Below are 144,179 nucleotides of genomic sequence, written 5' to 3' on the forward strand. Positions count from 1 at the left end.
CCATTTTGAGTTTATTTTTGTGTGCGGTGTTAGAAAGTGATCTAGTTTCATTCTTTTACAAGTGGTTGACCAGTTTTCCCAGCACCACTTGTTAAAGAGATTGTCTTTACTCCATTGTATATTCTTGCCTCCTTTGTCAAAGATAAGGTGTCCATATGTGTGTGGATTTATCTCTGGGCTTTCTATTTTGTTCCATTGATCTATATGTCTGTCTTTGTGCCAGTACCATACTGTCTTGATGACTGTGGCTTTGTAGTAGAGCCTGAAGTCAGGCAAGTTGACTCGGGAGCTTTCATCCTGGCCTGATCTTCCCGCTCAAGGCGGGAAACTTCGTGCTGCCGACTGGAGCGGTGAGCGGCCTTGTAAAGCATCAGAACAACTTGATAGAGCCAATCGGCAAGGACAGGCTGCTGCTGCTAAGTCGCTTCAGTCGTGTCCGACTCTGTGCGACCCCACAAAAACAGATCTTACTGTTTAAATCATATTGGTTTCTCTAGAGGATCACAATAGGACTCAGTCTACACAACATGCCTTTTGTAATATCCAGGATACAATAGAAAATTACTCTACATACACAGAACCAAGAATATATGTCTAACTCTCAAAAAAAGAAAAAAAAAAAAAAAGACAAGGAACAGCTGTTGTTGTAGCCATGTGTTCTGGGAAACAAACTCACTCAGAAAGTCAATGCAGATAACGGAGTGTAGTTTATTACACCGGCGGGCCCAAGGCAGAGTCTCCTCTTAGCCAAGGACCCTGACCAGCATTTGTGAAAATCTTTTATACCCCATGTATACGTGCCTGAACCCACCACTCCAAATTCCTTGAGACTTACATAAACCAAGGAAAATACAATCCCAATAACCCCATCATTCACATGCTGTGTTCATGCGCTCAAACAGTCAAACAATTAGCCAATAATCAATAAACCCGAGGTTACACTCCGATAGATACAGAAAAATTTATGGCCTGTCTGGAGGAAGGGGTGATTAGTGTATGTTTTCTCTTAGGAGATGAGTAACCTAGATACACTCTTCAAGGTTCCCCTGTCTGGAGGGGGTCTTCTCATTCTGTTGTTGTTTTCATAGGCACTAAACACAGAGTTCAGAGTCAATTGGAAAGGTGGCCAAGCATGATCGGCATGTACAGGCCTAAGATGGAGTCCAGGCCCTATGAATTCCTTCTTCACTGTCATCACTGAGATACACCTAGGTGTTGGAATCATAGCTATTATATAGCTATACAACATGATGTAGAAAACCTCAACTGAAGAAAAAAATGGAATGAGTAAAAGTCTCATGTGATTAGTAGCGAATATAAAAAAGAAGCACAAGAAAATTTTAGAAGTGATAAATATGATAAATTAAAACAAAACTTTTACTGATAGTTAGGCTCACAAGTGGAATGGAAATAACAGAGGAACAAGTTTATTTTTTCAGTAAACTTGAAGGTAAGTCAATACAAGTTATCCAATTTAAAAATGAAGAGAAAAAAGATTAAAACTATTTTTTTAAACCGTCATCTCTCAGGAACCAATGAGATACCTCAAAAGGTCTAACATACATGAATAGACTCCCAGAGAGTCAGCGCAAGAGATACAGAGGCACAAAAAATAGTTGAAGAAAATAATAGCTGAAAAATTTTAAATTCGGTGAATGACATAGATTTATTTATTCAAGAAGATCAGCAAACCCCAAACCGGATAAACTTGAAAAATAGCATGGAAAACAAGGGAAGTAAGAAAACACTTTGGACTGAATTATAATTCAAAGATAACATATCTAAGTTTATGAGATAAAGCAAAAGCTGTAATGAGAGGGAAACTTGAAATTTTAAATATTGATATTAGAAAGGAACAAATATTTAAATCAATGCCTAACATTTAACAATAAACCGGAACTTCTCTGGTGGTACAGTGGATAAGAATCCTCCTGCCAATGCAGTGGACATAGGTTCAATTCCTGGTCTGGGAAGATCCCAGATGCCATGGAGCAAATAAGCCCATACATCGCAACTACTGAGTCTAGAGCCTTCAAGCCACAACTACTGAGCCTATGTGCTGTAACTATCCAAGTGCGTGTGCCGAGAGCCTTGCTGCAGCACAAGAGAAGCCGTCAACCTGAGACACCCACACACCTCCATTAAAGAGTGGCTCCTGCCAGCTGCAACTAGAGAGTGTCTGCACGCAGCAACAAAGACCCAGAACAGCCAAAAATAAACTTTAAAAATAAATAAATAAATAATAAGCCCAGAGTTGGTAGAAAAAAGGAAAAAATAAGGATAAGAATGGAAACAGACAAGAGAGGAAATTAACAAAGAAAAAGTTGGTTCATTGAAAAGACCTAAAAAAATCAACCAACTCTTAGGTAAAGTGCTCAAGAATAAAAGAAAAAGAAAAAGAGAATCGATTGTTATGATGGGAAATAAAAAATAGATCAGCAAAGAGCCTACAATTATTAAAGGGTAATTAATTTTTAAAAAAATCCTCAAACCAAAACTATCTGAAAATTTATACACTTATAATACCTTTTTGGTAAGGAAGAAATCAAACCAAATTTGCTGAAAATATATTAATAGTACTCTTGGAAAAAATGGTCCAAATGGTTTTATAGATAATTTCAACCCAATTTACAATATTTTAATGAACACCAAGGAAGGAGAAGGCAATGGCACCCCACTCCAGTACTCTTGCCTGGAAAATCCCATGGACAGAGGAGCCTTGTAGGCTGCAGTCCATGGGGTCGCTACTAGTCAGACATGACTGAGTGAATTCACTTTCACTTTTCACTTGCATGCCTTGGAGAAGGAAATGGCAAATCACTCCAGTGTTCTTGCCTGGAGAATCCCAGGGACGGGGGAGCCTGGTGGGCCGCCGTCTATGGGGTCTCACAGAGTTGGACATGACTGAAGCGACTTAGCAGTAGCAGTAAGGAAGGAAGGCTTCCTAGGTGGCACTAGTGGTACAGAACCTGCCTGCCATTGCAGGAGGCATAAGAGACGCAGCCTTAATCCCTGGGCTGGGAAGATCCCCTGGAGGAGAGCATGACAACCCACTACAGTATTCTTGCCTGGAGAAACATGTGGACAGAGGAGCCTTGTGGGCATGGGTCACATGACTGAAGCGACTTAACACACACAAATGAAGGAAAGCTTTCAACTTTTACTTACTAGATCAGGAGAAAAGTAATAACAAAATTTGCCCCTCCTTCATTACAAAGCTTATCTCACTTATGATATTAATACAAATATCTTTTAAAAATGCATAAATAGCATAAAGTGGACAATTAAGGAACACTACTTCCTGGCCTGGTTAGGCACACCCCAAGAATGCAAAATTGTTTACACATCAGGCAATTAATTAATATAATTCCTCACAATACTGGGCTAAAGGAGGAAAAATGATTATCTTATTCCCAATAGGGTATTTGTTGAAGATATTTGACAACAGCATAGAGTCTACTTAATAAACATTCAAATTAGAGTCAGGAGAAAGGTAAGGATTTCTAGTGTTAGCTCTATTACTAATTTTGTTCAGGAAGGAATAGCCAATACATATTAAACAAGAAAAATTAGTAGTATAAATACTGGAAGGAAAAAAAGAAGTGGAAAAACAGAAAAAATTCTTTGCAGGTGAAATGATTAATCTACCTAGAAAATTTAAAAGAATCACCCCAAAACCCTTGTATAATTAACAAATAATTTTTATCAAGATGGCTACTTACAAAATTAATGTACAAAATTTAGAAACTTTCCTAAGAGTACACAATATATTAGATAAACAGATGATCTCATTTACAATGGTTATAAAAAGATAAATAATGAGAAACATAAAATTTCTAAGACTTTTATAAATGCATCTAAAAAATTCTATTGAGAGTGATAGAGGAAATGATACGTTGTCTATGGACAGGTTAAAAAATGATCACTTAATGATAAATTACTAACCTAAGTCAATCAGTCTCATTATAACACCAGAAGATTTTATGGGAAATCAGACAAAATTTTTGTAAATATATGAAATATGGAGAGTTTTAGAAAAGAAAAGCAATAAAATAAGACTAGTCTAGGGACTTCCCCTAGGAGTGCAGGGGTTAAGAATCTGCGTGCCATTGCAGGAGACAAGGGTTTGCCCCATGGTCTGGAAACTACGATCCTATGTGCCATGGGGCAACTAAGCCCATGCACCACAACTATTAAGCTTATGATCTAGAGTGTGGGAGCTGCAACTACTGAAGCCCACATGCCCTAGAGCCCAAGCTCCAGAACAAGAGAAACCACCGCAATGAGAAGCTCATGTGCCACAATTAGGGAAAGCCCAGATGCAGCAACAAAGAGCCCATGCATTGCAACAAAGACCTAGAATAGCCAAAAATAAATAGGTAAATTTTTAAAGAATTAAAAAAAGACTAGTCTACCAGATAATAAAATATGTAATCAAGTTAAAAAAGAAAAAAAAAAAAACCTAAAAGAATTTGGTAGCATAGAAGAAATAGATCTAGGAAAGGTAAAAAAGAGTGCAGTAATAGATACATTCAAGGGAAATCAGTGTGTCATGAGGGTGGCATATCCAAACAGAGGAGAAAGAATAGATTCACAAATAGTATTGAAAAATATGCTAGTATTTTATAAAAAATAAGGTTGATTCCTTAATATCAAAATAATTTCTAGGTACATCAGAGATTTAAAACTAAAATTATAAAATTACTAGAAGAAAAGTTGGATAAACTTATGTATAATCTTACCAAGAGGAGACTGTAAGTAGGACACAAAAACACTAAAGCCATAAATGAAAAAGTTTAAAAATTGTACTGCAAAAAGACTGTAAGAGCGATTTTACAAGAGAAAAAAAGCAAAGAAATACCCCCAAAATGATTAACTTGGAAAAATATTTGTAAGAGATATAATTTACAAATGGTGATTTTCCTAAATTTATAAATGGTTTACATAAATTGCCACATAAAGAAAATATAGAAGAAAAACATATAAAGGTGATAAATGTGTGTGTGTGTGTGTGTGTGTGTGTGTGCTCAGTGATGTCTGACTCTTTGAGACTCCATGGACTATAGCCCATTAGGCTTCTCCGTCCATGGGATTTCCTCGGCAAGAACACTGGAGTGGGTTGCCATTTCCTTCTCTGTATCTCCTGCATTGCATTAACACTGCTGAGCCACCAGAGTAGTCCTTAAAGGCGATAAACACTTAAGGGAAAAAAGAAATATAAATGGGTAAAAAACATGAAAAATATTCACTGTTATTCATAATTAGCAAAAGGAAAAATGGTGCTTTCTTTCATCTTTTAGATTAAAAGTTTTGTTTTAAGTTTATTAACATTCAGTTTAGTAAACTGATGGCTGGGAGAAATATTAATAACCTCAGATATGCAGATGACACCACCCTTATGGCAGAAAGTGAAGAGGAACTGAAAAGCCTCTTGATGAAAGTGAAAGTGGAGAGTGAAAAATTGGCTTAAAGCTCAACATTCAGAAAACGAAGATCATGGCATCTGGTCCAATCACTTCATGGGAAATAGATGGGGAAACAGTGGAAATAGTGTCAGACTTTATTTTGGGGGGCTCCAAAATCACTGCAGATGGTGACTGCAGCTATGAAATTAAAAGACACTTACTCCTTGGAAGAAAAGTTATGACCAACTAGATAGTATATTCAAAAGCAGAGACATTACTTTGTCAACAAGTGTCCATCTAGTCAAGACTATGGTTTTTCCAGTAGTCATGTATGGATGTGAGATTTGGACTGTGAAGAAAGCTGAGTGCCGAAGAATTGATGCTTTTGAATTGTGGTGTTGGAGAAGACTCTTGAATGTCCGTTAGAGGGACTGCAAGGAGATCCAACCAGTCCATTCTGAAGGAGATCAGCTCTGGGTGTTCTTTGGAAGGAATGATGCTGAAGCTGAAACTCCAGTACTTTGGCCACCTCATGCAAAGAGTTGACTCATTGGAAAAGACTCTGATGCTGGGAGGGGTTGGGGACAGGAGGAGAAGGGGACGACAGAGGATGAGATGGCTGGATGGCATCACTGACTCGATGGACGTGAGTCTGAGTGAACTCCGGGAGTTGGTGATGGACAGGGAGGCCTGACGTGCTGCGGTTCGTGGGGTCACAAAGAGTCAGACACAACTGAGCGACTGAACTGAACTGAACTTTCAGTTTTGGAGAGGCTATGAAGAAATTTATGTATTTCTTCATGAATTCATGTATTTGGAGAGGTTATGTACAGAAATTCATGTATTTCTGGTGGGAAAATAAAATATACAATTTTTTGAAAGGTCATTTTAGCAATGATTATTCTAATTGAACAATATGAAGATTCAAACACTCTTTGCCATATAATGCAATTTGTGTAAAACATTAAACACATATGTAACCTTTGTGTGTGTGTGTGTATATGTGTATTTTCCCCCTATTCCCTGAAGGATCTGTAAGAAATTATTCTTACTAGTTACATTTAGGGAGAAAGATTGGGCATGAGATGGGAAGAAAAATCTTTTCATTGCATATGTTTTTGTTTACTGATTTTAAAAATTTTTTATTACAGGTCTATATCACCTAAAATAAAAATTAACCAGACCCCCAAACTTTACACACACACACACGCACACACACACAGCAAAACAAAAAAATAAAAGTGGCTGACAGAAGGAATTCCATTATAAAAATTGTCTTCAACTAGTTTGTATCAATTGTTCTGAACTTTTCTGACAGGAGAATTTGAAAGAGAAGGTGGGAACACTCAATCCTGACTATGAGCTTTATTTCAGCGAAGATGAAAACCAGAATGGTCATTATGACAGGCAACTCCCTTTGACTAATTTCTCTAAACTCCTGAATTGAAATGTTCTTTTGTTAAGATAATCTTTCAGAGCTAAGTAGTATTCCTGTAAAATGAAAAAGTCCAATTTCAAGAAGATTAAAAGAAGCAGCTCAATAAAAGTCTAGAAACATGTAGAGTTGCAACTTTTTCTTCTCCCAGGTTAAGACAGTACAATGCTGCTGACAATTTCCATTTCCCTCTGATTCAAAATAAGCATACCTTTCAGTGGTTTGAATTGACACACGGGCTTTAGGTCTTTGTCATTTATGGTGAGGTATTCGAGAATTTAAATCATTTTTTTCCTGTTTCTTCATCTCTCACTCTCTGTCTTCTGTTAAAACTGAAGACAATTCCTTCTTCTCAGTCACTTTTCCAAGACGCTGCTCTGTGCACTTCTGTTTAAATAGAAGCCCTGGAGTTTGAAGACCATTTTCCAAAGGGCTTTGGGTAAGTAGGCTGAAATGCCTTTAATATGCTGCAAAATGATCTGAACCATCTCAGATATAAAAGTGACAATGGCCTGTTTTGCTTGCTTTATCTTATGGAAAAATCCTTCCTTTCTCAGAAAACTAAATTTATGGATTTTTTAAAGATATAAACAATTTTGTATCATAAGAAATGCAACACAGCTTTCTGCTATCCTTCTATGAAATCCTTTTTTAAAATTTGCTACAATAGGAACAGTCAAGAAAGCAAAGAACTTGTGACCTTTAAATGCTTGTGGCTTTTGTATGATCTTTACTCTGGAATCAAGTTTAAGGTCTTCACTTCCATTATGTTTAATACTGCCTGCCTGGGCATTCTGTGTCACATGGCCTACTTTTATCTTTTTATAATACTTATCATTCCCTAAAATATTTTTGCTGTAATTGTTTATGATCTGTCTTGTTTACAGAATTAGGAGTAAATTTCCCAAGAAGCTAGTGAAGGTTAAGCTTCAGAATTCCCGTCTTGCTTGAAAGTGGAAGTTACTCAGTTATGTCCGACACTTTGTGACCCCATGCACTGTAGTCTGTCAGGCTCTTCTGTTCATGGAATTCTCCAGACAAGAATACTGGAGTGGATAGCCATTCCCTTCTCCAGAGAATCTTCCTGACCCAGGGATTGAACCTGTGTCTCCTGCATTGCAGGCAGATTTTTATCGTCTCAATCACCAGGGTAGCTCCGTCTTGCTTGAAGCCTTATAACTGCTGTGAGTTTCTGGAAGCTGTGCAATGTTCAGGGTGAAGAGGGGAAGGCAAGTTGTGTCAGGAAGCCTTAGCATGTGAGTACATCTAGCGATCTGCTGAAGGATTTCTCAGAAGAAAGGGGTCTGAAACTCCGAGGCCAAGAAAGTGCTCGAAATTTCTTCTCTTATTCTAAATAACTGCTAACTTCTATATCTACTTTTGTACTCACAATTTATAGCTTTTTTTTCTTAGTGAGAGCAGGCCAATTTTATGTTAACTTCAGGATTTATGAATCCTGAGTATGTCACTGACAAGAACGCAAGCCCTGTGAAAAGACCATGGATGTGCTTTCACTATTGTTAACACAGAGCCTAGAACAGTGCTTGGCACATAGCAGGTACTTCATAAATCTTTATTGAATGAATGATGAGATGTGAGATATGAGAGATAAGAGCATTCCAGTCAAAAGTGCAGATATGGGAACAGACATGACTTGTTCCAGAAGTCAAGGAAAATTCCGTGTTGTTGGAGTATGTGCAATGATGAGGAAAGGTTGGATGCTTGGAGGCATATACAGGGCCCAGAAAATTCTAAATGCATTGAAATATTGTATAACACGACTAGCTTTAAATAGACTTTGGTTAGAATGTAGAAAATAAATTGAGGGAGAGGTGATAGGGAAAACAGGTCTGTCGGGCTTTGACGTTGGTGACAAGGACTAGAATGATGATCATAGAGATCATAGATTCAGAGTGAGGGAAGCAGTTCAGAATGAATAAGGAACATCAAAGCAACAGCATTTTCTGATGCACTTATATATATACATAATATACACATATAATATATCTATCAGTTCAATTCAGTTCAGTTGCTCGGTTGTGTCTGACTCTTTGCAACCCCATGGACTGCAGCACACCAGGCCTCTCTGTCCATCACCAACTCCCAGAGCTTCCTCAAACTCATGTCCATCGAATCAGTGATGCCAGCCAACCATCTCATTCTCTGTTGTTCCCTTCTGCTCCTGCCTTCAATCTTTCTCAGCATCAGGGTCTTTTCTAATGAAAAGGGTCTTTTGGTCGGCACTTCTCATCAGGTGGCCAAAGTATTGGAGCTTCAGCTTCAGCATCAGTACTTCCAATGAACATTCAGGGTGGATTTCCTTTAGGACTGACTGGTTGGATCTCCTTGCAGTCCGAGGGACATCTTCTCCAACACCACAGTTCAAAAGCATCAATTCTTCAGCGCTCAGCTTTCTTTATACTCCAAATCTCACATCCATACATGACTACTGGAAAAACCATAGCTTTGACTAGATGGGTGTTTGTTGACAAAGTAATGTCTCTGCTTTTTAATATGCTGTCTAGGTGTTTCATAGCTTTTCTTCCAAGGAGCAAGTGTCTTTTGATTTCATGGCTGCAGTCACCATCTGCAGTGATTTTGGAGCCCAAGAAAATAAAGTCTGTCATTGTTTCCATTGTTTCTCCATCTATTTGCCAAGGAGTGATGGGACTGGATGCCATGATCTTAGTTTTTTGAATATTGTATATGTGTAATCTCATATATCCATTATTCATTTTCTGAAACATTTAAGAGTAAGTTGCAGAAATAATGTCCCTTTCTTCTCAAATATTTCATTGCATATTTTCTAAAACCAAGCAATTCTCTTACAGAGCCATGAGTGAGTGAGTGTTAATTGCTCAGTCATGTCTGACTGTTTGCAATCCCATGGAGCCTGCCAGGCTCCTCTGTCCATGGGATTCTCCAGGCAAGAATAATGGAGTGGGTTTCTATTTCTTCCTCAGGGGATCTTCCAGACCCAGGGATCAAACTTGTGTCTCTCATATCTCCTGCATTGCAGGCAGATTCTTTACACTGAGCTACCAGGGAAGCCCTGCAGGGCCATAGTTAAATGATTAAAATCAGGAAATTATCTTACAATAATTAAAACAGCACAATTTAATTGGCAAATTTTATGGTCATTCTTTTGGTCAATTAAAAAAAATTGGAAGATCTAAGCTTATTGACTTTTCCCAACAATATTATTGGGATGAAAATGGCCATTAAAAAAAATGAGAGCTACTTATTCAGTATCAACTCACTATCATTTTGCATGTATGATCATTACCCTCAAGCATGCATCCAGTGTTACTACCTGGCAATTCTACTACATTTCTCTAATCTATTTAATTCTTACTCTCATAGAGACCCATGTTCAGTTCCTGATTTGGGAAGATCCTCTGGAGGAGGGCATGGCAACCCATTCCAGTATTCTTACTTGGAGGATCTAATGGTCAGAGGAGCCTAGTGGGCCATAGTCCATAGAGTTGCAGAGAGTCAGACATGACTTACGGACTAAACCACCACCACCACATAATTGATATCTTTTCTACTTTCATCAAGTTTCTGCAATTTTCTTGCCTCTCTTCACTTTCAGCTGATGGTCCAACTTCTTCCTTCACTGAGAGCATAGAAGCTCCCAGAAGAACCCTCCCACACATTCCTAGCACAAATCCTGTCAAACCGCTTTGTACCACATCCTCTGCCTTAGTCTCCTACTACGAGGAAGGGGTTATTTCCCCTTCTACCTGCAGCTGACTCTTCTGCTTGGCCCTGGGTCTTACTGCTGTCTTCACTTGTCCCCTCTAGGATTTGCATTCTTCAATTTTCTCTCCTCACTTTTGCATCATTAAAATTTTCTCCTTCATTAGCTCATCCATGTCATCATACAAACCTGACTTCATCTACCACCGCCACTATCACTCCCAGCGACCACCCAGTCCCTCATAACAAACACAGCTAATGAGGTGTGTACACTTTCATTCTCCACTTTCTCTTCCCCCCTTTCCCTTGATCCCACTGTATTAGCTCGAATAACCGCCCCCCACCCATGGTTCCACCACAGCTGTTCTTATCAAGACCATCAACAACCCATGTTGCCAAATCCCATGAGCATTTCCCAGCTCTTACCTCATTTGACCTACCAGCAGCATTTGACATAGCTGATCACTCCCTCCTTGGAATACTTTCTTCCCTTAGTTTCTAGAACACTCCTTTTTATGATTTTCCTCTTTCAAGGATTATTTCTTTTCAGTCTCCTTTGTTGGTTCTTCCTCGTCTTTCTGAGCTCTAAATTCTTTGCTCATTCTTCTGATTTTTTTCCTCTTCCTGTTTCCATTCTGCATGGATTCACTTAGTGAATTAAGGTTTGAATATCATTGGCATAGTGATATTTGCTGGTGGCAAAGCAGAGTGTTGCAGGCAAATGCTCAGGAACTGGATTACCTGGCTTTGAAACTTGTCTTTCACCACTTACTAGCTCTTTATTTAATAGATGAAATAGTTAACTTCTCTGTGCCTCAATTTCCTCATCTGTTAAGTGGGGATAATTATAGTATTTTCTCACCAATTTTTTGAGACTTTGTATTAGTCAATTTTAACCTGGAAACCACTTGAAGTATTTACAACAAATGGAATTTAATGTATTTGTTGGTAAGAAAACTAATTAGAAGCTGAGAAGTCAACAAAGGGCTGGTGAGAGAATCCAGATGTTAGTAACACAATAAGCCATTGCCACTACTTGGAGGGACAAAGCAAGACTTAGTATAAAATTAATATTCAAGACAGTATAATACTGTCATGAGACTACATAAAGATCAGTTCAACAGAATGGAGCATCCAAAAATAGTCTCTCACATTTATGGTCAATTGAATTTTGAAAAAAGGTGTCAACATTACTCAATGGAGGAAGTAAATTATTTTCAAAAATTGGTGCTAGAAAAACTGCATATCCATTTGGAAAAAATAAACTGTACATCATATATGAAAACTAACTTGAAATAAATCACAGAGCTAAACTTGAAAGTTAAAATTATAAAATATTTAGAAGAAAACATAGAAGAAATTTTGTAACTTTGGAGTATGTAAAAATTTTTTTGGTCATAAAATATACAAACCATAGAAGAAATGTGATAAATCAGACTTCAACAAAATTAAAAGTTCTGCTTTTCAACATACACTGTTCTTCAAAAGAAAAGGCAAACCACAAACTGGAGAAAATACTTTCTATGCATGTATCTGAAAAAGGAGTAGTATTCAGAGCTCATGTGTGTGTTACTTGCTCAGTTGTGTCTAACTCTCTGCAGCCCAACGGACTGTAGCCAGCCAGCCTACTCTGTCCACGGAATGCTCCAGGCAAGAATACTGAAGTACATTGCTGTTTCCTTCTCCAGAGGATCTTCCCGATCCAGGGATTGAACCCAGTCTCCTGCATTGCAGGTGGATTCTTTACTGTCTGAGCCACCAAGGAAGCTCAGTAAGAACTCTTACAACTCAGTAATAGAAAGGCAAATGATACCCAGCAATAAGAGGGAAAAAACTACTGATACAACATGAATGGAATCACAAAAATATTGGTCTTGATTGAAAGAAGTCAGTCCAAAGATTATATGCTATAACATAATACATGCTATAGGGACAGGAAACAGAGCAGCTGTTGCCTGGGGCCTATAGTGGCTGGGGAAAGGACTAGGACAAGTTCTGGAGGTAATGGTAAACACTGTATCTTGTTTGCAGTGTTAGTTACACAAGTGTATACTTTTGTAAAAATACATCATACTGAACACTTTAAATTGGTACATCTAATTGTTTATGAATTATACCACAATAAAGTCTATTTTTAAAAAATTAAAAAGAATTTAACATGTTCAAACACGAATTATTAATTTTTTTCCTGAAAACTGTGGCTTTTACGATCTTCCCCATCTCAAAACATGACAAATATATTTCTCCAGTTGCTCAGGCCATAAATACTGGAGTCTTTCATGACATTCTGTGTCACATATCACTTCCAATCCATTAAAAAATTCCACCACTTTTACCTTCAGAATACATTCTTTTGATGGGAATATAAATCAATGTAACCACTGTGGGAAAAAGTATGGGAGTTCCAAACAAAAACATTACTTTGAAAAAGAGATATGTATCATCATGTTCTCTGTAGCATATTTACAGTAGCCTAGATATGGAGAAAACCGAAGTGTTCAACAATGAATGAACGAATAAAAAAGTTACAAAAAACTTTCAGTTTCCTTGAACTGTGCCTTAACAGAACTCAACTTATTTAAGTCATATATACAATGGAATATTATTCAGCCCTAAAATAGAATGAAATCTTGCCATTTGTGACAGCACAGACAGACCTGGACAGAGAAAGACAAATAACCTTATAATCTCCTTTATATGTGGAATTTAAACAAATAGACAAACTCAAACTCATAGATACAGAGAACAGATTGGTGGCTGTAAGAGCTGGGGGGTGGGGAGTAAGAGAAATGGGTGAGCTGAGTTTTTCTTTCTAGTTTAAATAAACACAAATCTTAAAATGTAAATACTATATGGAAATATACATACACACATATATAAATGTAATATATATATATGTATGTGGGTATATATATAGAGAGAGAAAGAGAGAGCTATCTCCTGATATGATCACTTCTCCCCTTCACCACAACTAAACTGGTTCAAGATTATCGCAGGTGCCTCCCGAGTGTTTTTGCTTTTCTTTTCTGAGTGGTCTTTTTTCTTCTATTTTTGCCCCCTTTCCTTCCCTGCGCAGTTTTTCTCAGCAACCACCAGGTCATTCATAGTAACTTTCCGCTCAGAACTCTCTATTGGTAACTTGTCAAACTCGGAATAAGAGACAGCTTTCTCACTAGCTGAGGAGGCTTAGCTCTCCTCATCAGCCCCCGTTCTCTCCTCATCAGCCCCCGTTCTCTCCTCATCTCCTTCACTCTCATCAGCGCTCCTTCCACCCACTGAAATCCTTGCTGCTCCTCAGACACCAAGAACACTCTGGCATCAAGGTCTCTGTGCTTGCTCCTCCCTGAAAGAGACGTGCCCTCCCTGTAACTGTCTGCACAGCTTGGCCACTCACTCCTTTGAGGTCCTCTTTCCAGGCCACCTTCTCAGAAAAGGCTTCACCCACTGTTTATGAAATGGCACTCCTAATAATCTCTGCTCCTTTTCATTACTTTATTTTTATTCTCAGCCTTTATAAGTCCTAGAATTATTTGTTTAATTGCCTTTTTTTTTTGTCTCTTCCTCACATGAAATGTAACAGAATTAGAATGTTATTTTAGTTTTTATTATATTTCTAGCACCTGGAAAATACACTCAGCAAATATTTATTTTTTCATTATTCATATATAATGCATATCATGCCTGCTTTCCATGACAATATGTGAGTATATTAAAATATATTTGTATTATATATAATACATGTTATAGTAATATTATTATTATATTTGCTAATTATTAATAATTTAATTATTATTAAACAAACATACCATAAACTTTTTAAAGAATGAGTAAATGGCTTTACTCTGAAGTCACTATACACATATGTATTTTTATATTTTCCCCCTTATTGGTGGCACAGTGGTAAAGAATCCGACTGTCAATGTAGGAGACACAAGAGAGGTAGATTTGACCTCTGGGCTGAGAAGACCCCCTGGAGTAGCCTTAACTCCTCCAGTAATATTGCCTGAAAAATTCCATGGACAGACAAGCCTGATGGGCTACAGTCCATGGGGCCGCAAGGAGTCAGACACAACTGAGCACCCACACACCATTCTTGGTGTGAAAGTTTTATTCTTCATCCATCATGGTTCCCTGAAACAATCATCTGTCCTCATGTTTCTTGGCGTTGTCTCCATCACAGTCAGTGAGCATATTGAGTGGGCCTTGTCATATTCCCTCCCTGAATGCATGGTAAACATAAGTAACTCATCCTGGTTTCTTTCCCAGGAGCTAGTGTACTTTACCATCCTGCTCTACCCAGAATTCCAGGCAGCCACCTCTAATTGATGAGATCTGGCAGGGCAGGCAATATGAAACCTGTTTGTTATTCTGGATATAAATTTAAACTTTCTTTGGTTGTTATTTTAGGCTTGATTTCCAAACTGACCAAGAGACCTAGACCCATGGGGTAAAATGGAAATCACATGTTCTTCAAAATTCTTCCAGTTTTGTTAGGAAGGACCAAAGAGGCAAATTGTGTGTTAATGACTACTGCATATTTTATTAAGACCCTAGGGGGTTGGCTTCAAAATAAAACTCCTGCTTCTCCTTCATCTGTGCCTTAACAAAAATCTCAACTTAATTAAGTTATATTCCTCTTTAGCCTCCTGAGGTCTAATCAATCACAGATCACTAAGGCATGTACAGAAAACCTTAAAAATTGTTTGCTTTATTCATAAGGAGAGCCCTTTATGAACAAAGCTCTGCCCCTCTTCTGAAGTGAGGCAGATTGTACAAAGCCAGAGAAACATCACTTCCAATCTCTGGCTCCTAAAATCAAATTGATAACTATAGTCCTTATTTCTAATGAGGTTTCTGGATGTACAGTAAGATATGTATTACTACCAGATCACTGGGACAGGAAACACATACCTGGAGGGAAAAATAAATCTCAGCAAACAGCCCATGCACATTCTGCCATGTGTCTAAGACTCAGGAATTTACTAGCGGTAACTTTTTCTTCTGGTTGAGGAACACACATGCCCAAATCCTCTTTATGATTTATGGTTATGACCTTACATAGGCTAAAGTCCTTCTATACTAGTTTATCTCCATAGACAGTAACTCAAAACTTGAATCTCATTGTTGAGATGAAGACGTGTCTTAGATAAGACTCGGAAGGCTATCTTTTCCTTGTACATTCTAAAAATCTGCAGCTTGACTCTTTTAGGCAATTGGCCAAGTTTTCCATATCCATTCATTTAGATACTACTCTAATTTTGAATCTTTTGGTATCTCTGGTTTAAGGAATATCTCCCAGTGTCAGTGAATTAATTTCCATATTACTTTAAGTTTATTCTGGCCCAAGGGAAGATAATTACATGGTATTTTAGTTAACCTTTAATTAGCCTTTTTGTAGTTACTGATCACTAATAGGTTAATTTTTAGAAATAGAACAGATGTATCTGTTCATTGTATTCACTATAAACTGAATACCCTTTTTGAAGTGTCCACAATGTTTCATGGTTGCATTTTGTTATTAGTTTAGTGTGCTATGTCAGCCCTGAAGAATTGGTTGAATGTTTTAGCATCAACAGGAGACAATGCTTAACAACAACAACAACAAATGTTGTGTTTTAACATTGAATTGCCTCTTACTTTATCCCCAAACTTTAAAAACACAATCTCTTCAATAAATAGTGTTGGATAAACTGGATAGCTATACGCAAAAAAATGAAACTGGGTGACTTTCTGCACCATACACAGAAATCAACTCAAAGAGGATTATACACTTAAATGTAAGACCTGAAACCATAAAACTTCTAGGAAAAAACATAGACAGTAGCTCTCTGATGTTGGTGGTATCATTATTTTCTTAGATCTGTCTCTTGAGGCAAGGGAAACAAAAGCAAAAATAAGCAAATGAAACTACATCAAACTAAATAGCCTTTGCATATCAACAAAACAAAAAGGCCATCTACTGAATGGTAGATAATATTTTCAAATGATAAGTAGTTAACATCAAAAAATTTTTTGAATATTCATAAAACTCAGTAACCAAATAAAACAGGAAGAAAGAAACCAATAAAAAATTGTAGAGGACCTAAATAGTTTTTCCAGAAAACATTACAGATGGTCACAGAAAGAAAGAAACTAATCAAAAATTATAGAGGACCTAAATAGAAGTTTTTCCAACAAACATATACAGATGGTCACAGACACATGAAAAGATGGTCGACATAGCTAATCATCAGGGAGATGTAAATCAAAACCACTATAAGTTATGACCTCACACCTGTCAGAATAGCTATCATCAAAGAGTCAAAAATAAAAGTGTTGAATTGGATGCAGAGAAAAGGGAAACTTTGTGCATTATGGGTGGAAATGTAAATTGGTGTAGCCTCTATGGAAAATGGGACAAAATAAAAAATAGAACTACCATACAATTCAGCATTCTACTTCTGGGTATTTATTCAGAGAGACTGAAAACACTCGTGCAAAAAGATAGATGCCACCTGAATTCATTGTAGCACTATTTAAAATAGCCGAGATGTGGGCTTTCCAGGTGGCACAGAGGTTAAGAATCTGCTTGCCAAGGCAGGAGGCACAGGTTCAAGCCCTGAGTTGGGAAGATCCCCTGGAGAAGGAAATGGCAACCTGCTCCACTATTCTTGTCTGGAAAATTCCATGGACAAAGGAGCCTGGCAGGCTACAGTCCATGAAGTTGCAGAGTTGGACATGATTGGGCACACTTCAACCAACCAAGTTATGGCAGCAACCTGTGTTCATGGACAGAAAACATGGTACACGTACACATACTACAGACAGGAATATTAATCAACCAATAAAAAGAATAAAATTTTGCCATTTGTGACAATATGGATGAATCTAGATGGTATTACACTATGTTAAATGAGTCAGACTAAAACAAATACTGTGTGATTTCACTTATTTGTATAATCAAAAAAAATTTAATATAACAAAGCAGAAACAGATTCATATACAAACTGGTGGTTGCCAGGACAGAGAGGGTAAAGGGATGAACAAAATAGGGAAGGGGGTTAAAAGGGACAAACTTTCAGTTATAAAATAAAGCTACTTCCCAGTGACATATAAAAAGTAATATACAGCATAGAAAATATAGTCAATAATATTGCAATAACTTTGCATGAGACAGACGGTAACTAGATTGGGATAATCATTTTGTAATGTATAAAAATACTGAATCACTATGTAATATACCTCAATCAATATAATATTGTAAGTTAATTATACTTCAATAGAAAAAAAACTACTGAAATAATATATATTCTCATCAAACTGAGTTTTCATTTTATTGGTATTTATATCAGTTGACATTTTAAATTGATCTATTAAAATGAAATATGTTGTTCATAGCTCCTACCATGGTTTTAAATGGATGCCAATTGTTTTTGAAATACATAACTTGCAAATAAGGAAAAGCTTAAAATAGTACATTTACACTCGAAGGTAAGTAATATTGTCTTCTAACATTAGCAATATATCAAGAGATTCCAGTGTATTTGCTTCTTTTCACACTCACAGTGGTTTATCAAAAGACTGTAAAGACACAGTGATATCTAGAATCAGTTTACTCAAGTCTGAGTTTGATCCTGAACATTTGAGACAGTCACAATTTGTTTAGAATCATTGTTCCTTCCATTTCCAGAACAGAAAGTTATTTCTCTTCTCTGACTGTCAGCTTCCCCTTCTATAAAATGTGGGTAGTCTTCTTCCAAGGATGCAGTCAGACATAAAAGTAGAAACATGGGAAGCAGGTAGTGGAGTATTTCGAACACTCTATGGTCTTCTTCCCTGATGATGTGCTGGCTACACTTGTGGCCTTTCTTTTCCCAATTCCTGTCTTTAGACTGCTCTGACTGTCCTCTCCATTCCCAGATCTTACGCGACAGGCTCTTTTCCAACATTTAGATCTCACCTCATCAGAGAAGAATCACCCACTCTAACCTCCATCCGTAATCTGTTGCAAAACAACATATCATTTTATGGTCCTTTTAGTCTATATTGCTATTGCTCAGTCACTTCAGTCGTGTCCGACTCTGTGCGACCCCATAGACGGCAGCCCACCAGGCTCCCCTGTCCCTGAGATTCTCCAGGCAAGAACACTGGAGTGGGTTGCCATTGCCTTCTCCAATGCATGAAAGTGAAAGGTGAAAGTGAAGTCGCTCAGTCATGTCCGATTTAGCGACCCCATGGACTGCAGCCTACCAGGCTCCTCTGTCCATGGGATTTTCCAGGCAAGAGTACTGGAGTGGGGTGCCACTGCCCTAGGCACTATTACCTTGTTTTTCTGATTACTTGATTATTTTCTGTCTCTTTAGAGAATTAAAGATCTAATTGGGCATCAACAGAGGGCATTGTCTGTATTTTTTTTTCACGGTATCACCTGAGCCAAGCAGAGGGCTGACACATAATTAGCAATTAAATGAATGAATAAATGGTGGTCATCACCCCTTTCCTGTAGCTGAGTTCATTGGCATTCCAAAAGAAAAGCAGAACCATCTTTCTAGTGTGGCATTTACCCATGCATAAATAAATTGCTAGCAATCAGTAAATAGATTATTTAAAACAAGCAAAATAATCAAACTTTTATTTGATTGTGCTGATGAAAGTGAAAATACACTGGAGGTAAATTTCATTCATTCTTTCAATAGACCTCCTTGAGCAAATATTATGTGCTAAGGATTGAGCCAGTTGCTGAGTTTAGGATACAGAAAGGAAAGAATTCATATATTTAAAAAGCACCTAATCCAACCTAATCTAAGCCATTTATGCATTTAATCTGTTGCCTTTAAGCCATTTATGTCTGTAACACTGTTAAAATGCTATATAAATGCAATCCCAAGGGATTCTGTGGAAGGAACCCCAAGGCAAAGAAACCTCTAGAGCAGTGATATTTGAGCTGGATCTTCTTTCAGGGTAGAGAAAGGATAAAGAGCATTAAGGAAAGAAACCAGCATGAGCAAAGGCCCAGAAGGGTCCTAGCATTCTAAGTGTATATGGGACTGGGGAGATCGTGGGGAAGAATTAACCAATAGCCTTCAAGTCTGAATTGCATAGGAAGAAGTGGCAGGACTAGAAAGGTAAATTGGAGCCCATCACAGTTTATCTCTGGCCATCATGCAGGCATGGTCAGCAGAGCAGACACTCTGTTAACATGTCTCTGTTTTGTCTTCTCCATTGGTGAGCACATGGCCACCGAGGCTAGGCTGCACATCCCGATGCTCTCAGAGTCAGAAGTAGAGATGTGAATGCCATAGACATTCTGCTCCATTTTCTCAGCAAATTGCATCTCTCATCATCTGTCCCTCAGGCCATATCTAACCAGCCCAATCCTTTTTTTTTAATTCCAGAAGCCTCCAACTATTTGGAAACAGGTATTACATTCAGCAGGTCTTGCTTCTCAAGTTAAGAAATCCTTATTTTTCAGCTTCTTCTCTTGTAATATGATTTTCAGTGGCCTCATAGCCTTTACCGTGCATCCAAAGATATTTGCTACAATTCTCCTCTACTTCTGAATAGATAGGATCACTTTTTGTTGTTGCTGTTGTTCAGTCATGAAGTTATGTCCGAACTCCATGGACTGTAGCCCGCCAGGCTCCTCTGTCCATAGAATTCTCCAGGCAAGAGTACTGCAGTGGGTTGCCACTTCCTTCTCCAGGGGATCTTCCCAATCCAGGGATTGAACCTGTATCTCCTGCATTGGCAGGTTGACTTTTTACCACTGAGCAATCAGGGAAGACCCAGGACCACTTTTATTTATTGTTAAGTAAAATTTTCTATTATGGTTTCTATACATATTAATATGAATCTTTATAGGAAATTTATCCTTTCGACAAAAATTCCTGTTTCTGTGTTACACTCAAATACCTAAATTCCTTAACCACAATCGCCAAATCAGGGCAATATCAATGGAAAAGTATCCAAAAAACAGCCACATGTTCATAATAGCAATTCCAACAGAAACAAAAATGAAATAATATCATTATGTGAGACTAAGACTGAATAACATGAAAGTTGCCCTTTTTTACAGCTTTGTTTGTCCTCTCCTTAGACTACCAGCCTTATTTATTATTTTTGTGCAAATAACATAAATCATCACATATGCTAAATTAAGCATGGGCAGAGAATATTTTGGCTTCTCTGGTAACTCAGGTGGTAAAGAATCTCTCTGCAATGCAGGAGACTGGGATGCAGTCCCTGGGTGATCCCCTGGAGAAGGGAAAGGCTACCCACTCCTGTAATTCTTGCCTGGAGAATTCCATGAAAAGAGGAGCCTGGTGAGCTGCAGTCCATGGGGTCGCAAAGAGTCAGACAGACTGAGTGACTAAGACACACAGGGAATATTTAGAAGAGCATAAAGTGAAATGCTGATAGCATAGGATATATCAGTGTAGAACAGATTTTAAGACCCCAAGTAAACTTTGATAGTAATAATTAATAAAAAATAGTAATAATAATAATATTTAGTAATAATAATTTAAAAAATAGAACTTAACTATTCAAAGCCAAGAGCCTGAGTGGTGTAAATTCCTCCAAACTCATACACTATACATCTTTATATACACACTTGGCACAAATCTCTCAATGCAGGCACAAATCCAGCCTCTGCAGGCACAAATTCCTACCGGATAAGGAATCCCACTCCTCAGTTCCCAGCAATGACAGTGAACAACCCTAATTCATACTCAGTGAGGGGGCCACACCATTGTTCCCAACACTAAAAACCCCACTGCTTATTTTTATTCCCACCACATTCCACAGAGTTCCAACTCGTGTTCTGAGTAGTTTCCAAGAATGTCTTTGTGTTCTTATCTCAGTGTCCTCTGAGGCTGCAAATGCTCTGCCCAGCACCCTGACTCTCTCAGAGGAACAGCTGAGCCATCTTCGGAGCCGTTTCCTTCTTGGCCCTCTCCTGCCTTGCTCCACTGGATCACCTCAAGTCCAGGTTTAGTTGTGCATTGCCCAGAAGACCTGGGTGTTCTTTTTCTTTGTCTTACAGCCACTCTCTTTCTGAGCTTCAGAACTTGAAGGCTGGCTGTTAAGAGAGAGAGATTCTCTACAGACCACTCTCTATGATTCTGACCTTTTCTATCAGCAGGCCTCAGTGAACAGCTCTTAGAAAGTGCCCAGTGTACCATACTTTGTGGCAGTAGTTTCATTCTCCTGTTATCACTTTTAATCTGAAGGATTTTTTTTTTTCAAAACAAAATCTTATTGAGAAACTCAAATATTAATGATATAAAACTGAGGAGCAGATTCAGATGTTGGGGACTGAAGTCCTAGTTGTCTTCTCTCCAGACCAATGATCGAAGGGAACTTGGAAACTCTATGAAGAGCAACGTCTTAATCAGCACCGTTTGAGTCAACATAAAGTCTCTTTACTTCTTTCTTCCTTCCTCCCTCCCCTCTTTTTTATTTATTTATTGTTTTGTACATGTGTGTGTTAGTCTTTCAGTTGAGTCCGATTCTTTATGCCCCACGGACTGTAGCCCACTAGGCTCCTCCATTCATGGGATTTTCCAGGAAAGAATATTGGAGTAGGTTGCCGTTTCCTTCTCCAGGGTATCTTCCTGAGCCAGGGCTCAAACCCGAGTCTCCCCCATTGCAAGCAGACTCTTTACCATCCGAGCCACCAGGGAAGCCTGGTGCATAAACTTCACGTTTCCTTTGTAGTCCTAAAACGTCCTTTCCAGTTTATTCTGAAAATATTTTCTTGTCTTTCCCTTCTTTGTTAATAGATCCTTTAATGCTGCTTGCACAAAAACACTGATTTTACTGAATTTAGATAATTTCCCTGTACTGTTTTTATTTTTTCAGTAAGTGTTCACTGAATACTTATTATGTTCCTGGTACTAGAAAAACAAACAAAAATCCCTGTACATATGGTATTCCCATTGCAGCTGGGGTAAAATAGATGATAGGCACAATAAACAAGTCAATTATTTATAGAAATTCATAAAGAGTAGAGAGATAAATAGATTAGGGAGGTGAATATGGAGTCGGGGAGAATTGTTTCCATTTTAAATTGTGCACTGCAAAGAATGAGCAGCAGCAAAATCGAGGGTAGCAGCCTGGGGAGGTGGGGAGGTGTTTCCCCAGGTGGCAACACACTTGGCAAGCTGGAGGGATAGCAAAGAAGGCCGCGTGGATGGAGGGGTGTGAGCAAAGCTGAAAGTACGAGAAGCGTTCAAAGGGACACACAGGCCAATCTTGCAGAGCCTTCAGAACTGTTACGAGGACCTTGGCTTTTGTCCTGAGAAAGAATGGGAGTCACTGAAGAGTTCTGATGATAACATACTCTGGTTTATACTCTTCAAGTATCACTTGGTTGCCAGATGTGAAGAGACTTCAGGAGAGCAAAGGTGGAGGGGGGCGGGGGGGGCCTGTGAAACTGTAAATCAGATTTGGACTTGAAGCCACAACCTTTTAACTGAGATCACACATGTGGTCTCAGGACTGAATGAAACTCAGTTCTTGATATCTTGTCACAGAAAGAATTCAGTGAGAGACAAAATGATAGATAAGAAGCAAATTTGTTTAGGGAAAAAATCCTACACAGACAGAGTGTGGGATATCTCAGAAGGCAAGAAGTACCAGGGTATGGGGTTGTCAGTTTTTACAGAGGTGGGTAATTTCATAGGCTAATGAATGAGAGGAGTATTTCAGCTATTTTGGAGGAAGGGTGGGGATTTCCAGAAAATTGGGATACCACCCACCTCTTGATCTTTTATGGTCAGCCTTGAAACTGTCGTGACACCTGTGGTCGTGTCATTTAGCTTACTAGAGTGTTATACTGAGTGTATACTGAGTCTCAAGGTCTACTGGAAGTCTCAATGGCCATCTTAGACCTAGTTGGTTCTTGTTAGTTTATCTTATGTCCTTGTGACAATGTCATTCTTTTAAAGGTTTTGCCCTGCCTGCTACCCTCCTCTTTCAGCCATTACTTTATAAAAAGTTTTCATTCTCTAATTTATTTCAATTAATATATTGTTGTTGTTTTTTTAATCACTCAGTTATGTCCAACTCTTTGCAACCTGAAGGACTGCAGCTTGCCAGACCCCCCTGGCCACTGGATTTCCCAGGCAAGAACAGCAGAGTGGGCTGCCATTTCCTTCTGCAAGGAATCTTCCCAATCCAGGGATCAACTTCGCATCTTTTGTATTGCAGGCAGGTGCTTTATTAACAGTTCAGCAGTAAAGCATCTGCCTGCAATGCAGGAGGAGACCATGAGCAATGCAGGAGATGTGGGTTTGATCCCTGGGTGAGGAAGATCCCCTGGAGAAAGAAATGGCAACCCACGCCAGTATTCTTGCCTGGGAAATCCCATGGATAGAGGAGTCTGGTGGGCTATAGTCCATGGGGTTGCAAGAGTTAGATATGACTTAGCAACTAAACCACCACCAATACATTGTTAGCCTCTTACTTCCAGGCACTGGGTTAGTGCAAAGGAGAGGATGGTTAACAAAGTCCAGGAATTTTTTTGGATCAGTCTCTTTCCCCAGCAAGTTCTAGTTGAGAGAGCTGTATACATTAAGCAATTTAATTTTTTTATCTTGTGTACCACGTCTAGGGGAGAATGGGCATAAAATTTTCTATTCTGATTTAATTAATAAATCTTTGAATATACTCAGCAGCTCTGGACGAGTCTGCCCAGTTATGCTAAGTGAAAGAAGTCAGATGAGAAAAACAAATACTGTATGATATCACTTATATGTGGAATCTAAAAAAATACAACAAACTAATAAATAAAATAAAAAAGAAGCATGCTCACAGATACAGAGAACAAACCAGTGGTTACCTGTGGGGAGAGGTTAGACAGGAGGGGCAATACAGAGGTAGACAGGGAAAAGGGGTAATTCCAGAATTATACAAAATCATGTGTGTAAAACTTCTGAAAATTGTAAAGCAGCATAGAATTTAAATAATCTTTCATCCAATAAAAAATAAAAACATTAAAAAATTTAAAATTATTAAAAAAAATTCTGCCCACATCCCTTAAATAATCTAATTTCCTGAAATCTGACTCTGGTTTAATGAGACTGCTGAAGATTATCTGCTCCAGTAGTTTGTGCATGTGTACATGTTGCTCAAATTGTGTCCGACTCTTTGTGACCCCATGGACTGTAGTCCACAAGGCTCCTCTGTCCATGGAATTTTCTAGGCAAGAACACTGGAGTGGGTTATTTCCTCCTCCAGAGGATTTTCCCGACCCAGAGATCAAACCCAAGTATCTTGTGTCTTCTGCCCTGGAAGGCAGATTCTTTACTGCTGGTGACACCTGAAAAGCTTAGATAGCATCATTCCAGTGAAAAGACAGCAATTCATTTGCCTAACACATGGTTACACAGTTGATAATCTTATATAATTAGCAAGACTTATCAAGTTCCTACTTTAACACCAGTGAAAGAAGATGGAATCATTCTGGGATAAAAGTCATTAGACTGGAATTTGCAGCTTCATCAATTATTCATATTATGACTTTGAACTTAACAGGCAAAATCCTTAGTCTGTTTGACCCTTAGTTTCATCCTCTATCAAACTGACATGGGAATTGCTTAAGGTTTTTCTGTTGCTAATGACAAGGTTATATAGGTCCCTGGAGAGGTTGGTCAGCCTGTTCTGGCTAAAGTCCCAAGCTTTCTAAAAGGCCAGGAAAAACCTGGAGAGAGACTGTAAAACTGCTAACAGATTCTGCAGAGATCCTAAGAACTGCCTTCACAGATGCAACTTCATATTCACAGCTTTCTCTAATGGTAGCAAGGTGTAGGAGACAGGGCTGTATCAGGAGAGTGAAGTCGTTAACTGTGCATCGACCAACAGGAAGAACATGTACCAGAGAGCATAGTCTTTGCCATCCATTAGCATCGATTTTTAATAATTGATACTGTATGTCATATAGCAAATAGCAGTTTGATTCCTGGATACTTATCTCTGTTTTTATTGGCCTTTAAGTTCCTACAAGTAAAAACCAAAGACCCAAACCTAACTAAATTAATCTAACAAGTGTTTAGTAGGTATTCTTTGGGACATAGGATTATGTAGTATCAGAGGATTTCTGTAATGCTGGTTTATGAGTGATTATCTATTAATAAATTTCCTTGTCAAGTATAAGAATGAAGGAAGAAGAAACTAGGAAATTATTGTACTCTACATTTCATGAAAAAATGAATAGATTTGCTGCAAATACTTATAAAATCATATAAGTACTGATTCATGTAATTAAAATCATAATGCCTACTAAAAGTCCGTTTAGAAGTAGTTGTGTTGCCGAAAAACAGGTCTCTGTTCACCATTGCTGAATATAAGTATGGAGACAGGGTTGGAGGAGAAGAAAGGAGTAGCTTTATTGCTTTCCCTGGCAAAGGGGACCACAGCAAGCTAATGCTTTCAAGACTGTGTCCCCCTTCTTGGGAAGTTGGAAGAGGTCTTACAGTTTTAGGATGGAAAATGGGACTGAAGATAAGGGTCAAGGTTGATGTGGTCCTGCATTCTTCTCCTCCTCCTAGGGGCAATGAGATCATTAGGGCTGGCATCAGGTGATTCCAAGACAGGTTCTGATGGTCCTTGAGATCATCTTTCGGTGACATTCTTTCTGGAATGAAGACTGTTCCTCTGGAAGGGTAAACATCAGGTGTAGCTGGAGGGCAATCATTTTCAGAAAGCAATTAAGGAAGAAAGAGAGAAGAAATGGTAGGTTAAATGGATGAGAGAACAAGGGCTGGATAAGGGCTACCATAATGGGGTGTCTCAGTTAGTTTTTCCCAGAGCAGTTGTGTGTTGATTATTAGATTGAAAATATATTTCCATTAATACTAAACAATGTATCAATACAAGGAAGACTTAGACTATATATCCAATGAGCTTAATTGTGTCCCTCTCTAAATCCGTATAACTGCAATGCTTCTTACTGGAGAGAGAGCCTCTGGAGAGATGACTGTGCTGTACGCTGTGCTCAGCTTTGTCTCTCTTGTTGGGCTATATATAGCCCACCAGACTCCTCTCTCCATGGATTTTCCAGGCAAGAATACTCGGGTGGGTGGCCATTTCCTATTCCAAGGGATCTTTCTGACCAAGGGATCAAACCTGCCTCTCTTGAGTCTCCTGTATTGTCAGGCAGATTCTTGACCGCTGTGCCACCTGTGATGCCTCAGTTGAAATGAGTCTGTTGGGGGGAGCCCTAATCCATCGTGACTGGTATTGAAACCGAATAGGACCAAATGGGGTGCCTGAGCACAAAAGCCTTTCTTTGTTCCCTGAGTTCCAGAGGATAGGTTCAAACATTTGCTAATCAGGAAAGGGAGGGGATGCAGAAAAAAGGAAGAGCAGTCAAGAAACAATAGTACAGTCTTGGGGCAGGGTCCTGGTTCTTCCTCAAGAGGTATTCACAACAATCTTTGAGTTCTTCTGCAGAACTAAAATCTCCACCAAATAGAAGATGTTCCGGAGAGGAAGTCACAGTTCAGTAACCTGGAGAACCAAGAACCACAGATTATGAGACCATGAGATGCCAGGAGATCTCAGATTAAAGGAATACAGAGCTTGCATGCAGCCTGGTCCTTAGAAGCAACCCTGTCCCTTCGCTATAGAACGCCCCACAAACCCCACCAGTTTGGGACAGAGTTTTGGGGGCATGAACCTGCTTTGTCTACCTTTGCCTATCAAAAGGAAAAGTGAAAGTGAAGTTGCTCAGTCGTGTCTGACTGTTTGTGACCCCATGGACTGTAGCCTACCAGGCTCCTCCATCCATGGGATTTTCCAGGCAAGAGTATTGGAATGGGTTGTCATTTCCTTCTCCAGGGGATATTCCTGACCCAGGGATTGAACCCGGGTCCCCCTCATTGCAGGCAGATGCTTTTACCGTCTGAGCCATGGAAGTCTTATCAAAGCAATAAGGCTATTCGTTACTACTTCACCCAAAACTCTGTCTCCAAGATTTTACTCAGTATCAGTGCGCACAAAAGCTAAGTTTTGGCTTCAGTATCCTTATAAAAAAACGAAATCTGGACACACCAAGAGACACCAAAGGCGTGTATGCACAGATCGAGGGCCATGTGAAGAGGCGGCAGGGAGGTGGCCATCTGCAAGCCAAGAAAAGAGACTTCAGGAAAAACTGTTGGCAACTTAATCTTGAACTTCCATCCTCCAGAACTGTGAGAAAATAGATTTCTTTTGTTTAAGACACCGTCGATTGTGGTATTTTGCTACGGCAGGCTTAGTAAACTAATACAATATAGTAAGGAAAAGCAACATTTGGAAGATAGAAAATTAAGAGGACTTTAGGAATACTGCAGGTAACAAATGTAATAAAATTGAAGAAAAAATAATTTCCTAGAAAGAAATAGTCCTTACTCATTATACTTCTGTGTTTCCTTAAAAATCCTCTTTAAATTTCTTATCAATTAAACTATATTTATCATTTTTTAAAACGTCTTAGAGACTATAAGGATGGCTTCAAATTTTTATAGAATGTTAATGTTAAATTCTTTCAAAGTGACTAAAGATGGAAATAATACAATATACAAATGTGAATCTTCAGATTTCAAAATGAAACAAACCATCAAACCATAGAATTAGGAAATTAAGAAAAAATATCAGGAGAATTTTACCAGAATGGCTATAATAAATAAAAGAAAGGAAATACTGTTTTAAAATCTCATTATTTCCAGAATGGCAGTGTAAGGAGATCTAAGGACCCAGTGCCCTTACTAAAGCAACCATAAGTAGTAGCTAGTAATAATTGAACAATATAATCAACATAAGATTGAACTGACACTACTCTACACTCCGCTCAACAGAGCAAATACATACTTGTTCAAGCACCTGTGAAAAACAAACAAAACCACAACTCTCCCAAGCTGCTAGATATATCTATGCTTATTCTGCTCATGAAAAAGTGAAACTGAAGTCGCTCAGTCGTGTCCGACTCTCTGCAACCCCATGGACTGTAGCCTATCATGCTCCTCCATCCATGGGATTTTCCAGGCAAGAATACTAGGGTGGGTTGCCATTTCCTTCTCCAGAGGATCTTCCCAAAACAGGGATCGAACCCGGGTCTCCGGCATTGTAGGCAGACGGTCTGCCGTCTGAGCCACCAGGGAAGCCCCTATTCTGCTCATACATATATTCAAATATGTGTATTATATTTACACACACATTTAGATAGATATCCATATATCTATATCTGTTTGTGTGTGTTCTCAGTTGCTTAGCTGCGTTCGACTCTTGTGACTCCCCAGACTGTGGCCCACCAGGTTCCTTTGTCCATGGAATTCTCCAGGCAAAATACTGGAGCGGGTTGCCATATCCTACTCCAGGGGATCTTCCCGACTCGGACTGAATCCGCGTTTCTTGCGCCTTCTGTATTGGCAGGCAGGGTCTTTACAACTGCGCCACCTAGGGGCTATGTCTATATCTATCCAAAATCACTGCAGATGTGATTGCAGGCATGAAATTAAAAGACGCTTGCTCCTTGGAAGGAAAGTTATGACCAACCTAGAGAGCATATTCAAAAGCAGAGACATTACTTTGCCAACAAAGGTCCGTCTAGTCAAGGCTATGGTTTTTCCAATGGTCATGTATGGATGTGAGTGTTGGACTGTGAAGAAAGCTGAGCACTGAAGAATTGATGCTTTTAAACTGTGGTGTTGCAGAAGACTCTTGAGAGTCCCTGGACTGCAAGGAGATCCAAGCAGTTCATCCTAAAGGAGACCAGTCCTGGGTGTACATTGGAAGGACTCACGCTGAAGCTGAAACTCCAATACTTTGGCCACCTTATGCGAAGAGTTGTCTCATTGGAAAAGACCCTGATGCTGGGAGGGATTGGGGGCAGGAGGAGAAGGGGGCGACAGAGGATGAGATGGCTGGATGGCATCACCGACTCAATGCACATGAGTTTGAGTGAACTCCAGGAGTTGGTGATGGACAGGGAGGCCTGGCGTGCTGTGATTCATGGGATCAGAAGGAATTGAACATGACTGAACGACTGAACTGGTCTGAACTGAACTGAACGGATACTATCTCTAGCGCCCAACAATATATTGATGCGTAAAGAGAAAATATGATTAAAACAGCAGTTTGATTACCAAATTTTTCAAATAGCTACATGAAACAGTAAAGATTAAGTATAATCTTCCAATTTCACAAAATTTTCTGCAGATGAATGGATAAGAAAGCTGTGGTACATATACACAATGGAGTATTATTCAGCCGTTAAAAAGAATACATTTGAATCAGTTCTGATGAGATGGATGAAACTGGAGCCGATTATACAGAGTGAAGTAAGCCAGAAAGAAAAACACCAATACAGTATACTAACACATATATATGGAATTTAGAAAGATGGCAATGACGACCCTGTATGCAAGACAGGAAAAAAGACACAGCTGTGTATAACGGACTTTTGGACTCAGAGGGAGAGGGAGAGGGTGGGATGATTTGGGAGAATGGCATTCTATCATGTATACTATCATGTAAGAATTGAATCGCCAGTCTATGTCTGACGCAGGATACAGCATGCTTGGGGCTGGTGCATGGGGATGACCCACAGAGATGTTATGGGGAGGGAGGTGGGAGGGGGTTCATGTTTGGGAACGCATGTAAGAATTAAAGATTTTAAAATTAAAAAAATAAAATAAAATAAAACATTTTAAATCTTAAAAAACAAAAAAAACAAAAAAAAATAAAATTAAAAAAATAAAAAACTAAAAAAAAAAAAAAAAAGTTAAGCAACTTTCCCAGTGTCACTCAGCAAGCAAATGGCAGAGCAAGGACTAGACTCCTCCCTCTCCTGACTTCAGGTTTCATGCTGTTTCTCCAGTCTAAACTGCACTACAACCTTTTTCCAATTAACATGACAGAGGCACATTCCTATTTACTGTGCAGTTCTGTTTAGTTTATGCCTATCATTTGGAATCTTCATTGAAACGCAAAAGAAGCAGTGAGCCTCTCAAAGCAGTTTTACTCAGTGTGGGTGGCTCTCTGAAGGGATTTGTCTAGTTACACTGTAAGAAGTGTGATGCAAAGGTCAGATGATAGACATAATTTTCACCTACAGGAATTCGCACTAAGGGATTTTTTGGTACTAATTATTTGTACTAAGGGATATTTTTACTTGTAACAGAAGCTGTCTCAGTGCGTAAAGAATGCCTGCCATGCAGGAGACACTGGAGATGCAGGTTACATCCCTAGGTCAAGAAGATCCTGCAGAGGAGGAAAATGGTAACCCATTCCAGTATTTTTGCCTGAAAAATCCCACGGACAGAGGAGCCTGGCAGGCAACAGTCTTTGGGGTTGCAAAAGAGTCAGACAGGACTGAACAACTAAGCACGCATGCGCTGCTTTCCTTCCTTACAAAGCGGTGATTGTGAACCTTTGAAACAATTACTTAAATATATGTGTGTGTGGGTGAAGGATTTGAAAATCAAACCACATAGTTCAGCTAAATATAGCTTCTGTCAGGAGAAGTAATTTGTAAGCAAATAAAAATTAAGAACTAGAATTCACTGTAGATGATAACTTGGAAATAATGTCTACTCTTTCCAGAGAATTTTCAGGCTGTGACCACTGTACATCAATCCACACTGACCCAGGGATGTGTAACTTTTGAAAGATATCACCACTACAGAGAACAAATCGATATATCATTCTACTTTATAATGTGGTTCTTAAAAATGTAAAACGATGTAAACTATTCAAGCTTGAAAGGCTTTGGGGTTCAACTTAGAAACAAGAGTCTAGTCTCTTGTGAATGATTCATCCACATTACCTATAAAGGAAAAGGGTCTGCCATTTTCATTCTGGTCAAGGATAGCATTACTTATTATGGTACTATGTGTGTGGATGAATGTACATGAAATATCCAATGTGCACCCCTTTCCCTCTTCTACTTAGCATTTCTGGGCAGTGGTGAATCCCAATTTGTAAATTATCTTACTGTTTGTCATCATGCTTTTCTTTTTTCCTTCAGAATCTGAGTATCTTGTCTGAAGTTGAATCTGTTGCTCAACATTTTGAATTTAATTCAAATATCATTTTCCCTCAGTTATATGTGTGTCTGCACGTACTTTTACATTCATCAATTAGCTGTTCATGGAAGTTTGCTGTGTTTCACGTGGACATTTATGTTTAATCTGGCCCTTACTTGTCCCTTTGGACTTTTTGTTGCTATCATATATATAAAATATTGGCAGAGAAATTCATAATCAAATTTCTGATATATTTTCTTGTTTGAAAAGAAAAAGTATTCAATTTGGGCAGTGCGTCCTAGGCCACATGTCACACAGGGTACCCTGGATGGATGAGTTACATACTTGCCCAGTTTCTTATTTAATAATATTAACTGTGCAGCCAGTAACAATAGTAGACCAATAAATCCAGTGTGAACTTTTAAATTTAAATGTGTAGGAGATGCTTCCTGCCTAAATACAATATTTTAAAACTTTGTGTTATTCCATTAGGAAATATTTATTAAGTCCCCTCTATGAAGAAATTGCAGGAGCCTATTAAATATGCTTTTAGGTTTCAGATCGTGAGTTTCAAATGAAACAAGTCAATATAGCTTTATCTTGTTTGACACCCCCCCCATCCCAACTAGCTTCTATGCATAGTTATTCATGTATCATGCCGAAAGAAATCATGAGGGGACTAGGGGGAAGAATTTTTCCCATAGAAAAAATAAAGCAAAGTAAAACAAACTCTAAAATAGGGATAAAGGAAGAACCTTTTAAAATTTGTATTTTGTTTTCATAGAACAGGTGTCCATACACTTCCTCATACCCTCCATGAGCATTAATTAAAAGGAACTTTGGTATTTAATCAGCAACAGGCTTTGTTCTCTTTGGGTAACTTGGGGAACATTACCATAGGCCTTGTGAAGATAATGACATTCTCCCTTATTTAAAAAATGCAAACAAAACTGCAATGTTCTTTCTTGGCATTCCAGCAATGAGGACTCCTGATCAACTGATACATGTACTTGTCAGTAGCACAAAGATAGTGTAGACATTTAATAGCTATTGTAGAGCTTTAAGAGAGAGAGCAGGGCTATTAGAACCAGAGAAAGCATAAGGTACTTAAAGCTGGGTTTGTCCTCATTTTGTCACCTATACATATGGAAAATGCTTATTAATTCTTGGATTAACCAGTACATCTAGTTTCCACATAATGCCATGCAACAAAGAGTTTATAGCATTTTGCAGTCATTTTCAAAGGAGATACAGAAAAATCATGTAGGATGGAAGATGCTCAGAATATGGTAAGACTGTTTCTCCAGGCTGCAAAGAGAAAGGACACTGAACTCATAAATTTTAGCAACAATTAGGCCTTTGTCCTATGTCATTAGAGTCTATTAGATGTGTATCTTTACTTCCTCACAGGCTCATTCCTCACTGCTGGCAAATTTACTAGACATATTACCCAGGATTATAAAGGAAAGCACTTTTTTTTCCCCATTGTTATGCTTAAAGGATAAAAAAAATTTTTTTCACCTTGAGCCACTGGAAGCAAATCAAAGTAAGAAATATAAGTTACTCCAAAGAGAGATCTGAGTGTAGTTCAGAAGTAAGGAACAAGAATGAAAATGAGAAATGTGTACGTTTCACTTCTTGATTCAAAATAAGCCTTTTCAGTTGTCTTCCCTAAAAATCCTAAATACAGCTTTGCCATTGCCTTCAATGTCACTTTTTTTTTGTTGGTACAATGCATCACAATTTCTGTATCCTAACCTCAACTCTACAAGATTAAATCAACTTTAAGTTTTGAATTATAAGAAAAAATAAAGTAAATAAACTACGTATTCTGGTTGCATATACTGGAACTTTGTTTTAAGTCTGGCTATTCATTGGGCTTCCCTGGTGGCTCAGACTGTAAAGAATCCCCCTACAATGCAGGAGACCTGGGTTCAGTCCTCAGGTCAGGAAGATCTCCTAGAGGAGGGCATGGTAACCCACTCCAGTATTCTTGCCTGGAGAATCCTCATGGACAGAGGAGCCTGGTAGGCTATAGTCTGTGGGGTTGCAAAGAGTCAGACATGACCAAGTGACTGAGCACATTCGTTGGATGCATAGGGAGGTTGTATTCATTGGGTAACTGGGATGGACCCTGGGACAACAGAACTGATGCCGGGTATAAAGCTAAAGCAGAGCCTGGCCTTCAACAGGTGTGGCTAGCTTATCTATGATTGGAGCCTCCCTCTACTCTGGGCTTTTCCACTGGGAGGTTAGAGTTCAGGGGAGACACTTTCAATAGTTGATTGTCAGATCTTTTGGCTGTTCCTTCTACAGGTGTATGGAATGATAATGGAAGGAAAAATAGGGGTATAGCTCTCTTGTCACTGAGGGTGAGCGTGGTGGCTGACACCAGGACTTGAGGTGAGAAGGGTTTAAAAATAAAATTCAAAGGAGAAGACAAGGTCTAGGGACTGCTCAAGATGGGTAGTGAGGAATACTGTAACTCTGGGGCCACGTGGATACCAAAGGTTAGATCTATCAGTCCTTGTCTGATTTAGGAAAACATGGGGAGCAAAACAGGAGCCTAGAATGTTCCTATATTATTATATTGCTTCATATCAAATCACAAAGATTGCAAGAGTGAAAGCAAACTAATCCCCTTTCTAAGTTTTATCAGTGCATTTATTGCTATAGGTTGCTTTTTCAGAGCGATATTACCATATATATCCCTGAGTCAGGAAGATCCACTGGAGGAGAAAATTGCAACCCACTCCAGTATTCTTGCCAGGCAAACACCATGGACAAAGGAACCTGGTGGGGTACAGTCCACGGGGTTACAAAGAGTAGGACATGACTTAGCCACTGAGCACACACTCATGCACTAACCAATATTAAAGAACAATTATTATATCTCAGAAACCTTAAGTAGAATGCTTCCTCTAAATACTATATGTGTCACTTTTGTTTTATAGAAGAAACCAAGCTTCACAGGAGTTAAAGAAGTTGCCTAAGGTGACACATTAAATCGTAGACCCAAGATTCAGTGTCTTGGCAAATGGTTGTGATTTTCCTGCCCAGCCGTGTGTACTTTTATTTGCTAATTTTTGCTGGTCTGATTTTTTCATGCACCCAGGGTGCCTATTGGTTTAGCTCATTTAATTCTTAAGCTACTCTTCCACTGTTTTGATATTCTGTGGGTTGCAATGACAACTAGGATGTCCTTGAGGCAGAAGTGTCCTCTTGTGTGTTCAGCCTCATGGAAACCAGTACCCAATCCATGTGGCTAAGACCCAGGGGTTGACTCTGCCACACTTCAGAGCCATTGACAAATTGTTCACAGCTGTCTGGGGTTAAAGAACTCATCTCTGAGAACTGACACTTTCTCATTCTCTTTTGAAAGAGACAAGTGTGCCTCCTTTTCTTCTGCACTTCTAAGGTTCCCTCTGCTTTGAAAATGGCCCCTACATTTGCAGTTTGGCCTCACTAATATCTCCACTCTTGCATTTTTCTCAGACTTAACTTTCATTTTTAACTGTGGCAGAATAGTGTCTCATACTATTTGAACCTTTTCAGATGACATAAAAGAAGAGATATCATTACATCTCTTGTGAAATGAGACACTCGGCCACTTAGAAATGCTTCTCTGTTATTGCATTTAATTGGAAGGGGTGGCCTATTAGCACTGACGGTGGAAGAAAATGACCTCTGCATTCAACATGAAAAGGTATTGTGAACTGCTTGAGGTAGATGACTTGTCAAATGATTGAGGTTAACTGATGTCAGCAGTTTTCAGAGTGTTGATATCAGAAATCAAAATGAAAGTAGAACGACATATGGAAATATATTTAGTAAACAGATAGGAGAATTTTGAAGATCATTAGCTCTACTGAACAAATACACAAGAACTTAATTTTATTCTCACCCAAGTGCTTGCACCAGCCTTGAAATGCCACTGATGTATCAGTTTACAAAACTAGTATTTAGAATCTTACTAAATAAAAATTCCTTTCTGTGGCATTATTTTTTAATTCCTCAAAACTATTGCTGCCACAGGAGCTCCAATTACTTTTTTCTAGAGTTGGTTATTATAAAGTTTCTAGTTTTTAATTTCCTCATGCTGCATAAAGGACCTTAAACCACAACAATTTATAATTTGTCTGGCCTACAACTGAGTACTGTTTAAGGGACTAATTGTAGAGAAGCCACATGACAATAATTAAAAGTGTTTCATGTCACACTGTGAATTTCCAAAATATTCAACAGCTTGTTCTAAATAAGTGCTAAAAAATAAATATATTGTTTGGACTACATCAGGTATTAAATCTTTCTTTTTTCCTCCAACAAGCTTTTAAGAGGCCAAGGGTTTCTACAGAAAGAGAGTTTAAAGCATTCACTGTGCTAGCATAGTATAATTCTAGGCAAAATAACAACCTGCATCTTTGAAGAGGTCACATTAGCTGTGTACATTAAAAATATATTGCTAATCACCTGTGCGATTTAAAATTTTCTAGTAATTCCATTTAAAAAACGGAAAATGTGAAATTAATTTAATAATATTTTGGGGTGTGTGTGTGCTCAGTTTCTAAATTGTGTCTGACTCTTTGCCACCCTGTGGACTGTAGCCCACCAGGCTCCTCTGTCCATGGCATTTTCCAGGGAAGAATACTGGAATGGCTTGCCATTTCCTCCTCCAGAGGATCTTCCTGACCCAGGGATCAAACCTGCCTCTCTTGAATTGGCAGGAAGATTCTTTATTACTGAGCCGCAAGGGCGGCCCATTTTATTGATCTAGTATGTCAAAAAATTAACAGTTCAACATGTAATCAATTTTAAAAATTATTAATAAAAATCTTGCTTTTACTTGTACTAAATTTTTGAAGCTTGGTGAATATTTTATGCTTATGACACCTCTCACTTTTACTTGCGACACTTAAAATACGGCCAGTCTCAATATGGACTGGCCGTATTTTAAGTGTTAAGTTCTCACGTATTGCTAATGGCTACTGTATTGAACAACCTATGGTTACACTAATAATAGAGGTAATCTGCTAAAAGAAAGTGAAGGAGGATGTGGCCAGCAATGCAGAGTAGTAAGACCCTGAGCTCACCTCCTGCCATGGACACACCAAAATTACAACTATTATAGAGTAGCAACCCATGAGAATGGCCTGAAGACTAGCAGAAAGATTTTCTGCAACTGAAGTTATAAAGAAAGAACTACAGCAAGATAGGTAGGAGGGCAAAGATGTGATACAGCCTAGACCTACACTTTCTGGCAGGCAAACCACAAATAGGAGGATAGTCACTAATGCAGAGTTTGCCCCCAAGAATCAGGAGTCTGAGTGCCACATCAGGCAGTCGGCTTGGGGGCCCTGCAAGGAAAGATGAGCCCCTATAATGTCCGGCTCTGAAGGTCAGACTGCTTCCATGCAGGAGAGATGGAGGGCTTTATGAAATAGAGACTCTGCTCTTAAAGAACACATGCAAACTCTCACATATGCTGAGTCCCAGCACAGAAGCAACAATGTGAAAGCTCTTTACTGATCTTGGAGAGACTCCTGGCAAGCTGACAGGAAATTGGTACTCCCTCTGAGAATACAGATGTTGGAGACAGTCATTTGGGGAAGCTTGTTGTACCATGAAGAAACTGGTGTTGACAAGTGTCATTTGGAGTCTTCTTGTAGCCTGTTAATACTGGGGGCTTTCCCACCCATCAGTGGGCCAGCACTAGTCCCAGCACCTGCCGAACCTTGTAGCCAACCGCTTAGAGAACTGCCCCTTCCCACTGGCAGGGTGGCACCAACTCCAGATATGTCCATCGTAGAAAGGCCCATGCAATTCACATAGGGAGTGCCACAGAGCATATAGGTCTGGTGATTAAAGGGAAGTGTGCTGCTGGGTCCTATAGCATATGTCCTACATATGCTAAGATTAGGAAATGTAACTTCTCTAAGTAGGAAATGTAACTAACCTATCTAATAAGTAGAAATAAATACAGAGAATTAGGGGAAATGAGGAAACAGAGGAATATGTTCTGAATGAAGGAAAAAACAAAACGTCAGAACTAAGCAAAGTGAAGATAAGTGATTAACTTGCTAAAGGGTTCAAGGTAATGATCATAAAGATATGCAACAAAGTTGGGAGAAGAATTGCTGCAAATAGTGACAATTTTAACAAAATGTTAAGAAATATTAAAAAAAAGAGCTAGACAGAGCTGAAGAATACAGTAAATGAGATTTAAAAAAAATACACAGTAAAACACAAAAGCAGAAGATTAGATGGTACAGAGGAATGGATCAGCAAAATGAAAGGCAAACCAGTGGAAATCATCTGAGCTGAAGAGAGAGAGAAAAAGAACTAAAATAAATGAGAATAAGAGATCTTTGGTACAACATCACACATAATAACATTTGCATTATGAGGAGGAGTGTCAGAAGGTGAAGAGAGAGACAGAAAGAAAAGGGCAAAGAACTTATTTAAAGAAATAATAGCTAAAAGCTTCTCTAACATTTTAGAGAGGCAGAAAAAGGAGGAAGATATTCAGGTTCAGGAAACACAGAGAATCTCAAACAAGATAAAACCAAAAAGGTCTACACCGAGACACATTATAATTAAAATGGCAAACAAAAAAAAAAAAGGCAAAGAGAGAACCTTAAAAGCAGGAAGATAAAAACTGCTAGTTATGTACAAGGGAACTCCTGTAAAATTATCAGCTAACTTTTCTCAAAAAACTTGTAGGCCAGAAGGGAGTGGCACAATGTGTTCAAAGTGATGAAAGTAAAAAAAAGAAAAACAAACAAAACAAAACAACCCTTATATTCATCAAGGCTGTCATTCAGACTTGAAGATGAGATAGAGAGCTGCTCCTGCTGCTGCTGCTAAGTCGCTTCAGTCCTGTCCGACTCTGTGGGACCCCATAGATGGCAGCCCCCCAGGCTCCCCCGTCCCTGGGATTCTCCAGGTAAGAACACTGGAGTGGGTTGCCATTTCCTTCTCCAGTGCATGAAGGTGAAGACACTCATTCATGTCCAACTCTTAGCGACCCCATGGACTGCAGCCTACCAGGCTCCTCTGTCCATGGGATTTTCCAGGCAAGAGTACTGGAGTGGGGTGCCATTGCCTTTTCCGGATAGAGTAAACTCAAAAAATTTCAGCAGCACTAAGCCAGCTTTATAAGAAATATTAAAGGGACTTCTCTAAACAGAAAAGATCACAAATGGAAATATGAAAATTACAAAAGGAAGATTCTCATTGCTAAAAGCAAACTTATGCAAATGTAGCAGATCAACCACTTACAAAGCTATGAGGAAGGTTAGAAGTAAAAGTAGTAAATCAGCTATATCCACAATTAGTAGTCAAGGGGATACAGAAAACTAAAAGACATAAAATATGATATGAAGAACATCAAACCTGGAAGGGAGAGTGAAAATCGAAGGGTGGTTGGAATCCATTTAAACTGAAGGGATCACCAACTTGAAGTCATGTTTGTGCATATGCTCAGGTGCTTCAGTCGTGTCTGACTCTGTGTGACCCTATGGACTGTAGCCCGCCAGGCTCCTCTCTCCATGGGATTCTCTAGGCAAGAATACTAGAGTGGGTTGCCGTGTTCTTCTCCAGGGAACTTCCTGACCCAGGGATAAAATCTGTGTCTCCTGCATTGGCAGACAGATTCTTTACCACTAGTGCCACCTAGGAAGCTCAACTGAAAAGTATATATACTTATAATTGTTTATATATTTATATGTATATGTATGTGTATATACATATATATATATATGTATTTATTGCTATATATGTACTTCATGGGGACCACAAACCAAAAGCTATAATAAACACATACAGACACACACACAAAGAGAAAGGAATACAAACCTAACACTCAAGGACAATGACAAGGAACAGCAAAAGAAGAAACAAAAGAGAACTACAAAAGCAACCAGAAAGTAATTTTAAAAGTGGCAATAAGTACATACCTACCAAAAATTAAATGTAGGACTAAATGTTCTATTGAAAAGACAGCATGGCTAAATGAATTTAAAAAATCACACCCCCATATATGCTGCTTGTAAGAGACTCACTTGTGACCTAGTGTCGCACAGACTGAAAGTGAGGGGATACAAAAGATATTTCATACAAATGGAAATGGAAGACAGCTGAGGTTCAGTTCAGTCACTCAGTCGAGTCTGACTGTTTGCGATCCCATGAATTGCAGCACGCCAGGTCTCCCTGTTCATCACCAACTCCCGGAGTTCACACAGACTCATGTCCATCGAGTCCATGATGCCATCCAGCCATCTCATCCTCGATTGTCCCCTTCTCCTCCTGCCCCCAATCCCTCCCAGCAGCAGAGTTTTTTCCAATGAGTCAACTCTTCGATGAGGTGGCCAAAGTACTGGAGTTTCAGCTTTAGCATTATTCCTTCCAAAGAAATCCCAGGGTTGATCTCCTTCAGAATGGACTGGCTGGATCTCCTTGCAGTCCAAGGGACTCTCAAGAGTCTTCTCAAACACAGTTCAAAAGCATCAATTCTTTGGTGCTCAGCCTTCTTCACAGTCCGACTCTCACATCCATACATGACCACAGGAAAAACCATAGCCTTGACTAGATGGACCTTAGTTGGCAAAGTAATGTATCTGCTTTTGAACATACTGTCTAGGTTGGTCATAACTTTCCTTCCAAGGAGTAAGCGTCTTTTAATTTCATGGCTGCAATCACCATCTGCAGTGATTTTGGAGCCCCAAAAAATAAACTCTGACACTGTTTCCACTGTTTCCCCATCTATTTCCCATGAAATGATGGGACCGGATGCCATGATCTTCGTTTTCTGAATGTTGAGCTTTAAGCCAACTTTTTCACTCTCCTCTTTCACTTTCATCAAGAGGCTTTTTAGCTCTTCTTCACTTTCTGCCATAAGGGTGGTGTCATCTGCATATCTGAGGTTATTGATATTTCTCGCGGCAATCTTGATTCCAGCTTGTGCTTCTTCCAGCCCAGTGTTTCTCATGATGTACTCTGCATAGAAGTTAAATAAGCAGGGTGACAATATACAGCCATGACGTACTCCTTTTCCCAGTCTGTTGTTCCGTGTCCAGTTCTAACTGTTGCTTCCTGACCTGCATATAGGTTTCTCAAGAGGCAGGTCAGGTGGTCTGGTATTCCCATCTCTTTCAGAATTTTCCATAGTTTATTGTGTTCACACTGTCAAAGGCTTTGGCATAGTCAATAAAGCAGAAATAGATGTTTTTCTGGACCTCTCTTGCTTTTTTGATGATCCAGCGGATGTTGGCAATTTGATCTCTGGTCCCTCTGCCTTTTCTAAAACCAGCTTGAACATCAGGGAGTTCACGGTTCACGTATTGCTGAAACCTGGCTTGGAGAATTTTGAGCGTTACTTTACTAGCATGTGAGATGAGTGCAAAAGCATTCTTTGGCATTGCCTTTCTTTGGAATTGGAATGAAAACTGACCTTTTCCAGTCCTGTGGCCACTGCTGAGTTTTCCAAATTTGCTGGAATATTGAGTGCAGCACTTTCACAGTATCATCTTTCAGGATTTGAAACAGCTCTACTGGAATTCCATCACCTCCACTAGCTTTGTTCATAGTGATGCTTTCTAAGACCCACTTCACCTTCACTTTCCAAGATGTCTGGCTCTAGATTAGTGATCACATCATCATGATTATCTGGGTCGTGAAGATCTTTTTTGTACAGTTCTTCCGTGTATTCTTGCCACCTCTTCTGAATATCTCCTGCTTCTGTTAGGTCCATACCATTTCTGTCCTTTATTGAGCCCATCTTTGCATGAAATGTTCCCTTGGTATCTCTAATCTTCTTGAAGAGATCTCTAGTCTTTCCCATTCTGTTGTTTTCTCTAGTTCTTTGCATTGATTGCTGAAGAAGGCTTTCTTATCTCTTCTTGCTATTCTTTGGAACTCTGCATTCAGATGCTTATATCTTTCCTTTTCTCCTTTGCTTTTTGCCTCTCTTCTTTTCACAGCTATTTGTAAGGCCTCCCCAGAGAGCCATTTTGCTTTTTTCCATTTCTTTTCCATGGGGATGGTCTTGATCCTTGTCTGCTGTACAATGATGAACCTCATTCCATAGTTCATCAAGCACTCTATCTATCAGATCTAGACCCTTAAATCTACTTCTCACTTCCACTGTATAATCATAAGGGATTTGATTTAGGTCATTCCTGAATGGTCTAGCAGTTTTCCCTGCTTTCTTCAATTTAAGTCTGAATCTGGCAATAAGGAGCTCATGATCCGAGCCACAGTCAGCTCCTGGTCTTGTTTTTGTTGACTGTATAGAGCTTCTCCATTTTTGGCTGCATAGAATATAATCAATCTGATTTTGGTGTTGACCATCTAGTGATGTTCATGTGTAGAGTCTTCTCTTTTGTTGTTGGAAGAGGGTGTTTGCTATGACCAGTGCATTTTCTTGGCAAAACTCTATTAGTCTTTGCCCTGTTTCATTCTGCATTCCAAGGCCAAATTTGCCTGTTACTCCAGGTGTTTCTTGACTTTCTACTTTTGCATTCAAGTCCCCTATAATGAAAAGGACATCTTTTTTGGGTGTTAGTTCTAAAAGGTCTTGGAGGTCTTCATAGAACCGTTCAACTTCAGCTTCTTCAGTGTTACTGGTTGGGGCATAGACTTGGATAATTGTGATATTGAATGGTTTGCCTTGGAGACGAACAGAGATCATTCTGTCATTTTTGAGACTGCATCCATGCACTGCATTTCAGACTCTTTTGTTGACCATGATGGCTACTCCATTTCTTCTGAGGGATTCCTATCCGCAGTAGTAGATATAATGATCATCTGAGTTAAATTCACCCATTCCAGTCCATTTTAGTTCAGCTGAGGTAGCAATACTTAATTCAGAGAAAATAGATATTAGAACAAAGACTGTAACAATAGACAAAGATGGACATTACATAATGATCTAGGGATCAATCCAATAAACAGATATAAGAATTATAAATATGCATGTACCCAACATAGGAGCACCTAAATGCATAAAGTAAGCTTTAACAAATATAAAGAGAGAAACTAACATAGGATTAGTAGGAAAATTTAACACCTCACTTACATCAAAGATAGATCATCCAGACAGAAGATGATCTGTAAAGAAATACTGGTCTTAATGACAAACTACACCAAATGGCCTTAATAGGTGTCTGTAGAACATTTCATCCCAAAGCAGTAAAATATGCATTCTTTCCACAATGGCTTCCCAGGTGGCACTAGAAAAAACAGAAAATTAGAGGTCAATATAACATGCCTGATGAATATAGATGCAAAAATCCATAATGAAATATTAGCAAATGAAATTCAACAATACCTTAAAAGAATAGTACACTATGATCAAGTTGGATTTGTTCCAGGGAAACAAGGATAGTTCAGTATTCACAAATTAAACAATATGATACACTGTATTAACAAACTGAGCAATAGAAACTATATGATAATCTCAATAAATTTAGAAAAATATTTGGCAAAATTCAACATCCATTTACGATAAAAGTTTCATCAAAGTGGATGTCAAGAGGACATACCTCAACATACTAAAGGTTCAGTTCAGTTCAGTTCAGTCGCTCAGTTGTGTCTCACTCTTTGTGACCTCATGAATCGCAGCATGCCAGGCCTCCTTGTCCATCATCAACTCTCGGAGTTCACTCAGACTCACGTCCATCGAGTCAGTGATGCCATCCAGCCATCTCATCCTCTGTCGTCCCCTTCTCCTCCTGCCCCCAATCCCTCCCAGCAGCAGAGTCTCTTCAATGAGTCAACTCTTCACATGACGTGGCCAAAGTACTGGAGTTTCAGCTTTAGCATTATTCCTTCGAAAGAAATCCCAGGGCTGATCTCCTTCAGAATGGACTGGTTGGGTCTCCTTGCAGTCCAAGGGACTCTCAAGAGTCTTCTCCAACACCACAGTTCAAAAGCATCAATTTTTCCGCGCTCAGTCTTCTTCACAGTCCAACTCTCACATCCATACATGACCACAGGAAAAACCATAGCCTTGACTAGACGGACCTTAGTTGGCAAAGTAATGTCTCTGCTTTTGAATATGCTATCTAGGTTGGTCATAACTTTTCTTCCAGGGAGTAAGCGTCTTTTAATTTCATGGCTGCAATTTCCATCTGCAGTGATTTTGGAGCCCCCCAAAATAAAGTCTGACACTGTTTCCACTGTTTCCCCATCTATTTCCCATGAAGTGATGGGACTGGATTCCATGATCTTCGTTTTCTGAATGAATAATAAAGGTGAGGTATGGCAAATCTACAGCCAACATCATACTCAATGGTAAAAAAAAACCTGAAAACATTTCTAAGGAAGAAGACAAGGATGCCAATGTCACCACTTTTATTCTACATAGTATTAAAAGTCCTAGTCACAGCAATGAGACAAAAAAAAAAAAATCCAAATTGGAAATGAAGTAAAACTGTCACTGTTTGCAGATAGCATGATACTATATAAAAGTATTAGAACTAATAAATAGATTTGATGAGTTGCATATGATATAAAATTAACATATACAAGTTTGTTGCATTCCTATATACTAACAATGAAGTAGTCAAAAGATAAATTAAGAAGGCAGTACTATTTATAGTTATACCAAAAAGATTGAAATATCTAAGAATACATCTAACCAAAAAGATCTGTACTGAAAACTATAAGACATTGATTAGATAACTTGAAGATGAAACAATGGATAGCTATACCATGTAGATAACCATCCAAATACCAAAGGTGTTTTTCACAGAAGTTGAACAAATAATTCCAAAATTTGTATGGAACCATGTTAGTTAATCTTAAGAAAGAAGAACAAAGTTAGAAATATCATGCTCATTGATTTTAAACTACAAAGCTACAGTAACAAAAATACTACAGTACAGGCACCAAACAAGACATCAAGATCAATTCAACTGAATAGACAGCCCAGGAATAAACTCACACTAATATGGTCAATTAATCTATGGCAAAGTAGGCAAGAATATACAATGGGGAAAAGACTAGATTTTCAATAAATTGTGTTGGGAAAACTGGAGAGCTATATGCAAAAGAATCAAATTGGACTACTTTCTCATACCATATAGTCAGACATGACTGAGCACAGACACACATACTCATACCATATACAAAAATAAATTAAAAATGGACTAAAGCCACATTTAACTTAAATTTTAGACATTAATCTGTAAAACTTCTAGAGGGAACCATAGGTTATATGCTCCTTGATATTGGTCTTAGCAATATTTCCTTGCTAAGCAATGTTTATCTCCCCACACAAGGAAAACAAAAGAAAAAAAAAAGTGGGGACTCCATCAAACTAAAAACCTTTCTTTACATTAAAGGAAAGTGTAACCAAAACAAAAATGTAGCCTCTTCAATGGGAGAACATATTTGCAAACAATATATCTGATGAGGAATTAAAATCCAAAATATACAAGGAGCTCAACAATTCAACATCAAAAAAACCCCAAACAACTCAGTTTTAAAAATGAACAGACGAACTAAATAAACATTTTTCCAGGTAAGATATACAGATAGCCACAGATACATGAAAAGATTATCAGCATCCCTAATCATCAGTTCAGTTCAGTTCAGTCGCTCAGTCATGTCCAACTCTTTGCGACCCCATGAATCACAGCACGCTAGGCCTCCCTGTCCATCACCAACTCCCGGAGTTCACTCAGACTCATATCCATCGAGTCAGTGATGCCATCCAGCCATCTCATCCTCTGTCATCCCCTTCTCCTCCTGCCCCCAATCCCTCCCAGCATCAGGGTCTTTTCCAATGAGTCAACTCTTCGCATGAGGTGGCCAAAGTACTGGAGTTTCAGCTTCAGCATCATTCCCTCCAAAGAAATCCCAGGGCTGATCTCCTTCAGAATGGACTGGTTGGATCTCCTTGCGTCCCTCCAAGGGACACTCAAGAGTCTTCTCCAACATCACAGTTCAAAAGCATCAATTCTTTGGTGCTCAGCTTTCTTCACAGTTCAACTCTCACATCCATACACGACCACTGGAAAAGCCATAGCCTTGACTAGATGGACCTTTGTTGGCAAAGTAATGTCTCTGCTTTTAAATATGCTATCTAGATTGGTCAGGGAAATGCAAATCAAAACCACAATGAGATACCACCTCACACATGTCAGAATTTGTGTGTGTTTAGTTTCTCAGTTGCATCCAACTCTTTTCGACCCCATGGACTGTAATCTACCAGGCTCCTCTGTACATGGGATTCTCCAGGCAAGAATACTGTAATGGGTAGCCATTTCCTTCCCCAGGATATCTTCCCAACCTAGGGATTGAACCTGAGTCTCCTGAATTGCAGGTGGATTCTTTACCATCTGAACCACCAGGAAAGCCCAATAACTTTGTGTGCATGCTCAGTCACTTCAGTTGCATCTGACTCTTTGGGAACCCATGGACTGTAGCTGACCAGGCTCCTCTGTCCATGGAACTCTCTAGGCAAGAATACTGGAGTGGGCTGCCATTCCCTTCTTCAGGGTATCTTCCTGACTCATGGATCAAACCTGGGTTTTCTGCATTGGCAGGCAGATTCTCTACTCACTGAGCCACCAGGGAAGCCTGATCTAGCAGTTTTACTTCTGGGTATTTACCCAAAGAAAGCAAAAACACTAATTTGAGAAGACATAAACATTTCAATGTTCATCATACCATTATATATGATAGCAAAGATATGAAGCAAACTGAGTGACCAGAGATAGGCAAATGGATAAAGATATGGGGTGTGTGTGTGTGTATATATATATATATATATACACACACATACATACATATATACACACACACACAATGTAATAGAGTAAGTTAATGGGTTAAAAGGAATAAACCTCCTGTTTTATAATTAAAAGTCATAGGGATTAATATACAGCATAAGGAACGTGGTCAACAATATTGTAATAACTTTATATAGGGACAGACTGTACTAGACTTATTATCATGGTGATCATTTCATACATGAATGCCAAATTATTATGCATCACACCTGAAACTAACAAATCATCTATATTTTAATTTAAAAAGAAAATTAAAAAGTGAGAACAGTTATTCAGAGCTTAGCTTGTATTAAACAACATTTCCAATATGTGTGTGTGTGTGTGTGTGTGTGTGTGTGTGTGTGTGTGTGTTAGTTCCTCAGTCATGTCTGACTCCATCCGATCCCATGGACTGTAGCCCACCAGGCTCCTCTGTCCATGGAACTCTCCAGGCAAAATTACTGGAGTGTGTTGCCATGCCCTTCTCCAGGGGATCTTCATGACCCAGAAATTCCAGCTGGGTCTCCTGCATTACAGGCAAAGTTTTTACCATGTGAGCTACCCAGAAAGCCCCTCCAATACATGTAGTTTTGTTTTATTCTATGCTATAAATATTTTAGAACAACTGCTAAATTCAAGACAACATTTTGGGACTATGACAACTAAATATATTAATAAAACAAAACCAGTTCCTGTCCTCAAGGAATTTGCTATCTGGTAATATGTAGAATTTCTGTAAACAGTATTAGCATTTGCTATTCAATGAACATATGTCAGGAATAGTGCTGAGCAATTAAAGTTGAATTTTTCTCTCATTGTGAAACATATCATTGAAGGTATTAGCTTGTTAAATTTTGTACAAGCATAATAAAAATAAAAATATTTCTGAGTTATAAACTTAATATGTATGGCAGGAATGATGGTAAATTTTAAATGTATTTTATAAATACCTAAAAGGTTGGGTTAAGAGTATTACATTAAGTTTTTCAACTTTTTTATGTCACACTTTTATGAATTTATTCATAAATTTATTTCATAATTATTATTTATGTTTTTTTAATAGGAAATTCTAATCAAGCAGTAGTGGCCTAGATTTTCTAGGCATTGAACTAAAAATTACTGAAAAAATGAAAAATTGTTTTCTGAAAAAAATTGCTTTCTGAAAACACTGTATTAAACACTGTGTTAATTATTATCAGGAAAAAAATAACCAGACACAGATCCCACTCTCAAGACACTTTTATATTTAATTTAAAAAATGGGCCCTGTAAGCAACTAAATTGTATATTGCTGTATATTGTCACCCTGCTTATTTTACTTCTATGCAGAGTACATCATGAGAAACACTGGGCTGGAAGAAGCACAAGCTGGAATCAAGATTGCCAGGAGAAATATCAATAACCACAGATATGCAGATGATACCACCCTTATGGCAGAAAGTGAAGAGGAACTAAAATGAAAGTGAAAGAGGAGAGTGAAAAAGTTGGCCTAAAGCTCAACATTCAGAAAACGAAAATCATGGCATCTGGTCCCATCACTTCATGGGAAATAGATGGGGAAACAGTGGAAACCGTGTCAGACTTTATTTTTTTGGGCTCCCAAATCACAGCAGATGATGACTGCAGCCATGAAATTAAAAGATGCTTACTCATTAGAAGGAAAGTTAAGACTAACCTAGATAGCATATTAAAAAGCAGAGCCATTAGTTTGCCAACAAAGGTCCGTCTAGTCAAGGCTATGGTTTTTTAGTAGTCATGTATGGATGTGAGAGTTGGACTGTGAAGAAGGCTGAGTGCTGAAGAATTGATGCATTTGAACTGTGGTGTTGGAGAAGACTCTTGAGAGTCCCTTGGACTGCAAGGAGATCCAACCAGTCCATTCTAAAGGAGATCGGTCCTGGGTGTTCATTGGAAGGACAGATGCTAAGCTGAAACTCCAGTCCTTTGGCCACCTCATGCGAAGAGTTGACTTATTGGAAGAGACCCTGATGCTAGGAGGGACTAGGGGCAGGAGAAGACGGGGACAACAGAAGATGAGATGGGTGGATGGCATCACCAACTCGATGGACATGAGTTTGAGTAAACTTTAGGAGTTGGTGATGGACAAGGAGGCCTGGTGTGCTAGGATTCATGGGGTCACAAAGAGTCGGACATGACTGAGTGACTGAACTGAACTGAAGCAAATAAATATTGCCAGGAAGGAGGTGACAGGTGTTTTAAGAGATCCAGGAAGATGCTATACATGTTCATTAGAATTAAAGAAAACAGATGAGAAATTAGTGTTGTACTTGAATTAAAAAGAAAAAAAACAAACCCCGATGTTTTAACCTGAAAAGGTGTGAAAAATAAATATATTATTTGAAACCACTTCAGCCATCTACGATCATTTCCTTCTTCTCTGGATGAGCCTTTACCTCCCCTGTTTCTCCTTAAATATAGAAGGAGGGAAGCGGTTTACAAGTCCTCATGGTAATAGGAAAAAGCAGGATTGTTATGGACTGAATTGTGTTAAAACTCCTTCAGTTCATATGCTGAAGCCTTAATCTCCAAGGTGGCTGAATTTGGAGAAAGGGCCTTAAGGAGGTAATTAAGGTTAAGTGAGGTCATAAATGTTAGCGCTATTCTGATAAGATTAATGTCCTTATAAGATGATGAAGAGACACCCCAGAGAACTCTCTCTGTCTCTGTACATGAGCACAGAGGAAAGATCAGATGAACACACAGCGAGAAGGCAACCATCTTCAAGCCGGGGAGAGAGCTCCCACCAGAAACCAACCCTGATGGCACCATGATTTTGGATTTCAGCTTTCGGAACTGTAAGAAAATACATTTCTCTAGTATTGCCAGTGCTAAGTCGCTTCAGTCGTGTCCAGCTCTGTGCGACCCCGTGGACTGCAGCCTACCAGGCTTCTCTGTCCATGGGATTTTCCAGGCAAGAGTACTGGAGTGGGTTGCCATTGCCTTCTCCTGTAAGTATTGCCACTAGTCTGGAGTATGTTGTTATGGCAGCCTTAGCCAATTAATGCATGGTCCCGTGGAAGGAGGTGCTAATATTGACTGATTGTAACATTCACATAGGTTTGTTTTTCTGGAGTGATGTTAGGGTATGGTAGTGGTAAGGGCAACAATCTTTGGGTCCTGGAAACACTGACAGGCAGACTATTAACCCTCAATTTATTTAGACTTCTTATCTCTATAGGATTTTCTTTCAACGGCAACAGGTGTTTAATTTTCAAAACTGCAATCCCAGGAAGGAGAAAAAGTGGAAAGTACAAGAGAGTAAAAGAAAGAGGTGAAGAAAAAGATAAGAAAAGCTAGTAAAAATTTTATTCTTGTATATAGTAACTTAGGAGATGCATGATAGCACAGATGCAATTCTGCTATATAGAAACAGACATGTTAAATACCAAATGATTGGAAAGCTAGAATCTTGGTACATACCATGCCAACTCAAACTACTAATGGAAAGTATTTATATGTATTAATTCTGTTTAATAGTGACATTTATTTACTATATGCCGAACTTAAGTCAAAAATTTTTACGTATTTCTGTTTATTAAATTCTTATAAGAAGCTTATAAGTGAGTCATTATTAGCATCTCATTTATCAGGTGAGATGTAAGAGATGTTTAGAATGTCACAGTATTCAGTGATAGAACTAGGATTGAAATCCATATATATCTTAAGTCTGAAGTCTTGGCCACTACAATGTATGTTCTCTTAGAAACAAATGAAGAAATGAATATACTTTTAATATGATTTCTCCAAATAAGGTGGCAACATTTGGCATCTTACCTTCAATACCCTAAAGCTGAGTATTTCTGATATGTTATATAGATGATTGTGATATTTAGTGGTCAATGTGTGTATGTTTGGAAGTACATTCTAAAAGAATTATAATTAAAGATTAATCATAATTAATAAATCTCTTCCTGGGGTCCTTTTCTGGTTTCGCTGTTTTATCAGATGACATGGAACATTATTTTAAAATTCCAAGGCAGAATGAAATAACTTACCCACTTATCAAAGGAGAGCCATATTTAAAGTATGACTTTTTCAGAAATCATACTATGAGAGACAATGTTTCTAAATTTTCATTTAAAAAATGTCTTTAATGGAAGGTTCTAAAATTTTTACTGTGTTCTTTTAAATTTGTTTTTCTATTTTTCTCAAAAGGATATGCAGTTACTAAGTTTACATGTAATTTATCCGAGTTTCGTTTGAGGATTTATCTCAATAACTCTGCCAAGATTTATTTTTCACATCCTGATAGTCTTATCAAACAAAGAGAGAGCATGACTTGTCTCCTGATTACCAAGAAAGGAAACATCCAGGTAGGTTTCAGTCCATTCACAACATGTTGTTAAAGAGGAAGCTGGTTATTAAAGAGAGTTTGAAGGGAAAGCTATAAAATCTTTAGACTGTCATAGATAGTTTATGGACTTGGAGAGATTCCTACCCATAAAACTCCAAATCAGTGATTTTTGTATCCTACAATTCTCACTGCTGCATTTATATATCTGTTCAAAACTAATCATAGCAATACCAAGGCACAGAAGTAAATTGGGAAGGGAATTAATTACCCTCAACTCAGCTTAAACTACTACTTCAGGGTTATGAATAAGTATTAAAGCATTAACTATGGAAACAAACAAAAACTTTAGCTTATTAAATGGAGATAAAGTATAATTTCTTTTCTGAACAGAATTTCTCAAAAAGTGTTTCACAGAACAGAAGAACATTAATCTCCTTTTCAGGCTCTCATAAATTGGGGAAACTATCATAGTTCAATTCCAGTTCAGTCGCTCAGTCGTGTCCAACTCTTTGCGACCCCATGAATCGCAGCACGCCAGGCCTCCCTGTCCATCACCAACTCCCGGAGTTCACTCAGACTCACGTCTATCGAGTCCGTGATGCCATCCAGCCATCTCAGCCTCTGTCGCCCCCTTCTCCTCCTGCCCCCAATCCCTCCCAGCATCAGAGTCTTTTCCAATGAGTCAGCTCTTCACATGAGGTGGCCAAAGTACTGGAGTTATCATAGGGGCGTCCCAGATGGCGCTAGTGGTAAAGAACCCACCTCTTGCCAATGCAAGAGACATAAGAGATGTGGGTTCAGTCCCTGGGTCTGGAAGATCCCCTGGGGAAGAGAATGGCTAATCACTCCAGTATTTTCACCTGGAGAATCCCATGGACAGAGGAGCCTGGCAGGCTATGGTCCATAAGGTTGCAAAACATTGGATATGACTGCAGGAACTTAGCACTCACATACCTTAGTTTACCACTTTCTTAAGAAAGAAAGAAAGAAAGTGAAGTCGCTCAGCCGTGTCTGACTCTTTGTGACCCCATGGACACCAGGCTCCTCCACCCATGGGATTTTCTAGGCAAGAGTACTGGAGTGGGTTGCCATTTCCTTCTCCAGGGAATCTTCCCAACCCAGGGATCGAACCCAGGTCTCCTGCATTGTAGACAGATGCTTTACTGTCTGAGCCACCAGGGAAGTCCACCACTTTCTTGGAGATTAACAAGTAGTGGTTTTAAAGAGGCTTGTAATTAGAGAACCACTTTAAAGTCACTTAGTTTGAGGTTTTTCATCTCCTTGGGGCACAGAACTTTTTTGGAATCTTACTAACAATATTTCTGGCACATACCCAGGGTAATGTTACTATAACCTTATCATTCCAATTCTGTTTTAGGAATATTAGATTATAATACTAAATTAATTTAATCAAACATTTTGCTTTTCAACTGAGAGGACTTGACCAAAAAGTGAACCATTGGAAGGTAGTTGTCAGAATTTGATTTTTCAAAAAAGAATTTAAAAAAAGAAAACACATAGAAATAAAACTGGGCATCTCGTCAGAGGCCAGATCACCTAGGGCCTTATAAATAATATGACCTTTCATCCTGAGCAGGATTATGTGTACTGTTCCTGTGTAATTACTAGTAATGTTCTCCTTTACTCTCAAAAATGTCCTGCTATGCACAATAAATTACATGTTCATTCACTTATGTGCTATTCTAAAAATCTGATGAGTCTCTCATATGCACAGGATTCGGCTTTTATCTCTAGTTGAGGAGTTGGGGAGCGGGATAGTGTGCAGTAAGGCCAGTATGAGTTAACCTAAAATGTTGGGGTCTCAAATAAAAATTTGGAAGAAAGTTATGGTGAATGTTGCTAGATAAATTTTAATGTCGAAACATGAATGGCTAAATAATAATTAAGAGAATGGAGCAGAAGTTTAGATAAATTAGGAAGCTTGTTTGTTAAAGAGCTAGGTAAGTGAAAATGAGTCAGGTATGATGAAGACCATGAGGTTAGCCCTTCAAGTAAATACAAAATGACCTTGGAGATGACACAGATGTTCCACAGTTTTTCCTAGTATCTTTGAGGCAGGGGTTATCTCCTGGAAAATTTGAGCTAACAGCTCAGCCCATTGTCTAGATGGGTGATTTTATGTATCGGTTATGCTCGGTGTTAACTACAGGTCACTGTCAAGGTCATGATGACTATGTAGATGGACCAAAATGACATCTCATATACATTGGAGATTTAAGAAGTCTGCCTACAATGCCAAAGGGAAAAAGATATTTTGTTTTCTTTTTTTAACAGTTGGTTATTTACAAAATTATGTTCCTACACCAGAACTTTGATTTGATTGAATAGGAAATGCAGACAACAGTTAAAAAAAAAAAAAAAAAAGGTAAAAACCCACAAAGAGAAAGTTACTTCTAACTCCTTCTCCCTCATCAGATCACATCCAGATGGATACTTATTCTCAATAAGTGTGTATTTAAAATGAGTCTTGACTTTCTTGAATGTCTGATGCCACTTCCGTAGCTCATATCCCATATTTTCTTGTCTATACTCTTGTGTGTTGTGTCTATATATATGCTGCTAAGTCACTTCAGTCGTGTCTGAATCTGTGCGAACCCATAGACAGCAGCCCACCAGGCTCCCCCGTCCCTGGGATTCTCCAGGCAAGAACACTGGAATGGGTTGCCATTTCCTTCTCCAATGTAGGAAAGTGAAAAGTGAAAGCGAAGTTGCTCAGTCATGTCCAACCCTCAGTGACCCCATGAACTGCAGCCTTTCAGCTCCTCCGTCCATGGGATTTTCCAGACAAGAGTACTGGAGTGGAGTGCCATTGCCTTCTCCACTATGTATATATATATATAATATATTGCTGCTTTGTCATAAATTGTGTCCAACTCTTTTGTGGCCCCATGGATTGCAGCCTTCCAGGCTCCTCTGTCCATCTGATTTCCCAAGCAAGAATGTTGGAATGGGTTTTCATTTCCTTTTCCATATATATAGCATACCACATATATTAGTATATCATATATATAGTAACTATATGAAAGTGAAAGTATTAGTCCCTTAGTCGTGTCTAACTCTTTACAATCCCATTGACTATAGCCCACCAGCTCCTCTGTCCATGGGATTCTCTAGGCAAGAATAATAGAGTGGATTGCCACTATTCTCCAGGGGTTCTTCCTGACCCAGGGATCAAACCTGGGTATCCTACATTGTAGGCAGATGCTTTATCATCTGAGCCACCAGCGAAGGTCCTATATACTATGCTATACATATATATATATATATATATACCATATACTACACACATATATATATCATAATACTATGTGTGCTTAGTTACTAAGTCATGTCTGACTCTTTGCAACCCCATGGACTGCAGCCCTCTAGGCTCCAGCGTCCCTGGGATTCTCTAGGCAAGAATACTGGAGTGGGTTGTCATGTCCCCGTCCAGGGGAATCTTCCCAACTCAGAGATCGAACCCAGGTCTCCTGCGTTGAAGGTGGATTCTTTACTGTCTGAGCCACCAGGAAAGCCCAAGAATAGTGGTGTGGGTAGCCTATCCCTTCTCCAGGAGAACTTCCCAACCCAGGAATCGAACCGGGGTCTCCCGCATTGCAGGTGGGTTCTTTTCCAGCTGATCTCCCAGGAACCCCTATAATACTATATATATAGTTTATAAATAGCCTCCAGCTTTGTCACTGGACTCTACTTCACTCCTTCCGAATATATTCTTTAGTATTTCACGGGAGAATGTTAGGAACAATTATTTTAAAATAATTTTGATTACATTATCTCCTTACTTAATATTGTGACCCATGTATATTAAAAGCAGACTGCCACATAGTTATTTTATGTATCATCAAGTTTAAAAATGCTACAAAATAATTCTTTCTTATTAGACTTTTTCCATCTAAAGACACTTTTAAATTTATTTGGCCAGATTTTTATTATATATCATTTCTGTAAATGCACAAGGAAGAAAAAACAAGCTGTTGGTACTGGCCATAAAATTATGTAACAATCCCCACTATAAGACTCTGTTCATTGAAAGATACATTCTGATGCTAGAATTGTCAAAAATGTACATCCTAGAATCAGTGAAAGATGGTGACTGTCCACCATATGACCCAGCAATTGCGCTCCTTGGTATTTACACAAAAAAAGTGGAAAATTTATGTCTACAGAAAAATTTGCAGAGATATTTATAGCTGCTTTCAACATTACCAAGATTGGAAGCAACCAAGTTATTCTTTAGTAGGTAAATGGATGAAACAAAACAAAACAAAACAAAACTGTGATATATCCAGACAATGAACTAATATTCAGCGCTAAAAATAAATGAGCTATCAAGTCATGAAAGGACATGAAGGAAAATTAAATGCATATTTCTAAGTGAAAGAAGCCAACATGAAAAGGATACCATAGGATTTCCTCTATGAATATGACATTCTGGAAAAGGCAAAACTATGGAGACAGTAAAATGATCAGTGGTCATCGGGGTAGGGGGAGTCAGGAGAGTGACTGTGGGGGGGGTGGTGACCATGGGGAAGGGTATGCATGTGTTGGGACAGGAGGAGTATGGGAAGTCTCTATGTCTTTCCCTGAATTTTACTGTGAATCTTAAATGACTGTCTAAAAAAAATAAAGTTCAAAGTTAAAAAATATGGTAAATGCTAGTTTCAAAACTCACTCTCCTCCTCCTCAGCCCTCTCACCTTTTACATACGAAAAATAAGTGTGAATACCTCAGCTTGACATTTATGAATTTTCACTTCATAGTATGGTTTATAACTAAGTTTTTAACCTAACTTCTTTCCATTCACTAGTGTGTTGACATACGTGCACTTTCACACTCCTCTGCTTTTTGTCCCTTTCCTTCTCTCTCTAATGTCCCAGATTTAATGCCTCCTTTGTTTCCTTTCTCTATCCTAACACTCCTAGTTCCTCCCTACTGTCCCAGTAGAATTATCTGCACACTGACGGTGTATGGTTTGAGCTCCTTGTTCTGTAGTTAGTAGAATACACGCCATTGACCAAGTCTTTGTACAGGACCTGGAGGAAAGGAGATGCTTCATAAACATATTTTGACTGAATTGAACTAAAATAAAGTGGGAAGAAATTAATCCAAGGATAAAATAGTAAAATACATACAAAGCATCCATTATCATCATCATGAACCAAACAAGAGCATCTATCTGTATTTAGAATGATTAAAATAGGCCTTGCCCCTGTAGGTGACAAGCTTAGTATTTAATATCTTTTTTCTTTTCCTCAGGTGAAAACTTGCTAGGCAACTAGGAGTGATACTAAAAGTCTTAGAGAGCAGTAGCTAAAGGTCCCTGGGCTGCCTCAAGGTTATAGCATTGGGCTTCTCCTTTACCCCACACCCAAGGGCAAAGGAGAGGCCCCAGCAAGATGGTAGGAGGGGCGAAAGTGCATTTAGAATCAAACCCCATGCCTTCCAGAGACACTCAGAGGGCTCAAACATACTTTGTGTGCACCAGGACCCAGAGACCCCACAGAGATTGAGAAAGAACTGTGTTTGAGTTCTCCAGCAGTGGACTGATGAAGGGGCAGGGGCTCTGGGTGTAGACTTGAGTATGGCATAAGCCCTCTTGGAGGAGGTCGCCATTAACCCATCATAAAGTTGCCAGAACTTACACTGGACTGGGGAAACAGACTCTTGGAGGGCACAAACAGAATCTTGTGCACACTAGGACCCAGGAGAAAGGAGCAGTGACCCCACAAGAGACTGGCTCAGACTTGCCCATGAGAGTCCAGGAGTCTTCCATGGAGACATGGGTCAGTGGTGGCCTGCTGCAAGATTGGGCGCTTTGAGTGTAACAGTGCATGCTTGGGACCTTTTGAAGGAGGTCAATATTTTCTTCATTACCTCCACCATAGTTTGGCCTCAGGTCAAATAAAGGGAGGGAACACAGCCCAGCCCTTCAATAGAAAATTAGATTAAAGATTTACTCAGCATGGCTCTGCCCATCAGAACAAGACCCACTTCCCCCCTCAGTCAGTCTCCCATCAGGAAGCTTCCAAAAGCCCCTTATCCTTCTCCTTCAGAGGAAAGACAGAATGAAAACCACAATCACAGAAAACGAACCAATCTGATCACATGACCACAGCCTTGTCTAATTCAATGAAACTATGAACTATGCCATGTAGGGCCAGCAAAGATGGACGGATCATGGCAGAGAGTTCTGACAAAATGTGGTCCACTGGAGAAGGGAATGCCAAACCACTTCAGTATTCTTACCCTGAAAACCCCATGAAAGTATGAAAAGGCAGAAAGATAGGACATTAAAAGATGAACTCGCCAGGTTGGTAAGTGCCCAATATGCTACTGGAGATCAGTGGAGAACTAACTCCAGAAAGAATGAAGAGACAGAGTCAAAGCAAAAACAACACCCAGTTGTGGATGTGACTGGTTATGGAAGCAAAGTCTGATGCTGTAAAGAGCAATATTGCATAGGAACCTGGAATGTTAAGTCCATGAATCCAGGCAAATTAGAAGTAGTCAAATAGGTTATGGCAAGCGTGAACATAGACATTCTAGGAATCAGAGAACTAAAACGGACTGGAAAGGGTGAATTTAACTCAGATGACCATTACATCTACTACTGTGGGCAAGAATCCTTTTGAAGAAATGGAAGAGCCATCATAGTCAACAAGAGAGTCCGAAATTCAGTACTTGGATGCAATCTCAAAAATGACAGAATGATCTCTGTTCATTTCCAAGGCAAACCATTCAGTATCATAGTAATCCAAGTCTATGTTCCAACCAGTAATGCTGAAGAAGCTGAAGTTGAATGGTTCTATGAATACCTACAAGACCTTCTAGAACTAACAGCCAAAAAAGATGTCCTTTTCATTATAGGGGACTGGAATGCAAAAGTGGAAAGTCAAGAAACACCTGGAGTAACAGGCAAATTTGGTCTTGGAGTACAGAATGAAGCAGGACAAAGGCTAACAGAGTTTTGCCAAGAGAACGTACTTATCATAGCAATCACCCTCTTCCAACAACACAAGAGAAGATTCTACACATGGACATCACCAGATGGTCAATACTAAAATCAGATTAATTATGTTCTTTGCAGACAAAATGGAGAAGCTGTATATAGTCAGTTAAAACAAGACTGGGAACTGACTGTGGCTCAGATCATGAGCTCCTTATTGCCAAATTCATACTTAAATTGAAGAAAGTAGGGAAAACTACTGACCATTCAGGTATGACCTAAATCAAATCCCTCACGATTATACAGTGAAAGTGACAGATTCAAAGGATTAGACCTGATAGACAGAGTGCCTAAAGAACTATAAATGGAGGTTCATGACATTGTACAGGAGGCAGTGAACAAGACTGTCCCCAAGAAAAAGAAATGCAAAAAGGCAAAATGGTTGTCTGAGGAGGCCTTACAAATAGCTGTGAAAAGAAGAGACGCGGAGTACCATTTGAACGCAGAGTACCAAGGAATAGCAAGGAGAGATAAGAAAGCCTTCCTCAGTGGTCAGTGCAAAGAAATAGAGGAAAAATATAGAATGGGAAAGACTAGGGATCTCCTCAAGAAATATAGAGATATCAAGGGAACATTTCATGCAAAGATGGGCTCAATAAAGGACAGAAATGGTATGGGCCTAACAGAAGAAGAAGATATTAAGAAGAGGTGGCAAGAATACACAGAAGAACTATACAAAAAAAATCTTCATGACCCAGATAATCACAATGGTGTGATCACTCACCTAGAGCCAGACATCTTGGAATGTGAAGTCAAGCGGCTCTTAGGAAGCATCACCATAAACAAAACTAGTGGAAGTGATGGAATTCCAGGTAAGCTATTTCAAATCCTGAAAGATGATGCTGTGAAAGTGTTGCACTCAATATTCCAGCAAAATTGGAAAACTCATCAGTGGCCACAGGACTGGAAAAGGTCAGTTTTCATTCCAATTCCAAAGAAAGGCAATGCCAAAGAATGCTCAAACTACCACAGAATTGTGCTCATTTCACATGCTAGCAAAGTAATTCTGAAAATTCTCCAAGCCAGGTTTCAACAGTATGTGAACCGTGACTTCCAGATGTTCAAGCTGGATTTAGAAAAGACAGAGGAACCAGAGATCAAATTGCCAACATCCGTTGGATCATCAAAAAAGTAACAGAGTTCCAGAAAAAACATCTACTTCTGCTTTATTGATTATGCCAAAGCCTTTCACTGTGTGGATCACAAGAAACTGTGGAAAATTCTTCAAGAGATGAGAATACCAGACCACCTGACCTGCCTCCTGAGAAATCTGTATGTAGGTCAAGAAGCAACAGTTAGAACTGGACATGGAACAACAGATTGGTTCCAAACTGAGAAAGGAGTACATCAAGGCTGTATATTGTCACACTGCTTTTTTAACTTGTATGCAGAGTATATCATGAGTAATGCTGGACTGGATGAAACACAAGCTGGAATCAAGATTTCCCAGGGAAATATCAAAAACCTCAGATATGCAAATGATACCACCCTTATGGCAGAAAGTGAAAATGCACTAAAGAGCCTCTTGATGAAAGTGAAAGAGGAGTGAGAAAGTTGGCTTAAAGCTCAACATTCAGAAAATGAAGATCATGGCATCTCGTCCTATCACTTTATGGCAAATAGATGCAGAAACCATAGAAACAGTGTCAGACTTTATTTTTTTGGGCTCCAAAATCACTGCAGATGGTGACTGCAACTGCAGCCATGAAATTAAAAGATGCTTGATCCTTGGAAGAGAAGTTATGACCAACCTAGATAGCATATTAAAAAGAAGAGATGTTACTTTGCCAACAAAGGTCTGTCTAGTCAAAGCCATGGTTTTTCCTGTAGTCATGTGTAGATGTGAGAGTTGGAGTGTAAAGAAAGCTGCACACCGAAGAATTGATGCTTTTGAACTGTGGTATTGGAGAAGACTTTGAGAGTCCCTTGGACTGCAGGGAAATACAACCAGTCCATCCTAAAGGAAATCAGTCCTGAATATTCATTGGAAGGACTGATGCTGAAACTGAAACTCCAATACTGTGGCCACCTGATGTGGAGAACTGACTCATTTGAAAAGACCCTGATGCTGGGATAGATTGAAGATAGGAGGAGAAGGGGATGACAGAGGATAAGATGGTTGGATGGCATCACTGACTCAATGGTCATGAGTTTGAGTAAGCTCTGGGAGTTGGTGATGGACAGGGAGGCCTAGCATACTGCAGTCCATGGCGTTGGAAAGATTCAGGCACGGCTGAGTGACTGAACTGAACTCAACACGGCAGAAGCTGTTACTAGGAGGTGAGGAACTGGGCCTCCTCTGAAGTCAAGTGTATGTAAGCCTGTGCAAAGGGACAAATACTCCCTCTGTTCCTCATTTCTCTAGGCTTATTTGCCCTGAATATTTAGAACTGTTGTGTAGCTTGCTATTTAAGTGCTTATTCCAAGAAATGTTTCTTCTGATTATTTAATACTTTTGTTTTCATGAATAATGCTCTTTAATGAACAGAAATACCTCCCACAATATCTCACCTCCCTTCTTTCTTTGTGCATAAAAAGTGTTATATGTCATTTGTAATTCTTGCCTTCTTTTAACACTTGAAAAATGTTGTCCTCTCAGGTACATAAACTAATATTTAACTAAAGTTAGACACAAGTGGCGTTTGACTATAGTGACCATAACATTTTTAATAAAAATATGCTTTCGAATGAAGTAAGTTAAAATATGCATGTCATGAATTGAATTACATGTCCTTTTGATTTATAGAGAATTATTTGAGGTGTTCCCTGACAATATGTACTCATTTTCATTATTTATAGTACCAGTTATTGTCTTTTCCAGATAAAGTTTCATTCCCAGCAGCACTGAAAATGTATTTTGAATAAATCTTGGCAAGAACAAAGGCATAAATTCTTGGACTTTTTTCAGTCAAAACAGAGTTGTATGGTTCATTCGAAAATAGTGGACTAAAGCAGTGTCAGTTTTCATACTATTCTACTGGTTTTATAGTAGTGATTCTTTAAAACAGTGGATCTACTTAGGTTTCAGGACTTAGCTGGCAGTTTTTTGGATATGGTCAAGATACAGGAGCAAGCTGATGAAGTTCTCTTAGCCAGTTACTCTTACATATTCACAATATTGATTCTTGATTCACCCAGGTGTTAAGCCTCTCTGTTGCAATACATTCATATTCATATATTCAAAGTAAAAAATATATAAGGATTAAATGTTCCTGTTGTTTTCAAATATAATTCTTCGGGAATTTTTTTCAAGATAGTATTTATTTGAGGCATATATACTGAGTCAAAATTTGTTAAACAAACAACAATCAAAAAACATACTGGAGCATCTACGCTGACTATGTCTAGGCTAATTATTGAGGTATGTCCCTGGTGGCTCAGTCGTAAAGAATCTGTCTGCCAATGCCTGCCAGTTCATGCAACTCAAGTTCGATCTTGGGTCAGGAAGATCCCCTGTAAAAGGAAGTGGCAACACACTCCAGTATTCTTGCCTGGAGAATTCCATGGACAGAGGAGCTGAGCGGGCTTCATGGGGTCTCAAAAGAGTCATACATGACTTATTGACTAAACAATAACAACATATTAGTGACATAGCTAAGTTTTAGAACTCAAGTGTGTGGAACTACAGCTTACTTGATCCTATGTCATACCATGCTAAAATCAGAAAACCTGAGAAACTGCTATCACCACTAAATTGTCCATGTGGTGTAGGCCCCTTTGTTGCCAGGTAATGTAATGGTTCTCTGTGGGCAATGGATTTGGACCCAGTCCTATTAGTCACAGGTAACAGCCATCACCCAATCAAAGAACAAGCTCGCTTCTTCAAAAAAATCAAAACTTCTATCAGAATCAGTATCAGTTCAGTCGCTCAGTCGTGTCTGACTCTTTGTGATCCCACGGACTGCAGAACGCCAGGCTTCCCTGTCCATCACCAACTGCTGGAGCTTGCTCAAACTCGTGTCCATCAAGTCGGTGATGCCAGCCAACCATCCCATCCTCTGTCATCCCCTTCTTCTCCTGCCTTCAATCTTTTCCAGCATCATTCAATATTTCCCAGCATAAAACTTCTAATAAATGTTTAAATAAGAAGGATGCTTTTGAAGTCCACTTCTGATTTATTTCTCATTTAAGTAATCTTAGATTTATTTCCAAGTGATATGGCGTACTAAAATGGGCTCCTTTCCCCTAGCTTAAATGTTTGTTGGATTTGTTGAGTGGATGTATTCCATCTCTCTGTAGCTTCCCAAGGACCTCACACAGGTCCTTGCACATGACAGGAGCTCTGCCAATAGTGATAAAATTCAGTTTGTCTGGAGTTTATTCCCCCTTCCTCCCTTTTCCCCTTTCTCATTTTCTTTTCCTTGTCCATCCCCTCCTTGTCTTTATGCATTTCTTTCTTTATTTCTTTTCTCCTCTTTTTTAAAAAATTATTTTTCCACAGGCATGCTATTAATTATCCTTAAATTTAGTGTCATGTGATTTTCCCAGAAATTTCATAGGGTCACTACATTGGGCAATTTTTAAGAAAATGTCAATCAACTCATAAAATTCAACTTTATATAAATCTTCATATGAATCTTCATATTAATTTTAACTTTATATAATACATTTATATAATCTTTATATAGATCTTTAGTTATAGCCAATAGTTTGTTCCAAGAATCTTTTTAGCATTATTGAAAGAAATCAGCAATCACGGCCATTTTCAGCTCCTCTGGATACTCCATGCTATCAACTAAGTAAACAGTTCTGTTGCCCATGTCACTTACATCTGCTGTCCGTCTACATATCCAGAGGTCCAGTGAGGAGAATGTAGAAAGCTGTTTCCTGCTTAGCCAGTGGCGAGATTGGGGTAGGCATTATTTCATATCATACAGCACTGACTGATGACAATACGAGCTGCTCAATGTGGTCCACTTATACTCCTAAATAGGTTTACAGACAGATTACTTGTGGAAATCTCACAAAAATGAAGCAGGGATTTGCATTTGTACAGACTCATGGTCAAGACACCGAGGAATTCAATAAACAGCTGTGTGTTTAGTGACTAAACAAGGATTCAAAAGACATGTTCCCTAGATAGTTTAGAAGAAATCTATATTTTTGGGGATTGCACTCTCAATACTTATTGTTTGCAGAGGATTTTTTAAAATCAGCTATGTTCTTGAGAACTTGGCAGACAATAGTATTTTATATGTTCATAGTGTTTAATGGTTTATATATCACGTTCCCATTTATTTTCTTCCTTTTACTTTTCACCATATGAGGAAAGGTTTATTTTCACATAAACAGCATATAGATGTTTATTTGTTTTACTAAAAGTCCTATAGGGACTTTGATCATTTCACATCACAAGACCTTACACATTTTAGAGTTACTGTGTCATATATTTAAATATAGGTGAAAACATTCTTATTCATCTGTCATTTAAAAAACAGTAAACTTAAAGATTGTTCTGACTAACCAGGCAGGATGTTACAGTGGGAAAGGTTTGGATTTGGAGTTTTGAATTCTGGTTTTGTCACATATTAATAGTATGATCTTGGGTTACTTATTAATCTGACTCTCATATTTTTCATCTAGGCATCATAGCAATCATTCTATACAAGTACTGTTATGACAACATAAAATGATGTAGATAACGTGCCAGAGATGTAATAAGTGTCAAAAGAGTCAGCTTCCTGTCAGGATTACTCTACATCTCTAGACTATCTTTCCAACACATCTCTAGACTATCTTTCCCAATCTCTTCATTAATGAATGAATGTCGTTCTCTGAGACATAACCAGTGAGTAATGTTGTCTATGGCTTTGAGGAAACAGAAAAGTATTCTGTCCATGCTGAAATCAAACCTGGAGCTCCGAACTCATGAACAGACAGTAAAGAAGGCTAACCAGTTGCAGCCTTGGGTGGTTTGTCATTTGAACCACTGAGAGAAGTCTCAAGACTCATGTGTCTTCCTTATTCATGTCTCTGAGTGAAACTCTGGTGCACTGAGACCTCTCTAACCTTCAGATCTACTTCTATTCTGGCATAATTGTGCCTCAGTCCACTCACCTAGTGCAAAGGGAACAAATGTAAGCCATTAAAAAGGTTGAACAACTATGGAACACACCAGATTCAATCTTGAGTATTGTCTTGCTGATTTAAAACTGTCACACTGAGGGAGAGGTTTGATTAAAGAAAGAATTAATATATGTGTTTTGTAAGAAAGTTTACTAGAAAATTCTTTCCTACAACTTACTGATGACCATGAAAAATTATTGGTGTAGTTCCAACCATCAGTGAAAGTTTAATAGTGGTATTATTGAGTAATGTGTTATGAGTGATTTTTAAATCTTTGCTTCATTATGCTTTTCTTCATTTTCTTAAAAAAAAAAAAAAACAGAATGGGATGGGGGCAGTCAATAAACCAGCCTATCAATAATCAATTAATCCATATGGAAAAGAAATATTCTTTTGAGAGTCCTTTTTGGATGAAATGAAAATATCTTCACTTAACTCCTAGAAATTGCTTTTGCTAGAAGAAGTACTTTTGTCCATCTATGTTCTGAGCCTTTTCTGTTCAGAAGTTAGATTTTCTTTTCCTGAAACAGCTCTTTCTGCCCATCCATGGATCTCATCAGCACAATCTGTAGTATTTGTATGCAGCTGGCTTTCCCTGTTTTTACTTTTGAATGGGTAGCTTATTTCTTTCCAGCAGTTTCTTTTCTTTAAAAAAAAAAAATTGACCCAAAATGGGTGCAGATGTGGTAAGCATATGCTGAAAGTTGTCGAATATTATTTTCACCCTGAAAAAAGACCTGACATAAGCAGTTTCAGATTGTGTGAATTCCTGATTTCACGGTGGCCTTCCGACACCACCTCTGCTGCCAGTGATAACAGGAACCAGTGAGAGACCTTGGGAGGTAAACCACAGAATTACTTTGTTTCCAGGAATTGATGACCTCATGTTTCCTGGTGTGTGAGTTTGTGAAATGCAGAGGTGTAAAATGAAATTTTCATTTTCAAAATTGGTTCAGTTCAGTTCAGTTCAGTCGCTCAGTCATGTCCGACTCTTTGTGACCGGAATGAATCGCAGCACGCCAGGCCTCCCTGTCCATCACCAACTCCCGGAGTTCACCCACTAGGGTCTAAATCTAAGTGTAAGTTATTTCCCCTATATTTTCCCCTGTATTTTTCAGTACATACTTGTAGAAGCCAACTTCTGTTATTTGCTTATTTACACCAAAAGCAGTTGATTTGTGCCAATCCTAAATTCTGAATCTTTGGTGTTTTTTTTTTTTTTTTTCCGAATGCCTTTATGTTAACTTCATAGTATATTGAAGGACCATTAAGCTGAAAATCAAAAACCTGCATTTTCCCTCTTATTTTGTGATATGAATATGTTGAAAATATGCTAAAAAAATTTAGCAATTGAAAATTGCTAACACAAAAACCAAGGATATTCACTTCTACCTAATTCTAATTCACAACTACCAATCATATTGCTCATGGATTTTTTTCCAATACTTATAGAAACATGTTGAGGCAGGAGATAGATGGGCCTCAGTCTGAAAAGTTTCTCCCCTGTGGGTAGAAACTTCATGAAAGCAAGATGATGGAAGAGGCTGGACTATGACCAGATAAGAGATAAAAAGCCACATATGCTATTCCTCATTCTTGAAGCCAGGGAGACTTCCCCAGCAACACCTGTGCAGAAAGGCTCCTCAGAGTTCAAAAGAGAGGGAATGCCACCATATACTAAGTGAGGTCAGCCTACCCACGGGCTTTTCACTAGAATCGATCTTGATTAAGAGATGTGCGTGCATACATGGGAGAACTCTGAGATATACCAAAAACAGACTCAGAACCAGGCAAAGCAAGATGACTGGCCAAAGGAAAACTGGAAAAAAAAAAATGCTCCATAGAAGTGGTTTCAAACCATCACAAGGACACAACTCTCTCTCTGAGGCCACCAGCCGGGGTCCAGCCCCGGTGGATCCAGGGAATTCGAAGAGGGGACGGCGTTGGCAAGGAGAAACTTATTTATTTATTAATATAGAAATATAAGATTAGATTAGGAAGAAATAGTATAGTAGGAAATTTAGGTGGAGAAAAAGAGTCTGAATAACTTGGTTTATGGGGAAAAACAATAAAACCTCGAGACAAGAGGTTTGCACCATCTACGTTAGGCCACCGGCGCCCACTTGAATATTGAAGGGTGCCCCTCCTTAGGCTCCCTTTTGTGTGGATCTTAGCAGCCAGAGCAAGTAAGTAGATGTGGTGAGCCTCCCTGCTCCAGATGGGAATTCAGCTGAAAAAGGAGAGAAAAGAACAACATGGGGAAGCCCAGCATCGGTGCAAGACTCCAAAAACTATTTTTCAAAATCAGCTTATATACCCCAAGTTGTACATAAAGAAATAATGGAATATGCAGAGTTATGCAGGGGCAGCAGTCCTGACCCTCACTGAGACAAAAAAGTCTTTCTTTTTGCATACCCTCCCGTATACAAAAGGTCTCAGGTGGTTTACATTATCTTTTGGCCAAGAGGCCTGCTAACATTTTTATGGCTCTCTTCCTGGATAATTGTCTATCAACCAGAAAACCCCTTTTCCAGAGAAGTGTTTTTTCTTTACTCTGCATCACCCTCAAACTACTAAATAAAGTTACATTCCTGTAGAACAAAAGTGCAGTGGGTTATAACAAAGAAAGTACTTAACTCAAAGATCTAATGTTGCTAATACCAGGTCTACCACCTGGTTTTCTATATACCAACTATATCTAAAAATAAAAGATATGAAAATTTGGCAGCAAGTATTGGCTCAACAAATGAAACCTTTAATCAGTCCTATTCTAATGATTTTGACTCCTTGAAGCCCCTACATTCCTAGGATGTTTTAAGCTTCCTGTGCCTCCCCCAGTCGGGAGGCCTCAAACAATCACATGCACAGCTGTACCGAGTCCTGCAGGCAGGCTAGAAAGCCATCAGAGGGGTTTTGGGATTGAAATACCCTTTCAAATGCAGAAGCCCTGAGCTGACATTTTCCAGAGTGTGTCAGAAGAGTGGAAAAGCAGAGTACAAAGGCCGGCAGACTTTGTTTTTTTGGGGTACATGCTCAGGAAGTACCAGGGGGAAAACCTGAGATCTGACTCAACCTTGACCATCAGATCTCTGCCACATGACCTTGTCACGGGTGGGATTCCTCACGCTGGCTCCCGGCAGCCACCTGTGTGTCCATCCACATGTACTACACTCTTTTCTTCCTGCTGCTGCTGCTGCTAAGTCGCTTCAGCCATGTTCAACTCTGTGTGACCCCACAGAAGGCAGCCCACCAGGCTCCTCTGTCCCTGGGATTTGCAGGTAAGAACACTGGAGTGGGTTGCTATTTCCTTCTCCAATGCATGCTAAGTTACTTCAGTTGTGTCCAACTCCATGCGATCCCATAGACGGCAGCCCACCAGGCTCCGCTGTCCACAGGATTCTCTAGGCAAGAATACCGGAGTGTGTTGCCATTTCCTTCTCCATTGTTCTTCCTAATAAACACTTAACTTTCTTCATTACTTTCCATCTCTAGGTGGAAATTCATGTCTACCCAGCTAATAGGCGAAAGCCTTGCCACTGGCCATTGCCCTTGGTGGCCTGTGGCTATGATTCAGTGCTTTTCCTGCAGCTGCCTTACCTCCGTTTCTGGTTGGGAACCCAAGCCCTGCTTCAAGCTGCTGCAGGCCTAGGCCATCCAAGATCAATATCATTAAATAGTTAACTTGACTTATATATATCTATATCTATATATTTATATATATATATATATATTTCTTGTCTGAGTATTAAAACTATTTATTCCAAAGATTCTCAAGAGAAGGTTTTCATATTTCCAAAGAAGAATTTCTTTACCTGGGGAACTTAAGGACTTCTTTAGTAATGGAGGATAATCAAATAATTGATTTAGTTAATATTTCTTTATATTGCTAAACATCCAAGAGCAAGATTAATGTGCTCATACATCTGAAACCAATTATACTCTAATATAAAACAAAAAAAATTTAAAAAGATTAATATATTCATTCATTCACTTATTTACAAAAACATAGTGACAACCACATACCAAGTACTTTGCCAAGGATCAGGGATACAGTGACCAATTAGGGGAATATAGCTCCTGCTGTCATATTATCTGCAGGTCAGTTATAAAAGAAAAGTTAGTTGCATCCTACTCTTTGAGACCCCAAGTACTGTAGCCTGCCAGGCTCTTGTGTTCATGAGATTCTCCAAACAAGAATACTGTAGTGGGTAGCTATTCTCTTCTCCAGGGGATCTTCCTGACCCAGGGATCAATCCTGGGTCATCTACACTACAGGTGGATTCTTTACCACCTGAGTCACAGGGAAGCACAGGTCAGTACGGAGAGCAACAAATAAGTAATTGCAGTAAGAGTGTATTGGAGGAACACCTGAACCTAGATTTCAGTTCAGTTCAGTTGCTCAGTCGTGTCCAACTCTTTGCGACACCATGCGTAGCACGCCAGGCCTCCCTGTCCATCACCAACTCCCGGAGTTCACTCAGACTCATATCCATCGAGTCGGTGATGCCATCCAGCCATCTCATCCTCTGTCGTCCCCTTCTCCTCCTGCCCCCAATCCCTCCCAGCATCAGAGTCTTTTCCAATGAGTCAACTCTTCGCATGAGGTGGCCAAAATACTGGAATTTCAGCTTCAGCATCAGTCCTTCCAATGAACACCCAGGACTGATATCCTTTAGAGTGGATTGGTTGGATCTCCTCGCAATTCAAGGGGCTCTCAAGAGTCTTCTTCAACACCACAGTTCAAAAGCATCAATTCTTCCATGCTCAGCTTTCTTTGCAGTCCAATTCTCACATCCATACATGACCACTGGAAAAACCATAGCCTTGACTAGACAGACCTTTGCTAGCAAAGTAATGTCTCTGCTTTTTAATATGCTATCTAGGTTAGTCATAACTTTCCTTAGTGGTCAGGAAATAAATCTTGAGCAGAAGAGAGATCTGAAAATGAGCAGAAAATGAGGTGTGAGTAGAACTTACACAAGTCTTTGTATCGTTGAGAAAGGGATAGTGACAGAGTGTGCGTGTGTTTGAATGTGAAGGAAAAGAAAGAGAAAAAGCTAGCTAGCTAATGGTTTAAGTCTACATTTGAAATGAATTAAAATAACAATAAAAGCTGGTGGAAACTCATTCCACAATCATCATTAGGCTCTTACATGCTTACTGGCCAGTTCCAAGCTTTGCTTTCTCGGAACATGAAAGAGAATTTAATAAATTTCCCCTTAGGGGGAGGAGAAAGTTAATAAACCACTAAAGGGGCCTAATTTACCTCCCAGCACTAGATTACTCAGAGTTAAAATAGGGCAATTAAGATATGGATGTCATGTTTAAATGCTAGAAAGTATACTCAGTGTAAACCTACTCCAGTATTATTGCCTGTAGAATCTCCATGAACAGAGGAACCTGCTGGGCTACAGTCCATGGGGTCACAAAGAGTTGGATACGACCGAGAGACTAAACACAGCACAGGAGCATACTCAGTGTAATTTTAAAAGATCAAAGTCCTTCAGAAAAGACTAGAGATTGTTCAGTGCACTGAAGCTTTAATTTCTCAAGGACCGCACACCTTGGTCTTAGGCAAAAAGAGGAAAAAGCAAGTCATGCCATTCTGCTTCTCATCATCAGGCACAATCCTCAATGTATTAGATTGTTTGGTCTGGCTGGAGTGAGGATCAAATTCATGTTGTAAGAGGTAAACCAGATGATCTTTATGAAATATGCGTAAAATTTCTCTTGCCAACTCCAAATGGATGACTCATTGACTTCTTCCTAGAGAGCCATGTTCCTAATCCTTAGATGATTCTTCCTGATTTTTTAGCCTGTTTTCCTAATTTTTCATTTGGATTATTATTATATAATATCTTCTCACACATCTCAGAGCCCAAGTAGGACCTCCTGGAGTTGGCTCTAGGTTCCATCATGGTCCCTTAGCATTTTGTAGAAAGAACAAATCCAGTTTTAAAACACTGGTTTGGAGGGTTTTGAAGTTCCATAAGACCTTTAAGATGCTTAAATTTCCATTCAAGGAGTGATACATGGATTACTTTAAATTATTCAAAAGATAGAGGGTGCCTCAACAGGATAATTCAAACTTAGGGTTTATTCATTCATTCAAGGTATATTTACTGAACATCTATTATGTACCAAACAGTGTTTTAGGTATCATGTAGTATGACTGAAAGGCTATCCTTGGCTGATTCTGAGTCAGAATTTCAATATCATCAGACAAAATCTACTGATCTTTCAAACATGGTGGAGATAATCAACATCCTGGCTCTGCCACTCAGTAGCTGTGTTACCCTGGACTCCTTTCTGAACCTCAGTTCTCACATCCCTCATGTGCCCAGCGACTTCTACTTACATTAGCAGACTGGAAGAGACTGCACATGACAAGATAAACAGAGGGAGGAGCTGCTTTGAGCTCTAGTCACTCACTGTTCACCTGCCAAGTATTATCTTCCAGGGCCAGCCAAGCTAGTGGGAGGCCTAGAATAGTCCCCTCAGGAGTCACTACATTAATTCCTACTCTTACGTCAGACTTCCTCCGGAAGCCTGCCTTGACATCTTACGTGATGACATGCCCCTGATATGAGTTTCTATGGTGCCCTGCCCTACTTCTATTATATACCTTAGCACAATTTTATCATGAAAGATGATGTTTGGTTTACCATCTATCTCCCTGTGAGAATCTAATCTTCAAGAGGGCAATTGACATGTATGTTCTGCTTTCTGGTATATCCCCAATATTTAACAGAGTCCACCTATCATTATTAAATAAATCTGTATCCAGAGACATCACTTAGCTGACAAAAGTCCATATACTCAAAGCTATGATTTTTCCAGTAGTCATGTATGGATGTGAGAGTTAGACCCTAAAGAGGGCTGAGTGCTGAAGAATTGATGCTTTCGAATTGTGGTGATGGAGAAGACTCTTGAGAGTCCCTTGGACTGCAAGGAGATCAAACCAGTCAATTCAAAAGGAAATCAACCCTGAATAGTTATTGGAAGGACTGATGCTGAAGCTGAAGCTCCAATACTTTGGCCACTTAATGAGAAGAGCTAACTCATTGAAAAAGACCTTGATGCTGGGAAAGATTGAAGGCTTTGCTTTATTAAATAAAGACAAACAGAAGCTGCTAGTGGTGCTGTTGATAGAGATTTCTGTTTGAAAATGAAATTTGGGGCATCTGTTCTCTCCTGCTGTATTTTACTTTGAAAGAACAACTATTTTCTTTTTTTAAAATTATTTTTCTCAAAATATAATGCATACATATGGCAAAAAGGTAAACATTAAAAAAGGGCACTTTTTAACACATGGTAACAAACTGTGTATATCTCTGTGTACTTCACTTCTGTCACTGAAAGTAATATATCTTCAATAGAATTCTATAGAAAATATATTTAGTAATATTAATGATTACATGTAATTTCATTTTATTTGTAACATATAATTGGTAGGTTTAATAATATGCTAACCACAGAAAAAGTAATCTAACATCAGGATTACATTATTTACCTGGCAACACAAATACATTTTAACAAATATAGTTAATCAAGCAAAGCAACTGTTAAAAATAGAATTCCCATAGAGTAGGAAAGTACAATTTATTTTTATATTGAAAGCAATAAAAGTACCTAAAAGTTCTATTCCTTTTATTGTGAAACATTGCAGCCAAGTATCATTTACAGTCACTCTAAGAGTGACTTAAAGGTGATTTAGTGGAGTGGTTTTACAGTACATTTTCGGGTGTGTGTGTGTGTGTGTGTATGAGTTTTTTTTCAAAAGCAAGCTTATACAGAGATATAATAATGTCTTGTTTATTGAACACCTACTTTGGGCCTGGAAAATTATGAGCATTTTAAATTATTATCTTATTCCTTACAACAATCTTAGAGATAGGTACCATTATATTGATTTTATAGATGAGAAACATAAATGCAAACTCTGTGGCATTTTATTAATCACAGCCCTAGCAGTTCAATATACTTGTCCTCTTCATAGTGTCTGACTCTGTGCAACCCCAGAGACGGCAGCCCACCGGGTTCCCCCATCCCTAGGATTCTCCAGACAAGAACATTGGAGTGGATTGCCATTTCCTTCTCCAATGCATAATCTGGAAATTAAGAGTCAAAGCTGGGCACACACAGTGGGCATCCTTGAGGGAACTGGCTCTGGTTGATACCCTTGTATCAACCAACATACTAGTATGTTGTGACTATGCCCTGCTAATGGACATTCTGCTTATTTCCAACAAACACGATATCAGTGAATTTTCTTGTAAATATATGTTCATATATCTATCATATGGATAAATCTATATGAATATATATATGTTTATTTGGGGATATATTTTAGTGTGTATTTCTAGAAATGAAATTGCTGAGTTAGTTAATTTAGAAAATTACTGAAAGTGTTAGCCACTCAGTCATGTATGACTCTTTTATGACCTCATGGACTGTATCCCTTCCAGGTTCCTCTGTCCATGGAATTCTCCATGCACGAATACTGGAGTGGGTTGCCATTCCCTTCTACAGGTAGAAAATTGCTACATATATGTTAACATTCTTCATAAAATACATTAAAAAAAAACTCATTGGTCAAAGCTACACTTGTGGAAAATACTAATATGTTGGTTGAACTCATTTTGGCTTCTGGACCTTGCTTTTGAAGGAAAAAAATTCAAAGCAGAAAGCATTTTAAATTCTTTAGCGAGAGAGAATTTGAAACATTCCATCACCTGATAAATGAAGCCCAAAGCCACAAAGGGCAGAAATGCCCAAGAAGCTCTGAAAACAGCTTTAGGTGTGAGAAACACTGGAGAGCACCATTGCTGAAAATAGAGGCTTAAAATGATGTCTTTTCCCTCAGGCATCCTTTGCCCACAAAACTTATCCATGATGACAGTTTATATTATGTTCATTCCTTCAGGAATAATTACTGTGCCTCCATGTGGAAGTTTTCTCATTCCAAAGAAGCAGGATCATCCATCATATCAGTGTGATGTGGTTTTGCCAGATGCCAGATGAATTAACAAATGGTATTCAATATACACATTCATCAGTTCTGACTACCACTTAAATAAAATCATAACGGTATATCTTTGGAAAATACTAGTAGGCTTTGAACATATTTAAAAAACTGTTCAGATAGATATATGATTCTTTTAGCCACTTAAAGACATTTTAGAATTAAAATAGTTTTTGTTGAAAGCTAGCTTTTCTTGAGTATAAGTTGAGAAAAGCCAGAGGCAGAAAATTTCAAACATGAGCATACATCAGAATCACCTGGAGGGTTTGTTAAAACACTTTACTGGGCTGCACCCCAAAATTTTACACTCAGTAAGTTTAGAATGGGACTGTGGTTCTGCATTTCTAACAAGTTTTCAGGCAATGCTGGTGTTCCTGGTCTGGAAATCATACTTGAGAATGGCTGCTCTTGACAAGTCTTTTACAAAATTTAAGTCACATATCAATCACATGGATTGACTTCCCTGGTGGCCCGTCTGTCTACAATATGAGAGACGTGGGTTCAATCCCTGGGTTGGGAAGATTCCCTGGAGAAGGAAACGGCAACCCACTCTAGTACTCTTGTCTTGAAAATCCCATGGACGGAGGAGCTTGGTGCAGGCTACTATCTATGGGGTCGCAAAAAGACGGACACTACTGAACGACTTCACTTCACTTTGAATCACATAGAGATCCTTTAAAAACAGATTCAAATCCAATAGGAACTCAAGATTCTGCATTTTGACAAGTTCCTAGGTGATGCTGATGCTTCTGATCTGTGCAATTTTGAGCATCAATATTCTAAACAAAGTATAGCACATTAGTTACACATTCTATACAAAGTATAGCACATTCCATACAAAGTTGCACATTCTATACAAAGTATAGCACATTAGTTGACAATTTAGGAGGTTCCCTATTAAAAGATAAAGGTACTTAGAGAAATGTGTGGACTTTACCCACTCTCTCCCAGTTTCTCTGTCAAATGTTAATGAACACTTTTAAACTGATTGCCAGGTCTTTTAACATAACTTGGCTAACGGTCCTCTCATCCAGGAAACTTGATCCTTTGGAACCCTTCTTTCCACTTCCTAATTTTCCTTAAGTTTAGTTTGATAGAATTTCAACTACAATTCTGGTGGGTGGAGCTGGATTTCTTCTCTCTGGAGTGCAATGAAGTGTCCAGTAGTGAGTTATGAGAGGCCAATGGTTTTGAAGTAACTTTGGGCAGCCTGTATATTGAAGCTCAGGGTTGTGTTCCTGTGTTGCTGGAGAATTTGTGTGGTATGTCTTGCTCTGGAACTTGTTGGCCCTTGGGTGGTGCTTGGTTTCAGTGTAGGTATGGAGGCGTTTGATGAGCTCCTGTCTATTAATGTTCCCTGGAGTCAAGAGTTCTCTGATGTTCTCAGGATTTGGACTTAAGCCTCCTGCTTCTGGTTTTCAGTTTTATTTTTACAGTAGATTCAAGACTTCTCCTTCTATACAGCACCGTTGATAAAACATCTAGGTTAAAGATGAAAAGTTTCTTCACAGTGAGGGACACCCACAGAGGTTCACAGAGTTACATTTCAACAAAGAGAAACAGGACATGGAATATTATTGACCATTGAGATTATATAGAAGCAGAAATTGAAGCTTAGAGTAGACAAGTAATTTGCCTAAGACAAGAAGCCAAAGCAAGTTGGCTACTTTCCCTTTCTTTGTTCAGGAGAAGCAGTATGGTGAGGAAAGATTCTAGACTGTGAAAAAAAGAGAAGGTCATACTTTGATAACACAATGATAGAGTTAGGAATAGGGTGTGGCCTTGGTAGAAGCTGGTGGTCAAGAGTGGGGCAATTACCCATATACCTACATTTTTAAACTCAGAGCTTTGAATTAAGAAAGGAGAAGGCTCTGTTTCCAAGCCTCAAAACAAAGTATTAATAGAAGGATTTCAGGCTTCAGGTATCAGATTCCAGGATCCATCCCTCACATACTGGTTTCTTGTTGTTGAGTCACTAAGTCATGTCTGACTCATTTGTGACCCCATAGACTCTAGCCCACCAAGCTCCTCTATCCATGGGATTTCCCAGGCAAGAATACTGGAGTGTGTTGCTGTTTCCTTCTCCAGGGGATCTTTCTGACCCAGGGATTGAACCTGTGTCTTGTGCACTGCAGGCCGATTCTTTCTGTTGAATACCAGGGAAGCCCACATACTAGTTTACATCAGTTCATATTCAGATTATTAGGGTCTGGAGAATTGAATCATGGAACCACAGACTCTCAAAGTTGAGAAGAACCTTAAGGGGTCCAAGCTGTTTCTTCTCTGATTCTGTGATTCAGCACTAACAAAACTCACAAGAAACAGGTTTATAACCCATCACTAAGATTACATGGACTGGAGATCAGAACACTTACATCTCAAGTATGGAGATCCTCTGACTAGTATTAATAAAACAGTAACTGAATGAAAAGCTTGATAAGCATGGAATCAATTAGAGCTGGGGAATTGAGAATTTTTGTGAGACATTTTACCCAAACATGGAAGAATCTGAGGACTAACTTGTTCCCCTATTAATAATGCAACTATTACCTCTAGATTTTCTGAACTGGCTCTAGATCCAAGCATTCTATCTATTGTACTCAGGTCTCCTTCTCAGGCTGCAGGTAACAAATTTTGGTTTGAAAAATAGAATGAACATAACTGGAGAATTCACCTTCCCTGAGGGTGGCATCTTTTCATCCACAGTGAGTTTCTTTCTGTCCCCTGGAAAGAGCAGATGGTCCACAGTGGGCCTTGTTTCTCTGTCCTGCTCTCCTAGCTCTGGTCTCTGTCCTGGTAGCCTCAAACTTCTTGAAGTCCTCAAGCTTTAGCATCAAACACGGGCTAAGATTTATGAGCCCATGCCATATATGATTCACAATTTTGGGGGACTCAGAAAGAAGGTTAGCCCATAGTATTGCAAAGAATGAAACATAGGCTTACAAGTGGGGAGTACTCCAGCTGTTTGGGGGAAAGGGTGGGAATTTCTAGGAACTGGGCCACTGCTCACTAGTTAACCTTTTATGGTTAGCCTTGGAACTGTCATAGCACCCATGGGTGTGTCATTTAACATGTTGATGTTTTAGAGTAAGCATATTCTGAGTCTCAGTGTCTAGTGGAAATTGACTCATCCTCCTTCTTGGACCTAGTTGGTTCCAATCAGTTTCTTTTAAAGGTTGTGCCCTGCCCCCTTCCCTTCTCCCCCCCCCCCCACCTTTATTTTTGTTTTGGCAGAATAATTATCTTTAATTATACTAATTACAGAAATGGATAAAAATTAAATATCAGGGCATTACTCTGAAAATAATAGCTCTGTATTAATGATTGGATCTTCTTGCAACTTATCTTCACCATCCCCCTACTCCTTTTTTAAAAATGTTCTAAGATTTATTTATTTATTTTAATTGGAGGCTAACTACTTTACAATATTGTAGTGTTTTTTGCCATACATTGACATGAATCAGCCATGGGTGTACATCTCTTCCCCATCCTGACCTCCCACCTCCTGAACCTCCTCCCACCTCCCTCCCTATCCCATCCCTCTGGGTCATCCCAGTGCACTAGCCCTGAGCACACTGTTTCATGCATAGAAACTGGACTAACAAACTGTTTCATATATGGTAATATACATGTTTCAATGCTATTCTCTCAACTCATCCCACCCTCGCCTTCTCTCACAGAGTCCAAAAGACTATTCTATATATCTGTGTCTCTTTTGCTGTCTCACATATAGGGTTATCGTTACCATCTTTATAAATTCCATATGTATGTGTTAGTATACTGTATTGGTGTTTTTCTTTCTGGCTTACTTCACTCTGTACAATGGGCTCCAGTTTAATCCACCTCATTAGAACTGATTCAAATGTATTCTTTTTAATGGCCGAGTAATATTCCATTGTGTATATGTATCACAGCTTTCTCATCCATTCGTCTGCTGATGGACATCTAGGTTGCTTCCATGTCCTGGCTATTATAGACAATGCTGCAATGAACATTGGGGTACACGTGTCTCTTTCAATTCTGGTTTCCTCGGTGTGTATGCCCAGCAGTGGGATTGCTGGGTCATATGGCAGTTCTATTTCCAGTGTTTTAAGGAATCTCCACACTGTCCTCCGTAGTGGCTGTTCTAGTTTGCATTCCCACCAACAGTGTAAGAGGGTTCCCTTTTCTCCACACCCTCCCCAGCATTTACTGTTTGTAGACTTTTGGATAGCAGCCATTCTGACTGGCATGAGATGGTATCTCATTGTGGTTTTGATTTGCATTTCTCTGATAATGAGTGATGTTGAGCGTCTTTTCATGTACTTGTTAGCCATCTGTATTTCTTCTTTGGAGAAATGTCTGTTTAGTTCTTTGGCCCATTTTTTGATTGGGTCATTTATTTTTCTGGAATTGAGCTGCAGGAGCTGCTTGTATATTTTTGAGATTAATTCTTTGTCAGTTGCTTCATTTGCTATTATTTGCTCCCATTCTGAAGGCTGTCTTTTCACCTTGCTTAGAGTTTCCTTCGTTGTCCAAAGCTTTTAAGTTTAATTAGGTCCATTTGTTTATTTTTGTTTTTATTTCCATTACTCTGGCAGGTGGGTTATAGAGGATCCTGCTGTGATTTATGTCAGAGAGTGTTTTGCATATATTTTCATCTAGGAGTTTTATAGTTTCTGGTCTTACATTTAGATCTTTAATCCATTTTGAGTTTATTTTTGTGTATGGTGTTAGAAAGTGTTCTAGTTTCATTCTTTTACAAGTGGTTGACCAGTTTTCCCAGAACAACTTGTTAAAGAGATTGTCTTTTCTCCATTGTATATTCTTGCCTACTTTGTCAAAGATAAGATGTCCATAGGGGCATGGATTTATCTCTGGGCTTTCTATTTTGTTCCATTGATCTATATTTCTGTCTTTGTGCCAGTACCATACTGTCTTGATGACTGTTGCTCTGTAGTATAGTCTGAAGTCAGGCAGGTTGATCCCTCCAGTTACATTCTTCTTTCTCAAGATTGCTTTGGCTATTCAAGGTTGTTTTTTTTTTTTTTTTTTTGGTATTTCCATACAAATTGTGAAATTATTTGTTCTAGTTCTCTGAAGAACACCATTGGTAACTTGATAGGGCTTGAACTGAATCTATAGATTGCTTTGGGTTGTATACTTATTTTCACTATCTTGATTCTTCCAATCCGCGAACATGGTATATTTCTCCACGTATTTGTATTTCTTTCATCAGTGTTTTATAGTTTTATATATATATATAGGTCTTTTGTTTCTTTAGGTAGATTGATTCCTAAGTATTTTATTCTTTTCATTGCTATGGTGAGTGGAATTGTTTCCTTAATTTTTCTTTCTATTTTCTCATTGTTAGTGTATAGGAATGCAAGGGATTTCTGTGTGTTAATTTTTATCCTGCAACTTTACTATATTTATTGATTAGCTTTAGTTTCCTGGTGGAGTCTCTAGGGTTTTCTATGTAGAGGATCATGTCATCTGCAAATAGTGAGAGTTTTACTTCTTCTTTTCCAATCTGGATTCCTTTTATCTCATTTTCTTCCTGAGTGCTGTGGCTAAAACTTCCAAAACTATGTTGAATAGTAGTGGTGAGAATGGGCACCCTTCTCTTGTTCCTGATTTTAGGGGAAATGCTTTCAATTTTTCATCATTGAGGATAACGTTTGCTGTGGTTTTGTCGTATATAGCTTTTGTTTTAAGACTATTAAATCTTAAAAAATTATATGGCAATTCCCCCAGTCTCAGAGTCCTTACAGCATCCCTGCCTTTGTTATCCTTTCTATAACTGTGTAACCAACTTTAGGCAGATAGTAATATGTTTAAGGTTAACATTATCCTATGCGTATAATAAAAAAATAATTATTTATTGTTTACTCATTCATTAATGGGTTATTTATTAGTGATCATCGACTGAACTCTTACTATGTTATTCCATACTGACAGTGTTATTTACAAGGAACAAGGAACCGGTGAAGCATGACCCCTGCCTTGAGGAAAATCACTATCATTGGTAGAGATAGGCATCCATTTTTTCACTTATTCTAGGAATATTTATTAAATTCATATCATGATCAAGATACTGTCCTAAGCTCTGAGGAGCTTACATTGTAATGAGAGTGGGTGAGGAGAGGAGGAAGGAGAAGACAGACAATAAACAAGTAAACAGACAAATGAGAACACATCAGTTAAAAAAAAAAGGTAGGCAAAAACAACAAACAAACAAAAATACAAAACGTTAAAGCAAGGTAATGGGACAGGGTAGTTGGAGAAGGTGTTTTTTATCAGGTGATAATAGTAATAGACTTTAATGGTGAGAAAGACGAGGAGGAAGAACATTCCACACAGAAAGAATCACATAAACAGGGCCTAAGTACTTGGACGAAATCTCAAAAACAACATAACGATCTCTGTTCCATCTCAAGGCAAACCATTCAGTACCATGGTAATGCAAGTTTATGCCCTGACCAATAATGCTGAAGAAGCTGAAGTTGAATGGTTCTATGAAGACCCACAAGACCTTCTGGAACTAACACCCAAAAAAGATGTCCTTTTCATTAGAAGGGACAGGAATGCAAAAGTAGGAAGTCAAGAAACACCTGGAGTAACAGGCAAATTAGGCCTTGGAGAACAGAATGAAGCAAGGCAAAGGCTAATAGAGTTTTGCCAAGAGAATGCACTGGTCAAAGCAAACACCCTCTTCCAGCAACGCAAGAGAAGACTCTACACATGGACATCACCAGATGGTCAACAAGAAATCAGATTGATTATATTCTTTGCAGCCAAAGCTGGAAAAACTTTATACAGTCAGCAAAAACAAGACTGGGAGCTGACTGTGGCTAAGATCATGAACACTTTATTGCCAAATTCATGCTTAAATTGAAGAAAGTAGGAAAAACCATTAGATCATTCAGATGGGACCTAAATCACATCCTTTACAATTATACAGTGGAAGTGAGAAATAGATTTAAGGGACTAGATCTGATAGACAGAGTGTCCAATGAACTATAGACAGAGGTTCATGATATTGTACAGGAGACAGTGATCAAGACCATCCCCAAGAAAAAGAAAAGTCAAAAAGCAGAATGATTGTCTGAGGAGGCCTTACTCAGCTATTTAGCTGAGTAAAGAAGGGAAGTGAAAAGCAAAGGAGAAGAGGAAAGGAAAGATATACCCATCTGAATGCAGAGATCCAAAGAATAGCAAGAAGAGATAAAAAGCCTTCCTCAGTGATCAGTGCAAAGAAATAGAGGAAAACAATAGAATGGAAAAGACTAGAGATCTCTTCAAGAAAATTAGAGATACCAAGGGAATATTTCATGCAAAGATGGGCTCGATAAAGGACAGAAATGATATAAACCTAGCAGAAGCAGATGATATTAAGAAGAGGTGGCAAGAATACACGGAAGAACTGTACAAAAAGATCTTCAAGACCCAGATAATCACGATGGTGTGATCACTCACCTAGAGCCAGACATCCTGGAATGTGAAGTCAAGTGGGCCTTAGGAAGCATCACTAGGAACAAAGCTAATGGGGATGATGGAATTCCAGTGGAACTATTTCAAATTCTGAAAGATGATGCTATGAAAGTGCTGCACTCAATATGACAGCAAACTTGGAAAACTCAGCAGTGGCCACAGGACAGGAAAAGGTCAGTTTTCGTTCCAATCCTGAAGAAAGGCAATGCCAAAGAATGCTCAAACTACCACACAATTGCACTCATCTCACATGCTAGTAAAGTAATGCTCAAAATTTTCCAAGCCAGGCTTCAATAATATGTGAGCCATGAACTTCAAGATGGTCAAGCTGGATTTAGAAGAATCAGAGGAACCAGAGATCAAATTGCCAACATCCACTGGATCATTGAAAAGGCAAGAGAGTTCCAGAAAAACATCTACTTCTGCTTTATTGACTATCTTTGACTGTGTAGATCATCACAAATTGGAAAATTCTGAAAGAGATGGGAATACCAGACCACCTGGCCTGCTTCTTGAGAAATCTGTATGCAGGTCAGGAAGCAACAGTCAGGACTGGGAATGGAACAACAGACTGTTTCCAAATAGGGAAAGGAGTACATCAAGGATATATATTGTCATCCTGCTTATTTAACTTATATGCAGAGTACATCATGAGAAACGCTGGGCTGGATGAAACAAGCTGGAATCAAGGTTTCCCAGAGAAATAACAATAGGCTCAGATATGCAGATGACACCACCCTTATGGCAGAAAGTGAAGAAGAACTGAAAAGCGTCTTGATGAAAGTGAAAGAGGAGAGTGAAAAAGTTAGCTTAAAGCTCAACATTCAGAAAACGAAGATCATGGCATCTGGTCCTATCCCTTCATGGGAAATAGATGGGGAAACAGTGGAAATAGTGTCAGACTTTATTTTTTTGGGGCTTCAAAATTACTCCAGATGGTGACTGCAGCCATGAAATTAAAAGACGCTTGCTCCTTGGAAGAAAAGTTATGACCAACCTAGATAGCATATTGAAAAGTAGAGCCATTAGTTTGCCAACAAAGGTCCGTGTAGTCAAGGCTATGGCTTTTTCAGTGGTCATGTATGGCTGTGAGAGTTGGAGTATAAAGAAAGCTGAGCACTGAAGAATTAATGCCTTTGAACTGTCGTATTGGAGAAGACTCTTGAGAGTCCCCTGGACTGCAAGGAGATCCAACTGGTCCATCCTAAAGGAAATTAGTCTGAATATTCATTGGAAGGACTAATGCTGAAGCTGAAACTCCAATACTTTGGCCACCTGATGTGAAGAACTGACTCATTTGAAAAGACCTTGATGCTGGGATAGTTTGAAGTTGGGAGGAGAAGGGGATAACAGAGGATGAGGTGGTTGGATGGCATCACTGACTCAATGGACATGAGTTTGAGTAAACTCCAGGAGTTGGTGATGGACAGGGAAGCCTGACATGTTGTAGTCCATGGATTTGCAAAGAGTCAGACATGACTGAGTGACTGACCTGAACTGAAATCCAAAAGAAACACCATATATTATAGGAATATAAAATCCGGAGGGTCTGAGAGTAATGATGCTAATGACAATGGGAGGAGATACACGATAAAATATATGATAGTATACATTTGTTTGGAAAGATGGGCATGGAAAGGCAGGAGTATGTGGGACTCTGTCATGGGAGGTTTCAAAGAAGAGGTGGCTTTTGTGAAGCTTTAGGAGTGGAAACCTGTGATCATTTGTGCAAAACAAAACTAGAGACGCAAATGTAGAGAACTAATGTGTGCACACCAAGCCAGGGGCCAGGAGGGTGGGATGAATTGGGGGATTGGGACTGACGTATGTACACTATTGATACTTTGTATTAAATAGATAACTAATGAGAACCTCATATATAGCTCAGGGAACTCTATCTACTCAGTGCTCTTTGGTGACCCAAATGGGAAGGAAATCCAAAATAAACGGGATATATACATATGTATAGCTGATTCACTTTGGTGTACAGCAGAGACTAACACAGTATTGTAAAGCAACTTTAGTCTAATAAAAATTAATTGGGGAAAAAAAAAAAAAAAACAATGTGCAGAAACTTTTCCAGAGCTAAAAAGGAGCCTGTAATCATTCATCTAGGGTGCTTCTAAATCGCTTGCCTAAGGAGATGGAACAAGAGAATGGGAAGAGAGCTGGAGGGAGGCTGGAGGTGGTGGTTAGAGCAACATTGCCTAAAAGCTTTTTATAATTTTATCCATTTTCATAAATAAAAATGTCCAAAAATAATTTGCAGACCTAGAAATACAGCTTTCTAATACAATTTTTCACACAATCAGATATACTTTGACTTAATCTTTTTCTGAGTGATCATAAATTCCAACTTATTAAAGTGTGCATTAATGAGATTTTCATATGGTCATATCCTATTGTCAAGGAAATTGAGGCCTGTGCCAAGAGAGCATCTTCCTTATCAAGTCTACCTATTTTTTATATGTCCTTAAAATATTTATGTGTGTGTGTTGTGAATTTTTTTCTTTTTAATGGAGTTGTTTAGAGATAAGGAATAATAGTGAATTTAGTCATCTTGATTTGTCCCTCCTGATAAGAGCTGAGGGTGCTTTAGAAATGTTATCTACTCTGTGGCTGAAAAAAATTTAATAATATTCATACTTTAAAAAGGGGTATTTGATACAATATGGGCTTAAAAATCAGAGTCATCCTTATGGAAGTCTGTGTGTGTGTGTGTGTGTGGTGAGTGAGAATGAGAGAGAGAGAGACAGAGACAGAGAGATAATCTGATATTTTAAGACAACAAATGAGCCTGGTGTGCCTGTGGGCTTTAGTAACACCATCATCCCAGAGGCTTATTGTTCCTCTTTTTTATTTAATAGATCCTCAGCAATTCTGGTGCCTTATTGGTAAAAAAAAAAAAAGAAATGCAATGAAATTAATTTAATATCACCTTAAACTATCTGATACATACAAGCTTAATTTTGAAAAGAACATGATTCTAGATTTTAAAATCCTGCTCAAGTTTGTCCTCACTTTTGTAAGTGAAACTAATAGTAAAGCTAGCATTGTCTGCTGCTGGCTCTGACAAACACAGGTGAGGGCATTATGAAATAGATTTTATGGTTACTTTAAAAATGCATTTATCTACCCTTCCTTGCATCTCTAGGCAGTTCCCTCAAAAACTTTATTCTTAACTAAGAGGATTTCAAAGTTCGGTATTTTTGAGAATTACTGTAGTGTCTGTGTTCTTTAAAAAATAAATTACATTCTATGCATAAACTGATGTTAGGAAAGCATGTAATATTTTCTCTCATGTTTTATCATTTAACAGAAAGATTAGAATAATAACACTTTAAATTGAACTCAGATAGCATGTTTAACCAGCTTTTAAGAAACCATACTTCTTGTTCCATTGTTTCTGTAAATATTTGAATTACTTTTAAAACTCCAAATTCACCAGGTTCCCCAGAGGTTTCCTTCATGGAGGATGGTGCGTTTTTCCAGTTAACCCTGCTTAGGGGCTGAAGTTGGTCAAAGCAATTTGTCCAAGTCCGACCCTGAATTAATGTGGTGCATGGACTATATATACATTGTATTACTTTTAAAAATTCAAGACACAGTGCAAACTTTTCAGTTATTCAGAGCCAGGATTAAGGTACAAGTGGAGTAAGTGATTTGACATATGATTTGAGGAGAGATGCTGGGAGACACTCTTTTCCGTTTTGTGTCCCTTTTCTCTCTCCTCAGGCCTCTGTTATAAAGACTTTGAGTCTGGAAGTATGAGAACAGAGTGCAGACGCCTTTATAAGGAGTCAGATGCAAAGCAATGATGAATCTATGACTCAGTGGAACTGTATTTATCAGATTATGTGGCAAGAACTTGATGATGGGGATAATATTGGCAAGCGTTTCATTTATGAGAAGAGTGGAGGAGGAGCAAGCCCTGATTTTCCTGCCCCCATTATTTAAAACCTAGAATGCATGTGAGGGGTTCGGGAACTTTAAAGGAAAAAGGGGATTAAGCAACCAGTAGAGGGATGAGGGCTTCTGACTTGCCTGTTTGATTTGATTCTTCTTGAGAGTCTCTTTTCTCTTTCCACCTCTGCACATTGATTCTGTTTCTCAGATTGCCCTTTTTGACCCCCTCATCCACCCGCCTCTTAATGAAGTTTTTCAGTTCTCAGTTTGTCACTTGTTTCTAGAATTCTTCTCCAACCTTGAGCCCTTCCCTCCCTTCTTGATCAACTAAGTGCCTCCGCCTCCACTTCCTGTGCCTCATGTGCATCTCTACTGCAGTTAGTGTCCCTCACAATGATTTGTTTGTTTTTCCCTCCTTGACAAATTTCAAGCTCTTTAATGGTTGGGGTGATGGATCCCTTATTTTTTGGAGGAATGGTATGGTTATTTAATAAATGTGGAATAAATACGTTTCAGTACTGCTCATATGTGTTTCCTGACTTATCCCCTATATCTGAAGATAAGTAGTACTATATCATCCTCCATTTCAATGTCCAGTGGAAATGTATAATATTTTGTAGATACATTAGTCACCACAGTTTTTTCTTTTACTCTGAGTTCCTCACAATCTTTATAGAATGGAAAATGCACGTGTAGAGTCTAATAATATATTCATCACTGTCCTCTGGCCCTCCAGTTAAAACGACCCCTTTCCCCTTCACCATCTCATTTAGAACATGGATGGATGGCTGTTCCCTGCTTGATAAAGCAACAGCTACCAGCATGAAAACCTTCTACTCCTAACTTTTTTGCTTACTTGATTTTACTCCCCTATTCCTTTAAAAAAGACTCCTTCAACATGCTCTTCTTCACTCATTTATTCTATATCTTTTGAGAGATTTCTTCATCATGTTCCTCTTCTTTTCTATATCTTCAATTACTCTAGTGAATCTTTCCTTTCAGCATGTAAATATACCCAAATCTCCTTACATAAAAAGCCCTCTTAATCACAAGTGTTCCTATATCTCTGTTCTTCCTCCATATCTATTCAATAAAGTAATTATCATTACTTGAAATCTTAAACTCATTTTTCATTTACAATGAATCACCATTGCCAAAGCCAATGTTCATTTAAGTTTTATCCCTACTTTACCACTGCTGCATTTGACTGTGTTGACCACAACCACGTCTTTTTAATTTTCTGATTTTTATTATTTATTTTTTAATTGGAGTATAATTGCTTTATAATGTTCTGTTAGTTTCTGCTGTACAATCATGTGAACCAGCTATATGTATAAATATATATCCCCTCCGTTTTGAGACTTCCTCCCACACCCTACCCACTCTTGTGAATTTTTCGATCTTTAGAAAATATTCCCCTGCTTCTTCCTCTCTACTTATGTCTCCAGCCAATCTATTGAGCCTACACTATGAGCCTCTTTTTCCACTTGCTATTTAAATACTGATGCTTTCCAAGTTCCCACTCTTGGCTTGCTTCTTTTCTCATTTTACATACTCTGAAAGGGTAATGTTTTCATACACACCACATCCACGACCAACTATGCTGGGGAGGAATTTTCTCAGCATAGTTGGGTATGTCTAATTGAGATGAAACACTGTCTTCCCTGCGCCTAGTCTAAAACTTGGGAGTCGTCTTGAGTTTTTCCTCTCTGTCAGTCCTGTATCTCACAGTTTACAACTGATTACAGGGCTGGAAGCTGAGGCTGAACAGCTTCCTTCTGCTGTTTCCTCCAAAGGAGTGGATCAGGTTGAAGAGCAGGGCTCTGGACTTCGTTGACAGAGAAACAGTGCCAGAGGCTGACCAGGTTCCAGAGTATTATGTTTGACCTTGCCCTTGTGGGGAGAGTGTGCATGGGTGGAGTCTTTCCAGGATGTGTTGTTCTCCTAAGAGCCTGCTACAAGCTCCCAGGCACCCTACTATATCAGCCATGTGTCTCCTCTTCTGTCCTCTCTTACCCAGCACCATGCCTTCCCCCTGATTCCCTTTCCTTCTTTTGTTCCCTTCCCTCTTCACAGATATGTTCTTTCTCCACAGTGGAGAAAGAATGACATTTTTCAATGGACTAGACAGAGAAGATCTTTCCTTCTGCTTTTAGTGTAGATTTTTAGCATTGAACTTTCTTATCTTTGAATCAAAATATTTAGATAGAAACAAAAGGGGTCTGGACTTCCCTGATGGTCCAGTGGCTAAGACTCTGCACTCCCAGTCCAGGGGGCCTGGGTTCAATCCCTCGTCAGGGAACTAGGTTCCACATGCTGCAACTGAGTTCGCATGCCACAAATGAAAGATGCTGCGTACTACAGTGCAGATCGAAGATCCTGTGTGCTGTAATTACAACCCAGCACAGACAAATAAATAGATAAAATAAATGCTAAAAAAAAAAATAAAGAGGGTCACTTTTACCTTGCTTGGTTCTCTGTGGATCCATTTTTCTCTGGGAAATATGCAAAGAAGTAGGTAGCCAAAAACAAGATTCAATTATTCATGATCTCTGGTCAATACAATTTTAATGTCAGTATCTCTTCCTTTTCACCATCAGCCACCAGCTGTTTTGATTCTACCTCCTAGCTATGCCAAGAGTCTGTCTCTACTGTGGAATGCAAAATGATCACATTCTTTATAGCCCTCACATCAAAAGGCACAAGAGTATTTCTTTATCCCTTGAATCTGGGCTAAATTTGTGACTTTCTCTGACTCATAAAATGAGACACGGGTGACTGTTTTGCTCTCTGAGACTCACAGCAGCATTTGCCCCAAGAGATCTTGCATATTTCTTCTTCATCTTTTGGAGACCTGCTTCCAGCACATGAAGGACCCCTGGTCAACCTGCAGGAGGATAAAACTTGATAGGTATCAGAAAGGAGCTCTCACAGCAGAACCTCAGAGCAGCCAGCTCTCAGCTGACCATCTAGCTGACCACATGTACATGGACCACCCAGCTGAGGGCAGAATCCCTGCTAAGATCAGACCAAACTGGACCTGCAGAATCATAAGCTAATTAGTGCTTCTCAACCTCAGAACACTGACATTTTAGATTAGATGGTCTTGGTGGGTGGTGGAGCTCTCCTGTGTACTGTTGGATGTTTAGTGGAATCCCTGGCTTCTACTTACTGATGCTGGTAGTACAGTTCTTCATTGTGATGACCAAAAATATCTCCAGACACTGACAAATGTCCTCTGATGATCGTGATGGGGAAAAACCCTCCCCTCCCATAGATAAGAAAAATAAATAGTTGTTGCTACACACCTCTAAGATTTAGAGGAGGTTGTGGTAGAGAAAAAAACTACTTAACACAGTTCTCTTCTTTACAGAGCCATTCTCATTGCCTTTGTCTTAGGTCAAGTTCCTACAGCTTTGTTGTTGTTCAGGCTCTAAGTTGTGTCTGACTCTTGGCGAGCCCATTAGGTGCAGCACACCAGGCTTCTCTGTCCATCACTATTTCCCTCAGTTTGCTCAAACTCATGTCCATCCAACTGTCTCATCCTCTGTTGCCCCATTCTCCTCTTGCCCTCTGTTTTTCCTAGCGTCAGGATCTTTTCCAATGAGTCAGCTCTTAGTTGTGCCTAAATCATTGCCAGTTGCCTAACCAAGTTATTTCCTGTGATTTGTTCCTTTAATCTAGCCTATCCATTTCCATCAGTGGTTAAACAAATGCAAACACAAACTTGATCATATCATTCCATACTTAAATGAATTTTACAGATGTCTCATTGCCTACATGGTAAAATTCCTAACTTCTGATACAAAGTCCATCATAATCTAGAATCTCTATTAGTATCAGTATGATTTCCCACCCTCTCCCCCATATACAAGTTAATTTTCAGTGCTGTCACAATATTTACTGCTCTGGAATGTGTGTTATGTTTTCATGCTTTGTACCTGAGAGTTAAATTTAAGTAATTCAGATGCTCCTCTCTACTACCAATGTTCTGAAGGATTTTATAGTATAAGCTAATTGCATCCTAATAGCCTCTTAGTAACTTATTTTTTAAAAAACAAATCTTGGTTTATGCACAGACAAGTATACACATATGCATGTATAATTGCATATACACATGCAATGTATATAGAGTGAAAGTCTAATAAGATCAGAATTTGAATTTCAGAGTTTTAGAGGGAATTTTGAGGAAATTTATAGGCACTCCCTTGAAGTATTTTATTAACTCTAAAGCTCCTCTGAATATACCCTAGTATCATAGATAACTGTTTTAATAAGCATTCACTTAATAGGCAAATAACCCAAGTTCTTTTTAGAAAATTACCTTCCTTCCATTGTGTGCAAGACTAATACAGCAATCAATCAAGGTATTTTGCCCCACCCTAGCTAAGGGGTGGAATTGTGAATTAAACTTGGCCAGTCAGCATCTCCTCTGGGATGCTGACTGTTGAGCAGAATGATGCAAAAACCTAAAAACTGATGGGAGCTTCCTTACCCTGTGGTGGTTGATTAACTCCTTCACCCTGGTCCAGTTCCTGATGCACTAATTCCTGTTACTTTTCAAGCCTAGTGCAGGCTTCTCTTTGGTTCTATAAATTACCTGTGATCCTTTCAATATATTCCTTTTATGCTTTTGTAATTTAGAGTTGTTTATGTTATTTGCAAATAAACAACCCAAAATGATGCCTCATGCTACCTAATTTATTATTCTTGTGATAGAAAAATAGTTAAAACATAAGTAAAGCAAGAATGAATAGGTATAGCCAATATGTCCTTTATGACTTTAGATGCATTAACTAAGTTATCATTACTTTTCAAAGGAAAGTTAGTTTTTATTTCTTTGAACACTATTCCAAACACAAATTTATCACAAAACTTCCTGCCAATCTGAGTCCTTTCTTGTTTCGAGGAAAAGTTGGATTGCCATGAAACCAGCAATTTGATAATATAGATATACCAATCATTCTTCAAGAGCTTGACTATGATATGCCAGATGTTTGGTATGTATTACATTCCTGGTTATTTAAGCCTACATATATGAACTCAATCTGATTATTTGGTGATTTATATAAACTATTTTCTATTAAGTCTTCTGGAATAATGACAAAGATGTCATTTTACTAAGGATTTGGAAAAATGGCATTGACTTTAGTTCTGAAGAATAAAGATCTAGTATTAGTTTTTCCTTTGACTAACTGTTAAAATACAGTTGACATCCCTGACTTTTTGAAAGAGGAAGTAGTAACTTATTTATTTTTTTAATACATGAACTTAGCTCTTAGTATACTCTTTTTTTTTTTTTCCCTGTTGGGGAAATCTCCTTGAGAGTCTATTTTCAATGATAATTCCAACTAGTTCTTACTCTTATTATAAATAATAGTATTGAATTAATTTGCAGCTATTTCATAATACATAGCTGTTTCCCAATGGCCCAGCAGGTGAAGAATCCACCTGCAATTCAAAAGACAGGAGACACATGTTTAATCCCTGGGTCGGGAAGATCCCCTGGAGGAGGAAATGGCAACTCACTGCAGTATTCTTGCCTGAAAAATCCCATGGACAGAGGAGTCTGGTGGGTTATAGTCCAAAAGGTTGCAGACTTGGACGTGACTGAGGAGTGACTGAGCACATAATACATATCTTTGATTAAATTAATGTGGGTTTCCCTCAAGTCATGTTATAACAGTTTATTATATCTTTGCTATAGATGCATTTTCTAGGTGCTCCCAGATTTTTTAAATTGAAGTATAGTTAATTTATAATAAGGTGTTAGTTTCAGTGTACAGCAAAGTGATTCAATACACACACACACACGCACATTCTTTTATATATATGTGTGTGTATATATATATATATATGTATATATATATATATACACAAAGACATATGCATTCTTTTCCAGATTCTTTTTCATTATATCTTATTTCAAGATATTGAATATTGTTCTCTGGGCTGTTCAATAAGTCCTTCTAATTTGTCTATTTTATATATAGTAGTGTGTAGCTGGGCTTCCCTGGGCTCAGCTGGTAAAGAATCTACCTGCAGTGCAGGAGACCCTGATTTGATTCTTGGTTCGAGAAGGTCCCCTGGAGAAGGGATAGGCTGCCCACTCCATTATTCTTGGGCTTCCCTGGTGGCTCAGACTGTAAAGAATCCACCTATAATGCAGGAGACCTGGGTTCAATCCTTGGGTTGGGAAGATGCCCTGGAGGAGGACATGGCAACCTACTCCAGTTTTCTTGCTTGGAGAATCCCCATGGACAGAACTGCCTGGTAGGCTACGGTTAATGGGGTCACAAAGAGTCAGACACAACTGAGTGACTAAGCACAGCACAGCACAGTGTGTATCTGCTAATTTCAAACTCCTGATTATCCCTCCCTCACTGTCTGCTTTGGTAACCGTAAGTTTGTTTTTTAGGTTTGTTTCTGTTTTGTAAATAAATTAATCTGTGCTTTGTATATTCTACATATGTGGTATTATATGATATTTGTTTTTCTCTGTTTGACTGACTTCACTTAGCAAAATAATCTCTAGGTCCATCCATATTGCTGCAAATGGCATTATTTCATTTTTTTAAAGCTGAGCAATATCCCATCATATATACATATATGCAGGAAGAGTGTTAGTCGCTCAGTCATGTCTGACTCTTTGTGACTCCATGGACTGTAGCCTGCCAGGCTTCTCTGTCCATGGGAGTCTCCAGGGAAGAATACTGGAGTGGGTTGCCATATACCAATATTCTTTATCTATGTATCTATTGATGGACATTCACATTGCTTTCATGTGTTGGCTATTGCAAATAGTGCTGCTATGAACACTATTTCATGTATCTTTCCAAATATGAGTTTTCATCTTTTCTGGATATATGCCCAGGAGTAGCATTGCTGAATCATTTGGTAACTTTATTTTTAGTTTTTTAAGGCAACTGCATAGTCTTTTCCATAGTAGCTTAGGTGCTTCAAGTATTATAAATTTTATTAGTATTGGCCAGAAGTAGGGAATCAGGCAGTTTAGAGGTTCTCTATAATATGTTGTATATAACTTCTGTTTTGTGCTCTCATATGCAAGGCAATGGCACCCCGCTCCAATACTCTTGCCTGGAAAATCCCATGGATGGAGGAGCCTGGTGGGCTCCAGTCCATGGGGTTGCTAAGAGTTGGGGACGACTGAGCGACTTCCCTTTCACTTTTTACTTTCATGCACTGGAGAAAGAAATGGCAATCCTCTCCAGCATTCTTGTCTGAAGAATCCCAGGGACATAGGAGCCCAGTGGGCTGCCGTCTATGGGGTTGCACAGAGTCGGACACGACTGAAGCGACTTAGCAGCAGCAGCAGCAGCATGCAAGCAGAAGCAATGTTAGGAATAGTTTTCCTCTGGCTTGCAATGGGACTCCTTTAGACTTGCTCAGGTTTTTGAGAGACATGAGGATGTTCTCTTTAAGCAGTTATTAGTCCTGTTCACTAATATTCTCTGTTATCTCCTGTTTGGGGCACACGGGATTGTATCTCTCATCCTCATTGCGTCTGAGTGGGGCAGTGTAATTGGTTTTGGCTGATATGTTGGAGCAGAAGTAATCTGTATTACAATATTTAGAGGAAAATCATTTAATAGCCTGAGAACTTTTAGAATTCTCTTTTCTCTCTGGCATGTTTGAGATGATAGGAGCTCTACCAAGACTGTGAGATGGTGGGTGTCCTCTGCATGAATACTCTGAGCTGAGTAGGTAAACAAGCGGATTGAAAAAGAAGAAAAACTTTATTTTAAACCAGTAAAGCTTTGCTGTTGTTACTGTAGCATATTGTGGGTTTCTTTTCTGCCTGATAGATCTCTATTTCTGGAGAACAATTCTCTTGAAATCTCTACTTTTTCTCCTAATGATAAAACTGTTGTACAAGTAAGAAGAAGAGCGTGAAGCTTCCACTGCCACTCTTGCCAACATCTAGATCTTCCATCTCAGCGTTCCATAGGCATTTTGAAAGCACACATCATCTTCCTTCCTTCCTTTCCTACCTATCTCCACAGTCCCGAAAATCTCCTGAAAGCTTGAAAGTGTCTTAGACAAATTTCCATCAACCAAATCTTCACTCCTAAAAGGTAGAAAAGAAAAAAAAAAATGCTCCTACCCTACGTTAAATTTTTTTAGCTTTTAAACTTCTTTCCTTTTGCCTAACAAATTTTCTAACACTCCAATTTGTTTTATATCTTCTTTTCTTTTTCTATTTAAAATTTTTATTTTTACTTTATTTTGCTTTACACTACTGTATTGGTTTTGCCATACATTGACATGCATCCACCATGGGTGTACATGAGTTCCCAATCCTGAACCCCTCTCCCACCACCCTCCCCATATCATCTCTCTGGATCTTCCCTGTGCACCAGCCCCAAGTGTCCTGTATCCTGTATTGAACATAGACTGGCAATTCGTTTCTTACATGATAGTATACATGTTTCAATGCCATTTTCCCAAATCATCCCACCCTCTCCCTCTCCCACAGAGTCCAAAAGTCCGTTCTATACATCTGTGTCTCTTTTGCTGTCTCACATACAGGGTTATCGTTACCATCTTTCTAAATTCCATATACACGTGTTAGTATACTGTATTGGTGTTTTTCTTTCTGGCTTACTTCACTCTGTATAATCGGCTCCAGTTTTCATCCACCTCATTAGAACTGATTCAAATGTATTCTTTTTAATGGCTGAGTAATACTCCATTGTGTATATGTACCACAGCTTTCTTATCCATTCACCTGCTGATGGACATCTAGGTTGCTTCCATGTCCTGACTATTATAAACAGTGCTGCGATGAACACTGGGGTACACATGTCTCTTTCAATATATCTTCTTGCAAAAGGAGAGAATACTATTTGTCTCCTTTACTGACCCCTAGACTTAGTAATACTTTCCCTTGCTCCCTCAGTCTTTACATTTCTTTCTCTGTTAGTTTGATCTTGATGCCTGACACGTCCTTCTTGTGGAGAAGGTGGAATTGAAATGGGCATGGAGACACAACATATGCTTTCCATGACATTTCCTACTTCCAGAATGCTCTGATATTAAGAGAAGTGCTCTTGGAATTGGCACTCACACTAACACTGTTCAAACTGCATTTATTAAAGTGTAATAACCTGTAAGATCTATAATTCCAAAAGGGTTATACATCTGCAAGTTGACAGGAAGCCTACAGGAAGCTTTTTCCTTCTACTCTTTCCATTTAGCTTGTGCTAAGTGGCCCAGTAGAGACCAATGAAAGCATGGAAGCAGAAGGAAAAGATTGGAGTTATGAGTCACAGGTAACAATGAAGGAAAAAAATAGTAAAGGCCACAGTTTAATGGTTTTCTTCACTGGTTACCATGGCACAATTGAGGTTATTTTTTTTTTTAATTCAGGTTGAATTCTTTAAAAAAAAAATGTTGATTACAGGAAAAAGTTAAAAAAAAAGCATTTTTTTAAAGGGAAAAAGATCATGCATAAATAAAATTAAATAGTTCACATACTTGACTGACTGGCTGAACGGTTGGGATGTTCTAAGACTCTGGTTTGACGCAGTAATAACTGAACAGCCATGATGGCCAAGGCTTGAGTGCTCCACATTTGTCATCCTTACTCTGGATATCTGAGAAACAATCTTGTACATTCTTATACAACAGGAAGAAAAGGGACTGCACTCTATACTCAAAATACAAGTGTCCATTTTCCCCTTTAACATCTCCAGAAAAAGAGTTAAATTGCACATTTTCATCTTCCATAGGTTTCTTTTAGGTCTAGCACTTCCAAAAGCTAATCTGGAAAGCAACATTGTATGGTAGACTTCTTGCACTTTTTCAGGAGAGTGTTTGTTTGTCTTTACTGAAATCTCACATAGATCTCCAGTACAAAATAAGGAACAAGTGGAACTATTTTGTTTAAAGATGAAACAGTGGTATAAGACCCAAATTCCTTAGACCTCTTTCTCTTGCCCTTTGTCATGCTGGAGGATCCATGGGGGCTTTCTCAAACATGATCAAAAACCCCAGAAGTGACATTTGAGCCAGGTAAACTTGGCTTTAAATCTCTTGCTTGCTTCTTAGCCATGTAAAACCTTGGGTGAGTTGTTAGCTCATCTAAGGCCTGTTTTCCTTATCTGTTAAATAGAGATAACAGTCCTCAGATTGCAAAGTTGTTGTGAGATTGATTTGAGATAGCAGAACACAGTAGATGCTCAGCAAAGATTATCTCTGTTTCCTCTCTTGCTTGAAGCTAAATCCAACAAATACATCCAATCCTTTATGGCAATGATTAAATGTAATTTACTGCCATTATCTTTCAAATACTTGTGGAGTATAATAGATTTTTCTTTAGCTTTTCTTTGTTGCTCAAATCAGTCCTGATTTTGTGTCCTTTTAAAAATCTTGTTATTCATTCATCTGGTGAAACAATGGATAAAAATATTTCCTTCATATTTGTCAAATTCTCATTAATGGCAATATTTTACTTTTACTAATTCATATAGTCAATATCACAATATGAGAACTATTCTGTTGGATATAATTTAGTTTGTTTATTCATTTGGAAGGAATGATGCTAAAGCTGAAACTCCAGTACTTTGGCTACCTCATGCGAAGAGTTAAGTCATTGGAAAAGACTGATGCTGGGAGGGATTGGAGGCAGGAAGAGAAGGGGACAACAGAGAATGAGATGGCTGGATGGCATCACCGACTCAATGGATGTGAGTCTGAGTGCACTCTGGGAGTTGGTGATGGACAGGGAGGCCTGGCGTGCTGCGATTCATGGGGTCGCAAAGAGTCGGACACGACTGAGCGACTGAACTGAACTGATTCATTTAATGAGTGGTGTTCAGTGTATCTTCTACAATTGCTTAATATGTATTTTGATAGTTTTCCTTTTCATGAATGAGTACCCTAGAATTTCTCTTTTACATAGATACTACTTCCATGTGTTTTAAGATTATACATTGTTATGTATCATGGGCATGTATATCCTTGATGTGAAGAAAGCATTAGTGAAAACATGAAATTACAACTCAAAGTACTTTTCTCTGTACAAAACTAGTCCAATGAATAACAGGATGTTATTTGTAAAGCTTTGGTTTTCTCATATTTCTTAGACTTAAATGTTACAAGATTCTTTTTCTTTTTTTATCTTCCTTTTATCTAAGCCCATTATTGGAAATTTTGCCATAGTCTCTAGATATTGCAGGTTATTTAGTACTGAACATCATTATGTCTCTGTAATACATGTTTGCACTCATGCCTACTCCCTGCTCTCCTTCCTTAATATTATTGTTTAATTGTCAAGAAACCTGGAAAATAGATTCAGTGAAGAAAGTTAACAGTTCCTAGACTGACCTTAAAAAAAAAAAATGACTTCACAACAACATGAATGGACTTGGTTGGAGTTACACTAAATGAAGTTAGACAAGGAAAGACAAATACTATATGATATCACTTATATGTGAAACCTAAAAATTACAACATACTAGTGAATTAACAAAAAATAAACAGACTCACAGATACAGAGAACAAATTAGTTGTTACTAGTGGAGAGAGGAAAGGGAAGCGTAATATAAGGGTAGAGGAGTAAGAAGTACAAACTCTTAGGTATAAAATAAGTTTCAAAGATATATTATACAATGCAGAGAACATAGCCAATATTTTTAATACCTATAAATAGAGTATAACCTTTAAAAAATATAAGTCACTATACTGTACACTTGTAACTTAAATTTTACATTAACTAAACATCAATAAATAAAGAAAAAAAAAACCACTGTCCTATTTTTTTATAGACTAACCAAATACTGATTTTTATGAGACTAATCCCTGGAAAAGTCCCATCTATTTAAAAATAGAGAGAGATTAAGCAGAATTTTTGTAAATAACTAAAGAATTTACTTTGGTCTTCTTCATTAAGTAATAGACTATTTTAATCTGAATTCCCTGTGTAATAAATGCACAGCCTTTTTTTTTCACTGCCTATGATGTTATTACGTATTTGCTATTATTATATGGAAGAACATTTATGATGAAATCAATGCCTTAAGAATTAGGTGTTCCTTTTTTAAAAAATTTTATTTTCTATTGGAATATAGCTGATTAACAATGTTATGATAGTTTCAGGTAAACAGCTAAGGGACTCAACCATACACATGAATGTATCCATTCTCCCCTAAACCTCCTTTCCACCCAGGCTACCACATAACATTGAGCAGAATTCTATGTAAAAGTACAATCTTTGATGCCATTCTTTTGTTATAATTTCTCAACAAAATGTAGTTATTAAATGAAGGAAATTTGGAGTGACTTTACTGACCAGGGTGATTACAATGTGTAAATAAATACCTCTTATAAATAAACAGGAGGAGTTTAACAAAAAGTCCAGCTTCCATGATGACCAGAGAAAATATGAGAAGAAAAAAATTACCTTGGAATGAAATTATGAGATTATACATATATATGAAGTCACTCAGTCATGTCTGACTCTCTGTGACCATTGACCATAGTCTGCCAGGCTCCTCCGTCCATGGGATTTTCCAGGCAAGAGTTCTGGAGTGGTTCGCCATTTCCTTCTCCAAATTATGAGATTGGAAAGATCTAAAATCTTAACTTTTTAGTAACCAAAGACAAGTTTACATTCCTGACCCATTAGCTAACTCTAAAAAGGAACTTGACATTCTAGTAAGAGGAGCTGTTTGAAGAGTTTAGACATCTAATTTTCTTTGAGTAGATATTTAGATGAAAGAGAATTGATGAACATTTTTAACCAAAATTATTTTCTTGGTGACAGAATTTAATGGAAGAAATGTACTCTCTAGAAAAATAGGCTAGGGGAAAACAGCTGGAGTTTTTCTTATAAATGAAGTGCCTGAAGGTAATCTTAATATAGTTTGTTAAATGTTTCCAAATAGTTATAAACAAACAGGTCTCCAGATCTTTGAACTAAACACACCAAGTTATTAAGGAAACTCAAAGTGGGTCCAAGCTGGTGAGTGGTTCTGGGCCATGTGATCCAAAGAATTAAAATTCAGTCATCATTTCCTAAACAAAGTGAATCTGAGGTTCTTATGTGGGCAAAATTTCTCATCTCAATTTTGAGTTTTGCTTTTGAAAGGCTCTGTATTGGAGGCCAAGAAAATTTTGATTTGAGAATGATAGGGAATGTTTTTCTATCTTTGAATAAAATTCAACATTTTTATAACATGATCATGTGGATTTTCTATAACTATGTTGCTGTAATAATTTATTTTGTACAGTAGGGTAAATAATTCACAGCACAGAATGAGAAAGGGATGTGTGTGTGTGTAAAACTGTGTGGGGAACTTTTATTAGTAATTGGAGCCTTTTTTAATCCCTAAGCAATGTAGTAGAGACGAGTCATTTAGATGGGCATTTTGCTGTTGCTTAAGTAAGGAGTGTTTCATTTGCAGATTTATCCCAAAAGAAAAAAGTCTTGTGGTTGAGGCCCTCTTCTTAGCTAAGAAACAAATTGGCATTTTACTACTAGATTTGAAAACATCTGAGAAAGTTTCTCTCTGTAATTTAGAAGTTATCATTTTTATCTAACAGGCAAAATTTTATTTTGGTTATATGAATACTAATAGGTAGCATTTAAATATGCAGTATTCAAATATTGTAAAAAAAAAAGGAAAAGAAAAAAGACCCTTGAAATCAGGAGACCAGTTTGACCCTCTTCTGCAAAAAAAAAAAAAAAAAAAAAATCCCTTTAAAGGTTGTGGCTTTCACTAGTACTTTTAGCATTTAGTCAGCTGTTTCATAAGTTTTACATCTCATATATGAGATCATTTAAGAAAAGAGAGGTAGATTCTTTTTCAGATTAGAAAAATTAATTTTACATTAAGAACCATGGAGATATCATAAATTTTTATAGAAAGACAATTGTCTTATACAAAATCTTGCTGCCATACACCTGTAAGTAAAATATTTGAGCATGTAAACATACATTTCTTTGTCCACTTATGTACCACATTATACAACACACAAATAAAATAAGGCGACAGTACGAGGTAAAAAGGGCTTCCCTTGTGGCTCAGTGGTAAAGAATCCTCCTGCCAGTGCAGGAAATGTGGGTTTGATTCCCTAGGTCAGGAAAGTTCCCTGGAGAAGGAAATGGCAACCCACTCCAGTGTTTTTGCCTGGGGAAAACCATGGACAGAGGAGTCTGGCAGGCTAGAGTCCATGGGGTTGTAAGAGTTGGATGCGACTTTAGTAACTAAACAACAATAGCAACAATGAGGTAAAAATAAAATAGCACTTTTTCACACCTAAAGGAGTGAATGCAATCACTACTGATTGGAAAAATAAAGAAAAATGTAATATAGCAATTTCTTTCTTTCTTCTTTTCCTTTTTTTTTTTTTTAACTTCTGGACCATACTGCACAACATGTGGGATTTTGGTTCCCTAAGCAGGGATCGAACCCATGCCCCCTTCATGGAAGCTCAGAGTCTTAATTGCTAGACCACCAGGTAAGTCCCTGTGGCAGTTTCTGCCACAGCTCTGGAGAGTCCTTCTAAGGCAGGGGACACATGCAGAAGAGTTTCTGTGGCCTAACAGGTGAAACATGGCAGGGGAGATACAGGTGCTCCACATACCCACAGAGTGACCTTCAACACTCACTCGAATCAGAGTCACTTGTATCTTTTTAAAAAACACTGATACCTCTGCTCTAACTTCAGGGATTTGGTTTTCATTAGTCTGGCAGGGGAAGAACTAGGCATGGATTTAAAAAAAAATCTTCTTAGGAGAGATTAGTGTTCAGCTGGGGTTGAGAATCACTACCTCAGACCTTGGGCAGCTCTTCTCCCTTATGTGGGCCCTGCAGGGAGTTTCTAGGGGGAAGTGGTGCTGAACCATAGTGCCTGGTGGGACAGCGCCATGGTTGAGTGGCACAGTAGAAGCAGTGATATGACTGCCGTGTCGTGGGAATGTATTCATTTGAATCGGGACAAGCAACAACCATCCTTTGAGATGGTGCCCAGCAAAGGTTGTGTAGCTGAGGGTGAAGGTCTAATTGGTTTAAGAGCTCTGGTAAGTCATCAGGAGTATGCTTCCAGAGGCTGAGACCCAAGTCAGCAGGCAGGAACAAGGACTATTTATTGCAGCTTAAATTAATGTCATTCCTGTGTCATTAAGCCTTCCACAGCCCAAGGACACCTAGGGAAACTCAGGTTACAGCATTAATATTGTAACAATAAGCAACTTTTACAGAGAGCTTCACAGCTTACAAAGCTCTTTTGTATATATTATGTTACTTGATCCACACTTCAGCCCTGGGAGGTAGTAGGGTAAATGCTATTAGTTCCAGTCTATAAAGGAAAATAATGAAGTTCAATATTTGTCTGAAGTCATACAATATTAAAGGGCAGAGCCAGAATGTCAACTTACTTCTCCCAGCTCTCCATCTTTTTTCCTTTTTTTACCAAATCTTGGACTGGTAGCAAGTGCTTGGTGATATACAGATCAGATTCCTATGAATGTATGTAGTTATTGGTTTGTTTAGAAATGGGATAAGTCTCTCTTAGGACTTAACTATTTTTATTCTTCACCACAACCAGAACTAATAATATTCAGCCATACCAGTTGTTAAAATGTTGAAAGACCTTTTGCTCATTTAGTAAATAGTTAAACCCTCTACCACCACAACCCCCTGTGGCCCAGTTTTTCCCCTGGACTCTGTTAGACCTCCTAACGGTCCAACAAAGAAGGGGTTACTTTCTGGCACAGCAAGGGCATTCCTGGCCCTGATTCCACACTGAAAACCTGTGTAAGTGCCTGCACTATTAAATTTGTGGTTGTTAAATATTAGAAATATTACCCTTCCTCATAGGCATTCATTTTCAAATCCAGGGGTTTTACAAATTAATTTCATTGATAGTAATAAGGCCTGGAGGATGGATCAGCAAAACATTGATCCATATATCGATCCAACAATTCATCCAATCTGTGATCAAGTTCTATGGATTCTGCTTCCTATATCCTCTCTATCTCCTCCTCTACTTCAACCAGCACTGCCTTAATTCAGTTTTTACCACCCTTCACTTAGACTCTTGCTATATAGTCCCTGTTCCTTATCTAACCCTCTTTAATTTGTAAAGTTCAAATCTGATGGTATCCCAACCAGTTTAGACTTTATCAAAGGTTGCCCTTTATTAACAGGATTTTTTCCTAAACTTCATTGTGCTATCATTAATACAGAACATTGTGTAAGTTTAAGGTGTACAGAGTGATGATTCAATACATTTATGTATTATAAAATGATTACCACAATAAGGTTAGTTAACAAATCTACTACCTCACCTGTTAACTTTGTCACCTGTAATAACATGTAAGATCTACTTTCTTAGCAATTTTCAACTACACAATACAGTGTTATTGACTATAGTCACCATGCTGTCCATTAGATTCCTGGAACTTTATCTTATAACTAGAATTTTGTACCCTTTGATCAACATCTCCCCATTTCTCTCACTCCCCAGCCCCCGGCAACCACCACTCTACTCTCTATTGCTATGAGTTCACAGGGTATTGTTTAAGCTTTTGACTTGGGATACAAGGCCCTCTACTCTGACTTATGCTCTCTTCAGCTTGGTAGCTTGCTAAACACAGTTCTTCTTGTATCTGATGCTCACAGCACAGCAAAGTACCCCCAAGTTCTCCAAATGTTCCATACTGCTGTTTCCCACCACTGTATCCTGATTCATATGACTCTCCTTCATGAGCCCACACTACCTCTACTTGTTGATGAAAACTAGCATTTTCTCTAGGTTTAGTTCAAGCCTCACTTTCTCCACTTACCAGCATCCTGACTGCTGTGGCCCCATGCAATTGTCAGCCCTTACCTCCTTTATGAACCTGCTGTATTCCATACCTACTTCCACCACAGCACCTACTAAGGCTTTGCTACATTTGTTGCTTTGGTGGCCCTCTCTTTTACACTGTATATGCTCCTTGAGGGTATGAACCATGTCTTATTTGTCTTATCTCCAGCACCTAAAGGAGTGTCTGAATACTAAGTATTTAAGAAATGCTTACTAAACAAATACTTTGAGTTTCCCTGGTGCCTCAGTGGTAAAGAATCTCCCTGCCAAGCAGGAGACACAGGTTTGATCCCTGGGTGAAAAGATTCCCTGAAGAAGGCAATGGCAACCCACTCCAGTATTCTTGTCTGGGAAATCCCAGGAACAGAGAAGCCTAGTGGGCTACATTCCATGGGGTTGCAAAAAGAGTTGGACACAACTTAGCGACTAACCAACAACAACAACAAAACAAACATCTTAATTCACTATCTCCTGATATGATTCAGAGGCTTTCACTCTGATATAGTCTGCTGCTGCTAAGTCATGTCAGTCATGTCCGACTCTGTGCAGCCCCATAGTCGACAGCCCACCAGGCTCCCGTCCCTGGGATTCTCCAGGCAAGAATACTGGAGTGGGTTGCCATTGCCTTCTCCACTGATATAGTCTAGAGATTCTGAATTTAAAAAAACAGGTTAAAAGTTCTGACAAAAGCTTACTTGAGCTTCTGTTTCAAATCTAAAATCTACAAGCAATAAATGCTGGAGAGGGTGTGGAGAAAAGGCAACCCTCTTACACTGTTGGTGGGAATGCAAACTAGTACAGCCACTATGGAGAACAGTGTGGAGATTCCTTAAAAAACTGGAAATAGAACTGCCTTATGACCCAGCAATCCCACTGCTGGGCATACACACCGAGGAAACCAGAATTGAAAGAGACATGTGTACCCCAATGTTCATTGCCGCACTGTTTATAATAGCCAGGACATGGAAACAACCTAGATGTCCATCAGCAGGTGAATGGATAAGAAAGCTGTAGTACATATACACAATGGAGTATTACTCGGCCGTTAAAAAGAATACATTTGAATCAGTTCTAATGAAGTGGATGAAACTGGAGCCAATTATACAGAGTGAAGTAAGCCAGAAAGAAAAACACCAATACAGTAAACTAATGCATATATATGGAATTTAGAAAGATGGTAACGATAACCTTGTATGTGAGACAGCAAAAGAGACACAGATGTATAGAACAGTCTTTTGGACTCTGTGGGAGAGAGAGAGAGTGGGATGATTTGGGAGAATGGCATTGAAACATGTACAATATCATATAAGAAATGAACCCCCAGTCTAGGTTTGATGCAGGATACAGGATGCTTGGGGCTGGTGCACTGGGATGACCCAGAGGGATGGTACGGGGATAGAGGAGGGAGGAGGGTTCAGGATTGAGAACACATGTACACCCGAGGCGGATTCATGTTGATGTATGGCAAAACCAATGCAGTATTGTAAAGTAAAATAAAATAAAATAAAATCTGAAAAAAAAATATCAGCTGCCAGACACTGCTAAATGTGTTTCAAACCAGTAGGAGTTCTGAATCCAGAAGCTTATGCCAACTTCCAAACTACAAGTAAGTATATGCATACTGCAATTAATAGGTTATTTGGAGCTGAATAATCTCTACAAGAGTGGAGATACATAATTTTCAATCAGTAAAGGACTAAGTTCTGGTAGTTTTCTCTTTTATGTAGAAAAGGATTTTAAGCATTATTTGGATACTTAAATAGTTAGAAATGCATTCATTTCAGCCATTATTTGGGTATAAGCCTGTGTCATAGCAGGACTAATCTTTTTTTTTTTTCCCCCCAGAACCTGGTCTGTAAGGTCAATTGCTGAATGGAATTTGAAAATGTACTTCACTCACTAAGATTCTGTGAAAAGTCACACAGTAAAAGGAACAAAAGGAAAAATAAAAACATTTTCCTACTTCTATAAATGAGATAAGAGATTTACATTTTAGAGATTAAAAAGAAAAAAAAGCCCCTCAATTTATAAGTGCTTGGTTGAACATGTTAATCATAAGCATTTTATGGTTTGTTTCTGAATACTGTTAATTGCTAAGACATTTCAATAGCCTCTTCATTATTTATCCTATCTAATAATCTTGAAAGAAACAGAATGACTGCTGCTGCTGCTGCTGCTGCTGCTGCTAAGTCACTTGAGTTGTGTCCGACTCTGTGTGACCCCATAGATGGCAGCCCACCAGGATCCCCCGTCCCTGGGATTCTCCAGGCAAGAACACTGGGCTGACTGAGGCATGAACAATTTTTAAGTGAGCTAATATGTGCGGAATCTTTCCCTAATGGTTGATGAGGTTAAGGGCATTGCTTCAGATTGCTTTTGAAGAAGATGGGAGAAGCATTTCTAGTATCTTATTCATAGTATAAGGAATCAAGATGTGTTCATTTCCAACCCTTCCATTGTATGCCCTGAAATGATCATGTAACTTCGCTTAACCTCAAAGTGCAAACAAGGAATTATATGCCAAGAATGAAAGCAGTGTGTACATATAAACACATCTAAGTTTGACAGTATAATATGACTTTTAATGTCTTGTCAGAACAATAAAGAGCATTGAATAAAAGTAAATTTTAAAACATAAATATATATTGACTTTTAAACTAAAAAGCATAGCCACTAAGAAACTCCATATAATTTCAAGAAATTTAGAATGTTATATCCTTTCCTATACTGTGTTTACTTAGTTGAACAAGGTAATTGGTGAGCTTAGAGAAGGGAACTGGAGGACTGGAACTTTTATTATTTGCCAGCAGGGAGACACCAGGGGTAAAGTTAGCCAGAGGGAGTATAGGATCTTGGGCAAAGTATGGGTGTCTTTAAAGGATTCTCATGTTTGATACTTTAACTATGTTTCCTGTAGTAGTTTCTGTATCTGCTCAAGGCTGACCCCTAAACCATCTGGTTGGTACTTTGGTTTCAGAGACTCTCCCTCAAATGTAGCTTAGAATTTCTGAATTAAAAAAACAATCTGGTTAAAAGATCTGACAAAGGTTTTTTCACATTTTGTGATTTGATTTATATAGTACATTGGAATTAAGTCACTTTTATTTATAATCTCCTGAGCTATGTTAATTAGAAGAAGTAACGTTTTGTGAAATTGGAATTATTTTGAAAAATTCCAGAATGGAGCCAAGCATATCCTTTTCCATTATCTTCTCAACTCTTTGAAAAGTCCTGGGTAAGTTTTAGATTATATTGTTGCTGGTTTTCTCTCCACCTAACCAAATATGAAGATCCTCTCTCTTCTTTCTTGAAGATCTTCTTTCCCTTTAGAGTTTGATAATATTGGATGGAAATCAATATACTAAATTGTAAGAGGAAAAAGTTTATGCACTTCCCCTACTACTGAAACTTTATTGAGAATACTGACATGCTTTGGTTTGAGATGGGAAATTATTGAAAGAGTCACAAATTATAATACCCATTCAGTTTTAATTTAAAAATACTTAAATTTGGAAGCAAAGAGCAAGTTTTCTACTAACAATTCTATTAACTCTAACTATACTGTAATAGCTCATGTGGTGTTTTCCAGATACACAGTAAGTGGGGCATATAATACGGCTAGGAGTCTTAGTCCTGATTCTGATACTTGCTTGAATGTTGTATGATCCTAGGCAACTTCTCTGAGCCTCGGTTTTCTCATCTGTAAAACAGGAGTAATACCATACATCCAGTTTTCCTCCATAGGACACACGCAATTGAGAGGGTCACTTGAACTGAGGCTCAAGAAAGCTCTTTTGCTAGCAGAGGGTGCTGCAGTTCCCTTGATGAACCAGCAGGAGGCTTGGCCCAGCACCTAGTTGAAAAATGGTGTCTATATCCTTGCCTCCTCAGCTCACAGCTTCTTGTACAATTTGATTGAGACGCCGTTTTTGTCCGTGTTTTTTCACCAGCTTGGAAGACTCAAGTCGGCCTCTTGCTTAAAATAGTGAGTATTTCTATTGTCTTCTGGCATTGGTTCATTTACTCCGTCTTGGTTAAATTCCTGGCTGTGATTGCCCGCTTCCAGCTTTGTCCTGTCCTTTGTTTTGTATTTCTGTGCAATAAAAATGCTGATCTTGTTTTTGAGGTGGGCTATGGTTTTTTTGGATCTCTGTTAGTAATCTGCATGCATTTCGAGTACAGAATATATATCAAAGCCTGAAAAACTATGCAGCTAAGTTGACTAGATTTCATTAGTACAAGTGTTTTATAAACTGTCAAGTTCAATCAATATAAGATGCTATGTTTAAGAAAGAAAACTTAAGATTCATCTTTTTATGAACTGTACCTGGCATCACTGAGAATATTTTACAGTTTAACAATTAAGTCACTTCTACGGCGACAAAGATCAGTGATGTTCAAAGCATGGTCCTCAAACTGGGCTAGTCTGTGAACTGTTACTGATTTGGGGCAAGATAAGTTTAGAATGAAAGCATCAGCACTGGGAAACATTTAGAGCAATTTGAAAAAGTAATTCTACATTTGTTGTATCTAACAATGTAAAGGATTAACTTATATTTTTGTTCTTTTAATTTCATTTTTCTTATAGTGTGCAAAATATCTATTCATGATGGATCAGAAATTAAAACAACTAGGCCCTTTACCACAGAAAGCTTAAGAAGTACTCGTTGATACTGTTAATGATGCTTATTATATTTTATGAACTATAAGATTCTATCAGTTTAATTTGTGCTATTATTTTATATATCACAAAAGAAGAAAATAATGCTGCCGGTATATGCCATATTTACACATCACTTACATTTTTAATATTTACTGAAGGAACTCTTTTTGACTTTGACTTAATTTAAAAAATCATAGATTCCTCTCCTTAAGTATATCAAGGAAAATATTAATCCACTAAATTAGTAAAGGTATTTCTCAAACTTCTTCATGTTCTGAGTGCAATGTTTCTGACTCACTCTTTAGCTTGTGGTGTTAATGTCTGTTTTCCACACAATACCATGGAACATTGTGATTTTCCCACATAGTTTTGCCCAACACAGTATTGCCCAACATAAAGTATCTTTTGGTAATACTATTGAGGGTATAGCACTTTAAAAAGTATTTCTCCAAAATAATTTGCAGATTTTCCACCACAAACTGCAGACCTCACTAGAAGTGGTCAATAGACAGTTTTATGTATTTTGGGAATAAACTGTAACAGTTTTATACTTGTTTTAGCCTTTCTTAGATTCTAGAAAGCATTTGATGGATGAAAAAATGGAACTGTGACTATCCCTTCAAAGATGAATATCTGCTTCTTCAATGGCAGATGTATACTCAAGTGCCCTGTTTCCATACCTTTCTACAGACACAGCATCTTCTTTGTTTTAATACTGAGTTATACTGTCATCTATTAATAATTTATTATGGCAATTAAACTCAACCCATATAGTATTAACCAGGCATTTAACTCAATGATGGGAATTTGAAAGCTAGGAAAGGACTGAGCTATAGCATGTTTAGGCAAGGCCTGGCTCATTGTGATTTACAATTTCAGATTGCAAAATGCATCCTAAGAGACGCAAAATGTTGAAGAAATAGAAGTTTTTAAATTGATGAAATATGGTCATTTGAATTTAATGACTTTTAAGAAGGAGCTGTCTTTTTACTGGAATGATTTAGAAACATGTATGTTCATGGGGTCGCGAATAGTCAGACATGACTGAACGACTTCACTTTCACTTTTCACTTTCATGCATTGGAGAAGGAAATGGCAATCCACTCCAGTGTTCTTGTCCGGAGAATCCCAGGGATGGGGGAAACTGGCGGGCTGCCAACTATGGGGTCGCACAGAGTCGGACACAAATGACGCAACTTAGCAGCAGCAGCAGGTTCATGATTAACATTTATTCCTAGGAGAGGCACTAGGTTATTTAATACATCTAAATTTTATTAATGGAACTTAAAGGAGTATGTGTATGGAGACTATAGCATTTTATTATTAATTCAACTAGCCTACCACAGAGTTTACTAAATACCTAAGTGATTTATTGAATTACTTACTCCAAAGACAGAGTGTATCTAGCACTCCATAACACTCAGCACTTACTGTGTATAAATCATTACTCACAGTAACCTTTTATATTGGGTAACTAGAACTGTACAAAATAGATCTTCATGACTCACATAATCAGGATGATGTGATCACTAATCTAGAGCCAGACATCTTGGAATGTGAAGTCAAGTGGGCCTTAGAAAGCATCACGACAAACAAAGCTAGTGGAGGTGATGGAATTCCAGTAGAGCTGTTTCAAATCCTGAAAGATGATGCTGTGAAAGTGCTGCACTCAATATGCCAGCAAATTTGGAAAACTCAGCAGGGGCCACAGGACTGGAAAAGATCAGTTTTCATTCCAATCCCAAAGAAAGGCAATGCCAAAGAATGCTCAAACTACCACGCAATTGCACTCATCTCACATGCTAGTAAAGTAATGCTCAAAATTCTCCAAGCCAGGCTTCAATAATATGCGAGCCATGAACTTCCAGATGGTCAAGCTGAATTTAGAAAAATCAGAGGAACCAGAGATCAAATTGCCAACATCTGCTGGATCATGGAAAAAGCAAGAGAATTCTGGAAAAACACCTCCTTCTGCTTTATTGACTATGCCAAAGCCTTTGACTATGTGGATCACAATAAACTGTGGAAAATTCTGAGAGAGATGAGAATACCAGACCACCTGACCTGCCTCTTGAGAAATCTGTATGCAGATCAGGAAGCAACAGTAAGAACTGGACATGGAACAACAGACTGGTTCCAAATAGGAAAAGCAGTACGTCAAGGCTGTATATTGTCACCCTGCTTATTTAACTTATATGCAGAGTACATCATGAGAAACGCTGGGCTGGAAGAAGCACAAGCTGGAATCAAGATTGCCGGGAGAAATATCAATAACCTCAGATATGCAGATGACACTACCCTTATGGCAGAAAGTGAAGAGGAACTCAAAAGCCTCTTGATGAAAGTGAAAGAGGAAAGCGAAAATGTTGGCTTAAAGCTCAACATTCAGAAAACGAAGATCATGGCATCCGGTCCTATCACTTCATGGCAAATAGATGCGGAAACAGTGGAAACAGTGTCAGACTTTATGTTTTTGGGCTCTAAAATCACTGCAGATGGTGACTGCAGCCATGAAATTAAAAGACGCTTACTCCTTGAAAGGAAAGTTATGACCAACCTTGATAGCATATTGAAAAGCAAAGACATTACTTTGCCGACTAAGGTCTGTCTAGTCAAGGCTATGGTTTTTCCTGCAGTCATGTATGAATGTGAGAGTTGAACTGTGAAGAAAGCTGAGCACTGAAGAATTGATGCTTTTGAAGTGTGGTGTTGGAGAAGACTCTTGAGAGTCCCTTGGACTGCAAAGAGATCCAACCAGTCCATTCTGAAGGAGATCAACCCTGGGATTCCTTTGGAAGGAATGATGCTGAAGCTGAAGCTCCAGTACTTTGGCCACCTCATGCGAAGAGTTGACTCATTGGAAAAGACTCTGATGCTAGGAGGGATTGGGGGCAGGGGGAGAAGGGGACGACCGAGGATGAGATGGCTGGATGGCATCACGGACTCGATGGACGTGAGTCTGAGTTAACTCCGGGAGATGGTGATGGACAGGGAGGCCTGGCGTGCTGCGATTCATGGGGTCGCAAAGAGTCAGACACGACTGAGCGACTGAACTGAACTGAACTTATTGATTTCCTTATTTATAAGACTTGGCAATAAGGGTACAGAGAGGTCAGCAAGTTGTAGAGCCAGCACTCAAACCTATATGTCTGGCCCAAGAGTCCAAAGTTTGAGCTGTTAACTTTTGCTATATTGCTTTTCAACTAGTGAAGTTATTTTCTCTACATTTCTGGCTTTCAGCAGATCCCATAGTTGATTAAAAAAAATAATTCCCTGAAACTTTCCAGCTCATGAAAGCATGTAATGGTGGGAAAAACAACCTTGAATTTAAACAAACAAACTGGGCTAGTCAAGGTCTTGAGTATGAGTGGAAACAGCTGAAGAAAATGTGGTCCAATGAGAGCCTTTATCAAGTCTTGGTAATAAATGCCCTTGGCAAACGAACACAATCAGAACAAAAACTACTTTCCAGTACCACTGAAAGGACAAAATGTTGGCAGGGACTATGGAAATGTGGTGACTAGTAATTATTCAGTTGAAGGGGAATATAAACTGGTACTAACATAGAATTTGGATGCCAAACAAAACTATTACAATGAAATTCTAGGAGACCAAATGTAAACCAAAACTGCCCAGGCTACAGTGTTTCCCCACTATTGTATATGCAAAGGTGAAATTGAATCACCAAAGACAACAAGGCAAGTAATGACATCAGCTGTTTCTCAGAATGAAAACCTAACAAAAATGAAACTGAGTTTGTCAAAACTTAATTGTCTGAAGTAGATGCAGTTCCTCTTGTTAGAGGATTTAAATAGATTATTCTTTATTCAAAATACAGAATATAAAAGTATCCACTGGCCAAATATAAATGAATCTTAGACTTTTCTGTATACCTTTATTTAAGAATTGCAATGAGTAAGATACTTAAGCAACAGGGGATTTATAAGTCATAAAAGGATGCAGTTATATTTTATAGGGAATTTAGTTTCCCATGAGTTATTTTCCAGATTATTGTTTGATTATGTGGTTGGGTTCTAAAAAACTTGAAACTAAATTGTAGTTAATGACCAAATAAATATGAATAGAATAAATGAATAGAAAATCAATATTTGGAAGGATAACATAAATCAATACCAAAAATTTTGTTTTACCAAATTGTTTAAACTGATGCACCTTTTTCATTTCTATCAGTACTGCTTTTTAAAAATCCTTGCATGATTTAGGAAAAAATATACACCATAATATATTAAAAGACAACCCATTCTTGTTGGAAGGTAACATTACAACTTTAATTTGTATTTTAAGACACATGGTGGACTTCTCTGTAGGTCCAGTGGTGAAGACTCTGCGCTTCTACTGCAGGGAGCACAGGTTTGATCCCTGGTTGGGTAACTAAGATCCCACATGCCATGTCACATGGCCAAAAAATAAAAGACCACACACATACAGAAAAGCAGCCCCAAATATTTGGTGATGAAAAGATACAAACTTCCAGCTACAAATAAATCTAAGTGATATAATGTATAGCAAGATGACTATAGTTAACAATAATGCATTGTATGTTTGCAAGTTGCCAAGAGGTAAATGTTAAGTATTTTCATCACTAGAAAAATTTAGATTTGTGTGTGGTAATGGATATAAAAATAAAGTTATTGTGATAGTCATTTCACAGTATACATATATTAAAACATTTTGTTGTACAACTAAAGTTAATACAGTTATATGTCAATTATATTTTCAATAAATTTTTTCTAAAAATCGGAATTTAAAAGGATGAAAAATTTTAAATATATACTTATATATATACACATTATTGTGAAGCATATTTAAATCTATAAAATTGACATTATGCCTTATTAATTTTTGTAACTTGTATTGGCCCAGGAACCCTCGCTTAGTCAATGTTTCAGAGTATAGTGGCTTTCCTGCAAGGAGGATGAATTTCACTCTCTAACGGTAAATTTTATGTATCTGCATGGCTGAGTCAAGGTGCCAGATATTTGGTCAAACACTATTCCACATATTTCTGTGAACATGTTTTTCATTTTTAACTGAAACATAGTTGACTTACAATGTTATGTTAGCTTTAGGAGTACAACATAGCAATTCAATATTTTATAGATTATACTTCATTTGAAGTTATTATAAAATAATTGGCCATATTCCCTGTGGAATACATTACATTCATGTATATTATTTTGTGTATTTATAGTAATTTTTACCTCTTAATTTCCTTCTCTTGTTTTCCTCCTGCCCCAACCCACCTATCCGCTGGTAACTACCACAAGTTTGTTCTTTGTGAGTCTATTCCTGTTTTGTTATATTTATTTGTTAATTTTATTTTTTAGATTCCACATATAACTGAGAACACGTACTATTTGTCTTTCTTTGACTTATTGCACTGAGTGCAATACCCTCCAGGGCCAATCATATATCTATACACCACATCTTCTTTGTCTATTCATCTATTGATGGACACTTAGGTTGCTTCCATATTTGACTATTGTGAATAATGCTGCTATGAACATTGGTACACATATATCTCTTCAAATTAGAGTTTTCATTTTCTTTGAATAAATACCCATGCGTGTAATTGATAGATCATATGACAGTTATATTTTTAAGTTTTTGAGGAACCTCCATACTGTTTTCCATAATGGCAATATCAGTTTATATTTCTGCCAACTATACACAAGGGTTCCATCTCTCCACATCCTCACCAACATTATTATTTGTTTTCTTTTTGACAATAGCCATTCTGACAGGTGTGAGGTGATATCTCATTTCAGATTTGATTTCCTTTCCCATGATGATTAGTGATATTGAACATTTTCTTACATGCTTGTAGGCCATCTGGATGTTCTTTGGAGAAATATCTATTCAGACCTTCTGCCCATTTTTTAATTGGATTATTTGCCTTTTGGCTGCTTGGTTGCATATTCTTTATATATTTCTGATATTAGCCCCTCATCAGACATCAGTTCAGTTCAGTTGCTCAGTCATGTTCAACTCTTTGCCACCCCATGGACTACAGCATGCCAGGCTTCCCTGTCCATCACCAACTTCTGGAGCTTATTCAAACACATGTCCATTGAGTCAGTGATGCCATCCAACCATCTCATCCTCTGTCATCCCCTTCTCATGTCTTTAATCTTTCCCAGCATCGGAGTCTTTTTAAATGAGTCAGTTCTTCGCATCAGCTGGCCAAATTATTGGTGTTTCAGCTTCAGCATCAATCCTTCCAATGAATATTCAGGATTGATTTCCTTTAGGATTGACTCATTTGATCTTGCAGTCCAAGGGACTCTCAAGAGTCTTCTCCAATACCACAGTTCAAAAAGCATCAATTCTTTGGCACTCAGCTTTCTTTATACTCCAACTATCACATCCATAAATAACTACTGGAAAAACCATAGCTTTGACTAGATGGACTTTGTTGGCAAAGAAATGTCTCTGCTTTTTAATATGCTGTCTAGGTTGGTCATAGCTTTTCTTCCAAAGAGTAAGCATCTTTTAATTTCTTGGCTACAGTCACCATCTGCAGTGATTTTGGAGTCCCCCAAAATAAAGTCTCTTACTGTTTCCATTGTCTTCCAACCTATTTACCATGAAATGATGGGACCAGATGCCATGATCTTAGTTTTCTGAATGTTGAGTTGTAAGTCAAATTTTTCACTCTCTTCTTTCACTTTCAAGAGGCTTAGTTCTTTTTTTTTTTTAATTAAATTTTATTTTTTATTTTTTAAATTTTAAAATCTTTAATTCTTCTAACATGTATACTATCATGTAAGAATTGAATCGCCAGTCCATGTCTGACGCAGGGTGCAGCATGCTTGGGGGGTTCATGTTTAGAGGCTTAGTTCTTCTTCGCTTTCTGCCATAATGATGGTGTCATCTGTGTATCTGAGGTTATTGATATTTCTCTTGGCAATCTGAGTGAAGCAGTGCTTGCATGGGATCTTTTGAAAGAGGTGGCCATCATCTTCATTCAGTTCAGTTTAGTTCAGTTCAGTCACTCAGTCGTGCCCGACTCTTTGTGACCCCATGAACTGCAGCATGCCAGGCCTCCCTGTCCATCACCAACTCCAGGACTTCACTCAAACTCATGTCCATTGAGTTGGTGATGCCATCCAGCCATCTCATCCTCTGTTGTCCCCTTCTCCTCCTGCTCCCAATCCCTCCCAGCATCAGAGTCTTCTCCAATGAGTCAACTCTTCGCATCAGGTGGCCAAAGTATTAGTTTCAGCCTCAGCATCAGTCCTTCCAAAGAATACCCAGACTGATCTCCTTTAGAATGGACTGGTTGGATCTCTTTTCAGTTCAAGGAACTCTCAAGAGTCTTCTTCAACACCACAGTTCCAAAGTATCAATTCTTTGGCGCTCAGCTTTCTTCACAATCCAACTCACATCCATACATGACCACTGGAAAAACCATAACCTTGACTAGATGGACCTTTGTTGGCAAAGTAATGTCTCTGCTTTCGAATATGCTATCTAGGTTGGTCATAACTTCCCTTCCAAGGAGTAAGTGTTTTTTTTAATTTCATGGCTGCAATCATCATCTGCAGTGATTTTGGAGCCCCAAGATTAAAGTCTGCCACTGTTTCCACTGTTTCCCCATCTATTTCCCGTGAAGTGATGGGATCAGATGTCATGATCTTAGTTTTCTGAATGTTGAGTTTTAAGGCAATTTTTTCACTCTCCTCTTTCACTTTCATCAAGAGGCTCTTTGGTTCCTCTTCACTTTCTGCCATAAGGATGGTGTCATCTGCATATCTGAGGTTATTGATATTTCTCCCGGCAATCTTGATACCAGCTTGTGCTTCTTCCAGTCCAGCGTTTCTCATGATGTACTCTGCATATAAGTTAAATAAGCAGGGTGACAATATACAGCTTTGATGTACTCCTTTTCCTATTTGGAATCAGTCTGTTGTTCCATGTCCAGTTCTAATTGTTGCTTCCTGACCTGCATAGAGGTTTCTCTAGAGGCAGATTAGGTGGTCTGGTATTCCCATCTCTTTCAGAATTTTCCACAGTTTATTGTGATCCACACAGTCAAAGTCTTTGGCATAGTCAATAAAGCAGGAATAGATGTTTTTCTGGCCCTCTCTTGCTTTTTTGATGATCCAGCAGATGTTGGCAATTTGATCTCTGGTTCCTCTGCCTTTTATAAAGCCAGCTTGAACATCTGGAAGTTCATGGTTCATGTATTGCTGAAGCCTGGCTTGGAGAATTTTGAGCATTACTTTACTAGTGTGTGAGATGAGTGCAATTGTGTGGTAGTTTGAGCATTCTTTGGCATTGCCTTTCTTTGGGATTGGAATGAAAATTGACCTTTTCCCATCCTGCGGCCACTGCTGAGTTTTCCAGATTTGTTGGCATATTGAGTGCAGCACTTTCACAGCATCATCTTTTAGGATTTGAAATGGCTCCACTGGAATTCCATCACCTCCACTAGCTTTGTTCATATGATGATCCCTAAGGCCCTCATTCCAGGATGTCTGGCTTTAGATGAGTGATCACACCAGTGTGATTATCTGAGTCGTGAAGATCTTTTTTGTACAGTTCTTCCGTGTATTCTTGCCACCTCTTCTTAATATCTTCTGCTTCTGTTAGGTCCATACCATTTCTGTCCTTTATCGAGCCCATCTTTGCCTGAAATGTTCCCTTGGTATCTCTGATTTTCTTGAAGAGATCTCTAGTCTTTCCCTTTCTGATGTTTTCCTCTATTTCTTTGCACTGATTGCTGAGGAATGCTTTCTTATCTCTTCTTGCTATTCTTTGGAACTTTGCATTCAGATGCTTATATCTTTCCTTTTCTCCTTTGCTTTTTGCTTCTCTTCTTTTCACAGCTATTTGTAAGGCCTCCCCAGAGAACCATTTTGCTTTTTTGCATTTCTTTTCCATGGGGATGATCTCAATCCCCGTCTCCTGTACAATGTCATGAACCTCTTGCCATAGTTCATCAGGCACTCTATCAGAGAAATGGAGTAGCCATTATGGTCAAGAAAAGAGTCCAAAATGCAGTACTTGGATGCAATCTCAAAAACGACAGAATGATCTCAATTTGTTTCCGAGGCAACCCATTCAATATAGTAGTAATTCAAGCCTATGTCCCAATCAGTAATGCTGAAGAATCTGAAGTTGAATGGTTCTATGAAGATCTACAAGACCTTTTAGAACTAATACCCAAAAAAGATGTCCTTTTCATTATAGGGGACTGGAGTGCAAAAGTAGGAATTTAAGAAACACCTGGGGTAACAGGCAAATTTGGCCTTGGAATACAGAATGAAGCAGGGCAAAGGTTAATAGAGTTTTGCCAAGAGAACGCACTGGTCATAGAAAACACCTTCTTCCAACAACACAAGAGAAGACTCTACACATGGATATCACCAGATGGTCAACACCAAAATCAGACTGATTATATTCTTTGCCGCCAAAGATGGAGAAGCTCTATACAGTCAGCAAAAACAAGACCAGGAGCTGACTGTGGCTCAGATCATGAACTTCTTATTGCCAAATTTAGACTTAAATTGAAGAAAGTAGGGAAAACCACTAGACCGTTCAGGTATGACCTAGATCAAATCCCTCATGATTATAGAGTGGAAGAGATTATCTCAGATCAAACAACAGGGAGGGAGCCCAGACCTGATCATCAACAGAAAATTGGATTAAAGATTTACTGAGCATGGCCCTGCCCCACCCATCAAAAGAAGACCCAGTTTTCCCCACAGTTTCTCCCATCAGGAAAGTTCCATAAGCCTCTTATCCTTATCCCTCAGAGGGCAAAAAGAATGAAAACCACAATCACAGAAAACTAATCATCAGACATATCCTTTGCAAATATCTTTTCCTATGTATTAGTCCTTTTGTTTTGTTGATGATTTGCTTTGCTGTGCAAAAGCTATTAAGTTTGATTAGGTTACATTTGTTTATTTTTGCTTTTATTTCCCTTGCCTGAAAAGGCAGACTCAAAGATATATGGCTGAGACCTATGTTAAAGAGTGAGCTGCCTGTTCTCTTCTAGGAGATTTATGGCTCCAGTCTCACATTTAGGTCTTTAATCCATTGTTTATTTTTGTATAGGGTAGGAGAAAATGTTCTAATTTCATTCTTTTACATGTAGCTCTTCAGTGTTCCCAACATCACTTATTAAATTGACTATCTTTCCCCCATTGTACAGTCTTGCCTGCTTTGTCACAGATTAATTGAGCAAATATGTGTATGAATTTATTTCTCATGCTCTCTATTCTGTTCCATTGATATGTGTCTATTTTTGTGACAGTACCTTACTGTTTTGATTACTATAGCCTTATAGCATAGTCTGAAGCCACAGAGTATGATGCTACCAGCTTTGTTCTTTTTTATCAAGATTGCTTTGGCTATTTGGGGTCTTTGGTGGTTCCATACAAATTATAGAGTTATTTGTTCTAGTTCTGTGAAAAGTGTCTTGAGTATTTTGACAAAGATTGCATTAAATATGTAGATTGCTTTTGATAGTGTGAATGCTTTAACAGTATTAATTCCTTCCATCCATAAATATGGAATATCTTTTCATTTGTATCATTTTCAATTTCTCTCATCAATGTTTCATAGTTTCCAAGTATAGGTCATTCATGTCCTTGGCTAAATTTATTCTTGGGTATTTTATTCATTTTGATGAGATTGTAAATGGGATTGTTTTCTTGCTTTCTCTTTCTTCATTATTAGTGTATAGAAAAGCAACATATTTCTGTATATTAATCTTGTATCCTGCAACTTTACTAATTCACTTAATATTTCTAATTTTTTCTTGGTGGAAACTTCAGAGATTTATATACAGTATCATGACATCTGAGGATAATGATGATTTTGTTTCTTTTCTTCCAATTTTGTTGACTTTTATTTCTCTTCCTTGTCTGATTGATTTGGCTAGAACTTTCAATACTATGTTAAATAAAAATGGCAAGAGTGGTCATCTTTGTCTTGTTCCTGATCTTAGAGGAAAAGTTTTCAACTTTAATCACTAAGTACAATGTTAACTGTGGGTTTGTCATAAATGGCCTTATATTCTTCTATACCAACTTTACTGAGAGTTTTTATCATGACTGGATGTTGTTTGATTTTTATCCTTTGTGTGCTAATGTGGTATATCACATAGATTGATTTATATATATTGAACCATCCATACATCCCTGGTCTAAATCCCAATTGATCATGATGTATGATCCTTTAGTATATAAATGAATTCAGTTTACTCTTGTTGAGGACTTTTGCATCTATATTCATCAAGGATATTAGCCTGTAATTTTTTTTTTTTTTTTTGGTAATGTCTTAGGTTTTGGCATCAGGGTGGTGGCCTCATAGAATGAATTTGAAAAGTGTTTCCTCCTCTTAAATTTTTTAGAATGGTTTGAGAAAGCTAGGTATTAACTCTATTTATGTGTTTGGCAGAAATCCCCTGTGAAGCCATGAGGTTCTGGAACTTTTTTTGTTGGGAGTTTTTTGATGACTGATTCAATTTAAATGCTAGTAATCAATCTGTTCAGATTATTTAGTTCCTTCTTATTCAGTCTTGGAAGATCACTTTTTCCCCCCCTAGGAATTCATCCATTTCTTCTATGTTGTCCAATTTGTTGGTATATAAATATGCAGAGAATTCTCTTGTTTGTATTTCTGTGATATTAGTTGTTTCACTTTTTTCATTTGTGATTTTATTGATTTGGGCTCTCTTTTTTTCTTGATTAGTTTTGCTAAAGGCTTATCAATTTTGTTCATTTTTTCCAAGAAGCTAGATCATGGTTTCATTGGTCTTTTTTTTTTTTTTTTTCTATTTTTAAATTTTTTTGGTTTAAAATTTTTTTCCACTCCAATATTTTTTATTTTTCTGACTTTGAGCTTGGTTTATTCTTCTTTTTCTAGTTCCTTTAGATGGTGGATTCAGCATTTTATTTGAGAATATTTTTCTTTCTTGTGTTAGGCCTGTATCTCTATAAATTTCCTCTCAGAACTGCTTGTGCTATGTCCCATACATTTTGGAAAATTGTGCTTTTATTTTAGCGTGTGTCAAGATATTTTCTGATTTCCTCTTTGATTTCTTCATTGACCTATTGGTTTTTCAGTAGTGTGCTCTTTATTCTCCATGTATTTGTGTTTTATCCATTTTTCTTTCTGTAATTGATTTCTAGTGTCATACTGGTGTGATCTGCAAGATACTTGATACAATTCCTATCTTCTTAAATTTGTTGTGACTTTCTCTGTGGCCTACTGTGTTATCTGTCTTAGAGAATGTTCCATGTGTATTTAAAAATAATGCATATTCTGCTGTTTCTAAAGGGAATGCACTGTATATATCTATTAAATCAACTGGTCTAATGTGTTATTTAAAATTTCAGAGACTGAAATTATCTCACCTCTCCCCTACCAAGCAAGAACAAATTCTGTCAGCAGACTGCCTTTGGACTCAAGCTGCAGTTCTCTTGGTCTCCAGCCTGAAGGCCTGTCTTGGAGATTTTGAGTTTACCAAGCCTATACCATTGCTTCAGTCAAATCCATTGTTTCTTGATCTGGTTTCACAAGTATGTCTAGTGCATGAAAGTTCATTGAGCTGGGCTCTATGAATAGGCATTTTTCTATATGTTCATTAAACTTCATTAAAAAGTTAAAAAATGGCTTCAAATTTGGAAAGTATGTACTTTTACAAATTCTAAAATAGGTGAAGCTAATTGTTATATAAACCAATTGTGACTATAGAAGTGAGGACTGGGAGCAACCACTTTACAATCAACAAAGACATAGGTTAGTACTTCAGATTGCTTAGAAATTTTGCGTTCATGAGGGGATATTATTGTGTAGTTCTCCGTTTTTTTTTTTTTTTTTGTATCTATTAATATCGTTTAAGCATCTGTAGGATATAAGATGATGTTGCCTTTATCATTTCTGATATTGGTAATTTATGTCTTTACTTTGTTTTTACTGGTCAGACAGGTTTATAAAGAACAAGCTTTTAATTTAATTGATTTCCTCTACTATTTTTCTATTTTTCTATTACTGTTTTCATCTACTATTTTACTCATTTTGTCTTTGATCATTTCCTTTTTTCTGCTTAGTTTGTGTTTAATTTGGTTTTCTATGTAGAAGTTGAAATTCTTGATATATTTCCTTTTCAAATATAGCCATTGTTGCTATAATTTCCCCCTAAGTATTGCTTTAGCAGCATCCCACATTTTTATTCAGTTCAAAGTATCTTCTGTTTTTTAAAGCATTTCTTCTTTGACTTCTGGGCTATTTAGAAGTATAATATTTAATTTTCAAATATTTGAGATTTTCAGATGTCTTTCTGTTATTGATTTTAGTTTAACTACAATATGGTTACACAACATATTCTGTATAACACAAATACTCTCGTTTAATAAAACTTGTTTTTTGCCCTGAATATGATTTATTTTTGATAAATGCTTAATGAGCACTTGAAAAAATGTGCATTTTGTTTCTAGGTGGAACAGTCTATACTTTTTAATTAGATAAGTTTGATTGATAGTGTTTTCCAAGTGTTCCACATCCTTACTGATTTTCTGTCTACTCATTCTATCAGTTATTGAGTGGTATGTTAAAAAACTCCATCTATAATTGTTAAGTATGTCTATTTTTCTTTGCAGATTTATTGTTTTCTTTCATGTAATTTGAAGCTCTATTATTAGGTATAAAACCATTAGAATTCTATGTCTTTTGAATGAATTGAGTCTTCTATCATTTATCAAATATTATCCTTGATAATATCTTTTGCTCTAAAATCTATATTATCTGACATTAATGTTTGTGATTAATGATAGTATAGTATATCTTTTCGTACTGTTTAGCATTTGCCCTATTTGTGTTTTTATATTTAAAGTAGGTTTCTTCTAAGTAGCATATATTTGAGTCTTGTTCTTTTTTAAATTCCAGTTTTTGCCTTTTAACTGGAATATTTTGATCATTAATGATTAATGTGATTCCTGATATAGCTGAGTGCAAATCTACTATCTTCTCAATTGTTTTCTATTTTTCCATATGTTCCTTATTCCCCTTTATTGCTTTTTTTGGGTTCTTCTGGATTAACTATTTTCTTAAAATTTTTATTTATTGATTTGGCTAACCTGGGTCTTCATTTGTGTGTGGGCTGTTCTCTAGTTGCGATGAGTAGGGACTACTTTCTACCTGAGGTGCACAAGTTTCTCAGTGCAGTGGCTTCTCTCTTGTTGCAAAGCACAAGCTCTAGCATGTTTGGGCATCAATAGTTGTGGCACACGGGCTCAGTAGTTGTGGCTCCTGGGTTCTAGAGCACAGGCTCAGTTGTGGTGCACAGGCTTTGTTGCCCTGCAGCATGTGGGATCTTCCCAGACCAGGGGTCAAACTTATGTCTCCTGCATTGGCAGCAGATTTTTCACCACTGGACCACCAGGCAACCTTGGACTAACTATTTTTTATTATTTAATATTATCTCTTCTATTAATTTATTGTTTATAATTCTTTTGTGTGTTTGAGTGTGTATGTATGTGTCTGTGTGTGTGTATAGAGTTACTTTAGGTTCAAAGCATATATGTTTAACTTACCACAGTTTTCTCTAAAGGACATACACTTCATGTGTAATATAAGAACTTTATAACAGTGTACTTCCATACCTCCCCTCCTTGTGTTTGTGACATTGTTATCATACATTTCATTTCTACATGTTATAGACCCTATAATACACTGCTATTATTTTTCTTTAAACAGACTATTATTTTTAAAAGACATTTAAATAATAACATAGTAAGTTTTTCCACTTATGTAATTATTATTCTTCTGCTTCTCATTCCTTTGCATGGATCCATATTTTCATCTGATGTTATTTTCCTTCTGCTTAAAATACTTTAGTGTTTTTTAGAGCAGAAAATCCACTAGTGACAAATTCTTCTAGCTTTTGTATGTTAGAAGTGTTTTAATTTTATATTTGTTTTGAAAGATATTTTTCCTGAGTAAAGAATTCTAAGTTGACAAGTTTTTAAAAACTTCAAAGTCTGCTCTACAGTCTGTAGTATCTTCTTAGTTCTTACTACACCAAACCTAATTTCCTGTGCTCGAAATTTAAGGTTCGTCCTATACATTGACTGCTTTTCCCTCTACTTCTTAAAACTAATCCTCAAGCTGAGAAATGCTATTCTTCCTAATCCTACGTTTATTCTTCTTCCTTTCTCTGTAACTTTACCTCCTTCATCCTTCAAGTTCTATCAAAAGTTTAAAGTCTTACCTTCTCTAAGAGGCCTTTCCTTTCAAGTTATTTACCTTTCTTTTCATCACCATCTGCTTTTACAGCTCTTGAACCATCAGAATTTTCATCCTTAATTATATACAGCATTTTATGCAGTTCTTCCTGATCTTATCTTGCTTTTGATGAAAGCTTTTTAAGAAAACTGAGTAAATTACATTGTTTATGTTCTCTCTACGTCTCCTTTCTGTATTACCTTCCCAATCAGCTTTGTAGGTGCCTTTTAAGGGCTTGATTAACAAGGGTCTTGATAATTCATTGAACTAGGTGTTATCTTTGGGAAAGTGAAAGTATTAACTGGGTCAGAAGATGAACCAGAAAGGCCAATTTTCCCAACTCTAATCACAGCAAAAGATTTGCTTTCCAAATAGAAACATCAAGCTTTAGGGGAAAGAATTGCTATTTAAAAACCTTGGTATACTTTTAGTTTCCATGATTTTCATAATAGTCAAAGTGATCAAGTGACTAGACTTAATTTTCTAGAAGGGATTGTGACACTCATTTGGCCAGAACATTTTTTACAGCCGATAAGGACAAGTTAATAGTTGTTCTTGTAAAATATGGGTTATGTTAGACATCCTTAAGATTCCTACCAAGTTAGTTTCACAGATAGGAAGACAAGAGATCTGAAATATTGACACATTTTTTTACATTCTCAGTCTCCAGGTTTAGAAATAACATTTCTTTCTAGCCATGAATGTTCCACATTAATTTTAGGTGCACTCATGCCAAGATTTGTAAGATACTAAATATATATGTATATATGTCTCAAATTGAATAAATAAAAATGTAGTCATGATAAATTGACCATTTTGGATTTTCCACACTTCATCTTAATTTCTTAGCTGTAATGCCCATTAACAAAGACCTCCTAAGAATGATAAAAATATCTATAAATACTTTAAAATTTATCACCAACATCAGTTGGCAGTTTAGCCATTTTTGCCCCCTATTTAACATCAACAATCAGTTCTGTATTTACATCAGATTTGATTCAAGCCACATAAGGTATTCACTCAACTACTACATTACAAATCCTAACAGAAAGACTCATGTTAAAAAAAAATTACTGAATTTATACCAATTAATTTAACCTATTTTTAATATACAAATACTTCCCTGTGTTACATCATGAGACATACATTCCCCCTCTGGATTAGGCTGGTGATGCTAAAAATAGAACAAGATAAGAACCCAATCCATTTATGTCAAAATCGTAAGATTTCATTCAAGCTTGTCTAGGGAGATGTACCATGAGCTAGTATGCACTTCCCAAATGAATACAAGGAACTAACTCCCTTCTGTTCTGTCAAATGAATAAAAGGAACTAACTCCCTTCTCTTCTAAATTCATAGTGTGTGTTTGAGACCTAAACATATGAAAATAAACCAATAAGTAAGTGCAAAGTTTTACAGTCTGTGGTTGTTTTATATATGCCTATCTATTGGGATAATTGGTTATCCTATACTATTTCTCAGATTACTCACTCTACTACACACTTATGGAAGTGACAGCCTAATTCTTTTCCTCTAAGAACACATGCCTACAAATAAGGTAGGCTCTCAACACCTATATTTGTTTTACATGACTCTAATTCCTTTGCCAACCAAGGTCCGTCTAATCAAGGCTATGGTTTTTCCAGTAGTCATGTATGGATGTGAGAGTTGGACTGTGAAGAAGGCTGAGCGCTGAAGAATTGATGCTTTTGAACTGTGGTGTTGGAGAAGACTCTTGAGAGTCCCTTGGACTGCAAGGAGATCCAACCAGTCCATTCTGAAGGAGATCAGCCCTGGGATTTCTTTGGAAGGAATGATCCTGAAGCTGAAACTCCAGTACTTTGGCCACCTCATACGAAGAGTTGACTCATTGGAAAATCCTTTGATGTGGGAGGGATTAGAGGCTGGAGTAGAAGGGGATGACAGAGGATGGATGAGATGGCTGGATGGCATCACTGACTCAATTGACGTGGGTCTGAGTGAACTCCGGGAGTTGGTGATGGACAGGGAGGCCTGGGGTGCTGCGATTCATGGGGTCACAAAGAGTCAGACATGACTGAGCGACTGAACTGAACTGAACTGAATTCCTAGCAGAGTTGATTAGATCAGGATTAGATATCTGACCAAACCTAGACTCATCCATTTCTTGTGAAAGTTGGGAACTGAACTTGGAGCAACAGTTAATCTCTATGTGGGATTTAACTGCATTCTTGTAACAATTTGCTATGTGAATGAAGCCTAGAAAACCAGTTTTAAGAGGGAAGGTAGAGAGAAGGACTCTTCCTAGGGTCCTCAGTTCAGTTCAGTTGCTCTGTCATGTCCAACTCTTTGTAACCCCACAGACTGCAGCACACCAGTCTTCCCTGTCCATCACCAACTCCTGGAGCTTACTCAAACATGTTCATCAAGTTGGTGATGTCATCCAACCATCTCATCCTCTGTTGTCCCCTTCTCCTCCCTCCTTCTATCTTTCCCAGCGTCAGGGTCTTTTCCATGAGTCAGTTCTTCACATCAGGTGGCCAAAGTATTGGAGTTTCAGCTTCAGCATCAGTCTTTCTAATGAATATTCAGGACTGATTGCCTTTGGGATGGAATGCTTGGATCTCCTTACAGTCCAAGGGACTCTCAAGAGTCTTGTCAACCACAGCTCAGTTCAGTTCATTTCAGTCACTCAGTCGTGTCCAACTCTTTGCGACCCCATGAATCACAGCACGCCAGGCCTCCCTGTCCATCACCAATCCCAGAGTTTACTCAAACTCATGTCCTTCGAGTCTGTGATGCCATCCAGCCATCTCATCCTCTGTCATCCCCTTCTCCACCTGCCCCCAATCCCTCCCAGCATCAGAGTCTTTTCCAATGAGTCAACTCTTCACATGAGGTGGCCAAAGTATAAAGCATCAATTCTTCGGCTCTCAGCTTTCTTTATAGTCCAACTCTCACATCCATACATGACTACTGGAAAAACCATAGCTTTGACTACAGACCTTTGTTGGTAAAGTAATGTTTCTGCTTTTTAATATGCTGTCTAAGTTGGTCACAGCTTTTCTTCCAAGGAGCAAGAGTAGTTTAATTTTATGGCTGCAAATCACTATCTACAGTGATTTTGGAGCCCCCCAAAATAAAATCTGTCACTGTTTCCACCGTCTCCTCATCTACTTGCCATGAAGTGATGGGACCAGATGCTATGATCTTAGTTTTCTGAATGTTGAGTTGAACACAGCCCCACCCTTCAACAGAAAATTGGATTAAAGATTTACTGAGCATGGCCTCACCCATCAGAAGAAGATCCAGTTTCCCCCTCAGTCAGTCTCTCCCACCAGGAAGCTTCCATAAACCTCCTATCCTTCTCCATCAGAGGGAAGACAGAATGAAAACCACAATCACAAAAACTAACCAATCTAATAACATGGACCACAACTTTGTCTAACTCAATGAAACTATGAGCCATGCCATGTAGGGCCACCCAAGACAGATGGGTGATGGTGGAGAGTTCTGATAAAACGTGGTCTACTGGGGAAGGGAGTGGCAAACTACTTCAGTATTCTTGCCTTGAGAACACATGAACAGTATGAAAAGGCAAAAGATAGGACACTGAAAGATGAACTCCCCAGGTCGCTAGGTGCCCAATATGCTACTGGAGATCAGTGGAGAAATAACTCCATAAAGAATGAAAAGATGGAGCCAAAGCAAAAACAACACCCAGTTATGATTGGTAATAGAATTAAAATCTGATGCTGTAAAGAGCAATACTGCCTAGGAACCTGGAATGTTAGGTCCACGAATCAAGGCAAATTGGAAGTGGTCAAACAGGAGATAGCAAGAGTGAATATTGATATTTTAGGAATCAGTGAACTAAAATGGACTGGAATGGGTGAATTTAGCTCAGATGACCATTATATCTACTACTGTGAGCAAGAATCCCTTAGAAGAAATGGAGTAGCCATCATAGTCAAGAAAAATGTGGTCCATGGATGCAATCTCAAAAATGACAGAATGATCTCTGTTCATTTCCAAGGCAAACCATTCAGTATCACAGTAATCCAAGTCTATATCCCAACCAGTAATGCTGAGGAAGCTGAAGTTGAATGGTTCTATGAAGACCTAGAAGACATTCTAGAACTAACAGCCAAAAAATGTCTTTTTCATTAGAGGGGATTGGCATGCAAAAGTAGGAAGTCAAGAAATAATTGGAGTAACAGACAAATTTGGCCTTGCAGTATAAAATGAGCAGGTCAAAGGCTAACAGAGTTTTGCCAAGAGAACACACTGGTCATAGCAAACATCCTCTTCCAACAACATAAAAGAAGACTCTATACATGGACATCACCAGATGGTCAATACCAAAATCAGATTGATTATATTCTTTGCAGCCAAAGATGGAGAAGCCCTATACAGTCAGCAAAAATAAGACTGGGAGCTGAATGTGGCACAGATCATGAACTCCCTATTGCCAAATTCATACTTAAAGAAAGTAGGGAAAACCATTAGAGCATTCAGGTAGGACCTAAATCAAATCTCTTACAATTAAACAGTGGAAGTGACAAATAGATTCACGGGATTAGATCTGATAGACAGAATGTCTGAAAAAACAGTGGATGGAGTTTGTGACATTGTCCAAGACAGCGATCAAGGCCATCCCCAAGAAAAAGAAATACAAATAGGCAAAATATTGTCTGAAGAGGCCTTACAAACAGTTGAGAAAAGAAGAGAAGCTAAACGTAAAGGAGAAAAAAAAAAAAGATATACCCATTTGAATGCACAGTTCCAAAGAATAGCAAAGAGAGAGAAGAAAGTCTTCCCCAGTGATGCATGCAAAGACATAGAGGAAAACAATATAAATGGGAAAGACTAGAGATCTCTTCAAGAAAATTAGAGGTACCAAGGGAACATTTCATGCAAAGATGGGCACAATAAAGGACAGAAATGATGTGGACCTAACAGAATCAGAATACATTAAGAAGAGGTGACAAGAAGACACAGAAAAACTTTACAAAAAAGATCTTCATGATCCAGATAATCACAATGGTGTGATCACTCATCTAGAACCAGATATCCTGGATGTGAAGTTAAGTGGGACTTAAGAAGCATCACTATGAACAAAGCTAGTGGAGGTGATGGAATACCAGTTGAGCTATTTCAAATCCTAAAAGATGATGCTGTGAAAGTGCTGCATTCAATATGCCAGAAAATTTGGAAAGCTCAGCAGTGGTCACAGGATTGGAAAAGGTCAGTGTTCATTCCAATTCCAAAGAAAGGCAACGCCAAAGAATGCTCAAACTACCACACAACTGCACTCATCTCACATGCTGGCAAAGTAAAGCTCAAAATTCTCCAAGCCAGGCTTCAACAGTATGTGAACTGTGAACTTCCAGATGTTCAAGCTGGATTTAGAAAAGGCAGAGGAACCAGAGGTCAAATTGCCAACATCCACTGGGTCATCAAAAAAGCAAGAGATTTCCAGAAAAACATCTACATCTGCTTTACTGACTATGTCAAAGCCTTTGTGTGGATCACAACAAATTGGAAATTCTTCTAGAGATGGCAATACCAGACCACCTTACCTGCCTCCTGAGAAATCTGTATGCAGGTCAAGAAGCAACAGTTAGAACTGGACATGAAACAAAAGACTGGTTCCAAATCAGGAAAGGAGTATGTCAAGGCTGTATATTGTCACTCTGCTTATTTAACTTACATGCAGAGTACATCATGAGAAATTCTGGGCTGGATGAAGCACTAGCTGGAGTCAAGAATCCCAGCAGAAATATCAATAACCACAGATTATGTAGATGACACCACCCTTATGGAAGAAAGTAAAGAAGAACTAAAGAGCCTTTGGATGAAAGAGAAAGAAGAGAGTGAAAAAGTTGGCTTAAAACTCAACATTCAGAAAACTAAGATTATGGAATCTGGCCCCATCTCTTCATGGCAAATAGATGGGGAAACAATGGAAACAGTGAGAGACTTTTTGGGGAGGGGCGGGGGCTCCAAAATCATTGCAAATGTTGACTTGCAGCCATGAAATTAAAGATGGTTGTTCCTTTGAAGAAAAGCTATGACCAACCTAGACAGCTTATTAAAAAGCAGAGACATTACTTTGCCAACTAATGTCCATTTAGTCAAAGCTATGTTTTACCAGTAGTCATTTATGGATATGAGAGTTGGACTATAAAGAAAGCTGAGCACAGAAGATTTGATGGTTTTAAAGTGTGGTGTTGGAGAAGACTCTTGAGAGTTCCTTGGACTGCAAGGAGATCCAACCAGTCCATCGTAAAAGAAATCAGTCCTGAATATTCATTGGAAGGACTGATGTTGAAGCTGAAACTCCAATACTTTGGCCACCTGATGTAAAGAAATGACTCACTGGAGAAGACCCTGATACTAGGAAAGATAGAAGGCGAGAGGAGAAGGGAATGACAGAGGATGAGATGGTTGGATGGCACAATCGACTCAATGAACATGAGTTTGAATAAGCTCCGGGAGTTGGTGATGGAAAGGGAGGCCTGGCGTCCTGCAGTTTATGGGGTCTCAAAGGGTCGGATACGACTGAGCTACTAAACTGAAGTGACCAAAATTTGTTATTTCATTATTGGCCTTTGCTCTTATCCATTTAATGTCTTGAGACCCTGTGTGACATTTCAGGTAATGATATGCTCCAGGGTTTGCTTTTCCCTGGTTTTTCACATACAGAAGGACATTTAACATCACTATTTCCATCCAAAATAACAGTAGTGCCCCTTTTAAAATGGTGACAATCCCATGTTTTCACATATCCCTATTTGACCCCCACAGGGGGACAATATTTACTTTAGAAAATGTAAAAAGGCCAATCCATATCTTGACCCACGAAAAAATTTTCCCACAGTAGCATCACAGCATGATGTGGAGGAATAGAAAGAATTCCTTCTATTCCTGAAGAAATAGAAAATATTCTGAAGTTTATAATACCACTCATGGCATATTGAAAGTTCTGACATTTAGATTTTCAAATTTTTGAAAATTGAAAAGACAACAAGCCTTCAGGGAAGTACATTTGTCTAGACACATTATCCCTCACTAGCCAGCTGTCAGTCGTCTGAGTGTCTAGGGTGAGTCTTCCTCCTGCCCCTGTGCTCTCTTCTGAACCTTGTTTTGCTACCTACTTTAGGAGGAAGGTCTGTGGCCACAGTATACTGGAGGTACAATTTGGGCGGTCCATAGTTTCATAGGCAAAAAGAAGTTTGATTAATAGAGTTTTCAATGGTTCCAATCAATTTGAAAATCATTGTACCTTTACTGTCCCTGAGCTGAGAACTATTAGAGGTGCTTCATTCTGGTTCAAAGGTTGAATCTGCAACCTTTAAAAATTGCATGAAAAAATTTTTAAAAATTTTAAAAAGAGGTTGAATCTGCCAATAATAGCAATTCATCATGTGTTTCTAATCAACATAATGACAATTAAGTCTAACACTGATTTCTTGTAAATGAGAGGCCTTTATCTCATTTTAACATTTTGTGTATTTGTGATCTTCTCTATTTTTATATTTTACTTTAGTAATATAAATCCACCTGCAAGGTGGGAGACCTACATTTGATCCCTGGGTTGGGAAGATCCTCTGGAGAAGGGAAAGGCTACCCACTCCAGTATTCTGGCCTGGAGAATTCCATGGACTATGTCCATAGGGTTGCAGATTCGGACACGACTGAGTGACTTTCACTTCACTTAGTAATATAGAGAAAGAAACCTTTTCTTTTTCCTCTACCTGTCTTAAATTCATTGAACAGAGCCCTGCAAGTAAGACAGACAAATGATAGATTAACAAGAGAAAATCAAACAAGTTTATTAACAAGTGCATTGTACACACATGGAGGTATTCAGTGATGAGTAACTCAAAGGCTAGAACTTTATCTTAACAAAGAAAAATAAATTTTTAGAGAAGTAGTAAGACAAAGGAAAAGGACTTTGAGTTCCTAGGAAGTTGTGGACAGGTAAACATACTGGGGAAAATATGGAAGATAAGGACTAGTTAATAAGGTGTGTTATGTAGATTTTCCTGGTTCTGTCTCTGTGCTGATAAGCTTCTAGAATTGTTTCTGGGGATGGACTTCTGTCCTCTCCTGAGAGAGGAGAGGAGGACACCTTTATAAATTTATTAATCTGTTCTTTTAGGCATATGGGGGTGGGCACCTGCTTCTTCTCAGTTGCCTTCAGCTCAGAATAGTTCTTATATCAAAGTAGCATATTTTGGGGTGGTGTGTTCTGCTATCCTTCAATAGGAATTTGAGAGAGAAACTTAAGTTCCTATATCATTATGTTCAAGGAAACACACTCTACTGTTCTGTTTTGGTGGCCAGATAAATTTATTTATTAATTCATGCAAGAGATTCTGGCTGAACATCTACTGTCTAAGAGCTGGATTTATGACTCTGAAGCAACTGCCCTGTGTATTGTTTAGGCAAGGATTAAACTAACAAGATAGAGTGAAATTGTCTTCTTTTGTTGATGTTTAAAAATACATTCACTCAACATTTAGACTAAGGCAATGCCCAAGAGAATATTTCATGCTATATAAATGAAAGCAAGTTATTATGACATGCTTTGCATTCAAAACTGACAGTACTGGGCTTAGGGATACACTGAGTAGACATAAGAATTATTATACTGCTATCACTGCTATTATAGTATAATTTACAAATATTATTGTTAAAATGTATTTCATGTGCCAGATAATTATGTCTTTGCTAGGACAGATATGTCAGCAATGACTGTATGAGACTGAGTCTCTGTGCTGTAAGTGTTAAGTGTTAGTAGGTCAGTCGTGTCTGACCCTTTGAGACCCCACAACTGTAACCCTCCAGGCTTCTCTGTCTATGAGATTCTCCAAGCAAGAATACTGGAGTGGATTGCCGTTCACTTCTCCAGAAGATCTTCTGGACCCAGGGATCAAACCCGGGTCTCCTGCATTGCAGACAGATTCTGTACTGATTGAGCTACAGGGAAGTCCTTCTCTGTGCTGTAGGCTGGTCAAATATTTGAAATTTATCTTTAAACAAAGCACATCAGTTGACATCTTCAATAAATTTATTTTTTTCATGAGACATAACTGCAAGGAGATCCAATCAGTCCATTCTGAAGGAGATCAACCCTGGGATATCTTTGGAAGGAATGATGATAAAGCTGAAGCTCCAGTGCTTTGGCCATCTCATGAGAAGAGTTGACTCATTGGAAAAGACTTTGATGCTGGGAGGGATTGAGGGCAGGAGAAGAAGGGGACGACCGAGGATGAGATGGCTGGATGGCATCACGGACTCGATGGACGCGAGTCTGAGTGAACTCTGGGAGTTGGTGATGGACAGGGAAGCCTGGTGTGCTGCGATTCATGGGGTCGCAAAGAATCGGACACGACTGAGCAACTGAACTGAACTGAAGGACTGATGTCTGAGGCCTTCAGCAGAAATCTAAAGCCAGTTTTTGTTTTTTTTCTCCACTGACGGTTTTCCCCTAAAATATTACAGTTTAATATTTTGGGGTGGGGAGTATTTTTTCTGGCTCTATTTGAACGTGTATTCCTTACTGATAATTTTAAAATTGTATTTTGATTTTAAATTGGCATCCTTTTGTTTTGATAGTATGTCATTCTTGCTTCCTCCCCTTCCCCCAATCCTAGCATTGCTTATTAATGTTCTCATCCATAGATCTAGTGGATTGGTGTTGATTCAATGAAGGTTTTGTTATATTTGAAGATATCAGCCCTGAAGTTTTCTTTTGAACATGTAGAAGCATGGCCCAGTTCAGTTCAGTTCAGTTGCTCAGTAGTGTTGGACTCTTTGTGACCCCATGAACCACAGCACGCCAGGCCTCCCTGTCCATCACCAACTCCTGGAGCTTACCCAAACTCATATCATTGAGTAGGTGATACCATCTAACCATCACATCCTCTGTCGTCCCCTTCTCCTCGTGCCTTCAATCTTTCCCAACATCAGGGTCTTTTCAAATGAGTCAGCTCTTCGCATCAGGTGGCCAAAATATTGGAGTTTCAGCTTCAACATCGGTCCTTCCAATGAACACCCAGGACTGATCTCCTTTAGGATGGACTGGTTGGATCTCTCTGCAGTCCAACGGACTCACAAGACTTTTCTCCAACACCACAGTTCAAAAGCATCAATTTTTCTGTGCTCGCCTTTGTTTATAGTCCAACTCTCACTTCCATACATGACCACTGGAAAAACCATAGCCTTGACTAGAAGCACCTTTGTTGGCAGAGTAATATCTCTCCTTTTGAATATGCTATCTAGGTCGGTCATAACTTTTCTTCCAAGGAGTAGGCTGCAATCACCATCTGCAGTGATTTTGGAGCCCAAAAAACTAAAGTCAGCCACTGTTTCCACTGTTTCCCTATTTAATTGCCACGAAGTGATGAGATGAGACAGGATGCCATGATCTTAGATTTCTGAATGTTGGGCTTTACACCAACGTTTTCACTCTCCTGTTTCACTTTCATCAAGAGGCTCTTTAGTTCTTCACTTTCTGCCATAAAGGTGGTGTCATCTGCATATCTAAGGTTATTGATATTTCTCCCAGCAATCTTGATTCCAGCTTGTGCTTCTTCTAGCCCAGCATTTCTCATGATGTACTCTGCATAGAAGTTAAATAAGCAGGGTGACAATATACAGCCTTGACATACTCCTTCTATTTGGAACCAGTCTGTTGTTCCATGTCCAGTTCTAACTGTTGCTTCCTGACCTGCATACAGGTTTCTCAAGAGGCAGGTCAGGTGGTCTGGTATTCCCATATCTTTCAATATTTTCCAGTTTATTGTGATCCACACAGTCAAAGGCTTTGACATAGTCAATAAATCAGAAATAGATGTTTTTCTGGAACTCTTTTGCTTGGCAAAATATTAAAAGACAATGTATGGCCTGTTTGAGGGACAGTGAGAAAGAGAAGTGGTATGTGCTTCTTGAGACCCAAGAAGCATAGAGGACCACATCATTTCAGGACTGAGAGGTCATGTGTTTTATGCTGCAAAGGGTGTGGAGAAAAGGAAACCCTTCTATAGTATTGGTAGAAGTGTAAATAGGTGTAGCCACTATGGAGAACTGTCTGGAGGTTTCTCAAAAAACTTAAAATAGAGCTATCATATGACCTGGCAATCCTTCTTTTGGACATATATACAGAGAAAAACATGATCTGAAAGGATATATGCACCCCATTGTTCATTACAGCCCTTTTTACAATAGCAAAAACATGGAAGCAAACTAAATGTCTATTGACAGAGGAACAGATAAAGAAGAAATGGCACATATACACAATGGAATATTACTCAGTTATTAAAAAGAATGAATTAATGTCATTTGCAGCAACAGGATGGACCTAGAGACTGTCATACTCAGTGAAGTAAGTCAGAGAAGGAGAAATATCATATGACATACTTTATATGTGGAATCTAAAAAGAAATTATACAAATGAACTTACAAAACAGAAAAAGACTTACAGACTTAGAGAATGAATTTATGGTTGCCAGGAGGAAGGGAAATAGGGAGTTTGGGATGGACATGTGTACATTGCTATATTTAAAATGGATAACCAACTAGTGCGTACTGTAAAGCACATGGAACTCTGCTCAGTGGATTGTGGGGGGGGGGGTGGTGTTTAGAGAAGAATGGATAGTTATATATGTATAGCTGGGTCCCCTTCTCTGTTCACCTGAAACTATCACAACATTGTTTATTGGCTACATCCCAATACAATATAAAAATTTTAAAATGTGACCAAAAAATAAGACAGTGTGGTGATTGTAGTGTTCATGAGCCCAGCCCTGAAGCCAGATTCCCTGGGTTGAAATCATTGTTTTCTGTGACTGTGAGCTGGTTTCTGTGTTTGAGTATCCATATCTAAAGAATGGAATTCATAGTAAAAAGCTGAGGTCATAGACTTTTTGTGAGGATTAAATATGTTAAAATACATGAAGTATTGAGAACAGTGGCTGACCCATATTTAACACTATGTAAATCTTTATTATTATATAGCTTTAAATTTAGTTTTATCTTTTTTCCTTAATATACTTTGAGTTCTTTCCCTGTATCTTGATTTGTATCTTTCGCAGTCATGCCAAGACAATCAGTTAAAAAAAATATATAGTTATGTTAAGAAAGAGCCACTTCTTTAGAATGAACAGAATACACTTTAGAATCATGCTGTGTCAGGAATTACCAGAGAGACTCTAAATATCATAAACATCTTTCTAATACAATTTCAGGAATGAGACTACCAGTTATAGGTATGTAACTCCAACAAAGAAGAAGTTGTGTTCTTCCTAAAACTACCGCTGATGAGGGACTTTCATGGGATTCTACCTTTGACAAAAGGTAACCTGTGAAAGATTGAAGGCAGGAGGAGAAGGGGATGACAGAGGATGAGATGGTTGGATGACATGACCAACTTGATGGACATGAATTTGAGCAGGCTCCAGGAGTTGGTGATGGACAGGGGAGCCTGGTGTGCTGCAGTCCATGAGGTTGCTAAGGGTCAGACATGACTGAATGACTGAATTAAACTGAACCAACTCTGAATTAGGCATCTAGTTTATGACTAAATGTCTAGTACACCCTGTTGATAGACTGGCTGTAAATTTCTCCAGCATTGTGTATCTCAGTGACTTCTATAGGCTCATTCTACTATGGCCCATTAGCTGGAGAGGGTTGTTCTGTGGAGACTCACTAACTCCGTCACACAATGAATACCTTTGAAACATTTGTACCATAAAAAACATTTTCTGTACATCTTTGACAGAATATAGGCAAGAACAGAGTTTTGAATTAAGGACAAACTCTAAGGGAGAAAGTTTTAAGAGCAAAAATAGGTTCTTAAGGAATACTTGGGGAGAGTTCAATTCCATTACTTAATTATGTTTTCTTGAAGGGCACACCACTGCCAAGATGTGAAATAACCAAGAGGAATAACCAGGTGATGACAAACTTTTCCAGTAATAGCCAAAATGATATCATTTTCTTCCAAACCAAGCTCTGAATATTTTAAAAGGGAGGCCTGGTAACGTTGCAGTATCTAGAAGAAAATAAAAAGGTAGGGAGCCAGCCTCCCTAGTGACTAATTATACCTCGAAGACTGTGGAAGATTGAAAGCTATCTAGATGTTTCAGATGTGAAAGGAATTTTGAGGTGTCTGATAAAGAAAACACATTAATTGGAGTGACATGTAATTAAAGCTTTAACAATTAATATAGTGTGGATGTTCATTTAGTTTAAAATAAGAAACATTTAAAATTATAAAAGAGCAAAATGCTATTAAATCAAAACAACAGTCTGGGATCAGAATCATAATGCAATGACACATTTTCATGGTGAGGAATAGGAAAAATATTGTTGATTTTACAATAATGCTAAAAATTCTCACAAGATCATGTGTTAGAACTGTTTCTAATCAATTACAACATTAATATTCTGATATTAATTTTTGAGCTATTTGATGCTAATTCAAACTTCCAAAGTGAAGTTAAAAGAACCACATTTAACTTAGCTTTGAACATTTGAAGTGTTATCATCAAAAAATGATAGCTAAACATTTCCCAAAGGCTTTGTACCCAAGTTATTTGGGGGGGAAAAGTACAGCTTCGACAATGATCAGGCAGAAAAGATTTGTCCAAATTAGGTAAAATAGAATCTGAGTAATGAATATCTTTTCATCAATGTAATGACTGACTTCTGCTGATGCCAAAATGATGTAAGATTGGTCACGCTTCATCGTGTGCATGACCTTGCTGGGTGGGGCTGGCACAGTGGAACTCTTAGCTCCATGTTCGCTGGGGAGGCTGTTTTCCCTGATACAGGTATCTCTGGATGGTCAGGACAATAGGAAGATGACACAGTTATGGAAGGTCCAGAGTAGCAGCCTGGGTTTCCTCAATCAGCCCTCAGTTCTCAGTTCACAGAACTCATGAAGCAACACCATACACAGAAGGGCAAAAATGAGCCAGAATGCAAAGCTTTGTAGCTTTTTTTATTCTGAGAGCTTTTTAACTGACTTTACGTGACTGCAATAAACTTTTGAATTTGTATCATCATTTTAATGTAGCAAGCAAAACATGTACACACACCCACTCCACTATTGATTTATATTTTCCTCGTACCCATTCTATCAAGTTACCATTTACATCATAACAATATTACTAATTTATTAAATTACCTTTTAGACTCCAGTTTAATCATCTGGAATCTATTTTGTTTTTTTCTTACTAATTTATATAATTGTTTTTTATTGATTTTTAACTAGCTTGCATTTATGCAATTCATTTGGGGCTTCCCAGGTGACACTAGTGATAAAGCACCTGCCTGTCAATGCAGGAGACTTAAGAGATAGGGGTTCTACCTCTGGATCAGGGGGATACCCTGGAGGAGGGCATGGCAACCCACCCCAGTATTCTTGCTTGGAAAATCCCATGAACAGAGGAGCTTGGCGGACTATAGTCCATAGGGTTGCAAAGAGTCAGACATGACTAAAGCGAATTAGCATGAACACATGAGATTTATTTAGTTCTTTCATAACTTTTATTTTCACTCTATCTTGTCTATTTTTTTCTGATTTATTATTTGCCTTTTTATCTGGTAGTATTTTCTTTCAGTTTACTTCATTTTCAAAATTATCAGCTAATATATTAGGTTCCCTCCCTTTAAAAAAAATTTGTGTTACTCTCCTAGCTTATTAAACTACAAGCAGGAATATGGCCTGTGCCATAAAGTGGAAGATGGAAAGTTAATTTGTGCTTCAATAAGAGAGGATGATGATTTCGACCCTTTAACACAACCAAACTTCTGCCTAGTTTAAATTAACGATTTTTTTTTCCTTTTTCATAAGTGTATTTAATAGTAAAACTTTGAATCTCACTTATAAAGAATAGTCAGTTCAACCTTTTAGGCTTCAAATGATCACATGTATGTAATTCTGGCCTTGCTTTATATATCACTGGTCGTGAAATTTTCCTATGAATTCTACCTGGTGGTTTCATGTACTTGTATTATCTTTAATGGAGGGCTTGTTGGAATGTTTTTATATATTTAAATTGTGCTTTCATGTGTTTGTTTATTAAATTATAGTTGACATATTAGTTTCAGATGTACAATGATTTGATATTTGTATATATTGTAACACAATTACAATAAGTCTAGTTAATATCTTTCACCATACATAGTTACAAAAAATTTATTTTCTTGTTAGGATCATATGTTTACTTTAGAACTAAGGGAACAATGCACAACATCAAGAGGAAAAGTAGAGAGAGTATCCTTTCTAGATTTCAATAAACCAAACAGTGAATAAAAGAACAGATAAGAGAAAGAATAATTCACTACGGAGTCACACATTTCTTTCAACTGTAAAGTCAAATACCAATAGTATCTTCCACTTGAGCTTGTCTCTGTTCCTTCATAATCAAGTCTTCAACTTTTCTGTACAACATAGGAGGACAAGTTTGTAGGGGAACTCACTGATATTTGCCAATGATTTGAACATAGCCCAAAGCAAAAACAAAATAAATGTAGAAACTCACACTAAGAAGTGGAATATAGTTAGGATCCAAAGAGAACTGACCCCAAGTTTTCATATATAATGATTTTTGCAGATGCTAGTTAATGATTTTCACTTCTGCTTTTTTTGCGCAAGCCCTGGAATTCATCAGATCTGGAAACAAATGTTTCAACAGTTCCCAGAGAATTTCTGGCCTACCCATCTCCAGGAAGTTATGGGAGTCTCATGAGGAATCCCGTTCTTGTAATAGTTACGGTCCATTTTACAAATTCCAAAAAGTTGAATTAGGGTCAGCAGCAGCTACTATTAATTTGTTGCCCACTAAGTACCAGACATTGTGCTAAGCACTTTCCATATATCCTACATTTATGTCTTATAACAACTTTATTAAATAGATACTATATACCATATTTTCTAATAACTCTGCAGCTCAGTTACCTTACCTCAAGCTCACACAGCCAGAAAGTAGAGCTGGGACTGGAATTCAGGTCTTTAAGACTATATTCTTAACCACTAGTTAACACTGCCCCATTAAATACAGCACAATTATAAATACAAATTTAAACTTGGAGAGGAGCAGGCATATAAGATTGTCAATTGTTTTCAAATTAAACCTGAATTGATTGGTAAATAAGCAAATACATTTGGAAAAAAATTCTTCATTATTTTTTCTGTGATCCTACCAGCATCATTTGAAATTTAGTGATACATGCTACCATTTTAATATCTATGGGCAAGTACAGGATAGAAGTAATCTGCTAAGGATGTAAGATATCAAGTGATAAAACCAAGAATTTCAATGTAAAATTACACCTAGCATAATTAAAATTGCACAAGTCACAACAGGTTAAATACTCACATGTATAACTTTCCTTTAGGATTCCAGGCTTGCCTTGGCTTAAGCATCCTAGGGTTTCTCTCTCTCTTCCCTTGGCTTTTTCCCTTACCCTCTTGTTGTCAGGTTCTTCTCTCTATTTTTACTGACAATTAACTCAGGAAACATTTCTTAAAAAATGTAAAATTTTAGTACAATTCTGCTCAAAATATCTGAGTTTGCAGACAAAATAAAAACTTGTTCTGTGTAAAAATGTCTTAGGTAGGCTCTTATTTCTTATAATCTGCACACAACTTCAATTTGCTCTTCCTGAAGGTTGAATATCTTCTTACAAATCCATTCTTTTTATCTCATACTGTTCATATCACAGTAAGAACAGTACCAGGTTGTTCATAGGCTTGGGTTCTCAGTTGTCCCCAATTGGAGGGTTGACCTCCAGAGGCTCTCTGGCAAATAGCATGATTCATTTTTGTGCAACAATCATTTATTGAAGCCTTCTAAATGCTAGGCAGCATGTTGAGTGCGTGTGTGAGTGCTCAGTTGCTCAGGTGTGCCAGACTCTTTGTGACCTCATAGACTGTATCTCATGGATTATAGCCCGCCAGGCTCCTCTGTCCATAGGGTTATCCAGGGAAGAATACTGAAATAAGTTGCCATTTCTTCCTCTAAGACATCTTCTTGACCCAGGGATCAAACCATCCTCTGTGTCTCCTCCACTGGCAGGTGGATTCTTTACCACAGAGCCACCTGGGGAACCCAGTAAGTTGAGTACTGGTGTATAATTGCAGAAAAGACATGAGCCTTTTCAAGCACTTACAAGTTAGTGGATCAACTTTTCCTGCTCAACTAGCTGTTATTTCCTGGTTCCCACACTCCATCCAAACCAAGCTTTCCTCTCTGTTGCCCTTTATATTCACTTAAAGCTGGAACATTAGTTAAGATCTATGCCTGAGTGCTCCAAAAAGACTTTCCTCTATCACACCCCTCTGTGGTTTCCTCCTAAAATGTACCTTTTATGAACATCTACTCCTTTCAGAAGAATCCTATCTCAGCCCTGCCAGCCAGTGTGTGCTTTGATTAATTTTATCCTGCTAACATTCAAGTTAGATTGTCTTTCTCAATGGAAGGAAGCAGATAACAAATAATACGCTAACACTCTATAGGGGGGAGTTTGCTGCTTCTCTGTCTTGAGGGCTAAAAATTTTCTATCTTATCAGTGGGCAGGAGGTAGTGAAACATGGAGGTCTGGAGTCAGGTTGCTTTGGTTCAAATTCTGACACAGAGTATCCCTAACTGTAATCTTGTGCCAATTTCAACTCTCTGGTCTTCACTGTTCTATAGTCTTAAATTAGCTTAATAAACAGAGCCTACCTGTGAGGATCATTGGAGATTTAAGTGGGATCCAGTATGTAAACAATTTGGAAGAGCATAGATTAAGAGGTAAATAACACTCTCTTATTAAAAATTCTCATATTTTTATGGCTTCAATGTAAATTGGTATGAAATTGGCCCAGAATTTAAAATTTGCTATGGTCCCATATATCAAGATTTCCAAGTAATTATAACACAAAAACTAAGTTCTAGTGGTTTGATCTAATATCTCCACTTGAAGAATACATCGGAAAGAAATAATCCAAGATACAGACAGACTTAGGCACAGAAATATATATCACATCAAATATTTAAAAAGATGTAAAACTACCTCTAGATTTACCTTTCATTTAGACATTAAATATATTAGTATACTAGTAAATATACTGAAATCAGATATATTAATTAGAAAAATTTTCATGGATGTCTATTATATAATTTACTACTGTACTATTTATTTAACATTCATTAAAACACTATACACATATGTTCTCTAATGAGTGAGAATGTTCATAACAAGTGAAAAAATAGGTTAGAAAATTGAATATATAATACAGATACAACTCAGAAAATAAGCATAGAAGAAGAGAAATGTATCAAATTTAAGTTAACTCTTGGTGGTAAGACTATGGGTGATTTCTATATTTGTCTGATTTTAAACTAATTTATTCTGTGTACTGGGCTTAGCAAATTTATAATCTGAATAAGAAATATATTTTTTTTTAAAATTGACATGAATAGTCCCATAGTTTTATAACATACTCTTCGGAAAATTGAAATCTAGTGGGAATTTTATTTATTGTAGGCTTTTGGAAAATTTTAAAATGTTTGACGGAGGGGACTGCCTGTTTTTAATAATCTTACTCATTTAGTAAAATGCTTTACACCCTGTTAATTTTCGTGATTGTTGACATACCAATAGACTGGTTGAGGAAATCTTTAGACTTTTAAATTTTAGCAGTCAAGCTGTTGAACAAATGGAAAAATTACAAGAGCTCTTTATTATACATATGAATGTTTTTCTGGTTCCTTCTTTATTTTTCTCTTTTATAAGGCTCCTGGGCCTGATTAAAATCAGCATCCTACACATTGTGCATTTTTACTGATCTAACAGTAGATGTAAAAGAGAAGTCCTGAAGGACTAAGGGAGGAAAAATGTGAAGGAGCCGTAGTAAAAGCTCCTAGAAGCAGCATTAGCGGCCCTGGGATGGTTGGGAGCTGTGCAGTTTCCACAGAGTTTCCCTGGTGGGTGAAAGGGGCTAGATTTCTGCTCTTGGACCTGGAAAGAAGAGGTGAAGTTTACCTGGTCTGCCCCTACAACAACTTCTCAATAATAAACTCATTAGGCTTTTCATCACCACCTGCCATCCAACATGGCACCTGGGGTTCTGAAACAGCCCCGAGTGGTTAGAGTCAGAAGATGGCTAAGTAGTTGCAAAACCATCGCTGGGTATAATATCACCAGGAGCCCAGAGACCTAGTTCTGATTCTTCCCTTCTTTCTAGCAATAGCAACTGACCTGTTCAGAGGGCAGTTTTCCTGGGACCACCCCCCGTTCCGATGTGAAACCACATCACCCTTTCTAAGTTCTCCACTATTCTCCTTCCCTGTGCTTGCGCTTCAAGTCTTTGCTTAGAGGTTATTAGACAATAAACAAAGGAAAAGCAGAATAGTAGAAGAAAATACCAGTTTGGGCAGGAAAAGACACAATAAAGATTCACAGCAAAGGTGGCAGAGTCCTCTAGATCAACCTGGATGTGGTACTGATGTGATTGGACTTCTTTGCCTGATTTGTGAAGATATCTTACTTTCAAAGTGATTTTTTTTTCTTTCTGCTTATCATCCTCATCATCTGCTATATAGTGTCTCAGTTGAGTTCAGTTGCTCAGTCATGTCTGACTCTTTGTGACCCCATGAACCACAGCGTGCCAGGCCTCCCTGTCCATCACCAACTCCCGAAGTCCACCCAAACCCATGTCCATTGAGTCGGTGATGCCATCCAACCATCTCATCTTCTGTTGTCTCCTTCTCCTCCTGTCCTCAATCTTTCCCAGCATCAGGGTCTTTTTGAATGAGTCAACTCTTCGCATCAGGTGGCCAAAGTATTTTCAGCTTCAAAATCAGTCCTACCAATGAACAACCAGGTCTGAACTCCTTTAGGATGGACTGGTTGGATCTCCTTGCAGTCCAAGGGACTCTCAAGAGTGTCTAACAGTGTCTAACACTGTGTCTAATACTGTCTAATAGTGTCTAACAGTGGACAAAATGCTTTCGTGTATATTATTTCATTTAAACCTCACAAGCACCTTATAAAAAATACTATTATTTTTTGCAGACGAAGAATCTAGAATTCAGAGACTAACTGATTTTCCCATCTGGTATCCAAAAGTGACTCAAGCTCATATCTCCTGATTGTTCTTCACCCATTTGGTTCCATAGTTGACCTACATTATCCTATCATTTGTCCCAAATGACAAAAGTATGGAGCTGACTTTTTTCCTGCTAAGGTGTATCCCAAATTCTCTGAGATCTTCCTTGGGCACTTTGCTATACTCTAGTTGTCAATGCTTATAAAACTCAGAAGCCTAAGTAGAATAAGGAGGATTATGAAAGATTGCTGCTTGGGTTCAGGATACGATTTTAACCTATTTGCACTATCCTAAAGTAGTAGATTGTTGGCAATAATTCTACTCTTAAGTCTTTCTTGATATATTTTAATAAGTATGTAGTTTTCCCCAGTGCTTCACCGTTGATAGTAAAAGAAGGAAAAAAAGTGCTTTTTAAAGCCCAGAAGTAAAGACTAAGAAGGTTATGTGCAAAAAATACATTGTCAAAGTTCCTCAAATTTTACATAGGATTAATAAATACTTCCAATTCCTAGAATCCATGTTGGTTTTCTTCAAAGAACCTCCAAACCCTGTTTATAACTCAAAATACCTCTTTTATTCTAACACCTTGGTGACAGATTCTGAAAACACAGAACTGCCAAATGTCAACATTTTGTGGCGAGGGTTTCAATTGGTTTCCTCTTGAGAATTTTCTCCAGTTTTCCCTGTTACTGGTTCTGGCACTTAAAGAAAGGCAGGGCTGTCTGTTATTTCTTAGACCTGGATGAGAAAGTACTCAACCTTTTTTTTTTAGGGGATAGTAATGTTATTCAATGGCAAAAGTTCAAGGGGAATGAGAATTCCCAACCTTGGCTGTAATTTTGTCTAAGTTGGCTTATTCAATACAATACAACAAATCTTAGCAGGTTATAAAAAAGAATTAACAAAATTATATTATTTTGAGTTTTACTGAAACATATTTTTATCGGATTTCATGTTTTTGAGTCAAACATTTATTGAAGACCTACTCTGTACAGGGCACTGAGGGAATAAAAAGATTACTTATTCAACCATGTTCTTCCATAATCCTTTCCAACACCTACCCCAAGATCATGTACAGTTATCACCTTGTATGCTTCAATGATGGCCAATGTTTACCTTGATCACATTAGTTACATAAAAATATCTATTGAAGGTTTTCTAACTGGTGGACAGTGTACTAGGTCTTGAGATATAGCATTCCCCCTACTAAGCTGTGGGTAATCTGAGGGCTGAGATTTAAACAGAAAACACATGACTTAAAATTATATTGGCTAGGACTTCCCTGGTGGTGCAGTGGATAAGAATCTACTTGCCAATGCAGGGGACATGAGTTCGCTCCCTGATCTGGGAAGACTCCACATGTCTCTGAGTAACTTAGCCCCTGTGCCACAACTACTAAACCCATGCCCTAGAGCCCATGAGCCACAACTACTGAGTCTACAGGCTTCAACTACTGAAGTCCGAGTGCCTAGTGCCTGTGCTTTGCAATAAAACAAGTTGCTGCAATGAGCAGCCCATGCACCACAACTAAAGAATTTCCCCCACTCGCTGCAATTAGAAAAAGCCTGCCCAAAGCAACAAAGACCCAGCGCAGCACAAATAAATGAAATTATTAAAAAAATTATATTGGCTAGGTGCACTGAACAAAAGGGGAAGGTGTCGATTCAGGGAAAGACAGGAACTAGGAGAAGGTGGCAGGAAATGGTGAGCCGTCTCTTCTATTTTAAAATTAAAATTATAGGTTTTAGGGCTTTCTATTTTGACTCAAGATGTATAGTTCTTCAAAGGAGAATCTAGTTGGCTTGGCTTAGCTCATAAGCCTATCACTTAACTAGAGATGCTTGGAGAGACGATCTTGGCACACACATCAGTGAGGCAGGATTCACCCAAAGGGCTGAGAATGCATCAAGATGAACAGATGCCCACAATAAAAACTCAACAAATGTACTGTGTACATGGCCATGCTACACAAAGATCATGCATGTCAAGGTTCTGAAACTTAGTAGGGGAATCCTTATTTAGGTTTTTCCCAGAAGAATTAATTTCCTTTGGCTACCCAGCTCTTCTCAGTTGCCCTGGGCTTCTTTCAGGAATAGTCTGGAATAAATGCACACAAACCCATTGCTGATATGTGATACTAAACACAGGAGACTAAGAACAGGTAAGACAGAGAATTCTTAAACAATGATAAACACTTTTGGCACTATGGTCATCTAAGGGTTCCTTTGCTTTTATCTGCATCTGTGCTGAATTATGTACTTTTTGCTGAATAAATAAATACTTTTTCCTTGTAATTCAGAAAAATGAATTTCGTCACTTAAGTCCTCATTCTTTTAAGCTCGATCAAGCTAAGCTAAATACTTTCTTCTGGCCTAAATACTTATGATACTCAGGCATGTAGGTTCTTAATTTCCCTTCAGAAACCTTAACTTTCAGTCAGATTTGGTCCAAGGGAAAAAAAATGAAAATAGGTCACGTTTAACTTTAGTGGTTATTCTTTTCCTTTCACTGCTATTTGTTTCCTCATGTCTATGTCCACATTTCTCTTTTCTCCTTTAGTGAGCTAAATAGTGTAAAAAGTGAACTGACACTTCTTTTTTTTTTTTTTTTTTTTTTTTAGGATAGTAAGTCTGAGGAATACAGACATTTTATCCCAAGTTTCATTTTTATGCAATTGGTACAAATCTCACATTTTCCATGGTCCATAAGGGTGGTTTTGCTTTTAACTATGAGAAAATGTACTCCAACATATCCAACATACAGACTGGCCAATCTGACAGTCTTAAGATGTGTATAGCCTGTCTCTTCTCAGTTATGAGGGCTCAGTCATTCATTCCTCAGCAAGAGGGGGCATTCCAGGGCTGTTCATATCATACAGCACAAACTACATCTGATTATGTGATACAGTGTCAGTTCTGTTGATCAAATCAAGGTTCTCAACAGTTTACAGTAATTTTTCAATGGCTCACAGGAAGTTTTTTTTCTTGTAAATTTAAATATAAGTGATTTTTTAAAATTCCTTAATGGGTTATGATTGTCCTCATACATTTTTTATTTCTTATTTTTCTGCCTTGAGAAATAATGGAAACCCCTTGCTCCTTTATTCTTAGAACAGGCCTTTGGGCCTTTATTTCTCAATTACTTGTCTATCATTTGAATGGCTGAATAGATTTCTTCACTGAATACAGAGCTTCATATCTAGAGTAAAATTAT

The sequence above is a fragment of the Capra hircus genome, chromosome 1 (genome assembly GCF_001704415.2).
Source record: "Capra hircus breed San Clemente chromosome 1, ASM170441v1, whole genome shotgun sequence".
NCBI lineage: Eukaryota > Metazoa > Chordata > Mammalia > Artiodactyla > Bovidae > Capra > Capra hircus.